Source organism: Rhododendron vialii, chromosome 5a, assembly GCF_030253575.1.
Source record: "Rhododendron vialii isolate Sample 1 chromosome 5a, ASM3025357v1".
In the NCBI taxonomy this organism is placed as follows: domain Eukaryota; kingdom Viridiplantae; phylum Streptophyta; class Magnoliopsida; order Ericales; family Ericaceae; genus Rhododendron; species Rhododendron vialii.
Genome location: NC_080561.1, coordinates 9,799,860 through 9,942,300, shown reverse-complemented (window position 1 = coordinate 9,942,300; position 142,441 = coordinate 9,799,860). Strand labels below are relative to the sequence as shown.

At 38.9% G+C, this 142,441-nt stretch overlaps 11 protein-coding genes, 1 long non-coding RNA gene and 1 pseudogene across 23 annotated transcripts; 5 read left to right on the top strand and 8 right to left on the bottom strand.

Annotated features, from left to right (window-relative positions):
- Positions 1–23,446: 23,446 nt before the first annotated feature.
- On the top strand, positions 23,447–25,141 carry LOC131326754 (uncharacterized). The gene is made up of 3 exons (XR_009200110.1): positions 23,447–23,546; positions 24,595–24,656; positions 25,019–25,141. It is a non-coding gene; the product is annotated as an uncharacterized LOC131326754 (long non-coding RNA).
- Positions 25,142–27,892: 2,751 nt separating this feature from the next.
- On the bottom strand, positions 27,893–29,590 carry LOC131326864 (pentatricopeptide repeat-containing protein At1g09220, mitochondrial-like; annotated as a pseudogene).
- A 2,850-nt stretch (positions 29,591–32,440) lies between these two features.
- On the top strand, positions 32,441–41,704 carry LOC131326325 (pentatricopeptide repeat-containing protein At1g09220, mitochondrial-like). 3 transcript variants are annotated; one of them, XR_009199974.1, is made up of 3 exons: positions 37,170–39,475; positions 40,805–40,926; positions 41,055–41,704. XR_009199974.1 is itself a non-coding variant. In XM_058359072.1 (2 exons), exon 2 carries the CDS (start codon positions 37,848–37,850, stop codon positions 39,222–39,224), a length of 1,377 nt encoding a protein of 458 aa, XP_058215055.1. In that variant the 5' UTR covers positions 32,441–33,014; positions 37,840–37,847; the 3' UTR covers positions 39,225–39,686. The 3 variants fall into 3 exon arrangements, 1 of the variants encoding a protein (XP_058215055.1); XR_009199973.1 differs by having other exon boundaries at positions 37,170–39,534; XM_058359072.1 differs by lacking the exons at positions 40,805–40,926; positions 41,055–41,704 and adding an exon at positions 32,441–33,014 and having other exon boundaries at positions 37,840–39,686.
- A 900-nt stretch (positions 41,705–42,604) lies between these two features.
- Positions 42,605–45,882, top strand: LOC131326324 (bi-functional coumaroyl CoA and feruloyl CoA ortho-hydroxylase Diox4-like). Its single transcript, XM_058359069.1, has 2 exons — positions 42,605–42,944; positions 44,161–45,882. Exons 1-2 carry the CDS (start codon positions 42,693–42,695, stop codon positions 44,203–44,205), a joined length of 297 nt encoding a protein of 98 aa, XP_058215052.1. The 5' UTR covers positions 42,605–42,692; the 3' UTR covers positions 44,206–45,882.
- Positions 45,883–49,896: 4,014 nt separating this feature from the next.
- Positions 49,897–53,653, bottom strand: LOC131325955 (protein DMR6-LIKE OXYGENASE 2-like). Its single transcript, XM_058358474.1, has 4 exons — positions 53,306–53,653; positions 52,326–52,513; positions 51,323–51,650; positions 49,897–50,495 (listed from the first exon to the last, which is right to left on the bottom strand). The coding sequence occupies exons 1-4, from the start codon at positions 53,555–53,557 to the stop codon at positions 50,226–50,228; spliced, it is 1,038 nt and encodes a 345-aa protein (XP_058214457.1). The 5' UTR covers positions 53,558–53,653; the 3' UTR covers positions 49,897–50,225.
- Positions 53,654–55,439: 1,786 nt separating this feature from the next.
- LOC131326322 (uncharacterized) lies at positions 55,440–62,260 on the bottom strand. Its single transcript, XM_058359067.1, has 9 exons — positions 61,825–62,260; positions 60,208–60,402; positions 59,365–59,462; positions 58,415–58,502; positions 58,134–58,337; positions 57,784–58,040; positions 57,285–57,375; positions 56,951–57,167; positions 55,440–55,921 (listed from the first exon to the last, which is right to left on the bottom strand). The coding sequence occupies exons 1-9, from the start codon at positions 62,017–62,019 to the stop codon at positions 55,710–55,712; spliced, it is 1,557 nt and encodes a 518-aa protein (XP_058215050.1). The 5' UTR covers positions 62,020–62,260; the 3' UTR covers positions 55,440–55,709.
- A 1,232-nt stretch (positions 62,261–63,492) lies between these two features.
- LOC131325659 (pollen-specific leucine-rich repeat extensin-like protein 3) lies at positions 63,493–66,368 on the bottom strand. 2 transcript variants are annotated; one of them, XM_058358019.1, is made up of 2 exons: positions 64,300–66,368; positions 63,495–64,230 (listed from the first exon to the last, which is right to left on the bottom strand). In XM_058358019.1, the coding sequence occupies exons 1-2, from the start codon at positions 66,308–66,310 to the stop codon at positions 63,698–63,700; spliced, it is 2,544 nt and encodes an 847-aa protein (XP_058214002.1). In that variant the 5' UTR covers positions 66,311–66,368; the 3' UTR covers positions 63,495–63,697. The 2 variants fall into 2 exon arrangements, with proteins under 2 accessions (XP_058214001.1, XP_058214002.1); XM_058358018.1 differs by having other exon boundaries at positions 63,493–66,368.
- A 2,054-nt stretch (positions 66,369–68,422) lies between these two features.
- On the bottom strand, positions 68,423–80,414 carry LOC131325658 (nuclear cap-binding protein subunit 2). Of its 5 annotated transcripts, XM_058358016.1 has the most exons (11): positions 80,350–80,414; positions 80,169–80,234; positions 79,622–79,658; positions 75,856–75,929; positions 73,242–73,465; positions 71,783–71,921; positions 71,673–71,706; positions 70,536–70,670; positions 69,977–70,042; positions 69,778–69,884; positions 68,423–69,037 (listed from the first exon to the last, which is right to left on the bottom strand). In XM_058358016.1, exons 4-11 carry the CDS (start codon positions 75,871–75,873, stop codon positions 68,963–68,965), a joined length of 798 nt encoding a protein of 265 aa, XP_058213999.1. In that variant the 5' UTR covers positions 75,874–75,929; positions 79,622–79,658; positions 80,169–80,234; positions 80,350–80,414; the 3' UTR covers positions 68,423–68,962. The 5 variants fall into 5 exon arrangements, with proteins under 5 accessions (XP_058213999.1, XP_058213998.1, XP_058214000.1 ...); XM_058358015.1 differs by lacking the exon at positions 79,622–79,658; XM_058358017.1 differs by lacking the exon at positions 80,350–80,414 and having other exon boundaries at positions 69,778–69,886; positions 69,991–70,042; positions 80,169–80,310.
- Positions 80,415–81,269: 855 nt separating this feature from the next.
- Positions 81,270–98,020, top strand: LOC131325666 (uncharacterized). Its single transcript, XM_058358030.1, has 15 exons — positions 81,270–81,624; positions 83,967–84,369; positions 84,481–84,658; positions 84,752–84,891; positions 86,141–87,041; positions 87,259–87,359; positions 89,485–89,629; positions 89,711–89,779; positions 89,875–89,920; positions 91,286–91,758; positions 94,006–94,085; positions 94,666–94,801; positions 95,886–96,069; positions 97,274–97,356; positions 97,454–98,020. The coding sequence occupies exons 1-15, from the start codon at positions 81,282–81,284 to the stop codon at positions 97,574–97,576; spliced, it is 3,405 nt and encodes a 1,134-aa protein (XP_058214013.1). The 5' UTR covers positions 81,270–81,281; the 3' UTR covers positions 97,577–98,020.
- Positions 98,021–110,688: 12,668 nt separating this feature from the next.
- Positions 110,689–113,092, top strand: LOC131325672 (pentatricopeptide repeat-containing protein At2g15630, mitochondrial). The gene has a single exon (XM_058358059.1). It carries the CDS (start codon positions 110,763–110,765, stop codon positions 112,692–112,694), a length of 1,932 nt encoding a protein of 643 aa, XP_058214042.1. The 5' UTR covers positions 110,689–110,762; the 3' UTR covers positions 112,695–113,092.
- Positions 113,093–114,366: 1,274 nt separating this feature from the next.
- LOC131325710 (uncharacterized) lies at positions 114,367–114,989 on the bottom strand. The gene is made up of 2 exons (XM_058358115.1): positions 114,937–114,989; positions 114,367–114,858 (listed from the first exon to the last, which is right to left on the bottom strand). Exon 2 carries the CDS (start codon positions 114,850–114,852, stop codon positions 114,481–114,483), a length of 372 nt encoding a protein of 123 aa, XP_058214098.1. The 5' UTR covers positions 114,853–114,858; positions 114,937–114,989; the 3' UTR covers positions 114,367–114,480.
- Positions 114,990–116,462: 1,473 nt separating this feature from the next.
- On the bottom strand, positions 116,463–121,793 carry LOC131325681 (B3 domain-containing transcription factor VRN1-like). Of its 4 annotated transcripts, none has more exons than XM_058358072.1 (5): positions 121,372–121,618; positions 118,961–119,606; positions 118,675–118,877; positions 117,828–118,163; positions 116,463–116,602 (listed from the first exon to the last, which is right to left on the bottom strand). In XM_058358072.1, the coding sequence occupies exons 1-4, from the start codon at positions 121,486–121,488 to the stop codon at positions 117,837–117,839; spliced, it is 1,293 nt and encodes a 430-aa protein (XP_058214055.1). In that variant the 5' UTR covers positions 121,489–121,618; the 3' UTR covers positions 116,463–116,602; positions 117,828–117,836. The 4 variants fall into 4 exon arrangements, with proteins under 4 accessions (XP_058214055.1, XP_058214057.1, XP_058214054.1 ...); XM_058358074.1 differs by having other exon boundaries at positions 116,600–116,618; XM_058358071.1 differs by lacking the exon at positions 116,463–116,602 and having other exon boundaries at positions 117,605–118,163; positions 121,372–121,793.
- A 1,997-nt stretch (positions 121,794–123,790) lies between these two features.
- Positions 123,791–129,596, bottom strand: LOC131325685 (uncharacterized). 2 transcript variants are annotated; one of them, XM_058358081.1, is made up of 5 exons: positions 129,070–129,596; positions 127,391–127,630; positions 126,113–126,196; positions 125,101–125,230; positions 123,791–124,377 (listed from the first exon to the last, which is right to left on the bottom strand). In XM_058358081.1, exons 1-5 carry the CDS (start codon positions 129,345–129,347, stop codon positions 124,066–124,068), a joined length of 1,044 nt encoding a protein of 347 aa, XP_058214064.1. In that variant the 5' UTR covers positions 129,348–129,596; the 3' UTR covers positions 123,791–124,065. The 2 variants fall into 2 exon arrangements, with proteins under 2 accessions (XP_058214064.1, XP_058214065.1); XM_058358082.1 differs by having other exon boundaries at positions 125,101–125,247; positions 129,070–129,562.
- Positions 129,597–142,441: the final 12,845 nt, after the last annotated feature.

Sequence of the window (142,441 nt, the reverse complement as noted above, 5' to 3'; positions counted from 1 at the left end):
ATCCGTAAGGAAAATAAATATTTGTTTGGACAAGCTAATGAGTATTTATGCTACATAATTAAATACTAGTAATCGAGATAAGGGGAACTTTTGGTTGGTACAATAATGTAAGATAATGGAAACTTTTAATTGATGATTTCCATGTCACCATAAATACTTATTGTAGCTTCTTATTATAACTTTTGGTTGGTACAATAATCTTACACAATTGCACCTAGTATTTTCTGTTGCACCGGTTTTTCAGTAATCAAGAAACTTTTGGTTGGTACCCGATGTGCACATTTGGGCTGTTCAAAAATACAACTAACGGTCCGGATTAAAAGCATTTTAAAAATCCATTTAATATTTTTAATTCGGACCGTCAATTACATTTTTGAATGGTTAGGATGTGCGTGTCAAGTACCAGGATACCACGTGGAACCCGATTTGCAAGAAGAGTGTCAGGATGTCATATTCACATGAATCCTCGTGTGATGCCCGAAATTACCGTTTTATTCATTTTTTGTAATCGTGGGGTACCTGACTTCAAGGGATACGATTCGCATCACCCTTTTTTCCCTAGCCTTTTTTTATGGGTTAAAACGTTTTTCCCTCCACCAAAATCCCATTTGGTGCAAGGATTAATATGTAATTGTAAGCACTAGAAACAACTTATAAAGTCCACGGATTATGTAATTTTAAACACTAAAACATGGATAAAGTGTATTTATAAGCAAGTAATCTCTCCGCCCTATTTTGTCGGTCCCTAATTCTATTTTGGGATATCTTAGAATATTATTCTCTCCATTCCATGTGGGCAGCATGCCCTTAGAAATGATTTCATTCCTTTCCAAAGCAGGGCCCATAATTGAGGGAGCGCAAGCGCGGATGACAAGCGCTTGGAATACAAAGTCGCCACTCGGATTTGAAGGTCCGACACCCAATGAACCGTATTTTAAAGCACCTGCAGCGCTGTTTAATTTGAAAAAGTGAAAGCACCAGTCCGTCATAACCATATCTGGGTTTGGGAGCCAGGTTGCGAGAGGGGAAGGGTTTTAAGGCACCCCTCTCACCCAATCCGGAGATCGGTCTCTACTTAGGCATTTGCGAAAGATGTTTGCGATTCTATTTGATTAATCAAATTTTAGCCAATTAAGGCGGGGGAACAGTTAATAGGGATTAAAGCTATAACACGATTTTGTAGGGTGTGATTGCATAGCATGGATGCGAAAGTAGTAAATAGGATAAAACCAGGTTCTGTTTAAACTCAGTGCACTGTTCCAAATTTGACATGCGCAAGAAGGAACTTGCATGCACTGACCAAGGCCACTGCACGCGGTTCCAACCTTCGCGCGCCAATATGCAATACGCATGCGCAGATGTGCCTTTCTTACAAGCTCTGTTTTTATTTTCCTCTGGGCTCTGGAAGAACCAGTGCACACCCAAGACAAACCAAACAGTTGATAAGCAGTTCTAATATACAGTTTAAAGGCTGAAAAGCCCTACAATTTAACAAAACACCCCATAAACAGTGTGGGGATAAAACAACGACCTAAGGCCAAGTTACCCACGCAAGGCCACTCACTGGTCAGAGACAGACTAGCCCGCTCGTATGGAGCTCTGGCGCGCTTGTTGCACCCCGACGTGCGCTTGTCTAAACCATTTAACCAGTGTTTGGTTTACATGTTTCTGGGTTCTAGAACATATCTAGAATGATCTCAAGGGTACTCCACAGCAGCAGATATGCATATTGAAATACAGCTAACAATTCTAACAAAGGAAAGCAGTATACTAGTTATTTACATGCTCGCAGTGATCTATATACAAAGAAATGCATAAAATAGCAAGACACCAATCCCCACGCGGACCTGCGCGCGCAGCCACAGAGTGGCGCGCGCGTGCTGTGGACCCGCGCACACTGGTTCCTACCAGGACGATTTTTGAAACCCTGTTAGCTTTTGGGCCAGGACTAGTATTGATTACCAACCTTGGCCCTGCCAGCCCCCCTCAGGGATCAGAACAGGAAAACAGTAAGTATGCTATACCTTTGGTTTTGGGTTTGAAAGAGTATTTGAGCTTTGATATTTGAAGGCTAGATTGAGGGGTTGGATGTTTGATGATTGAAGGAGGAAGAACAAATTGTGCTCTTGGATGCCTTTGTATCTCTTTAGTTGGCTTAAATGAGTACAAAGTGGTAACCTTTTGAAAATGAATTTTTGTAAGCCTTTGAATTTTTTGAACCCAATGTGTATGGATTTTTCTAACTCTTTGAATGGAAGCATATGAGGGGTATATATAGGAGAGAAGTGGTAGGTATGGAGCTGCAAAGAGAGGAGCTCAGTTAGTCCACGAGGCTGGCTGAGGCTGCTTGGTGGTTAAGCTTACCAACCCATAAAGGTGATGGGGACAGGCTTAATCGACGCGGGCGCATTGCGCTCTGGCGCGCGCGTGTTGCGCCCTGGTGCGCGTGGGTCAACGGTCAAGCTTTGATTGTTGACCACACCTAGTAGCTTGACCCGCGCGCGCAGGTTTGGGAGCAGCGCGGGCATGTACCACCTACTCACGCGTTAGTCAACGGTCAAACTTGTTAAGTTGATCTGTGCGCGCAGGCGCTCAACCAACTTGTGCCAGTAGGATTTTTGGCTTTTGAAGTGGCTTCGGCTAGATTAGGTTTAAAGGTTTTGCAAACACTCAAATCTCAAACACTCAACATTCCCGAGGTGTTCTTGATCCGTTTCATCATTAGGAAATCAAAAGTCGTAAGTAAACTAATGTGGAAGCCTAGATTAAGGTGTCTACATTCCAATTTGTTTGTTCTCAAAAATTAAAAAATAGGAAAAAGTAGAGAGAGGGAGATAGTAAAAGAAACAAACAAAATCAACTAAAATAATTTTGATAACTCTATTTATTGTATTTTCTTTTTTAGGTCTCTTTTTATTGTATTTTATTTTTTAAGTCACTCCCACATGCGAGTGTCTGTTGCAAGTTGTAATCAAACAACTCTAAAATGCTCATTAACATTTCTATATAAAGTTCACAATTTGTATTTACCTGTCAATGGACCGAGATTCTCAAAACAATACGAATCCAATCTTCACAAATCCGCCAAGGCCAATCCGAATCCGAAAAATCGGATATACGATCCGAAAACCCGATCCATTCCGATTCCATTTCATGACTTTTTTTTTAATCATACCATAATGCTTAATAATTAGAGGTGTTATGTGTAATTTGAGTTAGTGAATTATTATATTAAGTTGGTGTGATAACAGATCAGAGTCGGAATTGGACTGGATTATCTGGATCCGATTCGTTATTGTCAAATTTCCCGAAGTCAGTTTAAATGAGTTTTTAGATCTGATTTTTTTACCGGATTCGGATCATGTCGGATCATATATCGTTCTATTGGCAGACCTAGTTTATGGATATTTGGCATGGTTTACTATACATGTATTATGTACATGCATATTGCTTTTCAATGATATGACTTAAGTAACATTCAATAAAAATGGTCAGCAGGCCTGGAAACTTTTTGATATGGTATCGACCTTTTGGAATCCTCTATAAATGACATTTATGTAAATTGGGATGCAGGAAGAGCAAGATGAGATTAGGTCAAGAAAAAGTAAATCAGAGGCTCTGCAATGGAACGATTACAAGTGAATGCCATTCACGCAATGCGTAAGTGAATTTCACCACGCTTTTTGTCGACAATTATTTGATTTCAATCAACGTATTTTTTATTTTTATTTTCATGGCTAAAAGCTCTTAATTTTCTATGTTTTGCAGGTTGTTAATGTAACCCTAAGAGTAGCCAACATAATTAGTGGGGTATTCAGGCGAGCAATGACCGACGTCGACGTAAAAGGTAGAGATTGAAAAAAATTTCCATTAAGATTGTCTAAATGTTGTTGCAATGATCGTACAAGTGATGCATACCATGTGCTCTTTTGTTTTGTTTTAGTTTTTTTTTTCCAAAATAATAGGAGCAAACAAAATATTTTATAACTTGGATTAGAAATCACTTTTTGCTTACTTTTACAAATGTGCTTGAATTATGCCTTGAGCCTAAATGTAAAGGACTTTGATCATATGCTAAGAATAAAGATCCCTTGCTTTGGAGGAGGGGCCGAGGCACTACCGGCTGCTGTGCTCCAAATACGGGCTTTGTGCCGAGCTCTAAAATGCAAATACTGTTGTGAAACTGATGGATGACAAAAGGTTCACAATGATTGAAGCCATTAAATTCTTCTACGAATTAAGTTTAAGAATAAGAAACGCAGTTGTAATAGTAGCGTATTAATTATACGTTTGATATTTCATCCCTATAAAGACCGAAGGGAAATTGTAATGAAAAGTAAGAATCAGAAGAATCCGATTGATCCTGTAGATCAATTGTGTTTCTGATAGTTCTGGAAGAACTACATTTAACATATATTGTGTTCTTTATTGTCTTTACTTTATGTTATGTTCTTTTGATATTTCCTTAGTTTTATAACACGTTATCAGCACGAGTCTCTACTTGACTGAGAAGGTAATGGGTTATATTTGACATTGATTTTTATCTCTGTTAATGTTTGTCTATTACATGCATATATAGATATGTAAATTACAAGTAAATTATTGACAGAAAAATGTTCTACCATAAGTAGTTCCCTGATGAATACTCGAAGTATTCTTGCTTTTAATAAATACTTGAAGTAATTGGATTCTGGCAATAATAAATACCTGAAGTATTTACTACGGAACATAGAAGTATTCAAACTATTTATTTATGGGTGCTTGCAGTACTTACACTACGTAATAAATTGATATATTAAGTGACAAATGTGCATTTAATATCTTATTCATTATCTGTGATTACGTAACATGAACATATTTATATATTGCTCTACACATGTTAACTTACGGATGATAGAGGCTACTAAAAATGTTTTCTTTTCATATTTTATATTACATTTAGAAATTTGTTTCATTTGCAAATTAGTGAAAGTCACATTATGTTTTGTGCATATTATTATTGCATAACATTTACCCAAATTAGTTAAATTTGCTCCATTAACTTGATTGTCTCTTTAAATATTTGTCTGGATTAAAATTTCTAATTTTATAGACAATGTTGAAATACACAAAATTGAATTTCACGGTACTAGACATTTCTGGAAGGTATTATTTATCATGTATACTTAATGTGGAAATCCATCTCGATGCTATGGAACTCGTAAACACAATTACCAATGGTAACGATGCATCCCCGAAGGATCGTGCAAAGGCCATGATCTTCATTCGACACCATCTCCACGAGGACCTGAAGTCCGAATACTTTACAGTGAAAGACCCACTAAGTTTGTGGAATAATCTGAAGGAAAGGTATGGGCATCAGAAGGCTGTAATCCTACAAAATGCTCATTATCGCTGGTTGAATCTATAAATCTGTTAGTGAGTATATCTCTATTCTGTTCAAGATAGTTTTAATTTTGAAATTATGTGGAGAACATATTACTGAAGAAGATATGTTGGAAAAGACTTTTTCCACTTTTCACGCCAACAATTTGCTCCTGCAGTAGCAATACAGAGAGCGTGGGTTTGAGAAATACTCAGATTTAATCTCTCGCCTTCTAGTCGCTGAACAAAATAATGAACTATTGCTGAGAAATCACGAGTCTCATCCAACTGCTGCTCTACCATTCCCTGAAGTGAATAGAGTCTCTTTTCCGAGTAATGGACAACGTCGTAGTTGTGGACATAGACGTGGTCGAGGTAGCCATAACTACCAAGTCCATGGAGGATAAATTCAGATTTCAAGCAAGAAACTGGAGTATCCCTAGAAGTGGAATAAATGGAACAAATTTAAGTATTGATAATGCTTTGTACTCTACTGCATCTAAAAGAAATCTGCTAAGTTTCAAAGACATATGTCGTAATGGTTATCATATTGAAACCATCAGCGAAGGCAAAGAAGAGTATTTGCATATCACTTCTTATGTATCTGGCCAGAAGCTAGTATTGGAAAAACTTTCTGCGTTCTCTGCTTGGTTATATTGTACGACGATTAGAACAATTCAATCATATTCTGTTATGCACCAGAAGTGTATTAACCCAAAAAATTTCATGCTATGGCATGATCGCCTTAGGCATCCAAGTTCAATAATAATGCGTTGTATTGTTGAAAATTCACATGGGCATCTGTTGAAAAACCAGAAGATTCTTTTGCCCAGGAATTATCCTTATACAGCTTATTCACAAGGAAAATTAATAACCAGACCATCCCTCTTGAAAATCTTTGTTGAATCATCATTCTTTTTACAAAGAATTTAAGGGGATATTTGTGGCCCGATACACCCACCATGCGGACCATTTCATTATTTTATGATTCTAATTGTTGCTTCTACCAGATGGTCACATACTTGTTTATTATCTACATGAAATGTTGCATTTGCTAAATTTCTTGCCCAAATAATTTGATTACTAGCACAGTTTTCAAACTACCCAATCGTAACAATTCGAATTGACAATGCTGGAGAATTCACATCTCAAGCATTTAATGATTACTGCATGTCAATTGACATTGATGTTGAGTATCCTATTGCACACACTCATACCCAGAATGGTTTAGCTGAATCTTTTATTAAAAGACTACAGTTGATTGCTCGACCATTGCTTATGAAAACAAAATTACCAATTTCTGCTTGGGGACATGCTATTTTACATGTTGCATCTCTAATTCGTATTAGACTAACTGCATATCATAAATATACACCAACACAATTTGTACTTGGTCAACATTCGAATATCTCTCACTTAAGGATTTTTGGTTGTGCTGTGTCTGTGCCCATTGCACCTCCCCAACGCACTAAAGTGGGTCCTCAATGTAGACTTGGTATTTATGTTGGTTTTGACTCTCTGTCTATCATTAGATACCAATGTGATGTGTTTAAGGCACGATTTGAGAATTTCCATTTTGATAAATTAGTATTCCCACCATTAGGGGGAGATAAGTTGCAGCCAGAAGCTCAGTGAGAAATTATTTGGAATGCTTCAACGTTATCTCATCTTGATCCTCGTACTAATCAATGTGAACTAGAAGTTCAAAGGATCATTCATTTGCAAAGTATTGCAAATCAATTTTCGGATGTATTCACCGACACAAAAAGGGTAACTAAGTCCCATATACCAGCTGCTAACGTTCTTGCACAGATTGAAGTTCCTGTAGGACAGACCACTTGTATAACAGCTAATGAATCTAAGACACGCCAGAATCGTGGGAGACCAGCCAGTGCAAAAGATAAACTTTCCAGGAAGAGAAAAATCCAAGTCAAAGAGGCTAATGCCCCAGAAGTAGCTGGTACTCTTGAAGAGATCAAGCTAACAAACGCAAGCACTCCCGAAGAGGCTAAACCTACAGGACAAGCAAATGAAAGAATGAATCTACCAATATTTCCTCGTAACTATGAATCTCTCGAAGAGCTATTTCTTGAAGAGGAACAGGTACTTGCAAATAATGAAGATCTCTGTAGAGACTCGGAATTTTTTTTTAATTTTTGAAACGTATATTAAATACCTAATTGGGAGAATATGGTATGTTTGGTGATTAATTGAATTGAGGATTGAAGTGATAAGATGGAAACTTGAGGGAGTATGTGTGTAATATAGATATACAGGGGTATAAATAGAGGGGTGTGTGTGTAGGGGATTAAAAACCCCCAAAATATCTCTCTCTCCTCGCGTCTCTCTCTCGGCTCTCCCTCTCTCTCCACCGACCTCTCTCTCTCTCTCTCTTGCTCCCTCACTCAAAACTTCACTCCATCTCACAAAAATCTCAATGATCCATCTATATTTCATCTCTAGGACGCAACCTCGGGCTCGTATCGCATTGGGTAAGGCTTGGGGGGAGGATCTTGGAGGATTTCGGAGCTTTGGAAGCTAGGGCTCGTTTGTTGATCTCGTGTTTGAAGTTTCTAACCTTGAGGTAGGGATTTCTTACTCATTCTATGTGTTTATGAGTTGATTTCGTGTTTTAATCGAGCTTTGATCGTCCTACTTCGTTCATTTGAAAAGTTGTCAAAATCTGCAGAAAATCTCCCAAAATCGCCTAGGGATTGATCCCCAAGCATGAGGGATCGATCCATCATTCAAATATGGACTTCATATGACTTTTTACCTTGGGGATCGATTCCCAAGAGAGGAGGGATCGATCCCTCCCCTCTCTGGAAATTCAGCCCGTCGTTTGAGTTTCAGCCCAACTTCAAACGGCCATAACTTCTTCGTCCGATGTCCGTTTCATGCAAATTTTATATCGATTCAAAGGTCTTGAAGTTAGCTTTCATTTTCCACTAGAATCACCTTAAGACTCTTAGTACACAGAAAGTTATGACCATTTGAGTAGATGAGTGTCACTCTGCCGATGTCCGTGGCTTTTCCTAAGGTTGTTCTCATTCCATGTTATGTTTCCCCACATAATTAGAACATGTTCAAGTCGCTCTCTAGCATGATTACTTGTGTCCTAATGACTTGTTCGATCTTGTCTCTTGGCACTCATTATAGTATATAATATTAGTGTCGTTGGATAGAGAACGTACCGTACCGTAAGGTTGATAAGAGTATCGTGGACTATAAGGGATTATGTGGTGAGAGTTATTTGTAGACATAAGCTTGTCTAGTGATCCGTTGGAATATATTATGACTCATATCCTCGTGCTTTGTCTTGTTGATCTTCCTAAGTTCATTTGGCACTCGTTTTATAAGATTTTCGTTTAGAACCTAGCGGGTGGTGTATCGGGGAGTTGTTATGGGTTCGGAATGTGACGTAGGGTGCCGTGATAGACTTTGAGGAATAGCGTGAACTAAAGGTATTTATCAATGTACGATGTGACATGTTTACGAGTTCGTATTTCAATGTGAATTTAAGAAATGTTGCCTGTTTGTACATTGAACGATGGTTTGTGTGTGTGTGTATGCTTGAATTGAGAATTCAAATAAAGGGCCCGCAACGCAAGGTGTGGTAATGCGGAAACCCAGGTGGAGAGAATTCACTGTGACGCAAGTGGTGGTAACACAGTTGAATGCCTCACACGATGAAGGAATTTATAATTGATTATGGAAGTTCATGTTATTGATTGAGCTGTGTATTATTGGAGATTGTAACCGTTGAAAAAGAGAGTAAACAATTGAATTTATCAAAGTTTTGAAAAGGAAGGAACTCGGTTTTGGAAAAAGGATTTTTATGAAAATCCTCCGGCTATTCTTGAGCGAATCAACGGTTTTCGATATTCGTCCGTAGAATCAACGGACTCCGGCTATTCAAACTCGAATCAACGGAGTTTGACCCGTAAAGGTCCAGAGTTTTCTCAAAACTATTTTGGCAACCAAAAAGGTATGTTTTTATGAAAATAGGCTTGATGATGAATGGTAAGAGATAAGGAAGTTAAGTGTGGCATCCATTTGAGGAATCTTAAATTGGTTTGAGAAATTGTCGTTGGCTATTTGGATTGTTGAGTGTGTAATGCTACTTCCGACTTGATGTATGAATGGTTAGGGTTAGCTACAAGACGTATAGATTCCTTTAGTCATTGTTCGTCGGTTCTTCATGACATTCCATCGTATCTCAAGTCGTTCATTGAAATCCATTCACAATTATTGCATGTTTCATCGCATTTACATATAGCTTGAGTATAGAATTCTCTACTGGGCTAGTGTAGCTCAATCTATCATTTTCAGGTAAAACGCAAGGATCTTGAAGCGGAGCGCATGGTGTGCATGCTTGACTTCACATCTTTCGAAAGCCGTCATCGAGGAATGGTTTCATCATCCATTGTTTGATTTCTTGAAAAGGTATAACTGTAAATCCATTTGAACTCTTATAACTTTAGATATTATGTAACATTTAAATTTATCTTCTTTGACTAATTATGGAATTTGGGCCATAGTGCCAATGTTGTAAAATCTCTAAACTCTGGGACTTGGTTTGTAAGTGATCATTTGGGAACTCTCTTTTGGATATTATCTATATTATGCGGAGATTGATTATTGAAATAGATTATTATTTATGTTGAAAATCGAGGGCGTGACAATCTCAATACACTATATGAATACCGGGAGAAATATTGGATAGAAATAGAATCGTTGTTGACAATGCATTTTCATTTAAAGTTGCTCTTGACATTACCAGAAGTAATGTAGAAAGTGAACCACAAACTACCGAAGAATGTCGACATAGAAATGATTGGTCATTGTGGAAGGAAGCAATTCAAGTTGAGTTAACTCTATTGCAAAAAGAGAAGCATTTGGACCTATAGTTCAAACCTTTGAAGGAATACAGCTTGTGGGATATAAATGGGTGTCTGTGCAAAAGCGCAATGAGAAGAATGAAGTTGTGCGATACAAAGCATGACTTGTTGCATAAGGCTTCTCACAAAGACCTGGAATTTATTACGAGTATACATGTTCTCCTATAATGGATGGTATCACATTGAGATTTTTGAGTAGCGTAGTAGTCACAAAATGTCTAGATATGCATTTGATGGACGTAGTGACAACATATTTATATGGATCACTAGATGCTGACATATACATAAAGATCCCCGAAGGATATGCTATGCCTGAAGCATGCAATTCAAAACCCCGAAGTGTTTATTTTCTTAAGTTACAAAAATCACTATATGGGTTAAAACAGTCTGGTCGTATGTGGTACAAATGACTTAGTGATTATTTGCAAAAGGAGGGATATGAAAATGATCCAATTTGTCCGTGTATTTTTACTAAGAAATCAATTTTTACTAAGAAATTAAACTCTGGGTTTACGATTATTGCGGTTTATGTCGATGATTTAAATCTCGTAGGAACTCTGGAAGAGCTTATAAAAACCGTAGAATATTTGAAAATATAGTTTGAAATAAAAGATCTTGGCAAAACAAAGTTTTGTCTCTGCCTACTGATCAAGCATTTGCCAAATGGTAATCCTAGTACATCAGTTGGCATACACGGAAAAAGTCTTGAAGCAATTTTATATGGATAAAGCGCATCCATTGAGTACTCTCATGGTGGTTTGATCACTTGATGTTAACAACGTCCCTTTCGTCCCGAAGTACCATATATGAGTGCAATTGGTGCACTTATGTATTTGGCAAATTATACATGACCAAATATAGCGTTCTCAGTCAATTTGTTGGCTTGATACAGTTCTGCTCCAACTTAGCAGCATTGGAAAGGAATTAAACACATTTTCCATTACCTCCAAAGAATGGTTGACTTGAGCTTATTTTATTTAAAAGGATCAACGTCACAATTAATCGGATATGCAGATATTGGTTATTTATCGGATCCACATAAAACTCGATCACAAACAGGATATGTGTTTACTTGCGGCAATTCTGCCATTTCATGGCGTTCTGTGAAGCAAACGTTGACTGCTACTTCTTCTAATCACTCTGAAATCATCGCAATTCGTGAAATAAGTCATGAATGTGTTTGGTTGAGATCAATGATTCAATACATTCGGGGGAAATGCAGATTGTATTCAATCAAGGATTGTCCAACAATTTTGTATAAAGATAATGCAACATGTATCACACAGATCAAAGGTGGTTATATCAAATGAGACAGAACTAGGCACATATCGCCAAAATTCTTTTACACTCATGACCTCCAGAAAGCAGTGATATTGATGTTCAGCAAATACGCTCTTGCGACAATCTGGCAGAATTATTCACTAAGGCATTACCAGCTACAACGTTCAAGAAGCTAGTAGCCAATATCAGAATGCGTCGACTCAAAGATTAATCATGCAGTGTTGAGGGGGAGTCAACGACTTGAAGATTATATACCGTGTGTACTCTTTTTCCTTCACCAGAGGTTTTTCCCATTGGGTTTTCCTTGGCAAGGTTTTAACGAGGCATACGTTTAATAGTTTGTCATCCAAGGGATAGTGTTATGAAACTAATGGATGACAAAAGTGTAATACCCCTAGTCTTTAATTATGTTTTAAGTTAATTATGTGATGTGTTTTGGGCTTAATATGTGAGTTATTGGGCTTAATTTGCTAGCTAAATGAAATTGAAGCATAAGTTGGTGTAGGGAGGTATTCCCGAGCAGATGCATTTAATTACCGAACACGTGATGTTTGGGAACACGTGGTAAATACGACTGGACTTATCGCCGGGCAGCATGAAGAACAGCGATATGGAACAATGACTTGTGAAGTCCTTGGTCCATGCAATCTGTTCGGCTGAATAAAGGCCAATGACATGACAAGTCACTGGTATAAACTATCTGTTCGGCAGATAGGAGACATTTTGATTACATTTGGACCAAGTTACATGTGAAGTCCCTGGTCCAGGTAGTCTGTTCGGCCATGAGACAGCCGAACAAAGAAGGAGCTCCAATCGAGAGTAAGAGCAGAGGGAACATTCTGGAAGAGTCCAGAAACAATAGTATTTCGTTTAGGAATAAGATCCCGAGAATATAGGATCCGAGAAAGATACCCAACGAGTATGGGATGTTCGGCTCTTAATGGAAAAGAATCCTAAAAGGACTCTTTTCCATAAACTGATAAAGGAAACGAGAATCCTTGATATCCTGGGTTTCCTATACGAGTTAGGAATTCTGTAGCAACAGGAATGCTTGGGCAATAAGCATACGAAAATCTATAAATATGAGATAAACCTAGAGGCAAAAGGTAGGCAATACATTGCATTATTATTGCTTTCCTACTGATAATTAGGGTTGAGTTTTCTAGTACGTGATACTAACAAAGGCATCGGAGGGCCTTTGCCACGAGAGGCAAAGGTGCACTCACCCCCTGTCTATTTTGCAGATTAGGGTTCAGACGACGAGCTAGGGTTCCGGTGAAGAGGCACGAATAAGCCGTTGCAATCCTGTTGATCCGAAGCATCAATTGTTTTCATCCCCCTACAAGTGGCGCCGTTTGTGGGAAACGAAAGAATTCCCTTTTGAAATACGACCATGGTGGAAGTAACTCCAGCAACACCGCATGAACCAAAAGATGTGTTAGATGGAGGAAGGGACAAATCACCACCTGGGGCTCCGAGAAAGCCCCAGGGTGGGCACAGGAGGGACACGAGTAAGGACCGCCCCCTTACCGTGCATCATAACTCCAAAAATAGAGGAGATGGAGAGACGGCTTCGAGATCCACGAGAAGGAGTAAATCCCATCAAAGGGATGAATCGATCGCGCACTCCAGGAGTGTGCACCATAGCGATGACGTTCTTGATAGGAAGAGGCAAGAAGTCGAGGAGTATGCTCGTCTGATTAAAAAACGAGAGCATGAGATCAGAGAATTGGAAAGAATTAGGGAGCATCCGGAGGATTCTGGACTGTCTCGAAGAAATTCTAGAGGCAGTAGGTATGCTGTGGTACAATACAGAAAAGCTCCTTCACGAGGAAGAAGGAGCAGAAGCAGGAGCAGAAGTCCTGTTATAGGGCATCATGAGGCTTCTCCACGAAAAAGGGGAAGAAAAAGTAGAAGCCGAACACCAAAGAGAAGGACTTCTTCACGAAAAAGGAGGAGCAGAGACCGAAGTTCTACCCCCGAGGAAGAGGATACGAGAAAGCATCATCGAGACAGGTACGAGAGGCCTGATGCTGACTGGGTCAAGGCTTCGGCCCACAAGTCAAAAGAGCAAGAGGATGGGACAGTGACTGCACGAGAAGCAGCACGCAAGGCCCTGAGTAATATTGCAGCCTCCCCCTTTACAAAGAGGCTACAAGAAGCAAGGTTGCCGAGCAGAGTGAAGCACGGTGCATTCGTACTTTACGAGACAAATACGGATCCCGTAGCTCACATACAACATTATCAACAGGCCATGTTTATGCATGAAGGGGATGATTCCATCTTGTGCAAGATGTTTCCCTCCAGTCTTGGCAAGGTAGCTTTATCCTGGTTTCATAAGTTGGCCCCACGATCCATACGAGGATGGAGGCAGCTAGCAGAGAAATTCACTGCTCGGTTCTTAACGAGCAGAAATGCCCCAAAGACTTTTGAGAGTCTTTCCACCAAGAAGCAGGAGGAGAACGAGCAAATTAGAGATTATGCAAAGAAGTACTGGGAAACTTTCAACGAGATTGAAAGTTGCAGCGAGGAGTACGCAATTGCTACCTTCAAGACTGGTTTGCCTGTTCGGGGAGAGCTGCGCCGATCATTGAATAAACATCCAGTAGCCACTTTGGCTAAATTGATGGAACGAATAGAGCAACATGCCAGAATGGAGGATGACATACTCCGTGAGGATGGCAGGACAGTTGCCGAACAGCCAAAGGCATCTGCCAAAAAAGTGGATAAGCCAGAGCCCAAGACTTATAGAGAGAGAAGGGAATATGGGCAGGTTAAGAAAGAGCCATACAAGGACAAGCAAGCTCCTGACCCCAAGTCCTTCTTTTCTATCACTACGGTTTGGAAGGAGCCAATTTACAAGATTCTTTATCGAATAAAGAATCAGCCATATTTTAAATGGCCCCCAAGTCTAGGCGGAGACAAAGATGCAAAACGTGCTACGAATCAGCACTGCAGTTATCACAAAGATTGGGGCCATGTGACCGAGGACTGTGAGATATTCAAGAGGCACCTTGATGATTTGGTCTCTCGAGGCTATCTCAAGGAGTTTATCCAGGAGGACCCTAAAGAGAAAGGGAAGGCTATGGAGCTGGGTTACGAGCAAATCCCTAAAGGCGTGATCCATATGATACATGGGTTGGCTGCACCTTATACGAGGAGTGAGGTGAGGCTGTTGCAAAGACAGGTCAAACACGATCAGCACGTGATGCGATTGGGACACAAGAGAGGGCGAGAGACTGATGTATGCAATGAGAGCTTGGCATTCAGTGATGATGACTTGGGAGAGGTCCAAATACCCCATAACGATGCATTGGTCGTAACCCTCCGAGTTGGGGAATATGACATCGAAAGAATTCTAGTGGACTCGGGGAGTTGTACAGAGGTATTGTACTATGATGCATTCAAAAAGATGGGGCTGGCCCAATCAGACTTAGAACAGTCTACAACGCCTCTTATTGGGTTCGGTGCAGGAGCAGTCTGGCCCCTTGGGAAGGTGACGTTACCTGTTCGGGCTGGATCAGTAGTGTTGAGAACGGACTTTTTGGTGGTCGATGTCCCATCTTCCTACAACGCGATTATAGGGAGGACGTGGTTGCACAAAATGAGAGCAGTCTCCTCGACTTATCACCAGATGGTGAAATTCCCAGGTTCAAATGGGATTGAAGTCCTTAAAGGAAACCAAAAGGTGGCACAGCAATGCTTGATTTCCATCATCAAAACAGCCCCAAAGGTCCACCATGTTCACACATTAGAAGTACCAGATCAACCAACCATCGAGGATGTTGGAAGAAGCCCGGCTGAAAAAGTGGTTGAGGGCCTGGAGAAGATTCAGATCAACGAGATTGATCCTGAAAGATATTTTTTAATTGGAAAATCACTGCCAGCAGATGAAAAGGCCGAATCGGTAAAGTTCCTAAAAGACTATATGGATGTTTTTGCATGGGTGCCTGAGGAAATGCCTGGGGTGGATGCAGATGTGATCTGTCACCATTTAAACATTGATCCTCTGCATAAGCCGATCATTCAGAAGAAACGAAGGGCAGCCGTGCAGCATGTAGATGCAGTGATTGAGGAGGTCGATCGATTACTGGAGGCCAAGGCAATACGTGAAGTCTATTACCCGGAGTGGTTATCCAACACCGTTGTGGTAAAGAAGAAGAACGGGAAGTGGCGTGTCTGTGTAGACTTCACGGACCTGAACAAAGCGTGTCCTAAGGACAGTTTTTCGTTGCCCAGGATTGACCAATTGGTTGATGCAACCTCTGGTTACGAGTGAATGAGTTTTCTTGATGCATATCGAGGATATCACCAGATTGCTATGTTTGAACCTAATCAAGAGAAGACTTCGTTCATCACACCACGAGGGTTATACTGTTACAGTGTCATGCCGTTTGGGCTGAGGAATGCTGGGGCTACATACCAAAGACTTGCAACCATTATGTTCAAGAAGCTCATCGGGAAGACTTTGGAAGTTTACATAGATGATATGGTGGTAAAGAGTCGAGAAAAGGGAGGGCATATTTCTGATCTAAAGGAAGTGTTCGAAATCCTGAGGAAGTATAAACTAAAACTCAACGCCTCGAAGTGTGCGTTTGGAGTTGGTTCAGGAAAATTCCTGGGCCATTTGGTAACTTTGAGAGGGATAGAGGCAAATCCCGATCAGATTGATGCCTTACAGAGACTACAGAGTTCCAAAACCACCAAGGAAGTCCAGAGGCTGACTGGAATGGCAGCAGCACTTAACAGATTCATCAGCAGGTCAAGCGATAAATGCAGACCCTTTTTTCAGCTATTGAAAAAGAGGGAGGGATTTGAATGGGGAGCAGAATGTGAGCAAGCTTTCCAGGACCTGAAGAAATACCTGGCCGAGCCCCCACTGTTGTCAACTCCACAGCCTGATGAGTCTTTAATTCTGTACTTAGCTGTTTCCGAGCATGCAGTAAGTGCAGTCTTGTTGAGGGATTTGGGGATCGAGCAAATCCCCATTTATTATATTAGCAAGACATTGTTGGATGCAGAGACGAGATATCTGCCTTTAGAAAAACTTGTCCTGGCACTTAGGACAGCAACCAGGAAATTGCCACACCACTTCCAAAGCCATAAGGTTGTGGTTTATACTGAGTATCCATTAAAATCACTGCTTCGAAAGGCAGATTTTTCGGGAAGGATCTCGACGTGGTCCGTGGAGTTAAGTCAGTATGATCTCGAGTATCAGCCACGCACAACAATTAAAGGCCAGGTGTTGGCTGATTTTGTGGCAGAATTTTCCCCCACTGTTGCTCCCTTGCCTCCTACGAGAAAGGAACAAGCAGCTAAGACATCATCCTTGAAGGATCAACCCGTAGCCGAACAGGATCCCAAAGAATGGAAGTTATTCGTTGATGGATCAGCGTGTAATACTGGTTCTGGAATTGGAATTGTCCTCTTTCCTCCTCAAGGAGTTTTGATTGAACTCTCTGTTCGGCTTGGATTCAGTGCGTCGAATAATGTGGCTGAATATGAAGCACTCTTGGCTGGATTAAGAAGTGCAAAGACCCTTAAAGCAGAACGGGTCAGGGTGTATTGTGATTCCCAGCTTGTTGTGAATCAGCTGTCCGGCGAGTACGAGACTCGAAATGAAAAGATGGTGGCCTACGTGCAGGCAGCCAAGGACTTGCTTGATACCTTCGGGAGGGTATATATTGAGCAAATAAGTTCAGGACAGAATGCTCATGCGGATTCCTTAGCTTGGTTGGCTGCAGCTGTACCAACTGAGTTCAAAAGAAGGGTGGCAGTAGAATATCTAAATGAGCCGAGCATTGGGAGGAGTATAAACTTGGTCTTGGACGTGAACCAAGGACCAAGTTGGATGGACCCAATCATGGAGTACTTACGAGACGAGATACTCCCTTCCGACAAAAAGGAGGCCCACAAGATAAGGGTCAAATCTGCTAGGTTTTGGCTGTCCCCAGAGGGAAAGTTGTATAGGAAATCCTTTACAGGTCCCTATTTGCTATGTGTACATCCTGAGATGGTACAGAAGTTCCTTCATGAGATCCACGAGGGAACATGTGGGAGCCATGCTGGAGGGAGATCCATTGCCCACCGAGCAATTACTCAAGGCTACTGGTGGCCACACATGCAAGAAGATGCAAAAGTGTATGTAAAGATTTGTGAGAAGTGTCAAAAATTCTCACCAATGATTCGAACACCCTCCGAAGATTTGGTGCCTTTGACAAGTCCCTGGCCTTTTGCTCAATGGGGGATGGATATCGTGGGTCCATTGCACAAAGCAACTGGGAATCGAAAATTCCTGCTTGTTGCAACTGACTATTTTACAAAGTGGATTGAGGCAGAACCACTGGCCAAAATCACTGAGCCTATGATAGAAAGGTTCGTGTGGAAAAGCATCATCACTCGTTTTGGGGTCCCTTATTCATTGATCACAGACAATGGATCCCAATTCCTGAAAAAATTCAAGGCTTTTTGTGCCCAATATGGAATAAGAAATTTTTATTCCACCCCAGCCTACCCTCAGAGTAATGGGCAAGCAGAGGCGTCTAATAAAACTATCCTTGATGGAATCAAGAAAAGACTTGACAAAGCTAAGGGAAAATGGCCAGACGAGTTGTCATTGGTCTTGTGGGCTCATCGAACAACGCCTAGGAGGTCTACGGGAGAGACCCCCTATTCATTGGCCTATGGAACAGAGGCTGTCATACCTCTGGAGGTAGGCCTGCCGACCAACAGGACAGTTTTGGTTGAAAGTGGAGGCAATGACAGGGCTCTTGAAATTGAGCTTGACCTCGCCGAGGAGAGGAGAGAAAAAGCCTTGGTTCATCTTGCTTCTTACCAAGAACAGCTGATGAAAAGCTACAACAAGCATGTTCATCCTCGAGAATTTGGTGTTGGGGACCTCGTGCTACGAAAAGTGTTCGGCAACACCAAGGTGGCCAACGAAGGCAAGCTGGGGGCCAACTGGGAGGGCCCATATAGAGTAACTGAGATTGTAGGCATAGGAGCCTATCGATTGGCAGATTTGGATGGTGATCCAATTCCAAGGCCTTGGAATGTTCATAATCTACGAAAGTTCTTTGTTTAGAAGTATTAAAATCTGTCTTAGATTTGCATTACGTGATTGTGTGGGAATTACGAATATAATTCCCTTGTTCTAGTTTTGACTATTTTAGTTGCAAGGGGTACGAATAATACCCTCTTGAGTTTTGCAGATTATGAATACAATCGCTTCTTAGTATAACTATTGTGGTATTTGTTTTTTAATACGAACTGCGAGTTTCGTTTCCCTCATTCGTATTGGGGAGCAGGGTATACAGTTATACAGTTCAGTACGTGAAACTGAAGCACAAGTATGAAACACTTGTAAGATTTTCAAACCTTTAAGTACGTGAAACTTAAACACAAACACTTGTGTGATATTCTAAGTACGTGATACTTAGGCGTTTTTGTGTAAGTATGTGATACTTAACAAGTATGAAACACTTGTATGGATTTTTAAAGTACGAGAAAACTTAAACGTTATCCAACACACGAGTAGTTCTAAGTACGTGATACTTAGAGGTTTTTGTGTGAGTACGTGAAACATAACGAATACAAGTATGAATACACTTGTATGTACTAAAAAACAGTACGAGATACTGGAAAACAAATGTTTTTAAAGTACGTGAAACTTAAACTTCAGAACAGGAAATCATGTGTAAGTACGAAATACTTATGCAAACGAATGATGGTTAACAGTACGAAATACTTAGACTAAATTGCATCCGAACAGATGCAGCAAACAAGGAAGCCGAGCAAAACATTAAAGTTATGCCACGAAGGGCTGAATACCTGTGTTAACAAAGTATTTAACTGTACTGGTGCCTCACAGGGCCAAAATATGCTTATGGTCACGCAGGACCAGCAACCAAAACAGTTCATATACTTACCAAATCAATCCACATTCTGGACCTCTGAAGTATCAGTGTTGATCTCAGTGTCAGCACCACCCTCGACTACATTCTCTTCCAAGTTAATGGGCTCAATAGGTACATCCCGAGCAGGAGCTTCAGTAGGGTCCACATCTGTGGGGATATCTTCCTCAGCATTGGCAAATTCTTCAATTTGCCGTTCAAAGTCTTCCTCTGGATGTCCTGCTGGCTCTGGAATGTCTTCGATGTTCTGAACACGGGTGCTAGGCAGCTCGTTGTCAACCCAGAAGGGTGAATCCTCAGCAACCCATAGTTTTGTCAGACAGGTTTCCCAGCTGGCAATCCAGACCTGGTCCTGTATAGCTGGCATCTGTTCCACGTAACTAGCAGTTGTGGCATCATAGCCCTTCTGGTAGCCGTCTTCATATGATGCTTTCTTGGTGCTGTCAATCTCAGATAAGGCCTGGTTTAGGCTCTCTTCGGCAATTTGCAGCTTGCCCTTAGCACCATTAAAATCCGCCTTGGCTTTGTCTCTTTCTCTTTCAAGACGAGCAACTGTCCGAAGAAGTCGAGTGTTGTCATTTAGCAATCTGATTTGTTCGGCCTCAGCTTCTTGGTACTTTTGCCCCAGGGTTACCATTTTTTGAATGAACTAGCAATAACACCGAGTGGTAAGTGACAAGTGTAGCAGTATATGATATGTGGTATACGAAATATACATTAAGACTTATATGAAAAGATTGAGTCACATTACCTTAATTCCACTGACGAGACCAGTGGATACTAGCCGGTCAGGTGTAGATCCAGATTCCTTCTGCATATCCACAGGGAGCAGCAACCCTTGAGCTAGGGCAAGTGCTGTTTCTGATGAACTAGCACTGTCCCCAACGTGAACAGGACGGTCACCCCTAGGGAATGAAGGAGTCCATGTTTGGGGCATCACTTGAGCAGTTGATGACACAGGGAGATTGGTTTCTGTATCAGCTTGTGAAACAGAACCAGCAGGGTCTTCAGACCTAGGTCGTTTGTCCCGATGAACGTTAGCAGCATCAAGGGGAGCATCCTCTTCACGAGGAGAAGAGGACGATCTTACTGATCCCCCTCTGTTGCGACGAGATCGTGGGGGCGGGGCGCCAGTTGATGCTACCCTGCTGGTAGCACCACGTCCCAGTGTGGAGACAGTAAGTAAAGAGCTCAGGTTAAGAGGTTGACGGGTCATTGTACCTGGTGATCGAGAATAACCGGATGAGGGAGACTGGCTGGTATCACGATTTAGAACCAATTGTTCGGGTTGTTGCTGTTCAGAAACTGGTCCACGAGTAGATCTTCTGAGTCTTAAACGAGGAAGCGGCACACCTTCCGAAATGGGAACTTCACCAGGTTGACCAGCAACAGTAACCCCAGCTTGAAGTCTTGAAATGCGTTGTTGCAGAACAGTTGATGTGGACGTAGAAGCAGTACTGATGCTGGGATGGGCAAGTCTTCTATCAATGACCCCTCTGTATGAAGGGTCGTATCCCAGCAGTACGTCAGCGTCTCGACCCCGACCAGCTGTTCGAGTACCTGGTTCTCCTGTGTATTTTAAGATCTTGTTTATGTCCTCTGTTCGGACGTAGCTCGGCTCACGTCTAGGACGTTTGTTAACGTTCTCAGCTGCAAGATTAGAGTTTTAAAACCAACATTAAGCACATTGAAAGCTACGAGAAAGCAGTAAATGAAGAAATTGCAAAAGATGAAAAGCAAGAGCATACGTGGATAACCCCATATGTGGGGGCAATGGAGCCCTAGCACTTGGCCATCTTCCCCTAAAGGCTCGAATGCTCCAGTCACATAGAGGAAGTCGATCTCGTGGTCACGAGCAGAATCTGGCAGATTGAGCACGAAGCGCTTTTCTGCCCTTCTAACTTTGAAATAGTAGGTATTATAGTCAGGGTTTAGTACAATACTGTACCACCACTGAATATCCCAAATTCCTAACTGGGTCCCCAGAATCCTATTCAAAGCTATTACACCCATTATCAGCCTAAAGACGTTTGTTGATACTTGCATGGGGGTGAGACGATACCAGTTTAGGATCTGGCGGAGTAGTGGGTGAAGGGGAAATCGGACTCCACCTTCGACGATGGCCACGATAGGGATGCACATTCTATCCCAGGAGCCACCATCCCTATCTGCTCCTAAAGGGGCGAGATCGAGCCCCACATTATCAGGGATGCCATACTCAGACCTAAATGCCGCCATGGCAGTTGGGGTTTCACAGAGTTTCCTAAATTTACTGGGTCTAGGAGGATGGTCATTATCATCAGCCATGAGTATATTCGGAAAAGAAGAAAACAAAACTGGAAATGGGAACGAATAGAAACCCTAGAAACAACCCACGAATCTGAGAGAGGGATCTCAGAGGGAAACCTAAGTAGACGAAATGAAGTAAGAACGAGAATCTTACAAGAATAATGTGACGATTCCCTGGAGTGCAATTGAATTTGCAGACGGCGGCGATGGCGGATGGCGGGATGTTTTTTCCTGGTTTCTAGACAGAGAGGGAGCGAGTTTTGGAGTTTTTGGGTGGTGAAATCCAAAATAAACCCTTTCTGGGGTTTAGATGCCAGAGACGGAGACGAAACGTCTCGTCTCACACCGTTACCTTTTAAGTAACGGGATAAAGGGATCAAGATAACGTCGTATTGACGTCGTTAAGATAAAACGTCAGTTCACATTTAATGCAAAAGCGTACGATATGCGCCACGTGGAGTCATTACCTCGAGATGGTATAATGACAGAGGCGCCAAAAGGCATCAATGAGATATTGAAATTGTGACTGCACGGGATCAAAAGAGTTTGGTCTAGATAGAATTTTGTTTCTAAGCATCATATATTGCCCCCGAATAGTGGTAAATACATGAAGCTGGGGAGCAATTGTAGGGAGGTATTCCCGAGCAGATGCATTTAGTTACCGAACACGTGATGTTTGGGAACACGTGGTAAATACGACTGGACTTATCGCCGGGCAGTATGAAGAACAGCGATATGGAACAATGACTTGTGAAGTCCTTGGTCCATGCAATCTGTTTGGCTGAATAAAGGCCAATGACATGACAAGTCACTGGTATAAACTATCTGTTCGGCAGATAGGAGACATTTTGATTACGTTTGGACCAAGTTACATGTGAAGTCCCTGGTCCAGGTAGTCTGTTCGGCCATGAGACAGCCGAACAAAGAAGGAGCTCCAATCGAGAGTAAGAGCAGAGGGAACATTCTGGAAGAGTCCAGAAACAATAGTATTCCGTTTAGGAATAAGATCCCGAGAATATAGGATCCGAGAAAGATACCCAACGAGTATGGGATGTTCGGCTCTTAATGGAAAAGAATCCTAAAAGGACTCTTTTCCATAAACTGATAAAGGAAACGAGAATCCTTGATATCCTGGGTTTCCTATACGAGTTAGGAATTCTGTAGCAACAGGAATGCTTGGGCAACAAGCATACGAAAATCTATAAATATGAGATAAACCTAGAGGCAAAAGGTAGGCAATACATTGCATTATTATTGCTTTCCTACTGATAATTAGGGTTGAGTTTTCTAGTACGTGATACTAACAAAGGCATCGGAGGGCCTTTGCCACGAGAGGCAAATGTGCACTCACCCCCTGTCTATTTTGCAGATTAGGGTTCAGACGACGAGCTAGGGTTCCGGTGAAGAGGCATGAATAAGCCGTTGCAATCCTGTTGATCCGAAGCATCAATTGTTTTCATCCCCCTACAGTTGGCATATGGCACACACACACTCAATAATTTTTCCTAAGCATGGCAAAACAAAACTGTAACACCCTTTATCTTTGAGGTGCTTTAACGTTATACTTTAGTAACTTAAAGGGGCAAAGTGCAATTTTTTTTAGAATTGTGCATGTGTGCCGTGTGTGTGCTGAGGTGTGTGTGTGTGTGTGTTTCAATTAAAAAAAGAAGAAGAAGAACAAACCCATCAGGGGAGGTTTTCAACGTTAGAGAGAGAGAGAGAGAGAGAGAGATAGAGCAGCGTGGAGAAGAAGAGGAAGAAGAGTGACGGGGGAAGATTGGAACCTCAATTTCAGTAGGTAATTTTTAGTCTCTTTTACTTATGTTTGTGTTTGCACAGTAGATTTTGGGACAGATTGCAAGGGTTCTGTTCTGGGCTGATTTCCCGTTCTTTGATTGTGAATTGGATTTTGATTCCTTCTTGATATTTAAAGAACACTCTCATCTCGTTCTATAGCCGTTGGAATCGTTGAAAACCGTTAAGAACTCGACTTGCTATGGAATTTTGAAATCTATTATGCTTAATGATAATCTGTCCTATTTTTGACGAATTTATTTGAGATACCTAGAAATCTTCTAAATTCTTGAAAAAAAAATCCTGAATGTTCATCTGTGAGTCTATTGCATCGTGTTAAATTTTTAGAAAATAACACGAAGTTGGAAAAAAGGGCATAACTTTTTGCTCGGGTGTCTATTTTGCGAACCGTTTCTTGATTCAAGAACTAGACTCGTGTATCTTTCTGAACATGTATGGATTGTGTTGTGGTTCTTTATAGATTATAGCAGTTTTTCAATTAAAGTTCAGGGTTTGGTGATTCTGAAAATCCTGGCAGGTTTTGGAGCCATGTTCTTCATCAATTTTGTCATTGTTAAATGTACTTACTGACTATGGGTTCTCATGAATCTTAAACATTGATCAATTGGTGATGTTTGGTGTTGGAATTATTGGAAAAGATTGAGTATGTGATTTTTAATGAGCATTCGATCGCAGACTGTTCTGCTGGAACTGTGATTTCTGTTTTAGATGTGTAACTTTATTTGAGCGTATCTTGGTCAATCGGACTCCGTTTAGGGCAAATTTTATATCAAGATTAATGCTCTGAGAGTGTACTTTCTAATGGTTGTAGTCTCAAAGTCTAACTCTAAACCTATAAAATACTATAGTCAGAATTTGTTTGGTGGTTCTGCTATGTAGTGTGTTTGTGAGATTCTTGGCTTTGGGATGCAAATTGGTGAATTTACTTACGTTTGGCATTTGTTATGTAGCCGAGTTGATGCATCATATTGTTAATGCATTTGTCAAGCCTTTCAAGTATTTCTATACTAAAATGTTTGGCTTGTGGATAGGTGACGAGTCGGTGAATCAAGGAGCACCGAAACCATAGTTGTACTTTCTTTTGGAGTACGAGGTTTCTTTTGGAGTACGAGGTGAGTGTTTGATTCATAGATGCTGTTCTATATTGAATTGAACTGTTGGCTGTGTGCCCGGTGATTGGCTTTATGCCAAAAGGCTTTAATGCCTTAAGTTATTGGTTGTGTGCCCGGTGATTGGCTTAATGCCAAAAGGCTTTATGCCTTAAACTATTGGCTGTGTGCCCGGTGATTGGCTTAATGCCAAAAGGCTTATGCCTTAATTATTGGCTGCTTGTCTGGTGTTACTTTTTATTTCTTGATAATTGTTACAAGTTGAGATTATCTTTTAGCTGTACCTTTAAATATGGAATTGCATCCAAGTTTCATAAACACTCACGGATTTCATTTTGGAATCCAGTTTTGCAGGCGTTGTAGATATCCACTGCTGATCGTTGTGTGGTTGTACCCTCGCTTAGGGTAGCACGTCGGGAAGGCTGGACGAGTTTTGGCAAAATTTTGTAGATAGGGATCTAGTTGCAGCCTTTGTAGATATTTAGTTTATTGTATAGTTTAATGCTTTCTTGAGACTTCCGCTGTGTTTATAAGAACGATAGATTTTGCGTTATCAATAAAATGACTTTTGCGGATCAAAAATAAAATAAAATGACTTTTGATTAACTTATTTGCTAGAACTTGAGTTATAGGTTTGGGTTGGTGGTTGATGTTGCACCCTCACGTCGGTATGGGCTCATTTGAGTGCTGGCCGGAGTGGGGTGTGACAAAAACAGGGGCTTCTACGTTCTTTCCTTGTTCTTATCACAAACGTAGAGAGAGAGAGAGAGAGAGAGAGAGAGAGAGAGAGAGAGAGAAGAAGAAGAAGAAGAAGAAGAAGAAGAGAGGAAAAATTAGGGGAAACCTTGCTTGGCTTGAAATTGAAAATTTAACTTGGTAATTCTTACATCTCCTACTTGAATTCATGTTTTGTATGTTGAATTTCATGCTTTAGTAGTTGAATTTCATGTTTAATTGATGAATCTTGCATATATTAGGTGAACTTGGGTTTGGGGAGGAACACACCACTTGAATCTCTTGAATTGATGAAGTTAAAGCTTGTTTTGATGCATGAATTTGATATTCTTGGAGTAGCTCTTCTATATCTATGAGTTTGAGCATGATTAGTGAGGTTTTGATGTGAGTTCAAAGTATTTTGGAAGGGTTAAGGGTTGAAAATTGTAGGAAGAACAGGATGTGAATTTTTGGAAAATCTGCAAAATTGAAAATCTTGCATCTATCCTGATTTTGGGGATTTTTGTTGAGGCAGTTCCTAAACTCCAAAAATTATGAAATTTTCATATAGAGTTCCTCTATGAGTCTTTTGTCTATGGTAAAAATTTTGGGATCATATTCAAAGTATTAAATTCTGCAGAAATTCGTAACCTAGCAGCGCACAGTTTCGGACTGCGCTGACTGCACAAACACGTGTTGGGGAAACGGCTATAATTTTGAGTTCAAGTGACGAAATAGCGAACCGTTTTCTGATTTTGAAACTAGATTCATAGACCTAAAAAAATGCATAAAGATTGTGTCTTAGTTATTCCTGTGCAAAGTCAGATTTTAAGTTGAAGTTAGAGCTGCAGATTATGTTCGTTTAAAGCTAGCTATGTAACTTTATAATTTTACCCTAGGATCTTGTGTTCATTAAAAATAGACTTGTTTGACATCCTCTAATCATGTTTTGTTTCCTAATTGTCTTAGGAGGTTCGGGTGACACGTGGATACGAGGTGAGTGATTAATACCCAAAACACATGGTTTGTTATAAGCTTTTCACTTCAATGATGTTTTATACTTTGATATGAACTCCATGGAATATCAATGAAAGGTGGACATGTTTTATATCTATTAATGGCATCCTCCCACGTCCCAGCTTGCTAGGGGACACGTGCTAAAAGGCTAGCAAGACATGGCTATTATATCGGATAACGAAAGACGTCTTAACTTATCCACTACCGGGGACGCCTGGTAGACATGAAATGAATAGAGGATGTGCATTACTATGCTATGTTGCTATGAGAAATGATTCATTTTTAAATGGTTTTATCATTGTCCATGGAAAGCATGTGAATTGCGTATTAATCATTTATACGAGCTTTGGCTTATGAATTTTTCCACCTTTCAGGCAACGGGGAATAGAGTGGTGATGTGCAGTCTTCTTTTGGTCGCGCTAAGTAGATGTGAACTTGTAGATAGGGAATTGTTCTTGGTGAACATTTTTGCATGTAAATATGCACAGCTCTGGGTGGTTTGCAATTTAGAGATCCTTGTAAAGACTTCTACTTTTGGCATATTTAATAAAATGGAATTTGCTTCCGATTTTCGTTAATTGAGTCCCTTTAGTCATTTGCTAATGAGATGTTTAACTTTGATATGGCCTTAATGATCGAATCACTAGCGCTTTGTTGTGACTAGAGCCTTAGGGGCGAGCTAAGGTCGTGACAAAAAGCTTCACAATGATTGAAGCCATTAAATTCTTCTACAAATTAAGTTTACAAATACGAAACGCAGTTGTAACAGTAGCGTATTAATTATATGCTTGATATTTCATCCCTATAAAGACCAAAGGGAAATTGTAATGAAAAGTAAGAATCAGAAGTATCCGATTGATCCTGTAGATCAATTGTGTTTCTGATAGTTCTGGAAGAACTACATTTAACATATATTGTGTTTTTTATTGTCTTTATTGTCTCGAATTGGCAATGTTTGCTGGAGACCATTGTCGTCGAACAAAATTATTGATTGCCAGGGTGTTCTGGCTGTGAAACTGTTGTAAAAGAAAACTTGAATGAATTTTTCTTGCGAAAATTTCTTTGTTATCCCTTCAACTTTGAGCAAAAATTCATTTGGGTCCTTCACCTTACAATTTCGGCATAAAAATACTTCGACTTTCCAATTTTTTTCAATGTCATCCTTTAGGGATATATACATATATACACGAAAAATATCGTGTTTGGATCAAGCACCCTACACACATCGGATGCAGTTGATTCTTGCGTAAGCCCCGTCGTATTTTTTTTTAGAATTTTTGGACGGTTTGGATTGGCCATCCAGTGGCCGGAGACGGCCCGGTGCGACCGTAGCAGAACTCAAAGAAAACGGATTCCTTCTAAAGAATGACGTTGAAAAAATTGAAAAGTCGAAGTATTTTTATGCCGAAATTAAAAGGTGAAGAACCAAAATGATTTTTTAGTCAAAGTCGAAGGGATATAAAAAAAAATTTCCCATTTTCCTTTATTATCAGACCAAACTAAGGCCAGGAACTTTAGTGGCATTTTTTTCTTCCATCTGTGTCCTCACATTCTCGGCATCAGCAAACCTACCAAAGCTAGCAAATAAGTTGGACAATAGCACATAATCGCCACCATATCTCCTCTCTATCTCTAGTATTTTCCTCATAGCTCGCTCTACCATCTCCACATCCCATGGAAACTACAAGCTCCCAACAACGTCCTCCAAATCACAACATTAGTGATCTCAGGAGAAATCTGCAAAGCCATTTTCTCTGTTTCCTCTAACCAACCTGCCCTGCCCAACATATCAATCAAGCAACCGTAGGGCTTAACATCAGGTTCAACTAGACACTCATTGACCATCTTTCTGAAAAATTCAAGACCCTCTTCGACCAACCCCCCATGACGGCAAGCACTCAAAATACTCAAGAATTTTACCCGATTTGGCTTCAAACACTCGTCTTCCATACTTTTAAAACTATCCACTGCATGCTTTCCCATTCTGTGCATTGCAAACCCAGAGATAATGGATGTCCATGAAACTAAATTCCTCTTCTTGGCATCCATGAAACCAAAGACTTTACCGCACTCTCCATGCACTCGCACTTAGAGTACGCATCTACCAGCGAATTCAGAACTCAAATATTTGAGTCATTGAACCCACTTTTCTCCCCATAAGCATGAATTGATTAGTAAGACTCAAGACACCCAAGATTCCATATAGAGGGGAAAATTGCTTGGACTGTAATTTGAGTTGGTTTAATACCCTTTCCAACCATAGTCCAAAACAAGGATAAATCCACCTCGTGTTGGTTCATCCGTGCGTACCCATCAATAATACCAGCCAACGAAACAACATCCTGATTTGGCATCCGGTCAAACAGAGAATGGGCCAGGCCAAGCTCCCCAAACTTAATGATGCCAGTAATCAAGGCATTCCAGGTGATTGAGTTCCGCTTAGGCATTTCGTTGAATAATGCTGAGCTTCGACCAAAAACCCACAATTGGCATATATGTTGACCAAAGCAGTCTGCACGTAGAGGTGGGATCGAAACCCAACTTTTACAGTGAGGCCGTGGAGCTGAGTACCCAAGTTGGGTTGCTGCAAAATGGCACAGGTCTTGATGAGAAAAGAATAGGCGTAGCTATCGAAGGAGATGGGAAGGTGCTGGTGTAGTTGGAGGTGTTTGAAGAGCGATATAGCTTCTTCAGGGGAGGAACCAAGGGAGTAGTGTTGGATTAGAGAGTTCCATATTGTTGCAGTTGTCACAGGAGGAATTTTTTCAGAAGTAATAACAAGTTGTGCGTGGATTTGTTGAATGACTTTGCGTCTTGCTATATGCTTGAGTACCATAGTTTGCAAATAGTGCCCGTCTCTCACGGCAATGACTGATTGGCAACAAAACTTCAGTTATATACAGCTTGTATTACTTCGGTAGAAGGTATCCTGGGGATTTTGGTCCGACGGAGCCAACTTAAGAAACATACCAGCAAATGAGCCCGTGCCTAAAGGCACTTGTACAAAAGTATTGACCAAAGATAAGTATAAAACCTTCTTGCACTATCTAACACTAAAACCCCGTACTCTCAATTGAAGACATTACTCAAGAAATCAAGCAAACACAAACTTTAAATGAACACAAAATATTTAGTCAAAGAATTTTGAAGATGCTATTGAAAATCACAAAACATTCCATGAATGACTATCACTAAACAGTAATACATTGTCAAACAAATCATTCATAAAACCTATTAAATTTTATACATAGTTTGGGGCTACCCACTACGTGCGATATAATTAGAGTTGATGTACCAATAACAAATACTAAGATATTTAAAAATGGGAGTCATTCCAAAGGAAAAGAGTAGCCAAGAGTATCTATAAGCAGTGACCTCCACCGCCACCTTCCATCTCTACATAAATGCATATCGAACCTCAAGGTTAACGTAACAAGACTTGCTTAACCATCTTAATGCCCTTTTTGTTTCTATTTCACTCATCTAAAAGAATAAATTGTCCAAATTTGTACATTTTGCCATCTAGGTTTTTTTAACCATGGGAAAGTCTCTATATATTTATCTAAAGATATATATTTCATTACAATACTTATATGACAAGTTGGTCTTTCAAAAAATAAAAGGGAAAAAGAAATGGATCAAGGATCACTAAAATGGACAGATCTTCAAGTAATTCATGCATGAGAGAGAGATACACTTGGTGCACAAGCAATTGGTGTTCAAATCTTCTTAGCAATACCTTATGCAAAAAAAAATTAATTGTCGTTGCAAGAGCTCTCTACAAATTTTTCCATTAAAAAATGCACTATTAAATTGGCTGATCAAACACTTGGACATGAGATTCAGGAAGTGATTGAACATGCTGAAGTTTTTGAATGGTTTAAAGTACGATAGACTTGTCTTAACTTAGGGGTGTCAAACGGGCCGGACCAGCACGACACGACACATGCATGACACGACACGGGCACGATCGTGCCTTGGCACGGCATGACACGGCACGATCTTAGTGAGCATGTGGACGGGCACGGGCACGATCTTGGCCGAGCACAGCACAACATGACACGATTTTAGTGGGCACATGGACTGGCACGGGGCACGGAAGTGGGCGGGCACGACACGAAAGTTGACCTTGCACGGCACGGCACGACATGGTTTAGCCGGGCACAGGCACATGCACGACAAGGTAGTTGAACGGGCACGGCACGACACGGTTCTAGGCTTAGCCAGGCATGACACGGGTTGACAGACACAACACGGCATGACACGGTTCTAGCCGGGCACGACACAGGTTGACGGGCACGAAAAGGCTTGACACAAGGCACAGGAAAAAAATTATTAAATAATTTGACTTGTGACTCATAAATATAATGTGATTAATTAACAATAATTTTAATTACAAAACAAGGCATTTTAGTTTTATAATTTATAAAAAAATAAGCTTTTAAATTCGAACAACTAACAATAAATAAGGGAAAAAATTAATTTTAAAGAAAAAACCTCCATGTGATTGGAACCCAAGTCCTATGGAACTTATCACACATCACAAACCACTAAGGCCATTAGTCATGTTATATTTTTACTTGGAACAACTAATAATAAATAAGAAACAAAATTGGATTTTAAAAATTAATCTTTATGGGGTTCAAACCCAAGTCTTTGGAAATTTGACACACATCTCAAACCACCAAAGCCAATAATCTTGTCGTGCTTATAATTGAAACAACTAATATATATTATATAATTCTATTCTATAAAAACAAGTCTCTTGTACGGTAGCTACATAATTGCAACACAATTATGAGTTATGACGATCCATACCGTTCATTTTGTTGTTCTTGGTGTTTTAATCACTCTCGCAAATTTTCGAGTCTATCGGGTTTTGGAAGCCCTTTCATCGGGACGTAGATTCATTAATAAGAAATTTTTTGTTATGTGCGATCAAGTATATAACGATATCCAATTTACTTTATTTTTTGCACAAAAGATATAATCACTCCCACATAAAAAGGTAGACGGTTCCGATTTTCAAAAAACAGCTCGAACGACCCTCAAGTGGTGCATTATAGGACTTTAGGCCCCGTTTGATAACAATGATAGATAGATGAGATTCGTAAGAAGATGAGATTAGAAGTGAAATTGATAATGAGAATGAATCGTTAATGAGAAGAGATTGATAATGAGTACGTTTGTTTGGGATGAGATTAGATGATGAAATTATTAATATCATGTTTGTTTGAGATGAGATCGAATTAGAAGAAATTGGTGATGAGAAGAGGTTGAGATTGGACTACGAATACCAAGTCTCAAGATGTATTGTTAATACCCCCTATGGTCCGGATTGTTCATTCCATGGGACTACCAATCCGGACCAATATTGGAAACCAAACAATGTATTAATAATATCATCACCATAGCAATCGAATCCCAACCTCCAATTCGTTTATCAAATGAGGCCTTGATGCCTTTGGAAGCACCGAATATGTTCCGATCACGTGGTTCCCGACATCCGATTATCACCTATTTAGGAGAGAATGATAAATTTGATAAAATGAGTCTGCAGTTACCTTTTAAATCTATACATTCAACTTATCTGGTTCTAAACCAATGTATTCCGTTATAGTCCAATGTACGCTAGTCACACAATTGCGACACAATTATGACGATTCATACCGTTCATTTTGTTGTTCATGGTGTTTTAATCACTCCCACAAATTTTTTGGCCTATCGGGTTTTGGAAGCCCTTTCATCGGGACATAGATTTATTAATGTAAAATATTTTGTTATGTGCGATCAAGTATATAACGATAATCAATTTACTTCATTTTTTGCACGAATGATATAATCACTCCCACATAAAAGATAGACGGTTCTGATTTTCAAAAAATAGCTCGGACGGCCCTCGAGTAATGTATTATAGGACTTTACGAGTATTTTCCGCTATTTGGTGGCATGGTGCACACAGATTGTGGTGTGACATATGCACATAATCACACCCACATCTGGGGTATACAGTACATAGAAAGCGACCGGCTGCTAGGGTAGCGGCCCACAACCACAACTCTCTCGTCTCTCTCACTCTCTGACTCTCATCACAAAGGCTCAAAACCTTCCCTCACCAAACCGCCGTCGTTCCGTACATCCCGCCGGAACACCACTCCCCGGACCACTCCCAAGCCCCCGCGGCGAAAACGAAGTCCCCTCAAAAACAAGAATTTGGAGGAAAAAGGATGAAACGCATGAAACCCCTGGTTCCGATCAGATTGAAGAGCAATTTTTAACAAGCACCAATTTTCTCTCTCTCTCTCTCCAACAACGGCTCACCGTTCGACTCAAACGCCGCTGTCGCCACGTCATCGTTGTTGAATCCAAATCGGGAGAGCCTTCCTTGTCCGCCGTCGAGTTCTTCTTGATCAACCTCTTTCGGGACTTCGTTTTCGACTCGGATTCCTTGCAGATAGGCGTCGGCGACTGCTCAAAACCTTCGTGTTTCAGTTCGACGGGGAGCCCGAGTGTAGTCCTCAGGTGTTCCAGATCCAGGGGAGTATTCGGCAGCCGGTTTTCACTTGCAAGTTCAGCTTTCGAAGCAACGTTGATCGGAATCAAATATCCAGGTCAGTAAATTGTTCTTGTTTTCATTTCCTTGAAATGCTCTGTCTCTGTTGATTTCTGTTTATTCCAGTTTTCCTTTAGATATTTAGTTATAAAATGTTACTACTATTCATTGTGTTTTGGTGTTCAAAAGTTGAGATGTTGAATTCGAGCTAGCTTTATCGTTCAATTCAAGGTCCTGTAACTTAATACTGCATGCTCAGTCCCCTTCTTGCTTTCTTTTTCTTCTTTTTGGACTTCTATCGAACCTGTTGTAATTGTAGATAGTCCATGTTGAAGTGGGGTTCTCAGAGCAGTGCAATCAGGACATTTTTTGTCACTTGATTCTGTGATGTATTCGTGTATGTTTTCCCGATTGTCGAACTTGAAACAAAAAAGCACTCTCGGCGCATCATTATCTGTAATAACAAAAAATATACATATTTATATACTTATACTGTATGTATATGTATATGTATATGTATATGAAACGTTTTTCAACTTTCAAGGCCGAAGAAAACGACATTTGACTGCCAAGTGGCAGCACATCGTCCAGTAGTCATTTCATCCACATGAGAGGAGAGAGGGAGTGGAGGGCTTTATACCCAAAGGAGTGGGACAAGCAAAGTGAAAAGCAAAGAGGAGGAGTTGTATTTCAGTCCCATATCGTCCAGATTACAAACTTCCCTTGGAAAAAATCTTATATATACTGTGAGCACCCAAGCCACGACTGCGGTCCTTTACACGACGCCATTACCGAGCTTACTCGAGTCAAGCTCGAGCTGGAAGGTTTAATTGCGAGCCGAGCTCGAGCCAAGTATATTTTTGGCGAGCCAAGCTCGAGCAGCTTAGAACTCGGCTCGACTCGGCTCGATTACACCCCAACTCAAAATACTCAAGAATGTTACTCAATTTGGCCTCAAACACTCGTCTTCCATACTTTTAAAACTATCCACTGCATGCTTTCCCATTCTGTGCATTGCAAACCCAGAGATAATGGATGTCCATGAAAATAAATTCCTCCTCTTGGCATCCATGAAACCAAAGACTTTTACCGCACTCTCCATGCACCCCCGCACTTAGAGTACGCATCTACCAGCAAATTCACAACTCGAATACGAGTCATTGAACCCGCTTTTCTGCCCATAAGCATGAATTGATTGGCAAGGCTCAAGACACTCAAGATTCCATATAGCGGGAAAAATCGCCAGGACTGTAATTTGAGTTGGTTTAATACCCTTTCCAACCATAGTCCGAAACAAGGACAAAGCCACCTCGTGCTGGTTCATCCGTGCATACCCATCAATAATACCAGTCCACGAAACAACATTCTAATTTGGCATCCGGTCAAACAGAGAACGGGCTAGGCCAAGCTCCGCCCCACTTGATGATGCCAGTAATCAAGGCATTCCAGGTGATTGAGTTCCTATTAGACATTCGTTGAACACTTGCTGGGCTTCGACCAAAAACCCACAATTGGCATGCATGTTGACCAGAGCAGTTTGCACGTAGAGGTGGGGTCGGAACCCGGCTTTTATAGTGAGGCCGTGAAGCTGAGTACCCAAGTTGGGTTGTTGCAAGATGGCGTAGGCCTTGATGAGAAAAGAATAGGCAAGGTGCTGGTGAAGTTGGAGGTGTTTGAAGAGCTGTATAGCTTCTTCAGGGAAGGAACCAAGGGAGTAGTGAGGAATTTTTTCAGAAGCAATAACAAGTTGTGCGTGGATTTGTTGAATGACTTCGCGTCTTGCTATGTGCTTGAGTACCAGAGTTTGCAAATAGTGCCTGTCTCTCATGGCAATGACTGATTGGCAACAAAACTTCAATTTTATACAGCTTGTATTACTTCGGCAGAAGGTATCCTGGGATTTTGGTCCGACGGAGCCAACTTAAGAAACATACTAGCAAATGAGCCCGTGCCTAAGAGCACTTGTACAAAAGTACAAAAGTAAAAGTATTGACCAACGATAATATTATAAAACCTTCTTGCACTATCTAACACGAAAATCCCGTACTCTCAATTGAAGACATTACTCAATAAATCAAGCAAACACAAACTTTAAATAAACACAAAATATTTAGTCAAAGAATTTTGAAGATGCTATTCAAAATCACGAAACATTTATTGAATGACTATCACTAAATAGTAAATACATTGTCAAACAAATCATTCATAAACCTTAATTATGCTGGCTTTGGTAGGTTTGCAAGGCGTGAAGGTCAATTAGTCAGTTTACAACACAATTAGCCAAGATTTAATTTTGTTAGACTGCCTTGTGTTGTGGGCAATAGCAGATAGATCCTTTCGGTTGATGAGAGAAATACCACCTGTCTTTTACCCAAAATGCTTTAGCTTATGCTTTGCTACACCTCGTTTGTGTGGATTCGTTTGCTTGCATTCTTGGTTAATTTGACATGATATGTGAATAACTTCTTGTCCCAGAGGACTACTCAACTGTAAAGCTTGACAAACCAGAGTTGGGGGGTTGCCGTGCCTTGAGGGACAGAAACCTGATGTCTCAGGGCAAAAAGATAAAGTCCCAAGCCTGGAAACTTGGTCCGAAATGTTCACTTGAAAGATCTCATCGCGTAATATGGCCTTGCTAAAAATCAAGTCGATCGAACATTGATAACTTAGTGAACGAATTATCAGTTTTAAGTGCTGTTAGCAATGTCTAAAATATTTAGCCCAAAATTTAGTCAAAAAGAGTTATTTGTTCACTAGGTTATCGATGTTTGATCGACTTGATTTTTTTGCAGGGCCATAGTACGCAATGAGATATTTCAAGCGAATGTTTCGGATCAAGTTTTCGGGCTCGGGACGATATTATGTTGCCCCGAGACAGGTGGTTGCTGTCCCTCAAGGCACAACAGCCCCCCTAAGTCCCTTTCCTTAGATGAGCCTTTAAGTTAAACACAATGCTATTGTACATTAACCATCTCTTCTATCTATAAAAGGAGAGCCCGTTTTGGCATGGACAATAAAATGAAGCTGGCTCACATATTCACTTTTCTTAGAAGACCTCGTAAGTTAAGACAATTCTATTGTACGTTAAACCATTCAAAAACTGCAGCCTTTTCAACCACTTCCCGAATCTCATGTCCAAGTGTTTGATCAGCCAACTTAATAGTGCATTTTTTAATGGAAAAATTTGTAGAGAGCTCTTGCAACGACAATTTTTTTTTTTATTTTTATGCATAAGGTATTGCTTAGAAGATTTGAACACGCATTGCTTGTGCACCCAGTGTATCTCTCTCATGCATGAATTACTTGGAGATCTGTCCATTTTAGTGATCCTTGATCCATTTCTTTTTCCCTTTTCTTTTTTGAAAGACCTACTAGTCATATAAGTATTGTAGTGAAAGATACATCTTTAGATAAACGGGGCGGTTCCGGGGACCCTTAAAAAAACCCCCTCAAGTTCCCATTCAAATTTTGATAATCCGAGCCGCTCAATGTAATCAGAACGTGATTTTAAGGATACCTGCGAGAAATCAACAAAAAAAAATGACCGAGAAGAGCTTCATCCGAACAGTTTTTTATTGAACGGTTCAATAAAAAACTGCTCAAATCAAGCCCTTTCCGGTTATTTTTTTTTGCCAATTTCTCTCGGGCACTCTTAAAATCACATTCTGAACACATTGAGGGGCTCGGATCATCAAAATTTGATCGGGAACTATGAAATTAAGACTTGGGGGGGTTTTTTTATAGGGTCCCTGGAACCGCCTTGAAAAATAAATATATAGAGACTTTCCCATGGTTAAAAAAGAGAAATGATATAGGTACCGACCATGGAGGAGAGAAAACGTACCGACGGCCGCCGGCGGGCCGTCTCCGGCCACCGGACGGCCGATCCGAGCCGTCCAAAAATTCTAAAAAAAAAAACCGATGGGGCCTACGCGAGAATTAATGGCATCCGAGGTGTGTAAAGTACTTGATCCGAGCACCCTTTTTTCTTGTATATATGTATATACGTGTATATACACACAAAAAAAGTGCTCGGATCAAGTACCCTACACACCTCGGATGCCGTTGATCCTCGCGTAGGCCCCATCGGTTTTTTTTTTTAGAATTTTTGGACGGCTCGGATCGGCCGTCCGGTGGCCGGAGACGGCCCGCCGGCGGCCGTCGGTACGTTTTCTCTCCTCCATGGTCGGTACCTATATCATTTCTCGTTAAAAAAACCTAGATGGCAAAATGTACAAATTTTGACAATTTATTCTTTTAGATGAGTGAAATAGAAAGAAAATGGCACTGAGATAGGTAAGCAAGTCTTGTTGTGTTAACCTTGAGGTTCGATTTGCATTTATGCAGAGTTCGAAGGTGGCGGTGGAGGTCACTGCTTGTAGATACTCTTGGCTATTCTTTTCCTTTGGAATGACTCCCATTTTTAAATTTCATAGTGTTTGTTATTGGTACATCAACTCTGGTTACATCGGACTTAGTGGGTAGCCCCAAACTATGTATTAAATTCAATAGGCTTTATGAATGATTTGTTTGACAATGTATTTACTATTTAGTGATAGTCATTCAGTGAATGTTTTGTGATTTTGAATAGCATCTTCAAAATTCTTTGACTAAATATTTTGTGTTCATTTAAAGTTTGTGTTTGCTTGATTTCTTGAGTAATGTCTTCAATTGAGAGTACGGGATTTTAGTGTTAGATAGTGCAAAAAGGTTTTATACTTTTATCGTTGGTCAATACTTTTGTACAAGTGCCTTTAGGCATGGGCTCATTTGCTAGTATGTTTCTTAAATTGGCTCCGTCGGACCAAAATCTTGGCTCTGCTAGTGTACCTTCTGCCGAAGTAATACAAGCTGTATATAACTCAAGTTTTGTTGCCAATCAGTCATTGCCATGAGAGACGGGCACTATTTGCATACTCTGGTACTCAAGCACATAGCAAGACGCGAAGTCATTCAACAAATCCACGCACAACTTGTTATTGCTTCTGAAAAAATTCCTCCTGTGACAACTGCAACAATATGGAACTCTCTAATCAGACACTACTCCCTCGGTTCCTTCCCTGAAGAAGCTATACAGCTCTTCAAACACCTCCAACTTCACCATAACCTTCCCGTCTCCTTCGACAGCTACGCCTATTCTTTTCTCATCAAGGCCTGCGCCATCTTGGAGCAACCCAACTTGGGTACTCAGCTTCACGGCCTCACCGTAAAAGCCAGGTTCCGACCCCACCTCTACGTGCAAACTGCTCTGGTCAACATGTATGCCGATTGTGGGTTTTTGGTCGAAGCTCAGCAAGTGTTCAACGAAATGCCTAAGCGGAACTCAGTCACCTGGAATGCCTTGATTACTGGCATCATCAAGTGGGGGGAGCTTGGCCTAGCCCATTCTTTGTTTGATCGGATGCCAAATCAGAATGTTGTTTCGTGGACTGGTATTATTGATGGGTACGCACGGATGAACCAGCACGAGGTGGCTTTGTCCTTGTTTCAGACTATGGTTGGAAAGGGTATTAAACCAACTCAAATTACAGTCTTGGCGATTTTTCCCGCTATATGGAATCTTGGGTGTCTTGAGTCTTGCCAATCAATTCATGCTTATGGGGAGAAAAGCGGGTTCAATGACTCAGATATTCGAGTTGTGAATTCACTAGTAGATGCGTACTCTAAGTGCGGGTGCATGGTGAGTGCGGTAAAAGTCTTTGGTTTCATGGATGCCAAGAAGAGGAATTTAGTTTCATGGACATCCATTATCTCTGGGTTTGCAATGCACGGAATGGGAAAACATGCAGTGGATAGTTTTAAAAGTATGGAAGACAAGTGTTTGAAGCCAAATCGGGTAACATTCTTGAGTATTTTGAGTGCTTGCAGTCATGGGGGGTTGGTCGAAGAGGGTCTTGAATTTTTCAGAAAGATGGTCAATGAGTGTCTAGTTGAACCCGATGTTAAGCACTACGGGTGCTTGATTGATATGTTGGGCAGGGCAGGTAGGTTAGAGGAAGCAGAGAAGATGGCTTTGCAGATTTCTCCTGAGATCACTAATGTTGTGATTTGGAGGACGTTGTTGGGAGCTTGTAGTTTCCATGGCAATGTAGAGATGGGAGAGCGAGTTATGAGGAAGATACTAGAGATGGAGAGGAGATATGGTGGCGATTATGTGCTATTGTCCAACTTATTTGCTGGCTTTGGTAGGTTTGCTGATGCCGAGAATGTGAGATCTCAGATGGATGAAAGAAATGCCACTAAAGTTCCTGGCCTTAGTTTGGTCTGATAATAAAGAAAAATTCATTCAAGTTTTCTTCTACAGCAGTTTCACAGCCAGAACACCCTGGCAATCAACAATTTTGTTTGACGACCATGGTCTCTAGCAAACATTGCCGATTCGAGATCCTTTGTTTGCTGAGCATGGCCTGCAGACGACCATAACCAGTTCCAGTATTTTGTTGACTTTCCGTTGCGATATTTGACATCCTGAAGCACTGTTTCAACCTGTTGCAGTACACACTGATGCAAATCAGAACGGTTAGTCCACACTGATGCAAATCAGCACAACCGTTCTGTCATCTCTTGCACTCACTTGGGTAACAAACATTTCACCTTAAGTTTCTGTGTTTTGTTTTGCTGCTTTACGTACGGTGGATAACTCTAGGTTTTCCTGCTTTCAGTTTTGTATTGCTTGTGTAGACCTCTTTAACTTACAAATAATCAACAATCAGTGCATGCTTCTTCTCCCCTTTCAACTCTGTTTGCTAATGTGGTTTCCATGCTATCTTCCGTTAGACGTGGTAAATGAATAGCAATCTCTAAACAACTGGATTTCTTTTCTTAAAATAGTGGCTGCAACTCGTTTTTCTAGCTTGGTTTGGTTGCCTCTAAGTTACCTGATTACATGGTTTCTTTGTTTGCTCAGTTTGGCAGACGAATGTTACTCTAAATAATACATTCTAGACAGCTAATGATAATTCAAGCTCTACTCATTTGAATAATTCATTTACATGTATACACTATCCTCTCTCTCTCTCTCTCTCTCTCTGGGTTGTCGATGAGCCCTATATTCTTGAAATTGGTGGTGGCTAGAACTTGTTCAAACCCCCAAAAATCAGGGTTCCAAGTTGAAGAGAAATTGAGGGTTTTTTGTGTTCAGTTTTTTTTTCTATGCTTTTAGAATTAGGCATCTTTACGAGCTTTTCACCGTCTTATATTACTGCAATGATGTTCAAATACTTCCTACCTTTCTTTCCAAGTCTTTTTCCTCTTGCTACTTGGCTAATTAAATGCAGGGATTTCTAAAAGGATTCCTTGCCATCTTCGTAAGTCGTCATTTTTTTATACCACATTCCCACTGTTTTGTCTAAGATACGTGGACACGATAGCATAATGCTGTGCAATTCCAACAAGTTTTGTTGATATTTAGTTGACCCTACACTTGTCAAAACTGTTGAGAGGGAGTCTAGAGTCTATAACTTATGCGGTTCAGCCTAATAATGAAAGGATATAAAACCTTATAGTATGAGTAATTCTATTTGGACAAATAGTTAGACGCAATGATTATTACCATATATATATATATATATATATATATATATATATATATTCCAAGTGGTTTTGTATGTCTTTATCTTTTGTTAGGTTTCAGTACTTGCAGGTCTGTGAATGAAGATTTGATTTTGTAGTTTTGTAGTTTTCCTTTATTGACTGATTGTGCATGGACTAACCAATATTTCATGGACTCATTTTGTATTTCAATGGATAAAAAGGTGATACAGTTTAGTAGTTTTTCTGTCTTATTGTTTTGTGAGCAATACTTGGAAGTGATGTTTATTTTTGCTGATCTACCTTTTTTTTAACCAGTAAGTGATGTTTTCGTTACAATCACCATCGTCTCTGATGTCGCCGGACTCTATTCCGTCAGCAATGCCTCCTCCATTGCCAAAGCGGACGACAAACTCAGATGGCCAAATTGATTTTGGAAGGTATCTGCCCATAGTTTAAGACAATTGACATTGTTTTTTCACAATAGGTGAACATTTTATTAAATCAGATTTTATACACATGCATTGCATTTATTTAATTACTTGTAATTTTATTTCCAATTTTGTAGAGATGTAAAAGAAGAAAAAGAGGTATGGAGTGGAGACAGTAAGAAGAACAAGAGGTATTGAGTGGTTCTTCAAAAAAAGAGAGTGATGAGATAGATACTAATAAGGAACGAAATGAGGCAACATAAAATTGTGAAGATAAAGCTAAGGAACCGAAAGTGGGGATGGAATTCGACACACCAAAACGAAGCTTATGTGTATTACTCAAGATATGCTAAAGGAAATGGGTATGGTGTAGCTAAAAGAACGTCGAAGAAGGGAAGAGATGGAAACTTGAGGCATGTAACTATTCAATGTAGTTGTGGTGGAAAGACAAGGGTGAGAACGAGCAACCCGGTCAAACCACGGCCACAAACAAAGACCGAGTGTCCAGCTTGCCTTAATGTTGCTTTATATCCAGATGGAAAGTGGAGGATAAACTAAATTGCCTTGGAGCACAATCATGAACAGTGCACGGGAAACTTAAGGTTTTACAAGAGCAATAGGGTACTTGATTAACATCTGAAAAGAAAGCTTGTATTGAATGATGAAGTCCTGATTAAAAAGGGAGTGATTTACTGATTTTTATAAAATATAAATAGAACAATTATTAATAAATTCATTTTCCTTGAAATAAGAGATCCTATTGGCATGCTTGCTGTAGTAGTCAGAATATATTCAATATTATAACTTTATATTCTAGTTAATTTTATACGATAGATTTTTTAGTAGATGTGGATAAAATTATTTACTCCTTTCGTCCCTTTTTAAGTGTCTTGCTTCGTAACTTCAACTTATTAAAAAAACATCATCCTTACATTTTTCACATCAATTTTTTCCTTCACTTTCCCTACTTACCCATCATCATTACATTTTTATTCACTAACTTTTCAAAATAAAATCTACTTTTAGGGACAAAATGGACAATGCACCAACTTTTACCCTCCTAACTTTACAAAATGGACACTTATTAAGGGACAGCCCAAAATGGAATACTGGACACAAAAAAAGGGACGGAGGGAGTATCATATATGTGAAATTGTAATTAGGCGACAATAATTTAGCTGAAGTAAAAGCTAGTGGTGCATGCTAAAATAATATACTAATTAAAAATTAACTTTTGGAATTGTAAAACTCTAAAATTTGGTTCGAAAAGCACTCCAAATCCAGTTTCTTTGGAGCCTGTCTTAAATCGCTTTCCAAATTATAGGAAATTCCTAACAATCATTCTACAAACACACACAAATACAAAGGAGTGTGTGTGGGGCCCACCATCTTTGTGAGTGTGTGTATAAGTGTTTGTGTATTTGTAAAATTATTGAATCCCTTGAATCCCAGAATCTACTGATAAGGATTTTTAACAAAATACTAATAGCTTCTTTTTAAAAGTTTCAATTTTCAAATATGCTTTTGCATTATACGCAATGCATGACAAGACCCTACAAACAGAAATGGTGCAAGGCTTTGACTAGTTTCCCAACTTTCCCCTTCTTTAATCAATGTGGTACCAAAACTCGTCCAAATTCAGTCCCACTCTGTTCTATAAATTGCACTGTTAGATCAATAGCATTTGAAACAATCTTTCGAAACAAATTATTTCAGCAACCCAAAACAGAGAAATTACTAACTAGCTAGCTAGGTACATCTTCCAAACCATAACTATGGTGGATGTAGCGGATTCAGCTTATTTTCATGCCACTGAACACAGGCCCAAGCACGCCATCACCGAGGCCGAAAACATACCACTGATCGATCTCTCGGCCAAGTCCAACCTTTTAGCTGATATAAGGGACGCAAGCAAGGAATGGGGATTCTTCCAAGTTGTAAACCATGGAGTCCCACTAGAATTGCGCCGGAATATTGAGTCGGCGGCGAGAGAGTTCTTTGCGCAGTCCAAGGAGGAAAAAGGGAAGGTAACAATCTAATTTCACGCTCGAAATTTCTCGAATAGTGTACCATTTTTAGAGTCTTAGACAATGGTGGAGGCAGGATTTCCAACTCTATTAAAAATTTCCTTAAGAGTTTAATCAAATGGTTAAGGTCAGATTATTTATTGTTTGGAGAGATGATGGTAGAAGATTGTTGGGCAAAAGTGCTGCTTTCTAAGTATGGATAAACGAGTAGATTTAAAAGGAGTATAGACTTAAAAGGTGTTTGGGGCCACGCAGGTCCAGCCCAAAGATTTCCAAAGCCTTAGGCGGGTCTTGAAAATGGGGCCTCTCATTTTCTAGTAAATCTATTAGCTGTTCGATATAAGAAACAAGGTAGTTTTGTAGTTTAGTACCTCAAGACGTGAGTTCAAGCCCCGAAAGCATTGTTTTGAAACCTTTTTTTTTTGTGTACAAGTTGCAAAATTGTGGCGTTAAAAATTGAAGGAACCAGGGATCGAACTCGCAATCGCTCAATACATGCGCGCCTTACCACCGTGCTACATAGCATAGTAGTAAAGTACGTAGTGATCACATACATAATATTTAGTATATTCTACTATTTAGGGGCTCAATTATTGCAATCAGTCTCAAATGAGGGAGTCCGCATTTTAGTTAAAATGCGGACCTCCTCATTTCTTCCATTTTCCACTCGAATTTCGATGATCCGAGCCGCTCAATATGTTTAGAACGTGATTTTAAGAGTATCCGCAAGAAATCGGCAAAAAAAATGATCGGGAAGGGCTTCATCCGAGCAGTTTTTGTTTGAACCATTCGATAAAAAATAAACAAAAACTGCTCGGATGAAGCCATTCCCTATCAATTTTTTTGCTGATTTCTCACAAGTATCCTTAAAATCACGTTCTGAACACATTGAGCGGCTCGGATCATCGAATTCGATCTGAAAAGTGAGGTCCGCATTTTATTAAAATGAGGTGGTCCTCATAAGAGCCGGACTACAATTATTGGGCCCAAAATTGGAGATCCTAAGCGGTTGCCTAGTGAGCCTATGTCCAAAACCGAGCTTGGGCCCATGCACTTCTACGAGAGGGAAGCATTGCTCGTGGTGCAAAGAGAAATCTCTTGTACGTATATGGAGTATGTTATAACATACCTATATAATAATAATAATAATAATAATAATAATATAACCTACCAAATTAAATTTTCTTGTTATTTGAATTTACCTGTACTTGGACAGGTGAAGAGGGATGAAGAACGTTCGGGACTGGAAAGAGGTGTTTGATCTTGCCGTTGAGAGTCCAATGGTGATGCCGGTTTCCCATGATCCCGATGACAAGGAGCTCGTGGAGTTGCATAATTGGTGGTTGGGATACCCTCCTAATTTCCGGTAAGAATCAAGCTATAGCTAGTTTCTCTCTAGCTAGTCCACTTGGTTTATCCAATTCAGACTTGTGGGACCATCATGGGCCTCGCTCGAATGGTATGATATATTGTCATGTTGTAGATTGCTATAATTAGATTGTTAACTATCAATTCATTTAAAAAATTAAGATGAAATTACACGAACACCCCCTCATCTATTCAGTTTAAACACGGACACCCTCTAACCTTTAAAAATGTCCATACACACCCCCTCATCTTCTACCGTTACCCAAGGAGCACCCTTCAGTTTGAGTACCGTTTGTTGCAAGGCACATGTCAATACTTTTGCCAAATTTTAGACAAAAATGCCCTTTAATGGCAACATATACTCAGTTGCCTTTCATACCTCATTCCTCATTCTCACTCTATATCAAAGATACCCAGTTGCCGTTTGTAGATCATCACCCCTCCGCCGTTTGTCGATCATCACCCTCCGCAGTCAATCATCACGGCCCTCCTCCGTACATCGTCGATCTTGCTCTCTCTGGGCGCAGGTCTCTCTCTCTCCCCCTTTAGTACAACTTTCATCGAAGATGTTCGCTCATCTGTTAGAGAATGAAAATGATTGAATATTGATTTTTTTTTCTCTTTTTGTGATCTGGTTCGGTTACCCATTCGGTTTGAGGGTTACCCGAAAACCGAATGGCTCGGTTATGGTTTCCTTCTTCCCTCCCCGTTCGGTTATCGGGGCGGATATGAGTGGTACTTCGGTTTCGGGGATCGGGGACGGAAAATCCAATATCCGCCCTGAATGCCATCCCTAACTAGACTTGCTGTGAGGGTGTAAGCGAGTCAAGTCCAGTTCATTCACTAAATAAGCCTTTATAAACAAGAAAGCTCAAGCTGTCTAAAACTCAAGCGCGACTCAATTACTAAACAAGTCGAGTCAAACCTTGAGCTGCTCACGAGCAGCTCGGTTTGTTTGCAGTCCTATGCACAGCACACCAATGGCCAATATGGGACCCACTCGAAGCCCAGTTATTTGATATAAATCTTACTATGTCTTCATCTCGACGAGTAGTATTCATGCAACATTTCATTAGGATCAGTTGAGCATCTATAACCATGTGATCAAAATACATTTATCTTACCGTTCATTTTCAAGCAAGGCCAGTCCAATGTATTTGGGTGCCCAAGGCCTGTTATAAGAATAGTGCCCTAAACACTTGACAATTTTTATGGAAAAATAAATAAATAGTCACTGTACGAGAAAGCCAAAACTATAGTATTAAATCCCGTTGATTGGAGTAGAGGGCTTTATACGTGAGCACTTTGTCAATTAAGCCTTTGCTCTGTCAATGTGGAACAAACAAGTAGCAAAACAAAGTCTCTCACCTATAGTCCCACACAAAGTTGTCAATACCGTACCGGCCAGCGTACCGTTTTCACTACTGAAATGGTATGTACCGGTACCGGGCTGTATCCCGGTACCGTTCCGGATTTACCGCAATTAATATTATATATATATTTAATATATATCTACCATTTTGCATAATTTTAAGTATAAACATAAACAAAATGTTTAAAAAAAAGAAAAGAAAAAGAGAGAGAAGGTAATTTTGTACCAGCCGGAACACCGGAAAATGTTCGAAACAGACCGGTATCGTCCGGTACATCCGGTATTGGCCGGTATTTCAACCGGAACGGATCTCTAGTGTTTGTGTTCCGTTTAAGCACCGGTACGGAACAGATTTCACAACTCTGGTCCCACATTGTTAGTTGAAGAAAACAATGAAGACAAAGAATCTTTTATAAGTAGAAAGTTATACAGCCTCAGTATCAATGCTCTAGGGACTGAGCCTTGCTTTTGAAACTTAGACCGAGCCTTTTCTAAAAAGAGTCCTATCCAACTAAAAAATGTCGATACTTGTTGCCCACGTGTTGCATTTATGTGCAGCCACTCTGTGAGCAAGTGGAACAAGTGGAGTAGAGGGCTTTATAGATGAGCACTTTACCAATTGAGCCTTTGCTCTGTTGACGTGGGACAAACAAGTTGCAAAACAAAGCCTCCCACCGATAGTTCCACATTGCTAGTTGAAGGAAACAATGAAACTGAAGGCAAAGAAAGTCTTTTATAAATAGAAAGTCCTACAGCCTCAGTACCAATGCTCTAGACACTGGGCTTTGCTTCTGAAACTTGGACTGTTCCTTTTCTAAAAAGAGTCCTACCCAACCCAAATACTAAAAAAAAATTGGGGTGTTCCAAAAATTGGGCATTTTGGAAATGCCCAAGGCCCAAGCCTTGTGGGCCTTGTGTCTGGGCCCGCCCTGTTTTCAAGTCTTGTTCCCTAGCCCTAGGGATGATATTCACTCATGTCTTCTTCTCAGCAACATATTGGAGCATAGGAATACATGCCCAACTGGAAACCCTTCCTTTGCCACATTGATCTTGTCTTTTATCGTACCATAAGTATCCTAAACATGCTTAGACCATACACTTGCTGCAAAAAAATTAAGCACCAATTCACCATATTTCATACCAAATCTATTTTATTTCCCCCAGAAATTTTACGGGAACACACTGTCCGAAAGCTACAAAAAGAACGAATTTCCAACCCTAACACAAATTCAAAAAGTATCATATATCCAATCCTTCACGAGAGCGCAACAGTGCGGCTGCCGGCTGTATAGAATCCAAACAGAGATCAGGAACAGTAAAACAATGAAGAACGTATATTTTGGTGGAATATCAAGCAACCGGCATGGAGGTAGAAAGAACTAAGTATGTCAGGTATTGGAGCCCGTCCTGAATTTTGCCCACAGTTGTGGCTATGAAATATGGTGATTTAGCTGAAGCTTACGCAGCAGCCATAAAAGGTGCTAGTGCCGAGTCGCAAGAAGTTCTTCTACAGAAGTCTATTCAGGAAAAAGCCGATTTGTTGACCAAAAACTTGTTCTTTTTTTAATCAAACAAAAACTTATTAAGTTTCTAAACAGTGCTTCTCTATACAACTACTTTGTAAAATGCCTAATTTTAGGGGTGGCAAATTGAACCGATACTCATTATTTAACACAAATCCATCCATTAGAAAATAGGTCCAACCCAACCCATTTATTAGTTGGGTTAGAATGGGTCCAACTCATCTAACCCATTTATTAATTGGGTCTTAATTCGGTGAATTTAAATGACCCAATAAGTCATGAATATTGCCCAACAAAAAAAACCTTCATGAAACAATCTCCTCCCTCTCTTGCCGACAGGCGACACCGAGTGATCTCCATAGCTGATCTCGTCTTCGTTACTAGTATAACTTCTCCAATTTCCTTGCATTTCGTCTCTGTTTGTTTGTTTCTCTCTCTAGAATTTGGAAATTGCTTATTTGGTTAAGCTCACTCCCAAACTACTAGTCTACTATGATCTGAGCAAAACACCCCTTTCTTTGGCTCCACTCGAGATTTAAAACTATGATCTGAGCAGTTCATGTTATACATCTGGCCAGGGGTGCAAATGAGCCGAGTTTTGTAGTGTTTAAGCTTGGCTCTTAACGAGCCGAGTTTTTTGAGTCGTGCCGAGCCGAGCTTTAGAGTGTTGAGCTCGACTCATTTTTTACACAAGCCTAAAACTTGAGCCCGAGTTCAACTCGATTACTAAACGAGTCAAGCCGAGTCAATATGATCCTAGCCTCGAATTGCTAGCAAGCAACTCGGTTTATTTGCAACCCTATATAATCCGGGAAAGACTGATGAACATAAATGTAAGAACTAATTCGACTGAATATATATAAATAAGAGTGTTGCTATTGGTACATATAACATGTACATATAATGTACATATAGATTTTGTGGGGTCCAATTCGGGTTTCATAAAGATGATTCGAACCGCTCATTATTTTTAAAACATCTTTTTATGGAGCCCTGTAAAAAATCAGCTCAACCCGATATCGGTAAGGATTTTTTCTGAATTTGTAGGGGCGAAACTAGGCAGTTAAGTAGTTTCGCCTCCATAAATTAAGAAAAAATCCTTATCGATATCGGGTTGTGCTGATTTTTTACAGGGCTCTATAAAAAAATGTTTGAAAAATAATAGGTGGTTTGAATTATCTTTGTGGAACCCGAGGTGGGCCCCACAAAATTGATATGTACATAATATGTACATTTCATATGTACCCCTAGCATTTTTGTATAAATAAAAACATGACCAAACAGTATTTTTATTCCATAAAATCTGGCGGTTAGTAAATTTTAATTCTCATTGTATATAATTGGGTTAATGACGTTCAGGAAAAAAAATGTAATTGGATTAATTGGCGGGTCGAGTTTGATTTTAAATAGATGGGTCTGGTCTGGTATAGATAATTAGGTGGTGTTCCGCTTTTAGAAAAAGTACTTTTTTTTCAAACGGAGGTAATTTCAAACTCAAATATAATAAAAATGAAAAATATTTTTTTAATTTTTTTGCACCGTTTAAAAGATCTCAATGAGATCTATCAAACAAGATCCATATTGGTAGAAAAATTATTTACGTAAATATATGATTTTTGAGCTTGAAATTACCTTCTTTTTTTAAAAGTTCTTTTTTTAAGAAACCGGAACACCACCTAAGCTCATAACTAATGGGTTCTAAATGGGTCAATGACCCATTAAAGACCCAACCCACTTATAACACCCAACCCACTATAACTTATCCAATTTGACCCAAACCCGTCTATTTGCCACTCCTACCTAATTTTAACAATTAACATCACGCTGTAAGTTACATAAAATTGTACGACTAATTAATTAGCCCATGTATAGCACAAGATTTGCCGCTAGTTATCATGTAGTACCATGAAGTATTGGGACTGGGGAAGGTGCTGCGTAGCGTGCTGTGCACGGTAAATTGTCGCCGCTCAAGTCTCGCTCTAATGATTGGAATCGTTCATTTCGTAGAGCTCGTCGAGTAGAACAAGTGTACCAAAAATCAGCTTGATCGGATATCATTAAGTGCCTCATCCGAACATTATTATCTTGAAACGAATGGATCCAAAACACTAGATAAAATCCATAGTTTTTTGGTAACACTTAATAATTTCAAGATAATAATATTCGGATGAGACACTTAATGATATCCGATCGAGCTGATTTTTGGTACACTTGTTCTACTCGACGAGCTCTGCGAAGTGAACGTTTTCGATTGTCGAAGCGGCGGTTGTTTTGCCGTGCACAACACGCTGTGGAGCACCTTTAGTGGTATGCAACCATTATAGCATTGCTCGAATAGAAAATGCTAAGCCTCGTTCTGCAACGCTAAATAAGTAATTATTTTTTAAGAAGACAATTTCAAGCTCAAAAATGATGGGTTTATTGAAATCTAAAAATATGCAATACGGATCTTATTTGAAAGATCTCATTGAAATCTTTAATACGGTGAAAAAAAATTAAAAAATTATTTTTCATTTGCATTATTTTGAGTTTGAAAATGTAAAATAAATACTTATTTTTTAAGGAAGGTGTTATGGAACAGGCAACACATTAACTTCTTTTCACAGTCAATATTCGTCAACTGTAAACTATCATACAACTTTGATCTAACAAGATCAATCCCCAACAGCGTTACATGACATGAGATCTGTAAGGAAAAGAAAGCAATGATAATTAAGCTATAAGTATTTATTTGTTCATACAAAGCACTATGGTAAGCTCTAAAACAACTTAATTATATATGGTTGTACACAAAAACAGATAATACAACAACTCAAACACAACACTACTGTTTGTTCGGACCTCTTATTTCTATTCACATCCGGCCACGCAATCGATCGTTACAGTACATACATACATACGCAACACGCCATCTAATTACCATAAGGAAGCTATCTAGCTAGTAGTCGTACAACTAGACGCGCGCAACAGTTTATTCGGACCTCTTATTTCTATTTATTTATTATAGTCCCGGCCGGATTACTCTGCTGCATTAATCTTGAAATCAGAAATTTGGATGTTTTGGACATCCAACTTCTTGAAATTACTGCGCCTTCTAGTGGCAACGAACTTTCCCCAGTTGTAAGGCCTGTACTTTGCTGGGTTATTCTGGTGATGTATCAGCTCTCTCAGGGGCTCCACATTGACATGGTGTGCTGGGTTGAAGAAGAATCCAATTGAAAACCTCTCCCTCTCGGAGTTCACCGCGGCCCTGTGCTCCACACTCTGGTATATGTCATTGCTCAAAACCTGTAAACCAAACAAGAAAAGAAAAAGAAAAAAAAAAAAACCATTTGTTATGGACCTAATGCGTTCGTTGAATGGATGGGCGTCGCATCTCGCTAGCTTCCCGGCCGGGCATTTTTCTGTTCTCCGTAAACTTATTTTTCTTCTTCGCTTTGTGTGTTTTATTCGTCTTTTCTAAATTTTTGTTAGATTCGGGTCATACCTTTTGGATTAATCATCAATCCGACGAGATGAGTCTAAAAAGCACGAAATTATGACAGAAATCCAAAAAAGAGAGAGAAGGTTCTCTTGTTTTTGACTTATTTTTTGTCTTTATTCAAAAAATTATGAGTTTCGATCAAAATTTTATACTTTTCGGCTCCTCTCGTTGCATCAATAGTTCCTGTGGTAGTCATTGGTTTCGTGTGCGGGTTTGGTAAATCTAAAATATCAAAAGTGATTATTTTCCCTTTTCTTATTCTTTTCTTTTTTGGGGTAAGTTCCTTATATATTCTTTTCTTTAATCAAACATTTTCTCAATTCTTGGTAAGGAGAACCTAAATTATTTTTACAAAATAAAATGGAAAGATCAGTGGAAATTAAACAGAAAAGAATGAATCTTTTTAATAGAAAATTGGCCTCTTTTTTTTTTATCAGCCAGAAATTGGCCTCTTACATATCTTCTGTGGTTTTTTGGCATTGGATCCCATTCTTTTAAATTTTAAGTGAGTCCACAGCAGGAGCATATATATAAAATGTCAAAATAATCTAACTATCTTGGAAAAAAAATACTAAGTATAACAAAATCTGAAGAAAACAAAAAACCTTTTCTATAGAGATATTCTGGTTACCTGCATAATGGCACCAAGATTAACAATATATGCATCCGGGATGGGTTCAACTCGAATCCACGCCCCATCTGCTTTCCGCTTCACTTCCAATCCTCCCACGTCGTCTTGAGCCAAAATGGTTAAGCCACCGGAATCCTTGTGCGGACCGACGCCAAGAGCGCCGTCAGGGGTTGGGCAGGGCGGATAGTGATTGATCCTGATAAAGCTTGCATGATCTTTGAAGAAGCCATCCAAATGGTTTTCTGGCAATCCTAAGCTCAAGGAAATGAGTTGCAATAGCTTGAAAGCTAGGTTTTTCACTTCAAGAGCGTATTCTTGGCAGGCCTCCCTGTGGTTAATTGAGCCAATTTACGATGTAGAAGTTAGAAAGCTATATTTTGTCGATACTTTTTGCTTCTTCTCATTTAGTAGTACTTTTTTTTTTTTGTTTCTACGCGCAACTCAGCTGATCTCCCGGCCGATCCTGTCAAAGGCAGGCTCATCCACACCGGGATCAACAGGGAATTCACAAAAAATTACTTTCTTGCGGTCTGACCTCAGGAATCGAACCATGGTCAATTGAGTGTGGAGCAAACTCACTAACCAACCGAACTAAACCCTTAGGGTTAAAAATGAGTGGTATATATTAAAGTTTAAAAGGGTTATCGAGAAATGCCACATTCAAATGATTTCAAACACGATGGAGATAAAGTAGTTCAGATTACAAAACTTCTATTCTTCTAATTTATTGAAATTCGGTCATCTTGCAGGTTTTTGTGTTTCTTTAGATTGTTCGTGATGAATTGCATGGAAGTTCTGCAAACAGTAACTATTGAAGATATAAATAACAAAGTTATAATTAATTTTTTAAATGAGTTGGTAGTTAACAATCTAATTATAGCAACCTACAACATGCATGACAATATATCGGACCATTCAAGCGAGGCACATGATGGTCCCACGAGTCTGAACTGGATAAACCAAGTGGACTAGCTAGAGAGAAACTAGCTAGTTTGATTCTTACCGGAAATTAGGAGGGTATCCCGGCCACCGATTATGCAACTCCACGAGCTCCTTGTCGTCGGGATCATGGGAAACCGGCATCACCATTGGACTGTCAACGGCGAGATCAAACACCTCTTTCCAGTCCCTAACGTTCTTTGTATGTTCAGAGTCGTAGTAACCCAATGGGTTTGCTTCATCCCTCTTCACCTGTCCAAGTACAGGTAAATCCAAATAACAAGAAAATTTAATTTGGTAGGTTATATTATTATATAGGTCTGTTATAACATACTCCATATACGTACAAGAGATTTCTCTTTGCTCCACGAGCAATGCTTCCCCTCTCTTAGAAGTGCGTGGGCCCAGCCCGGTTTTGGACATTGGCCTACTAGATGACCGCCCAGGGCCTCCAGTTTTAGGCCTAATAATTGGGCCCCTAAATTGTGGAATATACTAAATATTATGTATGTAACTACTATGCAGCATGGTGGTAAGGCGCACATGTTTTGAGCGATTGCGAGTTCGATCCCTAGCTCCTTCAATTACGCCACAATTTTGCAACTTGTACAAAAAAAAAAAAAAAAAGGTTTCAAAACAATGCTTTCGGGGCTTGAACTCACGTCTTGAGGTACTAAACTACAAAACTACCTTGTTTCTTATATCGAACAGCTAATTAATATATTAGAAAATGAGAGGCTCCATTTTCAATGCCCGCCTAAAGCTTTGGAAATCTCTGGGCCGGACCTACGTGGGGGCCAAACACCTTTTAAATTTGTACTCCTTTTTAAATCTACACGTTCATCCATACTTAGAAAGCAGCACTTTTGCCCAACAATCTTTTACCATCATCTCTCCAAACAATAAATAATCTGACCTTAACCATTTGATTAAACTCTTAAAGGAAATTTTTAATAGAGTTGGAAATCCTGCCTCCACCACTGTCTAAGACTCTAAAAACGGTACGCTGCTCGAGAAATTTCGAGCGTGAAATTAGAACATTACCTTCCCTTTTTCCTCTTTGGATTGCGCAAAGAACTCTCTCGCCGCCGACTCAATATTCCGGCGCAATTTTTGGGAGACTCCATGGTTGACAACTTGGAAGAATCCCCATTCCTTGCTTGCGTCCCTTATATCAGCTAAAAGGTTGGACTTGGCCGAGAGATCAATTAGTGGTATGTTTTCGGCCTCGGTGATGGCGTGCTTGGGCCTGTGTTCAGTGGCATGAAAATAAGCTGAATTCGCTACATCCACCATAGTTACGGTTTGGAAGATGTACCTAGCTAGCTAATTAGTAATTTCTCTGTTTTGGGTTGCTGAAATAATTTGTTTCGAAAGATTGAGTTGTTTCAAATGCTATTGATCTAACAGTGCTATTTATAGAACAAAGTGGGAGTGAATTTGGACGAGTTTTGGTACCACATTGATTAAAGAAGGGGAAAGTTGGGAAACTAGTCAAAGCCTTGCACCATTTCTGTTTGTAGGGTCTTGTCATGCATTGCGTATAATGCAAAAGCATATTTGAAAATTGAAACTTTTAAAAAGAAGCTATTAGTATTTTGTTAAAAATCCTTATCAGTAGATTCTGGGATTCAAGGGATTCAATAATTTTACAAACACACAAACACTTATACACACACTCACAAAGATGGTGGGCCCCACACACACTCCTTTGTGTTTGTGTGTGTTTGTAGAATGATTGTTAGGAATTTCCTATAATTTGGAAAGCGATTTAAGACAGACTCCAAAGAAACTGGATTTGGAGTGCTTTTCGAACCAAATTTTAGAGTTTTACAATTCCAAAAGTTAATTTTTAATTAGTTTAATTATAGCATGCACCACTAGCTTTTACTTCAGCTAAATTATTGTCGCCTAATTACGATTTCACATATATGATAAATAATTATATCCACCACATCTACTAAAAAATCTATCGTATAAATTAACTAGAATATAAAGTTATAATACTGAATATATTCTGACTACTACAGCAAGCATGCCAATAGGATCTCTTATTTCAAGGAAAATGAATTTATTAATAATTGTTTTATTTATATTTTATAAAAATCGCTCCCTTTTTATTGGCCTACACTTTTTTTTTTTGCCTTTACTTAAAAGTAACTTCAAAATATTAGCAATAACCATTTTTACTCATGAAATGAACAAACAACTTATTAAGTCTAATTAAATGAAATAGTAAAATATATAATTTACCCCTCAAAAAAAGTAGCAATATGTTTCCATTCTTCCCATATATGGTTATTTGTTTATTTTTTACTCTGTGCTTTCGTTTTCAAAGGAAATACTCCTCAAAAAAAGTAGCAATATGTGTCTTTTCTTCCTATCTATGGTTATTTGTTTATTAGAAAATGAGAAAGATAATTTTTACTCGAACAGACTGCATATTTTAATAGTATTCAAAAAAGTTAAGCCACACATGCTCTATAGAAATCTTTTAATATTCAAAAGATTTTGTTCACGTGTTCATATAAACAAGCAAGTTTTACTACTACTACTACTACTATGCAGTACAATTCAAATCCAACTTTTCCTGGACAGGTAATTATGTTGAACATTCCAAACTTTCAGACTTGCCGTGACCCCACAGACCATCATATCTCACTATTTTAGAAAACCTGGGTGCAAAAAAGCCGAGCCGAGCCCTTATTGAGTCAAGTCCGATTCATTTACTAAACAAGCCTCTATAAATGAGCCAAGCTCAAATTGTCTAAAACTCGAGCTCGGCTCAATTACTACTCAGTTTGTTAGCAGTCCTATGTACAGTGCGCGAGTGGCCAATATGGGACCCACTCGGAGCCCAGTTATTTGATCTGTATCCTACAATTTCTTCATCTCGACGAGAAGTACTCATGCAACATTTCATTAGGATCGGTCAAGCATCTATAACCCTGTGATCAATACACACTACACATTTACCTTGCCGTTCATTTTCAAGTCTTGTTCCCTAGGGATGATATTCACTCATATCTTCTTCTCAGCAACAGTGCAACATATTGGAGCATAGGAATGCATGCTCAACTGGAAACCCTTCCTTTTTCACATTGATCTTGTCTTTTATTGTACCCTAAGTATCCTAATTCCGAAACATACTCGGACCAATACGCTTGCTGCAAAAAAGTTGAAGCACCAATTCACCATATTTCATACCAAATCTATTTTATTTCCACAAGAAAAATTACGGGAAAATAATGTCCAAAAGCTACAAAAAGAACGAATTTCCAACACTAACACAAATTCAGAAAGTACCATATCTCCAATTCTTCACGAGAGCGCAACAGTGCGGCTGCATAGAATCCAAACAGAGACCAGGAGTCGAGCCCACTTCAGAATGCAGTTATATACAAACAGGAACATCAAGACAATGAAGAACGTGTATTTTGGTGGAATATCAAGCAACAGGCATGGAGGTAGAAATAACTAAGTATGTCAGGTATTGGAGCCCGTCCTGAATTTTGCCCACAGCTGTGGTTCGATCAGAACGAAGATTCTCGGAGAATGAATCGGCTTTTTCCTGAATAGATTTCTGTGGAAGAAGTTCCTGCGACTCAGCACTAGCACCTTTTATGGCTGCTGCGTAAGCTTCAGCTACATCCACTATGCCTGAGCAACAACATTGACATTAGAACCAATAATGAAGGAAAACCGTTTCCTTTTATATGACCTCTGCTCACGGTACAGAAAAGGACAGTACCCACTAACAATAATGTTGAAAATAGACCTCCAGAACTGATGAATTACAGCTTCTGGTTTATGCAAAGTCCAAGTACAACAAACTTGGTGTCCTAGTTTTTCCTGCTTTCAGCTTTTGGCAAACCTCAGTCTGCTACATCCTTAAAATCACTTGGAAAGGCCATTCAATCATACTTCCAAACTGTTGTTACATCTTCATCTTCATCTCTTTTCCGAAGAAGCAATTCAGGTCACTATGTACTGTCTCAGAAAGCAAAGTCTGCTAATGGGTTGTAGCACACTCAACAAGGGTCCCTAGCCAACAGAGCCAAACCGCCTCAACCTCACCAGCTATCTACTGCAAGAATATTTCTAAATGTGTTTCTGTATCTGAAGCAAACAATTCCTATGATGAGGAACCATCTTATCTCTCAACCACTCTATACATTAGATGCATGGCTGCAATGTATCACTCCTTCCAAACACAACCTATGAAATACTAAGCGAAGCTAGTAGTATTACTGATATGGTCAGTTTTTTCTTTTTTTTGTCAACCCGATATGGTCAGGCTCAGATTCAGTAGATAAAAGGCAAATTGACAAAAAATCTGAGGCAAAGGATAAGCGAGACACTCAATTATCATCAAATTTTAGATGATTACGTAAAGTAGAAGTCCCAAACAAAGGCACCCGAAAAACAAGCTGTTTTGGTGATAAGAAATTAGAAATTAAATTTAAGTTAGCTGGCCCAACAATGCATATTCAAGTATGAAAGAATGATAAACATAAACTCAGCACTAAGGTCAAGTAAGTCAGAAGATAGGACCATCTAACCATTGGTGTATAACACACTAAAGTTGAACATTTTTTGACACTAGCAGAAAACACTTCATTCATTAAGTTCCGGATCAATATGGTTACATATTAAAACCAAGAAAGAAGTAATGCTGGGCAAACATACCAGTGATGAAACTGTTGCATACTGCTTCCACATTACCAGTCATTGATTGTGCCCTTGTTCTGATTATCTTTGCTTTCTCAATAGAATCCTCAGGCCAATCCATATGCACGATATTCTCATCAACATCTTCATCCTGGGCTTTGTTTGCATTAGAAGTGATGGATTTTGCAAGCATCAGAAGCTGAGACACAGCAGAACAGCATATCTCTGAGAGCCTCTGCGTAGACAAGCATATAAATTTTATTGTCAACTACACCCACTTTATGCCGTTGCACATTCTTTGATAATAAAATAATAGGAGAAAAATTATAGTAGAGCAAAATTTTCAGCACACATGAACCCCCTCTGAATGGAGAGAATCCAATCTGCCAGCAGTTTTCTGGAGTATATCAGTTGCAGCTATTCCTGCTAGTGCATTTGCAAAGCTGCAAAATTCCAAGAAATAGTAAGTACTGCATTGTGAATTTGGTGCCATGTACAAGTTTCAAGCCTCAGTCATGATTCAGGTGGGTTGATAGATACAACAAAGAAAAACAGGGGACCAGTGTTTTCAAAATCCTACGTATTCTACAATTCAATACTTGTAGAGGTGAAATCAATACATATATCTAATCGTATCTTGCATTTAAATGAATCTTTCTATGCAGGAGGAATACAAAACAAATAAACTGTCATTACAAAATGGTTAATTTAGTGCTTTTCATATGCATACACAAATGATTTAGTTCCCAAGAAACTTTATAAACAAGTGCGTAAGTGGGTGTCAAACCTCTGTGTGTGCCGGTGTGAATACAAAAACAAAATTTAAAATCTCAAAATAATGCGAAAATTACCCAGCAGCCATTTCAGCAGCCTTGCTGACACTTGAGTCGTGTAAAATCTTCATCTCATCAGCACCGTCCTCGGCACCAGTTTCAATTTTCTTTCCCTTTTCTGACTCTACAGCACTTCCGTCAATTTCAGAACTAAACCTGAAGATTTCTTGCACCTGTTTTAGGTTGCCCTCATAAACGGACTTCTGTTCAGAGGATAGCTTTGTTTTTCTCCGGTTAAATAGCAGAGTATAGTGGTTGGACAACGCCTCCAATTCCTGGAAAAAAAAAAAAAAAAAAAGCTTAAGCTACAAGTACCACAACCCGACATTGCCATGAAATATAATCAAACAGAAGACAAAGAAAGAGACCTCCAACTGTTCTGGACCTCCGTAAATGTAGAAGCACCTGTCGAACGTCACTTCTTCAAACATTTGATCATCATGATCTCGCGGTTGACCTTCCTTCAGATTACCCTCAACTTGAATGCCAGTTTCTGTAATCAGAAGATCCATCGTCTCCTTACCTACAAGCTCAAGAACTTGCATTCCCTTGGCAGTAAAAGCTTTTCCACTCTGTAAAACAATGGCCGCAAAATGAACTAGCATAAACAATGGATAAGCAAGATTTTAATTGTCACAATCACAAGTACCTCAATTATGGATGGTGCAAGAGAACCAGGTGCAGGTAAACCCCCATGCTGAATAGATTCAGCAAGGTTTACAGCAGAATCCTCAAGCCTGAAGAAAATAAAACACCAAAATCCTTTCATTGGAGGAAAAATGTGCAGCACCTTAATGGTAAAGAAACAAGTGACAAAGACCAAATCAACAAATTCCGAGCCTCAAATGCAGCAACTCATGGGCAACTTACTATGTAGAATTACTTAAATACAGGAAATTTTGTGCAAAATAAAGTAATTGTCTTCACCCCATAAACTTTGTTTCAGTAACTGTTCCTCAAAAATAATAAAATTTTAATTAAATACTGGCAAATGTGTACAAAATAAAGTAATTTTATTCACAACTATTTTGTTTACGTTACTACCAGTACTATTCCCATATTTTGGGGGCTCACTGTAATAAATCCAGAAGCAAAGGGTCGTCAGTTACTTAGTCTATATATTATATTTGCATTTTCGTGGTTAAAAAATGTAAAATATCAATGTAAGGACCAAAATTGTGCTTACAAAGAATATTCCAACTCCAATCCTCTTAGGTGTAGTAAGTGTTCAAGCCAATTGGGCCACAAGGTTAGTCATGCTAAGTAGCAGAATAAATTTTTTTCCCTTACAATATTTGGCAACTTTTAGGTTAGATTGGATCCTGGGTGGTGTAGTTCCTCCAAGAACCGGGATTGGGATTTTTTTTAAGGCCCAATGGCAGTCCAAGCTTGAGGCAATACCTTTAATCGTAATGTTGGGAACGGCAGCATAGCCCACTAAAGTCCCTGCCTGTTACCCCCTGATAGTATAATGGCATTCTAACAGGTATCTAGCCATCAAGATTACCTTCCCTGATCCCTCTTTGGACAATACTTTCTGATCCGATTGTTAATAAAAAAGAACACATCTTACAGAGATGACTTGAAACGGAGTCATACTTGTTAACCAAATTGGAACCCCCTCTCCAAGCACTTCCTAACGCCTGCCATGCTCCTGAAGCAAAATTCTCCACAGAAGTATCAAGAACCTTCAAACCCTGCAAAATGAAAAGTTAGCAGGACTGCAAAGCTCAACCGTAAAAGTCAGCAATCAAGATCATACATAAGTAAAGCTGATGCATAAAACGCAGTGAAGCAACTCCTTACAAAATCTATCCCCCTAACATTTCTCAGCTATAGCCCATGTGAATCATGACCATCATACAAACAATTAGTCAGTGACCACCGGATGGCGTATACAGACAATCACATTAGTAATAAGAGCCAAAATAACAGAGTGAAGGTATCACCAGTGCCTTGTGTGTTAACTGAGAGAGAGAGAGAGAGAGAGAGAGAGAGAGAGAGAGAGAGAGAGAGAGAGAGAGAGATCTTAGGGCTGCACAGCACAAATAACAGAGTGAAGAGAGATCTTAGGGCTGCACAGCACAAATAACAGAGTGAAGGTATCACCAGTGCCTTGTGTGTTAACCGAGAGAGAGAGAGAGATCTTAGGGCTGCACAGCACTTAATGCAAGCTAAAAAAAAAGAATGTAGATCACCCTTCCAGTGGGTTGAGACCACCACTAGCTAAGGGGTGGTCTTCATTAAGGTTGAGTAGATAACACTGACCGTCTTTAAGACAAAATCATCCCCTATAGGCTAGAGAGACATAGGTAAAAGTTGGACAATGCATGGTCCATAACTTTCCATACACTAACTTATCCGGCAGTTATATGACTAAGTAAATAAAGCACTCTAAATACAAGACAAGAAACACAAGATAGCTTAAATTGAGCTACATGCCTGCCCAAGGATTGTATCCCCACTAGCCTTCTCTAATTTATCCAAAGCAGCCTTACGCTGCTTGTCATGCTCATCTTCATCTTCTTCTTCAACTGCAAACTCTTCCCCATCACCCTCCTTAGAAGATTCTGACTCTTCAGCCACATTCTGCAAATCTGCAATGCTCTTTGCTGCAGTCTTAGCAACCTCAGCAGCCTGATTCAATGAAACACTAGCTCAACAAGATTGCAAGATATGTACAAAGGATATCACACAATATAGCACTGAATGATTAGGTAAATGACATTAGGACAATATAAAACCATGTTTATTAATTGCCTCCCCGGTTTTGGAGGGACCAAGGACTCCCCATTAGAGAAATGACAAGATAAAATCCAACAATTTCGATATATTCTCTTACTAACTGAAATTATTGAAGGATCTAGAACTGTCAGCATGCAAAAACATCGGTTCACAGATCACTACGATGATTACATACAGAAACATAAACATATTCAAATTATGTAAGCTAGTTCACAGAATTATCAGTTGAATCCACCTTAATTTCGTCAGTCCACCAACAATGAAAGCACATCACAGAATTATCAGCTAAATACATTTGGTATGAAATATGGTGATGTAGCTGAAGCTTATGTAGCAGCCATAAAAGATGCTAGTGCTGAGTCGCAAGAAGTTCTTCCACAGAAATCCATTCATGAAAAAGCCGATTCGTTCTCCGAGAATCCTCTTTCTGATTGAACCACAGGCGTGGGCAAAATTCAGGACGGGCTCCAATATCTGACATACTTGGTTCTTTCTACCTCCATGCCTGTTGCTTAATATTCCACCAAAATATACGTTCTTCATTGTCTTACTATCCCTGTTTGTATATAACTGCATTCTGAAGTGGGGTCGACTCCTTGTCTCTGTTTGGATTCTATACAGCCGCACTGTTGCTCTCTCGTGAAGAATTGGAGATATGGTACTTTCTGAATTTGTGTTAGTGTTGGAAATTCGTTCTCTTTGTAGCTTTTGGACAGTATTTTCCCAAATTTTTCTTGGGGAAATAAAATAGATTTGGTATGAAATATGGTGAACGGGTGCTTTATTTTTTGCAGCAAGGATTTTGTGACTTGTCGGTTTACTATCCAATTTTCGAAGACATGGTTGAATTAATAATAGCCAAGCTATTTTGCAATCTGAGCGGACTAAACCTAGTAAATGAAACACTATCCACTCTTCAAATCTTACATTTTCTCGGCAACCAAATAAACCCTCGTAAAAGAAGGGGGGGAAAACTCAAGATGCATTAGCAGTATCAAACCATATGATTTTTTTTTCTTTCGAGACTACAACCATGTAATTTCTCCCGTAATACAGTCACTGATAAAACCAAAAGAAAAACGAGGAACAAACGCATAACTCTAGCATTTAGTGGCATGTCGGATTACTCTCGGATTTTCGAAGACGTGGTTGAATTAATGACAGCCGAGCTATTTCGCACTCTCAACGGACTAAACCTAAGAAAATGAAACACAATCCACTCTCCAAATCCTACATTCTCACCGCGGCCAAATAAACCCTAGGTAAAAGAAGAAATAAAATCCAAAAGCATTTCGAGATAAAGGAAGTTATTACATTGCGAGAGATCTCTTCGGCGGCGACAGCGGCGGCCTTCTGGAGATCTGAGAAAACGGACAGCGGAGTGAAACCCCAACCGCCCCATCCGCCGCCTCCGCCCGAAGGCGGTGCTGCCGCCGCCGCCGTTGGTTGCTCTTCTTCGGGCTTTTCCTTCTCTTCCTTTATCGACTCGGACGATTTATCCTCCTCCATTGAAACAACACAAAGGAAATTATGACCTCCTGTATTGCAAGTACTAAGAAATGTGCGTCTGATTCTGAAGCTTTTCTCTTCGAAATACAAGAGATCGATTTTCGATTCCTGATGTTTGATCTTCTCTTGTGTTAACTAGTGTGAGAGAGAGACGACGACGAACCAGAGAAAACCGATCTGGTTGAACCGACGTGTGTTTCAATCAAAGCTAAAGTCGTCTATAAACGTCGTCGTTACAAATAGCTTATCAGACGTTGACGCTTAAGTTCCTCGTGATTCTAACACACGGAACGCCACCATCACAGCCACCATTCACGCAATCAATAGTTAAGATTTGTTTTTAATTTTGACCGTCCAAAGTTGGTTTTCAAACCGAACCATCTAAAAATACTTTAGATGCGCACGATTTGTTTTTGATCTTGAGATATTTATTAATATCCGAACATGTTTTAAATTATTGGCATATAATCATTTGCCTAATAGATGGAAGTGAACAAGATTGATAGAAAAAGAATGGTAGAAAGGAGAATCTCATCAAATATGTGAAAAATGATGAAGAGTATGTGTAAATGCAAGGCATATTTTGTTTCTCATAAAAAAATGATAGAGATTTGGTTAGAAAGCGTAATCCGTTTTTTTGCTAAAGAAAATTATCCAAAGGGGCTGTTAGTACATTTTTGTTCATAACTCAAGCATGTGTGGTCTAAGATGCACCTCAACTGATTTTCGAGTATCAAGTTCACTATTTACTAATGAGAGTCCGATTAAAATCGAAACAAAAGTTTCGTATGAGCAAGCCCATCAGAATTGATATCACTTAGGAGGTTTGAAACCTGAGATCGAGAGGGTGATCACTAAGCCAACATCTTGCATTTTACTCCCTCTGTTTCCATTTTTTTTGTCCATTGTTCTATTCTAATCGGATAAAAATTAGTTATGTTCCTCAATTGGTAATACTTTCTTATATGCAATATGAATTCTTGTTTGATAGGTCTTAATCAATTTTTTTAAACAACGTTTTTAAAATCACCTAAAAGATTGTAGATTGTAAGATATAATTTAGAGGGCGGATTGTGTGTCAATTGGGATGCGTTTTGTTCGTTATAATGTCATGTCTTCCTATACTTTAATCACTGTAATTTTACTTCTTATAATTTTGCTATAATTAATAAAGTCTTCTTTGCCGTTCAAAGAAAAGAGTACAAGATACAATCAATTGAAAAATAACATGAAATTTCCAAAAAAGACTAGAATATTGGATGGAGAGAGTATTTTATTTTTTCATAACTCAGTGTCCGGACTAGCTTACGCGCACACTTCGAATAATCATGGGGTCAATTCCACTGCCCTCCTCTTTTTTTTTTTTGGTTGCTACTAAATATGGAACCCTTGCACTTGTATGAAACTAGGATTCAGCTGGCCCTCAAACTGCTGTTGCTAAATCGGCTCACAATTTGATAATTCAATAAAACAGTAGACAATTAACAGATAAACTGAAGAATTCAGAACTAGAAATAACAAATGATGGAAGTTTGTTCCTTCTAAATATTAGTGCATATCAGATTAACAACCAATCTTCCTTGCCAAGGAGCTCAAGCTTACAACGTGAGATTGTACAATTGTTCTTTGAAACTGAAAATGGCGAGGATAATAGAAAGATGTGGTGGTGTTCTGCTTCTTAGTAGCCTGGGAACATAGGCGGAGGAGGTGATGAGTACTCAGCACCGATGTTTGGTGGGAGAGCCACATCCTGGAAGTGAGGTGGTGGTGGAGGAAGGACAGGGGGAGGGGGAGATGGGGATGGTGTTGGGGGTGGGTGTGATTGAACAGGGGGTGGGGGTGAGAAAGCGGGTGGTGGAGGAGAGAAGACAGGTGGTGGTGGTGGGGAGTGAACAGGTGCTGGAGGTGGTGGGGATGGTGTCGGTGGTGGGGGTGAGTGGACTGGAGGTGGTGGGGAGTGAACTGGTGGTGGTGGAGAGTGAACCGGTGGGGGTGGGGATTGAATCGGTGGTGGAGGAGAGTGGATGGGTGGTGGTGGGGATTGAACCGGTGGTGGAGGAGAGTGGACGGGTGGTGGTGGCGATTGAACTGGTGCTGGAGGTGGTGAATATTGAACTGGGGGTGGAGGAGAGTGAACGGGTGGTGGTGGGGATTGAACCGGTGGTGGAGGAGAGTGGACGGGTGGTGGCGGCGATTGAACTGGTGCTGGAGGTGGTGAATATTGAACTGGGGGTGGAGGAGAGTGGACGGGTGGTGGTGGGGATTGAACCGGTGGTGGAGGAGAGTGGACGGGTGGTGGTGGGGATTGAACCAGGGGTGGGGGAGAGTGAACGATTGAGGGTGGGGATTGAACCGGGGGTGGAGGAGAGTGAACGATTGGGGGTGGGGATTGAACTGGGGGTGGAGGAGAGTGCACATGTGGTGGGGGTGATTGGAATACGTTGGGTGGTGGAGTTAGTTTGACCGGTTCAGGAGATGGTTGAGGTGAAAAAGCTGGAGGTGGTGAGGACTTAACCGGTGATGGTGGTGGTGAGGACTTAACTGGTGTTGGTGGAAGCGTTTGTGATGGAGGAGTTGGTTTGGATGGATTATTAGGAGTTGGATTTGGCACCGGACTTGGCCTTGGAGGGGTCAAAATCGGTGTTGGAGTCGGAACCAAAGATGGGTTAGGTGAGGGAGGCGGTGGCTTGGGAATGGAAGGAGGTGGGAAATTAGTCTTAGGTGGTTGTGGAGGTGTGGTGGTTTTGAGTGGAGGGCTAGATGGGGTTATGGTCGGTGGTTTGACTGTAGGAGGTGGAATGGAAGCCTTAGGCGGTTCGGAAGTTGGTGTGGGACTGGTAGGCCTAGATGTAGGTGGTAGGGTTGGCTTCGGGGATGGTGGTGGGTTAGGTTTCGGTGTTGATGGGGTAGTAATTGGTGGCGATGGCGTGGGTTTTGGAGTTGTAGTTGTCGGCGGAGGCTGTGGTTTAGGAGGAGTTGTTGTCGGCGGAGGTTGTGGTTTTGGGGTGTTAATTGGCGACGATGGGGTGGGTTTTGGAGGATGATGAGGTTTTGGGGTGGACGGTGTGTGGTGGTGGTGGTGGTTTGGTGGTGGTTTTGGCCTATGATTTGGCATAGTTGGGCTGGGCTCATCACCATCCCCCCTACACTTTTTGCTGCAATCAACAGGCTTATTCGCCACAGCTGAACAAGCATCCTTAGATTTTTGTTTTGACTTATCATCCAAACAATTCATTTTATCATCCACCACAACGTCCTTCGAATGCGAATAGCATGTCTGTCCTACTCTCTTGAAATAATTGTCGGCAAACGTAAAATTTTTCAAGCTTGGCAAGGAGCAAACGGTGTCGGGAATCGCTCCTGTCAGCTCATTTCCTGCGAAATCCAATACTTGAATGCTCTCTAGCCTTCCTAAGCCTTTCGGTAAGACCCCGACGAAGTCGTTGTAAGCCAGATTAATGAGGGTCACCTGTCGAAGGGACCCGAGTTCCTCGGGTATGCAACCGCCCATGTCATTGTTCATGAAAATGATCTCGTCTAAGTTTGACATGTTCCCAATGCTCTTAGGGATGCAACCGCTAAAACCGTTGTTAGCGAACACCACCACGGATGCTGAAGACTTTCCTATGGTATCGGGGATTGTGGAAGTGAAACGGTTGTTGTTCACAAACAAGGCATCTATGGGTTTCTCAAAGAGTTGCGGAGGCAATGGACCGTCGAACTCGTTGTACCTTAGATCAAGGTACCTTAAATTCGGTAGCCCTAAAACAACCTTTGGGAATGGACCGACGAATCGATTGTTGCTGACATCAAATTCGCTGATAAGCGTAAGATTGCTGATGGTATCAGGAATGACGCCACAAAACCTATTCGAGTTAATGTGGAACAAAGCAACATCTGTCAAAAGGCCGAGTTCAGACGGTAGGCTGCCAGCTATGTCACCGTGGTTAAGATCGACCCCAGCAACAACGGTAGCTGTAGGGTCATCCAAAGCCGGGGTACAAAACACGCCGTTGTAGGAACAAACATCGGCTCCGACCCAATTGCTGGTCATGTTAAATGGGTCAGAGTAAATTGCTTGTTTCCATGACTGGAAGGCCTTGTATGCTTTCTTTAGCCTCGCATTGGCGAAGGTGATGTGAAGTTCGATTTCGTATTCGAATTGAGGGGGAAGATCGTCAATCTCCGGGGCAACATCAGTTGCCGCGGCTTTGTTTGAGAAGGAAGAGAGGAAGAGGGAGAATAGAAGGAAGCAGCCTAAGGCCTTTGTTTTTGGAGAGAGGAAAGCCATGCTAGACTACCTTGGAAAGGCCCAAGGCTGCTTATAGGAGTCATGGATGTAGGGAAGGGAGGGTGATATATGGAGGGTAATTTCAACGGTTGTTGACGAAAGGTTGCTAATTTTAGCACCACAATTCCGGGAGTTCTTTGTAAACCACAAAAGACTCCATAAATTTAGAGAAGGGTTCCTCCGATTTCGGTTGATTTGAATGGAAGGAGATGAACAAGGGCTAAAAATGGACAATGACCAGGTCTTCCCTTAGCCAACTACTTGGTTAATTCCCGAATTTGATACTTTTAGCTGGAGAAAGAAGATTTGGGGCAATAGGTTGGACGACCTCTATGACTGTTCACAACGTATACAAACTATTTTTGGTTTGCTGGTTCTTGGTCATCGCAATCTTGCCAACTCGATTTCTGACTATGACAATAACAAACAAACAAGGGGTGTGACAATCGCGTAATGATACATGATCATAATTTTAAATCGAAAGTCCATTCAGCTGACATGGTATGACATTTTTGAATCACAAGTTATAATAGTGGGTATTTTAGCTTGAAACGAAAAAATTCCAGCGTCCATCATTTCCTCTAAGAATTTCGTTTAAAAATGATTTTAGCATATAGTTGCCAATTTTCCAATTTTTTTTTTATCCCAATCAACAGTTGGTAATGTGACATTTTTGACACATTATCAAACTTGTGTACATTTGAGTTGTTAACTTCTGCATTTCTTAGACTTGTTCAAAGCTCTGAGCTTTGAAGCCAAAATATCTTTGAGCTTGGTAGATTTAATGGCCGGATTTGCTGCTAATTCAGTACCACCAAAACACATATCCATGTTTAACTTGAATAAGTTATTGAACATCCACGAGGACAACGTACGTATCCTATTTCACACAGATCATGTCATTAGCTTTAAGCCACGACTAATCGGTTTTTACTTCAAAAGAACATGTACATGACTAGAATCGGGACTCGAGCTAAGTAATGGTGTGTTGAAGTATAAATTGATTAATGAGATTTTATTTATTTTTGACCAACCAAATATTATATATAAGAAAATAGTACAATAAAAACGGACACTACTGGTCCGGAAATACAAGAAACAACAAACAAAAATAACAAAACAAAACAACAAGAAACAAAAAGCCGCATGGAACCAAACGCCGAAGTCGGACCCATCAATCACACTCGTGAAGATGGGTGGAGAGACTAAGGGAAGAGGCAGGGTATGGGAAGAGCAACTCTCGAGACGACCAATCGCACCAACTTGAGCTCATGCTGCCGCAGACTAAAGGGTTGAACCTGCCACAGACGCCGCCATCGCCGCCGCCGAACCACTCATGGCCCAGATCTAGTTCCAAAGATCTGGAGCAGACGCTGCCAAACCGCTAATGAGATTTATATTGCATTTAATTCTATCTATTCATCTATTGGTAACTCATCAAGATTAAGTAGTAGAAATAACTTATCAAAGGGGCTTTGTTCATTGCTCTTGTTTAAATGACCCTTGTTAATAAATCTCGTGCGGTCATTTTTTTTATGATCTCATTTTAAGTTTTTTTTTCCCCTCTTTTTGAATTTCTCACCACCCAACCTGTCTTGATCCACAGTTCAAAACATCTTAAAACACCAGCCAAGTACGAGTAGATTCAAAATCTGTCTTATAACCCGCCAAAATTAACCTACATGCGCACATCCCCAGCATTTGTTATTTGGAGTAACACATAGGCAGTAACAAAACGTTCTGTGACTATCATCATTTTCCCTAGGGCTTGTTTGGGCTTAACATGATCACTTTAAGTAATATAGTTAAACTATGTACCAACTACAGCTGTATCACCAATCCGTTGTACCGCAATAGCCAGTACAGTAGTTCATATATTAATAGCGATCATGTTGTGCCCAATCAATGGTAATATAGACAGAGTAGGATTGAAGACAAACTTAACCTTTCACAATGAATGCACAATGTGATTGCACTCAGAAAGTTTCATCGTTAAAATGATAACCCCTTAAAACTCAAGAAACTACAAGAATACTAGTATTATATTGTGAAACTTGACCCCAAATCAAAGCTGAAAGGCATCAGAAAAGATAGACCTAGAAACCGATTCAATTTCTTTGCTCATAAGCTTCCTTCATTCAAAATCTATAGCAACAGTGATGCAGAAGAATCTTAGAACAGTAGTTGATTCAAAGAAATTTCTATGCATATGCCATAATTGGGAGAAGGGATATTGAGTTACAGATCCCAACTTTTATACAATTGAACAAGGCATCAGAGGAATTTAAGAAGCAAAAGTGAGTTCTTGATTCAATGCTCTTGGGTCACCATCACATAGTGCCCCAATGCCCTACAACATATAATTGCGAACTCCACAAGAATGTATAGCATTAAATGCATTGAGACATCACATTGCAGTGCCCCGAAACTACCCAATAATTTTCCAGCAGTCCCGTATGAAAGAGTAAAATCTCATCACTTGTAGTAGCATGATTCAGCAGCAAGGCATATAATGAAAATTTTCCTCTTTTCTAGCAGCAAGATTGCAACCTATGCAACCCTACTACTATATCTGAACAGGATTTGTTATACCATAGGTGCGAAACGCAGAGGCAATTACTTCACAGATCTTCAAACCGCAATTAAAATCAGCTAAGACCGTCTCTTACGAACGTCTTCATCATCATCATCAGAGTCTCCACTCTCACGGAAACGAGGATTCTTCTCCTGTTCCATCAAAGCAATTTTTAATTATGTCACTAGGAAATATATCCCTAAAACCGCTCTTGAAAATATAAAATCGAAAAGCCACCAATCTGTTTTCTATTTTTGTTTCTCCCCATAATCCCAACCCAATTGCACGAGCCGTGCTACTTGCACATATACTTTTATGGGGCTCACCTTGGGTCCCACCAATATGATCCAAACCACTCATTATTTTTAAAATAATTTTTTAAGAGTTCCTATTAAAATTCAACTTGATAAAAGATCAGTAAAGGCTTTTTGTACTGATTCGCCCTGCGATTTTTGAAAAAACCTTACCGATATCCTATCGAGTTGATTTTCTACAAGTACTTTTAAACAATTATTTTAAGAAACATGAGCGGTTCGGATCATATTGGTGGAACCCGAGGTGCGCCCCATTAAAGTGTGTGCATGATCTGTTTGGAATTGTCTGTGTCCTCGGGTTTATTGCAATTGCACCCTAACCATTCAAATGGAAAATTGTGAATCTGAGGGTTTGACTTCTCTTATTAGACTGGAATCATTTCAATTACCACATTTTCATGAATTGCAAAGGTGTATGCACCATTCACCGAAACACGGCGTGCACGTTGCACATGCTAAGGTTGAGAAACATGACTTTTGCAGAAGGCATTTCAGAAAAAGTAGTTATGCCGTAAGATACTGTAATAAAACCAAGAGAATTAAAACCAAGGCCTAGACTTAAACCACTAAGAAGTTACCGGTCTCGAGTCAGGATCAGGGTTTCTCCTGGATTCATGATCAGAACTTCTCTTTGATATAGGCGGCCCCCGGTGATCATCTTCCCTATGGCGCTTCCGATGGTAATCTAATAACCAGAAAGTAAAGAAAAGCAGTGACATATCTGTAGATGTAAGAAGACAGACTTGTGCAGGGAACAGAAATCTATGATCATAATACCTCGATTATGCTCTCGACCATGCCGATTAAAGCCCCCTTGACCATGGTTTCCACCATGTCTACCATCTGCAGAAGTTATGGTCAGCCGTTGGGCAATAATAGACAAAATTATGTAATATATCATAAGAGACAAAGACCAGTTAAGCCAAAAACATTGTGATCCTTGCTAATTCAAGAATCAAATTAAGGGCCTTGTTTTACCATGTCAACAAAATAGAAAACTAAGAATACTACTTAGTATTCATATGTTATGAAGTATTACCTAAAAGCTAAAGAAATGCAGACACGCATTATATTTAAGAAGTTGGACAACTACGAACCCATACAAGACGTGTATCTGTATTTCTTTGATAATTGAAAAGGCTTTGAACTAAGGAAACAGGCACGACTGTTGCAAAGGATAAAGTTTCCACTGAAAATGTTACTCTGTGCTAGAAGAAATCAAAGGAACCAAAAACTTGAAAGCAATTCCTCAACTTTGTTAATAAGAATGTTATCACTGGACTAGTTATAACTCTTGAAATGAGAAATCTTTAAATAAAATTGCTTCCAAACTTACAGTGGGATGGCATAACAGGCTGGAAAGAGCCCAATGAGCCAGTACCATAATCGCCCAATGAGCCAGTACCATAATCTACCAGCTGCCTTTGTGCTTCCAACTCTTTCTGAACCAATTTTCCATAACCACCTCTACGTTCTATTGATTAAGGAAATTGAATATCCATACCAGTTGGTGATTAAATCCACATCAACCAAGGCAACAAAACATAATTTGCTCACCATTTTTGCAACTTAACACGTTCAAGACAAAGGAAAAAGATACAAGCCTTGTTCTCAAACTAAGAGATATACTCCAAAAGTGCAAGACAAAAGGAAAAGAACATAGAATATTTTTCACAAGTTATCATGATTGCAGCAGCATAAACATCCATACATGAGTTCACTGGAAGGAATTGATAAACAGATAACAATGGACACCTAAACAAAGTAACATGACCTAGAGGCTAGAAGAAGCACGTGCTGCAAATTTCTTATTGGTTATCAACAAGATAATATCAGAACAGGATTCATATTACCTTTCAGTCCCTGACACTGTGATTGCACATACCTTCTTCTCTAGAGTTCTTACATGAAGGATATGGGAAAGACCAAGCACATGATACATTGACACTCCACAACCAGTGAGGGTTCATGTTGTACACAGGCACAGGAGATCAAAAGAAAACATGAGTAGCGTTTTAACTGAATAATACAGAACCACATTTCTATCGTAAGACAGATATCCGGCAGGTATGTTCAAAAAAGGCAGGACACCATCCTAAAGTACCAAGGTTCATAAATTATATTGGTAAACTCACAATATATTATACCTTAGTGTTATAAAGGATAAAAGACTGCAAAGCAAATTGGTAGACTCCATGCTTTGGAATGTTCAACTTGACAAAGATTACAAACGAAAGCACACCTGCCTGGCACACTCCAGTCTCAATGTGAATCAGTCACTGCAGTCTCTTACCAGGGGTTAATGTACTATAAAGGAGGCAAATCAAGCATATAAATAACAATTCAACAAGTGCAAAAATCAATTGAGCTCCTGATACCGCGATAGTTTTCGGGGAACCAGCAGTCTCACAACAAATGTATCAATACCAAGAAAGAAAGTATATAACTATTTCTTCCAATGTTTAAAGGATATCAGGATCATAATCGGTGCGATATTCATCTCGGACCTGAACAAGAAGAGATGTCATATACCAATTCATATACATGGAAAAACATTTGAGTGTTCAATAGCAGCCATATCACCTGTCCACCACTTCGACCACGGCCCCACTGCCTTCCCTCTTGAAATCCCCAATCAAAATCAACTCTAATAGGACGATCATCTAGAATTGTCCCACTTATATATTTCACAGCATCTTCAGCGTCCTCTCTTGAGTAGTACCTGATAAGTGCATGGTTTGACTGTTATGTGTAGTTATGCTGAATAGTTACTACAACTAGCAGAGAAATGGTAACAATCTGTGATAGGGAAAGGACGGAAATAACAATGAATCAAGGTTTGTGCACCCAAAGTCAAATGAAACTCCTGAATGCCAAACTCTATGAGTTTGTGACATTGCAATATAGAGCAGACATACAATTAGAATTCCAACTCCAGAATGTGAAGCAAGGCACAGCCAAACTAGGCACCAGCATTAACTAAATTTGGAATCTAGGCAGGTTGGGAAAAAGATAAATGTCTTGTTTGACAAATAATTGTATTAAAACACATGAGAAGTGGATGTGAACCATATACAAAGGCTAAGATCTCATAACCTTAACAAAACAAAAAATCAAAAAACAAACAGTTAACTACGCAAAACTAGAAGAACAAAACAATGTCAACATTTTTATCCAAGCTAGGAAAAAGTGACCATGTCTACCGAAAATTCAAAAAACACCCGAAAAGGAGCTCTTATGATTACCAAATAAACATTAATAGACTCATCAACCCCTAGAAATACACGTCGTTGCATTCTCTCAATAACAACCATGTCAACTGTAAAGAAGCTAACAACCAGACCATCCTTCTTTACCTACAACTCTGCGCCCCACCCACCCAAAACCAAACCAAGCAAAATTCCTGCAATGTCCCTCTAAAAAACCAAGTGCATATCAAAACCAAACTGCAGATAGCATACGCTACCTTGCAATGAGTAAGAAGATGTCTACAGACACCTCATCCAAAGACAACACCACTCATCAATAAATTGGCATCTTAGAATAAGATAAAGAATGATGAAAATTTTCTTACGGGCAGCATTACACAAACAGAAAATGCAACTTTGGCACAGCCAAAAGCAATGCCCTTCCACTGGAAATTTTACCTTCCATTACCCGCTAAAGCCCTCTAGTATACGACTTCAACTCAAAACTACCTGTCTTGCATCCAACCCCAGCAAAGAATCTCCAGAACTACAAGAGAGTCCAATAAACTTAATCTGTGCTAACACAACAACAAACTAATGTATTCAATTGTGTTCAGCTGGTTGCACCCAAGAAATGAAAGGCTGCCTTTAAGTTCCATATTTAACAAATTGTCACTGATATAGGGCCAACTACATAATTTATTGCAAAGGCAAAATAATCAATCAGAAAGATGAAGAGAAGAGCAGCAAGGAATATAAGGACATATAACCCAATTTGGATCTGGAAAATATCTATTCCCAGCTCCCAAGCACTTGCAATTAATTAACAGTAACAGATAAGACTTGGTTCTTACAAGACAAAACAGAAGCCACAAGGAGTTTTCGTGTTCTTGTCTAAACCCATGATTATCTTTTTAATTTCTCCAGCTCGAGAGAACAGCTCATAAACTTGCTCTTCTGTAGTATAAAAGGACATATTTCCAACATAAACAGTAGTTGCTGTCTGGAGTGCATGTTCAAATTCTTCTTGTGTTCCGGGAAACCTTCTGTCCCGATATGGTGAAAGCTTGCTCGGATCCTAACAACAAAGAATGAGATATATAGAAAGAGAGAACATATCAAACATACATTGTCATTACAACAAAAAACTGCAGCGTTGCCTCCTTTGAATAATCTAATCAGCATTTAAACATGCCACATATCAGCAATTGTGAATTTTTACTGTTCAAAACAAGACAAGTAGCATTGGAAACATGCAAATAGCCAAAACAAGTCATTGATTTCTATACGAAAAGAACATGATCTCATGTTTTCAGGGGGTATGTGCCAAGGACTTGTTGGTTTGGAGGATTTCAGAGCAAGTTTGGAGATGAAATGACATGAGTCTGTTTTATCCTGCACTTGGTGCAGCAATGTACGCAAGAGAAAAAATCCCAAGGGACTATTATCCAAATATCGTACGGGATCAGAGATACGAGAGGGATAATGAGCAACATGTTTGTTTTGATGTTGCTCTATATAAAGCCCCAATCCAAGAAACCCTACACACGTTCCTAGCTCTTCTACCCAATGTTTTGGCTCCGCACTTGGGGGGAGAGAGAGAGAGAGAGAGAGAGAGAGAGAGAGAGAGAGAGAGAGAGAGAGAGAGAGAGAGAGAGAGAGAGAGAGAGAGAGAGAGAGAGAGAGACTTGACCTAGTAGAGAAGGTGATTCAGACTTCATCTCTGACGTGATATGCAGCTGCTAGCATCGGTAACCCACAATCCAACATCTTCTGTTGGTGGTTTTATCTGGATCCGAATTCTCTCCATATTAAAATTGCTTCTTTGTCAATTCACGAACAGATTCCCTAATTCTAGTAGATTAATGTTCCGTGCAAAATTTTCACACTCATCTCCCTAAATCCATGCAGGGCCAGCTTTTACCCCATTTTTGCTTCTTCGTTGCATATTTCACACTTGACTTCCTATTCATATTCCTCCCTTCTCAGCTTTTCTTTGGCATATTATGTTATCTGTCGTACAAATGGTTATGTACTGTAGGTACTTCCACTCATTTACGCATATCATGCAATACTATGTATAGGTTTCACAAATATCAAACGTTAATCATAGTTTTCCACCTCTAACAGTTACAAGGACATTGATGGTTCATTATTTGCTTTGCAATTGATGTTGCTATATCATGAAGAGCTGTGTATAGTGTACAAAATAGTTATCATACTCCATATACCTGATTATCATGCCCTTAGTTAAATTTGCTCACAAAAGAAGGTCGCATATTATGCAATTCTATGTATAGGTTTCACAAATATCAAATGTTAATCATAGTTTTCCACCTTTAACAGTTACAACTTACAAGGATATTGATGGTTCATCATTTGCTTTGCAATCGATGTTGCCATGTCATGAAGAGCTGTGTATGGTGTACAAAATAGTTATCATACTCTGTATACCTGATTATCATGCCCTTAGTTAAATTTGCTCACAAAAGGTCCGTAGCAAATGAATTTGGTAATTGTGTTCTGGTTGTTGCACGGAATATGGTTGGACAGATTTGATCAAAGAACGCGATAAAAGGAAATTGTTTGAGTATATATTACACCAATACCTAGTTGGATCAATCAGTTATGCATGCAACGAGTACATTGTGGTTTCGCATGCTGCCTTAGAAAGTGTTTCAAAATACTAGGTTCATAACTAGGGTCCCAATTCATACCAAGCTCAAGTAGAGCATTTCAATAGGCTGGTGAGGGATTTCGATGTCAACTGCTGTGAACAAGGTTGTATCACCTTCTTAGAACCATGGGGTTGGGAGATTCAGAACATTCAATTTTGGAGGAAAAAGTAGCAAGGTTTTTGTACATTCTAGGCACTATCATAAGATTCCAAAACTTACAAAAGTTGGGCAGTACCAGGAAGTTAATGGGTTCAGCAGAGCATCATGCAGTAAATATAGCTCCTACGGTATGGTTGTTGGTGCATGGTTGTGTTGCACACACACTTTAGCAATGAGACTAGAGGCAAACAAACTCAAAAAGTGATTGTAAGGCTGAAATATATGGATCCCATCGATTCTATATCTCTTCTTTTATCTCAAGTTGTGGATATGCTGACCTATATCCGAGGCTGAGGGGTATTATATCCCCATGGAATCTATATCTCTTTGTTTATCTCCTGGCAAACAAATGATCCCTATGAACTTTGTATATTCTAATTGCTAAGAACTACCAAAACATGGAGAAACTTATATGGGCTCGCTCTATATATGCGGCCAGTCAGTAGTATTAAGCAGCAAGAACAAAACCACGATAAGTTGAAAGATCACAAAAACACGTCAGATAAGTAATATTGAAACATACATATAACATCCATACATTTCACCGAACCCAAAACGCATGCAGTGTACTACACAAATGAAAGGAGATTAAACTAATAAATGAAGAATCGGGATAGCCAACAGTGTTTACCTTGAACAAAGAAGCCATCACCCCCTTTGTTGGAAAGCTTACTCAATGATTATTAGGTCCACAGTCTAGTTTACCTGATTGGGATAAAAAAAATCCTCAGAACTTATATGGTATATTTGTTGGTAACTTGGTAAGATGAAATATATTTGGAGGTGTGCAACTTTGTTCATATAAAATCCTCCTCGCTAAAGAAAGTAATGCCAATAATATCTCAATTGTTTCACCAGATTGTAAACAATGACAATCAATACTTACTAGAAATTACATGCAAGTATGCAACATCATTTGGAGGGCTAAGTCCCATGAAGTCTTCTAAATGTATAACGAACATGTATCGACACTTGACACTCTAGAATCAGTAGCGGACATTCACCGAGAAGTCTTATTTCGTAATTCAAAGAATTTTACTTGGGAGTAGTAATGTTTTGCCGTGTCCAGTGTCCCATGTTCTTGAGATGAAAATAGTATGAATCCTACAATTGGATGCACACCCACGACACTTATACCCGAGTTGAAGTAACATAGTTGAGGGCTACAATGTCAACCAATGAAGGTAAACATTTCATAGTACAGCATTAGCCATATTGCCATAAAGGCTAATGTGTATTGCATCTTAGGCCATTAAACCTTAGTAGCAGGATTCGTCCAACTTGGTGTCGCTCCCAACACAGGAGCGCGGATTTGCGCTCCAAAGTCAGATTCGTGATGGGAGCGCGAGTCCTACTACACGGGAGCGCGATCCTAACCAAGCTTGGAGCGTCTGGGAAGAAGACCAGAGAATCAGTCGATCGGAGCAAGAACAGGGGCAGCCGCAGCTGCAGATCGAAAGAAGAAGAAGGAGGAGGAGGAGGACGAGAGAGACCTGGACGACTGCTGCTGCGATTCCTATCGTCGACGAAGAGCTGCGGCTGCTGCAATATCTGAACAATATTCGTTTTAGGGTTTTGTTATTCCATGTAACAAAGATGAGTACAGCTGTCAACTTTTTTTTTTTACTAGAAATTAGAATATTAATAGTTACAAGCGTACAGCTGTATAGCAACTTAGGTCATCCACAGTGATACAATTAAAAGTCAATTATTTTTAAAGTTAATAATGTTAGTATAAAAGATGATTAACAATAGTATAATTAAACTTAGCAACATTCTTAGAAATAATCAAATTTTAGACTTTGGATAATCAAAACTAACAATATTTCTCAATAATCAAAATTTGTGGACTGCAAACCACATAAATTAACTAGTTTCAAAATTTATATATACGCGTGTTTCAATTGTTATTTTTTTATTCCCTTCTTCGCCTACTCTATATCTTCATCACTTTATCCACATATTATTTCTTTTTCTTTCCCTTAAAAAGTGAAGCTCATATTTCTCGATCATCTACAATTCAACCCATCATCGCCGAATTAAGGTATTTCACTCTTCTTTCCCGTTTCTACTTTTTTTCCCCAAAAAAATTCATAATAAGAGGGAAGAAAATCACCGATTTTTCCCCAAAATTAATAGAAGAAATCGATATATTTTTACCAAAAAAAAACGTAAATGGAAAGAAGTGAATGATAGAAAACAGAGGAGGAGAGAGAGTAAAATTGTAGTGAACCCTTATTTTGGTTATGGACTAGAAGTGACCATTGCGAAACTCAATGTTGTTAAGCTTAACAACCTCTTAAGTGGACCCTTATTTTGATTATGGACTAGAAGTAACCATTGTGATGTGTCAACTTTTGGTTATCTTTTTTTTATTATACCACTGTAGATGGCCTTACAGAGTAGTTGTTTTTTTTCTTTTTTTTATACTCCTGTTTTGTATTTGAAGGTATTACAGCAGCCCACTAACTAAGGCTTTTATGGGCCTATGCCTCCTTTTTCTCTCATATGATGGACTTTTTTTGGGCCAAGTAGACTTATTTGGTACTAGTACATGTCTAGCCCAAAATAATTTTTTATGTAAAAAAAAATCTTATATATTATACGCTCCTATCCCGCTCCCAACTTCGGGAGCTTCTATATTTGCCCGCTTCCGCGCTCCCGCTTCATGCAACTAAGCATTAAACCACATAAAACAGGCTTTCAAAGGAGCCGAACAATGAATCATTCAAAACTCTTAACATGTTTAAGCTTGGCTTCTTCATTAAGCGAGCCGATCTCCAACGAGCTTTAATCAAGGCGGTTACAAACCGAACGCGAGTAGTTCGAATTTTTTAAAAATCACGTGATAAACGAGCCAAATAGTTGCATGTCCAAACTTGGATTGAAAACTTAACTGGTTCCACAAAATGTTTAAGTTTGGTTTGTTTATGTCCTCTCAAACGGGCTTTTAACTAAATGAACACGATGTCAAACTGGAATAGCTTTGTTTGCTTATTAGCCCAACATCCCATATTCTTACTTTTTTAAAAAGATTTATCTAATGAACAAAGGTAAAACATCGACAGTTCAATAAGCCAAAGAAGAAACCAGGTTAGGTACATGAGATCAACAGTCAAATCGCTAGAGTCAAAGTATGACCTCATTTCATATCACACACCAATTAAAAGCTATGTAGAAATGAAACAATATACTCCGTATAACATAACCAGGAGGTCACTCGAGACCCATGAGTTCTTGGCTTATCCAGTGTTTTAAATGGCGAAAGGTACGCTGAGGCGCCAAGGTCCCCTAGAGCTTTAGCGCAAGGCAAGGCACACACTTTATTGACTCGAAGCACAATTTTTTTTATTTTTTTTGTTGCTTGGTAGCAAGGCACAATTTATTAGAACAAGTTTTCAACACAAACAAACACTTATAAAAACTTTCAAATGTCATAAAACATAATATTTTAATAGTTAAACGGAACCACCAAACGCTAAACAAAAATTACATTTCAACTTGGTAGAATTTTGTGGATGAAACCTTTTGCAATACTTGCAACCAGGGTCGTTTTTATTATTATTTTTAGATGTCATCTAAAATGAACAAATAGAAAAAAATACCCTACACTGTAAACAGAGAGCTGGAAACAAAATTTGCAATATATATAAGCAGGTAAAAAAAAAATACCATTCTCTGTAGTCTCTGTTGTAACTTGTAAAATGCTGAGAGAAGAAGAAGAAGAAGAAGAAGAAGAAATAGAGACGTGAGAGAAGAAGAAGAAGAAGAGATGTGAGAGAAGAAGACGAAGAAGGCGAAGCTGGGTCTGTTCTCTGTTGTGTCAATCAAGTCTCGAGAAGGAGGAAGAAGAAGCTGGGTCTGCTGTAACGCTGCTGTTGTGTGACTTCTGTCAATCGATCTCATTCCTAGAGGTCTCAAGGAAATTATTCAGTGCATCACCCACAAGCTGTATGCATCATAGACGAAGGGTTGAGATTGTTTTTTTTGGCTTAATAGACTGGGGAACCACAAGGTGCGCGCCTCAGCGCCTTGCGGTAAAGCTTGCACCTCAGCGCCTTGACCTCGCCTTTGTGATATGCGCTTAAGGTCCTATATCTGAGGTGCATACCCCTCACCTCACCTCAGCGCCATGGCACACACTTTTTTCATATCCGAGCTGTATCCCCTTTTAAAGTTTATCAAAAACAATTGGACACGGGACTCTGTTTGTCGCATAAATAATTGAGATTGATGATTCCCTTTCAACTGTTTTTCAAGAAAAAAATGCTGAAGCGAAACTAGATAACTGGAAATACCCGAACTGAAACATAAAAATCGAAATGTAATTTAAACCAGAACTCATAGCTGAAACTTGAAATTGTAAAAAAAACTAAAATGCATTTTGAAATGTTCACCTCATCGCCATCCACGGCCAATATGTTTTGAAGCTCTCTGCCTTAGAACATTCCACAAGCAAAACAAATGCTATGCAATTTGTATTTTATGTCTCCACAGTAAGAAAGACAACAACATTAATTGGAGAGTGTTAGGGATACAAAATTGCCACACTCATATGCAATTAGTTGAATCTATTTTTATTGTTCTTTTTTTTTTTTTTTGGTAAGTATCTTTATTGTTCTTTGTTTCTGAGTTTCACCTAGGATTTACCATTGAATATGAACTGAGTGTACAAAGTACAAACCCTTGAGAACAGAGTGCTCAAAGATCATATACCGTGTCCTAAACTACCCACGATTTAGTAATTATTCTCTATAGCATACAATTCAAAAAAACGCAGGGTATTCAAGTGAATAAACAAATGTACCCGACATAGAAACACAGTCATGGATGTCAATTGAGGTTTCGCCATCCCTTTTCCCAAAACCCAAAATCAGCAATATATGGGGGAAAAACAAAGAGAGAAATATAGAGGGGACGTTCGCGAGCGTGAGAGAGAGATACCTGATGGCGTCAAGCGGTGTGAGAGCGTCGCAGCAGCAGCGATGCTAGAGCTTCTGCGTTGTGGGTCTGCTGTAGATCTCAATTATTAAAACCCAGGTGCATAGAGAGAGGGACGGAGGAGGGGGCATGAGAGAGGCAGAGAGAGAACGGCGAGGGGAGAGAGAGAGAGAGAGGAACATACCCGATGGATGGCGTCGAGCAAAGATAGTTGCAGCACAGTAATGGTAAGGCTAGGGTTTAGATAAAATTTCAAAATACTCCCAAACCTTACGCTCAATGTATAATAGACACCTACACTTTAATAAACTTTAATTTTACTCCTAAATTATTCTTTCGTTATTCAATTAGCCCCCTATCGTATAATTCTGTCAAATTGCAAATTTGCTGACATGGACTTATACGATAGGAGAAAAATGTTAGAGAGCTAATTTGGCATTGATAATTTTCAAAATATCTTAAAAACTTCGACCTATGTTTTATAGACATCTAAATTTTAATAAATTTTAACTAAACACCTACTTAAAGTATAAAAGTCGGTATTCTATTAACCCTACCAATAGCTATTCGCTTGAAGAGTCTTTTATGCCATTATGCGGCAGAAATTGTGTGAGAACAGATATACAAGAACAAATTTGGAACAAAAGATTTGAGTTCTCCTTTTAGAGACGAGAAAAACTTATTCACAGTTTCATGCAATTTCAGCTGTTTGTTTCGGTAATCAATAGTCCGAAATTTAAAAACACTCGCGAATAAATTCTTTTAAAATCCAAACTATCCAAAATATTTTCGGACGCACGTGATTAAGCGCTGTAAACTTTATTTACGAGGTAATCACAGAGGAGTTTTTCTCTTTGGGGACACACTTCTATTCTATTGTTAAATCTCAGGATCTCGTACGTGTAGCGTAATGCTTTTTTTGGTTTGTGTTTTGAAATTTTTTTTAAAATTAGTAGGAGTAATAAACGAAAAGAGATATAAAAAGAAATATTAAAAGTATGAAAAATTTAAGAGGAATTTAAGAAAAAAAATTTGAAAAATTCTTTTTAAAAATGGGAGAGAAGAAGGCATAAATTGGCCCGGTCCAGCTTATCAAAAAAATCAACGGCTCTGCACATGAGAATAACGACGATTTCACCTTTTATCGCAAGTTTTCTCTCTCTCTCTCTCTCTCTCTCTCTCTCTGGTCCAGCTGACGAGACAAACACAAAGGAACAGCAAAAATATGTACTCTGGAGAATACTAAATTGGAACACGCCCACAAGATTCCTTCCAAAACGGTTCCCCGATCGATTATGTTTTCTCGTAACAGGCGTTCGGGATCGGTCGTGTTCTGTCGGCGGAGAATTTGAGAAAAAGATGAAGGCAATGGAGACGGTACAGGATCTGATCGAAGAATTCAAGCTTCGGACCGTTTATTGGGCACTATGCGTCTTCGCCGTGTGTTACTTCTTAACACGTAAGTTTTCTTAAAGTTTCGATTCAGCTCCAAGCTTTCTGAATACCAAAGGAATTTGCTTTATTTCTTTTGGATGTGGGTTTTTTTTTTTACTTAACTTCTGTTAGAATTGAGCATGGTTTGTTTGTTTGGGGACAAGAAACTGTCAAAGTTAGCCTTTTGTCACGTGAAACTTCCCCAATTAAGGTTTGAATTGTCAATTGTTGTCTCCTAAAGTCCCAGAAACCTCCCGGGTTCTATCGCATAGCCAGGAATATGCATTAGTGGGGCACTATGGTCTATGAAACTAAAATTTCCTTGAGAACCAACCTCAGATAACGTCCCATTGACCTAGGACTTGATGGTTTTTGGTGATGCGACGGTGTCTTGCGTGTTACATCATGAGAAAGGAGGGGGAGTTTTTGAGTTTTGGCGTACTATTTTGTTCACCCACCTAAACAATGGGTGAACATTACTCACTGTCCATACTGGGTGGACATTTTTTTTTGGGCAAGTATACTGGTTGAACATTACTAACTTTTCGTAAAGTTCGTGCCAGAATTTTACTTTGATAATTTTGTGGGGCATGGTTTTATAACGATTCAAGCAAGCATTCGTATTTAAATAAGTATTTTATCGAATAACATGTGTCTTGCTTTAAATTTTTGGTTCATAATTAAACCCAAATTAGATCGTTAACTAAGCACTTATGGATATCTAGCTGAGATTATTTTTTTACATAAATGATTAAAAGGTTAAGACGTTAAAAAATGTCTCTCACTATTGAAGTGAGACCTAGTATGGATCCTAAATAAAATAGATAATGTTCACCCTATTTATGAGTACTTGAACAAAATATACTTGATATGTGTGATGTGGTAAACTATTTGATTCAAGTAAAACTAAAACTAAGGGGGGAAAATCCAATGGGGGCACATGCCCCCGGTGGGCCTCTAGTGGCTCTGCCAGTGGTGCTATCGACTCCTTTGGGGCCAATCTATGCAGGGGTTCGCCGCAGTTTTAATTAAGTCCGGCTAGTGGACGGTGGGATAGGTCCCACTATTAGTTGATATATGCGTGTGAGCTGGCCGGCTCCTAAGTTATCAAAAGAAAAAATGAATTTTCAGTTGTTGTCTTGGTCTAGTGTTGTTTGTGTAGAATGTGATCTCATGTAAGTGTTGTACAACTTGTACTTGAATTGTGTGCTTTGTTTAGCACAGTTCATTCTTTCATCTTATCCCGCATAACCGATGGAAGCTCAGAACAACTAGTTTTGTTGCTTGTAATACCACCCAAAACGTAGGTGTCTAGACCAAGAAACTGTTGAATTTGCATATGATGTAAACCAGTATTAAATTAAACTCAAATAGGTTTTCATTTTGAAGTTCTTAGATACATTTGCATGTGATATCATCCAAATGTAGGTGTCTAGACCAAGAAGCTGATTGTATTTTGATACGAGGCGATGATAATTAACGCCTCAATAAGGTTTCGAATATTCAATTCTTGTATTGGTCCAGGGTTTATATCAGTGAATTAGATCGGAGGTGTGGTAGTTACAAAAAATGGTGAAACTTATTTTCACCCTTATTTTAGTGGAGTCATTGTTTTCTCGTATCACATATATTCAATGAAAATTCAGCGCTTCTGATTTGTTTGTGATGTAGGACAGACTTGAAATAGGGTTAAGGATGATCAAACTAAAAGAAATGGGAATGCTTGGGGGCCTCACACCTAGAAAACCTTAGGCATCACACCAAAGAAAGAGGATTGCATCACAGAATCTTGAAGCTCAAAGCTGCAGGAATTTTGATAGTTTCATTCATCCATTCCTCATAGTCTTGCAGTTACATCAATTATAGGCTTCCTAACACGTGTTTCATTCAGTGGATCTATCATGAGATGAATGAACCTAGTAATGAATGGATAATTGGATACATTGCGTAATCACTAGGGCGTCAAAGTGATAAAGAAGCCTATTAGTTGCATTTAGTGAGTAGAAACTTGCGATTAAATATATCTAAGTGCAAATGCATGTACTTAGCAGGATAATACATCAACCTAGGGAAAACCCATCAACTCATGACTTTGAATTTCGCAAACTGCCCATTGCATTTATTATGGACTGCATCACTTTGCTTGTCATATCTTCCAAACATGTAGGTGAGAGGATAAATCATTCTATCTGCTTACAACTGTTATGAAATGTGTTTTCAATTGTTGATTTACTGATTTTCTCTTCTTTCTGATAGTTTTTGATTTTTCTTAGTGCGGCGGTAATTAATTCTGAAAATCTTGCCTCTATCATTTTGTTTGACCTTTGTGCAGCATTGTGTATCTAAACTTTTGTTGGTTCCTTGTAGATACGAGTAAATCAATGTGGATGAATATTCCTATATCAATACTATTTGTTTCTGTATTGCGGATTCTTTTTAACGAGGTGGAGTTCCATTGGAAAGTGCGAAAAATTCGTCAGCAAACATACTTATCAATCTTAGAGAAGAAGCAGCTCTCGGTGAATGATTCTCGGCTTTCAACGTTGCCGCCCCCACCAAAATGGAAGAAAAAAATTGACTCCCCTGTTGTAGAGGCTTCAATGGAGGAGTTTGTCAACAAACTCTTGCAAGATTTTGTTACAGATTTATGGTATTCAGATATTACACCAGATAAGGAGGCCCCTGAACTCATGCGTGGGATAATCATGGATGTTCTTGCTGAAATATCAGGAAGGGTCAAAGAGACAAACTTAGTTGACTTGTTGACAAGGTATTTTTCAGCTGAGTTGCTATAATTCTGTTAATCGTTTCCCAGAAGTGTCCATAGCATTGCACATTGTCATGAAGTAAAAATGGAAGCATTTGTTTGCCATTGTAACAGGGATGTAGTTGACTTGGTAGGGGATCACCTAGATCTTTTTAGAAGAAACCAAGCTGCTATAGGGGTGGAGGTCATGGGAACACTGTCATCAGAAGAAAGGGATGAACGCTTGAAACACCATCTTACGGTTTCCAAGGAGCTTCACCCTGCATTAATATCTCCAGAGTGTGAGTACAAGGTGTGAGTGGAGTGTCCTGACGAAAATCTTTCCAGCTCATTGATTAGGCTATTGGCATGCAATATGAATATATGATGCTTTCGCTTGTTGCAGGTTCTTCAGCGTATTGTAGGTGGGTTGTTAGCTGTAGTGCTAAGACCTAGAGAAGCTCAATGTCCACTGGTGCGATGCATTGCCCGAGAGCTCGTAACTTGCGTGGTGATGCAACCTATAATGAATTTTGCAAGCCCAATGTGAGTTAGCATAAATTTCATTCTCATTTAGCCTTTTAACTGAGTTTGCTGAAATCTGAATGTTTATTGCTTTCAAAGGTTTAAGGTGTAAAATAATTAGCATGACAAAAGAAAAATAATAAACATTCTGAGTTATCATTGCTTCAGAGTTTATGCATTGAACATTTTATATTTGCATAGGACACATAGGTTGCTCCCGTGAAGTCAATATGGTTCTCTTTATGATGAAGTCATCATTATTGAATGCAATTTAAGTTTACAAACAAAATAGAATTAACGGGGAAGGTTGCTGAGCGACTTTGTGGCTGGGATACTTTTAGAAGGTACTAGTCGTGTCCAAATGTACTTCCCATACGGATTTTACTCTGTAACTCAGTAATGGGCTTCATGACAGTATCATACATGTTGGAAACAGGGAGCCGAGAGGTCTTCTTCAAGAGTCCTGTTCTTTCACATTGGATTCTTGAAGACTTAAACAGTATTTTGTGACATTCAATATCAGAACAAGGCTTATTTTCACAGCTGAAAAAGCTTCATCGACATTCTTTCCACGAACTGGACTCTTAAATGCAGTACTGTTCTGTATTCCTCTTATCTCTACAATAGCATTTGCAAAAATCTTGTTTTTTGATATGGGGACTGCCCTTTCCACAGACGGAGAGGCTGCATAAATAGCCCCCCTCCCCCACATATTTGTCCTGATAGGAATAAATTCACCTGGTACCCTATTGTTTGGTGTTTTGGAGACTTATGGATAATTTTACTTGAACCTTGCACAAGTAGAATTTCATTTTCACATATTGAATTGCCTCTAAGGCTGAATGAATGGCAAATCTCGTGCAACCAGTGTTTTCAGAGTTATGTGTTTTCGGACTAATTGTTGCGCTCATTTTCTAAGATTTTAAGCTTTTGGAAGAATTGATGATCCAACATGGTATCAGATCTTTGATTCTGGAGGTCTTGCATTCAAGTTTCTCTGATTGCATTTGTTCTCCATTTGTATTATGCATCTCCCCTTTCCATTTGTATGAATGTTTGCATTTTCATGCTCAAGACGAGATCGCATGTGAGGGAGGTTGTTGAATAGCTTCATAATATATTTTTGTCCCCATTTTCTAATAGCTTAAGCTTTGAGTTGATCGAGTAGAAAAGTACACTAATTAATGAGTGGTGTAAAGTACACTAGTTATGACCTTTTCAGCTCAAGTAGAACTAGTACCATGTTGATTGGACATTTACTTGTTTCCAGGTACATTAATGAATTGATCGAGTATATTTTCCTTGCTATTAAGGATGATGGGAGTAACGCGGCAGGTGATGACCAGCCACCTAATGCGGGGGATCATAACAGTGATCATTCTGTTGCTGCAGAGATCGTACCAAATGAATTTTCTTCGAGGAGAAATGCATCTTCCTACTATCAAGGGACCAATCTGGCGATGCCAGGAGCTGGCAATCTGAAAGGGATTTCCCTGGATGCTTCGGAAAATTTGGATTCTAATATACATGGTGAGGAAACCATGCAACCACGGCCCACTGATTGGGCGCGAGTAATAGAGGCAGCTACCCAGAGAAGAACAGAGGTTCTAATGCCTGAAAATCTCGAAAATATGTGGGCCAGGGGTAGAAATTATAGAAAGAAAGTTCAGAAGAGTGCAGGAGGGATTCAGGCTCCTGTTTCAAAGGGTTCAGGACTAAATAATGCGAAACGTACAAAAAGTTCGGGTAACGAGATTTCAAATCACAGGCTTGAAGTTTCTCCTGCAACAGAAGATAAAGCTCTGGTGAAGTTACCACCAAGATCAAGTACAGAGACTCGACTAACTGAAGGTAACAACAATCTGATGCATATATCTCATGGACTGAGCAAGCATCATTCTGTTGGCGGAGCATCTCTTGTTGATGGATTGGAGGGTACTGCTTCTAATATTACTAGTGGGATTAAGTGCGTGCTTAAGAGATCAAATAGCACTTCTGCCCTTAAAGAACCTAACATGGGAAATTCAATCACAAGTGAGGGTAGCGGACCCATTATTTCCGAGTTCTATAGCTCTGATTTTGACAAGCATAATGATGTGCGTGCTATTAAGAGTGCTTCAGATATGGTGTTCCGTAGTGAAGGAAGCCACACTTCCAAGCTTAGGAGCCGGGTAAACTCCCCTCCTGTCCTCTCTCCCTTTTCCTTCGTGAGGTGTACATGTAATTTGGCGTGGTCTGTAAATTGAATAATATATATACAGGTGTTGAAGAGCAATTTTCATTCATGCCTATCTAATCTGTGGTGGTTACAGTTGCCTTAAATTTAGGTTGATGTCTTTTACTTGTGCCTCATCACCAGCTTCTGATGCATCCTAATACTGTGTACAGGTTATAGGAGCATACTTTGAGAAACTGGGGTCAAACTCATTTGCGGTTTATTCAATTGCAGTGACAGATGCAGATAAAAACACTTGGTTTGTGAAAAGAAGGTCTTGTTTTTATCTCTATGTTATAAAGAAATTCTAGGCTTATCCTTGCTTGTGTTTCTTCATTGATCCTCGTGCTGATAAAGTTACTTTAATCCTTTATTCATCTACAGTAATTCAAGTTTTTTTGTTATCATTGTTGGTCCTTTCTTGGATGTTTTTCAGTTGACCAACCCTGACTATTAGGTAAATTACACCTGGTCCCTCATGTTTACACCGTGGTCCCTTCAGTCCCTTGAGGTTATAGTCACATAAACATTTCCCTCTGTGCCGCTAGTCAGCTGAACAACTGAATAGAATGCACTGATGTCAAATAAGTTACCTACCCTGATTCCTACAGAACAAATAACCCTGTTGCTAAAGTAAATACCGACTGTTACAAAACTATTGAAACCACAGAACACCCTCTTCTTCTTTCTTCTCAAGGTCTCTCATTCTCACTCTTCTCTTCCCTGAGCCGTCTCTAACATGACAAAGCCCGAGCCCCATGCCCCAGCTCCTAACCATTAGACGCCTCTCCCCCTCACACTACCATCCTCTAGCATAGGTGCATAGCCTTCCCCACTGTTACATCACTACCTATCCTCTCTCTCACACATCTTCTCCCCACAACCATCGACTCCTGCCACGCTATCACCGCCCATACCATGGCCTCTCTCTGTCTCTCCCAAAAAACTCCGAACTCTTTTCATTGGCCACCCACCACCATTGCATCCAGCACAAAGAACGCCCACTCTCCACTCTCTCTCTCTCTCTGCTCAACAGGAAACCCTCTTATGTAAACCTCCCTGGTTGCTGGATCTCACCATGTGAAAGGAAGTGTCAATTGCTGTGACCCTGATTTGTCTAGTCACGTCCTGAACTGCGAAAGTTGAAACTGGAAGTCATGACTGCCAACTATGAAAACAAGCAGGACCTAATCGGCATTGTTAATTGGTGGTGGTGGAATTGATGTGGTAACAACAGCACTGGTATGGGTAACTGGTAACAGAAATGAAGGGTGGCGGGTAGTACAAGGGGGTTGTAGACTGGTCTGTAATGATGATACTGAAACTGGACTTGGGAATTGAGTTGTTATGGCAGTGGCATTGGTAGGTATAGGTATGAGCAATGTTCTAAAACTCGGTACTCGGTTCTCGCTCGGCCGGCCACCTTGTACCTTGTAGGCTGAGTATTCAGCGATTACTCGGTGATTACTCGGCGAGTAGAAATTACTTGGATTTTTTATTTTATATGTTCCCCAAATGATATTCATAATGCATAATGAGAAGTTCAATGTTCATAGTTCAAACCAAATGAAACTAAGTACAAAATTACTAGTCCATTGCAAAGTTTAACGTTCAAACCAAATGAAACCAAGTACGAAATTAATAGTCAATTACAAAGTTCAACGTTGGAACAGCAGTAGCCGCTTCGAACAGCAGCAATAGCTTGATTAGTGTGTTCACGATTAGGGTAAGTATAAAACTATACTGAAATTACACTAACGACCCTTCAAATTTAACATATTATGCATTTTACCCCATTTTTCAGTTTTTTTTCGATTTTCTCCCCACTTCCGAGTAATCTCGTTTTACCGAGTAATCGGTACTCGCCGGGTACTCACCGAGTAATGCCGAGTAATCGCTTGGCCGAGTAATTCTCACCGAGTAGTCCTAACTCTACTCGGCTAGGCACCGAGTACTCGCCGAGTACTCACCGAGTTTTAGAACACTGGGTATGAGGAAGGGGTACGGTAGAGAGAGAGAGAGAGGGAGAGAGAGAGGGGGGGGAGGGAGAGAGAGAGAGAGGGAGAGAGAGAGAGAGAGAGAGAGAGAATAGGCAGCTAAGTAGTTTCTATATTTCAGAAAGAATGTTAATGTGTACTTTACATCAGTGGCAATACATCTATGGGAAAGATCCTAATTTCGGAAGTTTTGTTGTGTCTGATATGTTCATTGTTGGTGTGGGTGAGGTAAGTGCAGTTTCTCTAAGCTAATGAGTAAAGAGTGCTGCTGTAATTTTCAGAAACCTAGGGGTGGTCAGTGTGATTTACCTCTCTTTTTTTTGTCTTCATCATCGATTTATCATTATGTTCTTCTGCATCTCCTTTTTCTTTTTCTTATTGATTTATGAATTTCGTCAGCAGATATAGGAATTTTGAGAGATTACATCGTCACCTTAAGGACATTCCTAACTATACTTTACATTTGCCTCCCAAGAGGATATTTTCCTCAAGCACAGAAGATGCTTTTGTTCATCAGCGCTGTATTCAACTTGACAAATATCTCCAAGTATAGTCCTCCCTCTTCTCCAGATTGTTATAAATGTTCCTCTCCATTTTGTTGTCATACCGTTTTTGCTGTATTTCCCAGGATCTCCTGTCAATAGCTAATGTAGCTGAACAACATGAAGTGTGGGACTTCTTGAGTGTTTCATCAAAGGTTTGCATTTCTTGAAATTTTGTTTTATCAGGAAGTGTAATTTTGCCTTCATAGTTGAACGTTCAAGTCTAATAGTTGTTTTCTTTGTGATGAAGAATTACTCTTTCGGAAAATCTTCCTCAGTAATGCGAAGCCTGGCAGGTATGCAGCTTTTCTTACTGTTGAATTGTTATCCTAGATTCTGATATTTTTGGATTGTATCTGTTTGGTTGTGGTGTCATGTAATGAATGCATAATACCTATTTTTAATCACTTCTAGACTTCTAGTTCATATGAAATCAGAGTAGGTGGTAGGCTCAGAATTTTGTATTCATAAGTTGCGGATCATGTATTTTCTGTCTTGTGCCGTAAGCGAAGTTTCCATTTGTTTTGGGGCAAATTATAGTTACCCCCCTCTAACTAACCCTCGCGTACACTTACCCCCCTCTAACTTTTTTTTTTGGCACTTAACCCCCTCAAACTAACTGAAATTCAAACGGTCATAACTTCAAACGGTCATAACTTCTTCGTCCAAAATCGAAAATATGCATATTATATATCGATTTCGAGGTCTTGAAGTCAGCTTTCTAATGACACCAAAATCACATCACGATTCAAAGCACACAGAAAGTTATGATCAAAAGAGTAAGGGCTGGTAGACAGAAAGACCGTTTTGATCATAACTTTCTATGTGCTTTGAATCGTGATGTGATTTTGGTGTCATTAGAAAGCTGACTTCAAGACCTTGAAATCGATATATAATTTGCATATTTTCGATTTTGGACGAAGAAGTTATGACTGTTTGAATTTCAGTTAGTTTGAGGGGGTTAAGTGCCAAAAAAAAAAGTTAGAGGGGGGTAAGTGTACGCGAGGGTTAGTTAGAGGGGGGTAACTATAATTTGCCCTTTGTTTTGTTAAAGCAGCCAGAACATTTTTGGTTTCCAAATACTTGTTCCATAGAACTTTTTTATTTTTTACTTTTTTCTTTTTGCGAATTCAAGAATCATCTGTATGTGTATATGTTTGATCATAAACTAGTTTATGTTGGTTAACACTTCTTGCATTATATAGTTTCTTGTCTCTTCTGAAACATTTGTGTTACGTCCTTGGAATGGTTTCGTTTTTATGCTTTCTGAAACAATTCAAGGAAATTTTGATCCTTGGTCCAGTCTATTGCTTGAACTTAAAAGACGTTTAGTTGGCTAGATGACTTTTGGTTTATGTTTCACTTCGGCTCAGAAATGTTGCTGATGAACTACATCTTTGTTTACCAGTTTGGAGTTCACTGGAACACGAACAAATAATCCATAGTCAAATTGCTTCAAAGCGCCATTTTAGTGATGAGTTTCATGTGTACACACTCTCCTTTTCTGGAGATACAGGATCTTCCTATCTGTCATTATGCTAATTCTCTTTCTGTTACATTCCTTGGCTGATTGATTTTCATTTTCTACTTTATTTTTGTTAAACGATGACAATAATGACATTATTCATTTTGGTCACCCATTCTTTTGTTGGAATCAAAAGTAAGTGTGGATGATGCTGTGGATGATATCGTGCGCCAGTTCAAAGGGGTTTCCGATGGCTTAATGCGGAAAGTCGCTGGTTCATCTTCCTCTCTTCATGAAGCCTCTCCTGAAACTTCGGGCAGGAACTTATCCTGGAATGCTGACGAGATTAGCAGACATCTGTCGTGGCAAACTACCACGGAATCAGCAAAAAGCATTTCTGATGAGGAAGGTGATAAAGATGGAACTCGTGGACATGAGGAAGTAGGATCTAGTGTGCAAGCTAATGGGTGGCATTCAGACAATGAATTGAATTCAAAGAGTTTCCCACCTAGGGTGGTTAAACGTGGTGACGAATTTAGAAGCTTAAATTCCGAGAAGAAACATGGTTTAGAGACAGAACCTCTATCACTCAGCCTGGGAGGATATCCTCCGGCAGGTTTCCCAGTCACCTCTGATCACCTGGATTATTCGGCTGTAGTGCTACCAGAGGTACCAAGCAATCAGAGGACTGCTTTTTGTTTCCTGTTTGATATCACCCTCAACCTTAAAGATTCTTAGATTATCTTTGAAGCTCTATCTCAGATGATGTTTTGCTTAGTTTTATTTCTTCCTGCATACATATATGCTGCTGCGCTGCTTATTAGTGTGTGAATAGGTAATGTGCTGCTCCTCATCCACTGAAGTTTCGTTATAAAGGGTTATCACCACCACCACTGTCATCTTTTTTTATAGTATTCATATCTGAAAAGTATTCGTATTCAGCCGTATCTGTATGGTGTACTGTTTTAGACTTCTTTTTTATTTTTTCTATTAGAATGTATCAGGAGGAGGATAGCAACTTCTCTTTACACCTTATATGGACCAACACCAAGTGAGCTGGACTTACTTTCGAGTTTCGAGATATGATAAAGACTGAACCAATTCATTTTGCTAGAGAGTTATGGGTTTCTTTTTTTGCTTGAGAAACAAGTTAGATTGAATCCTAACGGTGAAGGATCTCAGCAATTAATGGACAGTCTGGAGAAGTACTTATCTTATGAGTTTAGTAACCTTGTTAAAAATGATATTTTTGACAGAGATTGAGAAAAGTGATCTAGTACTGTTGATCCTATCAATTGGTGTGATGAATTGATTCCATTTCTGGCGTGTAATAACTTAATGCACCTTGAACATGAGACGCATGTAGACACCTGTGAAATGATACGTTCTTGACTAAATGTTTATTGGTGAAAGAAATCTCAAAGCCCAAAATTCTGTTAGGATTCTTCTTATTAGTTTACTGAATACACAGTCTACCATCTAACTATGTGTATATGTTCTAAATGCAGAAGCACAAGAAAGTGGTAAATTGTGTTGTAATTGAATAGTCAAATTGCCCATGAGATTGCCATCAGGCACCTTGAAATGTAGGAGATACTGCCAAATTCACTATCGGGGGTTGAGGTTTCTGTCAAGTGGGTTTACTCTATTTCCTGCATAATTTCCTTGGAGGGAACAACTTTTTAATGACAGCACTTCCCAAGTTACTTCTTCCGAAATCAGTGAACTTGTTTGGTTGAACTTGAGGAATGCCAAGCTTTGAATATAAATGTATGCATGGTTTAAATGTCAATGTTTGCTAACTTTGTTGAACTAAGATAATTGTATGCACTAAGTTTTAGATAATGATGCACAGGCAAAGTGTTCCAGTAAACACCTCAAAGGAGAATCCACATAAGATGTTTCTTATGTAATTAGAGCTCATTCGTGAAAGTTGAGGTGCATTCAGCAGCATTACCTGGATAGTGGATAAGAGACTAGATAAGAGTAAATTTTCTAGTGACAAGCCAACCTAGGTTTTTGGAATCAGTTCTGAGTTATTATTTTTATGCTAGAATGGGTGAGGCATATCATTATTTACAAAAGGCTATACGGGAATGGAGTTTGTAGGAATAAGCCTCTAACTTTCGAGAGAACAGAGAACCCCATCTAGTTTTGGGTGTGTTATATGCATCATGGTTTTAGTAGTTTCATATCGCTTTTGTCAAATTCTCTTCATTTACAAATGGAGTCCAAGTCTTATTACAGATGGGGTTTTCTAGATATCAGTTGTTAATGTATGACCATGGGATGCTCATTTTATTTGTAAGGAGAGCAAGTTATCTACTGTTTGTTTTGCAGCTTTGAAGATTCTTTGGATCATCATAGGCAACTGTAACCTACAAACTACATGTGATAGTGGGGTTATTCTTCTTTAATTCGTACACTGTTACGCCTTCCACCCCAAAAACAATAAATTGTTAAGCTTGATAACCTATACCTTGATCAATTGTCCAATTCAATTGCATAAATAAATCACCAGCTCCTATCGTCTTTTTGGCATACCACTCTTGGGTAATTTTCACAGTGCAGAACCACCTCTAAACTGTTATTCTTTTCCATACATAAGAGCTACTAACTCCTATTTCATACCATCTTTACTATGCTTCGAACAACAAAGAAACCCACATTATTATTTTCTTTGTGTGTGGAAACCAACTATTATCACCGTCTCTTACTTCCATTGGTGCCCTAAATCAATTGTGAGAATGTTTGTTGTACATCAGTTATTGAGCCGTGTGGTTTATTAAAGGAAGGAGATAGTATCAAATCAACATGTTTTATTGGAAAATATGTTCTTGGGTTTGCTTAACCATTTCGTGAATCTATGCATTTTGGTTTTTCCTGAACTTCTGTTTGGTGACTCTTTCTTTGCAGTGGACTCCACCAAACTTAAGCATACCAGTGTTGAATTTAGTTGATAATATATTTCAACTTAAGAGAAGAGGCTGGCTAAGGTGAGCCATATTTTCATGAATTCACATGATTAGTTGCATTTTTTCTTGAGAATACACTTCATCTATTTCTTGTGAATGGAGACAGAAAAATGAGTTGTCCATCCCTTAAAGAGAGTATTAATGATCTTCCACACCATTTGAAATGGGGAAAGGCGGTTTTTTTTTTTTCATGTCAAAGGCCTTGGGGAGGTTAATTTTCAATGAATGAAAAAACTGGAGAAAAGGAGTTTTGTGGATTTGAATTTGAAATCACGTGAATCATATCCCAATCATAGAATCTAGAGATTCACCCATGATTTTGGTAGAATTTGAGATCCGGACAAGGAGTTTAGGTCAAATAGGGCCCAAATTGAATGGAACATAATTGCTAATCCTGAATCATGAGATTCTAACAACTAGAGTTGCAGATTTGAATGACATTTGCCTTCTATCACCTGTGATCTCATTTATGCTCCATTAATGGAGTCCTTGGTGATAGTTATGAGTCGAGGGATATTTGTAAACCTCTGGATGCTGGAATTTGTAAAGCTAAAAGTGGATATACCTCTTTATCTTATTGTTCTTTTAATTGTCAATGCAGAAGACAAGTTTTCTGGATATCAAAACAAATCTTGCAGTTAATGATGGAAGACGCAATTGATGACTGGCTCCTGAGGCAAATCCAGTGGCTTCGAAGAGATGATGTTATTGCTCTAGGGATTCGATGGGTCCAAGATGTAAGGACTTTACATTTCTCTAGTCTTCGTTATGCGGATTTATGGTGTTACAAGGTCGAAAGCTTTGTAATCCAAGGTCTAGATTATATCAAAATGTGAGAAATTACCTTCTATGATCTGCTGTATCTTTGTTTTTAATCTCTGGTGCATCTGTTGGGTAAGTGTGTTCTATTCTTTTTCTATTTGATGGACATTTTCTCTCAAGAATTTCTGTCACTAGTGGCATAGACAGGCAGTGTCGAGGTCTGCACAAATTGGTGCCCAAAAGTCTTAGCTGTCTATTTAGAGATTGCACTTTGGGATGAGTTTTGGCTTGTCAAGAGTTCATTAGCAAGCGAGATTCCTTCACTTGTTTTATTCTGGTTGCTTTGTTGTTGTTCCTTTATTTTCTTCCTTTTCCTTTTTTATTCTTGTATGGATAAAATTGCTTCAAAAAGGGTTGAAGGCCATGTATGCAATACTATGGTTTCTTCCCAAGTTAATTGTGACCTTTTAGTTGTGCTTCCATATTTGTGCTGTTTCCAAAGTTAGGCAGGAATCAGCCACTCAACCTCAGGTGCAGCTAAGGATAGAAGTGGCTAATGCTTACACCTTGAGCATAATTAGGATGGTGGTGCAAGTTTTCTCATCAATACTGACACAACGTTGGAGCACAACCACTTAAAAAATGGAATAAGCTCTTCATGCCAAACAAACAAATTGGGTTAGACAAATTTTTTCCCTTTTGTGTGCGCATATATGAGTTTCATAATTTACCTCATATATGTTGGAGACTTCATTTTTTTGAGAGACTTGTAGCTAGTATTGTTGATATTTCTTGAAACAGAATAGTGCATTATTTAAACAGAAGAGTGCTTTTGGTGGAGCATGGCTAATTAGTATTTGTATGTACGTGAGCTTGCAAAGTTTGCATTCTAATGTCTAGATATGTCTGCAGTTTTTACTCCCTAAGTTTGGCAAGTATTTTTATTTATCTGTTATGCAAGAACCATTATCGCAGTTATAGTGGAAGGAAGTGCAGAAATAGTAAGAAAAGTCGATGGGAAGTTTTCTGTTTTTTCTGATGATGAATTTTGTTGTTCAGGTTCTGTGGCCTGATGGCACATTCTTTCTGCGACTAAGAACTCAAAGTGAAAATGATGCTCCTCAACCTAATCAAAGATCTTTCCAAACTACAAATCGCAGCAGTAACGTCTCTAAACCAGGGTCGTTTGAGCAACGGCTTGAGGCTGCTCGTAGAGCTAGTGATGTCAAGAAAATGATCTTCAGTGAGTAATGTTTTCTTTCTTCTCCCTCTTTCCTTGTTCTCTTTTTGGTCGTGGCAAATTTTTCTTTGCTTTTTCCATTTGGTCATTAATATTCTCTGCAAAGGATCTTATATTTGTTTCAAGGTTGCATGTAAATGTTTGCTGCTACTATACTTCTGGGCATGTGTCAATGTTTAATCATATACGTGTTTTTGTGTGTAACTTCATTGTGGGCTTAACTCCTTCGTCCTTGCAGCAAAAAGAAGTGTCTTTTTGTAATTTGTGGAAGCAAGTTGAAGAAAATTTTTTCTACTATTTAGTGTCTTATTATAAGATCTGGGTCTTTGTTGACCGAGTCAAAGTGTAAAAAAATTTCCTATTACCGTAGAATCAGTTTAAGACGCTGGGTTTTGATTCTTTTGAAATGAGTGTATTTTTAACAGTTCTAGAATCTTTGTTTGTATTTTCGTGCATGCCATCAATACGCAACTAACATCATCTGCACATTCCCTACTTGACATTTTGTTTTGGTTTTGGCAAGATACCTTATCTTCTAGGTTGTTAGTATGTCCTGACTGGTGTTACAGAAAGTTGGATTTTCTAACTCTCTTATGTTAAATGGACTCTGGTACACTTGGCGGATGCAGATATGTGTCAAAGGGTCATTAGCATCTAATTTTATGTATCAGGACACGTGGACACTAAAAAAATATGCATATATGGTGCTTACAAAGCTGACGCAGTGGATTTCATGCATGATATGGGAGCTCCATATGCACTTCAAATTAGTAATATAGGAAACTCAAATTAGCAATTACATTCGTTGGGTGAAACATGAATGTGCGACTAGGCACTTCGGACACACAACCCTGGACATACAACCCATACCGTATCCAAGTGTCCAATGACCGACACAGGTAATTCATTTACTTAGAAGAGTCTATGTAACATAATCAACTCTACCTTTATGGGATATTGTTTTAGCGAAAGTATATAAAAAGGTTGGAATAGAAATGCACATAAAAAGGTGAAAATAGGAATCTTCATTGCTTTCTAAAGCCGTTAGCTCTGTGATTTCTTGCAGACTCTTACAGTCTTATGTGTCGTTAGGACCTTTGGCAGCATCTGCAAGTATTCAGGGTCACTTGCCACTTAAAAAATTAATCATCCTGTTCCTGTATTCTTGTGAAAAATAGGCACATAAGTTGCTCCTTTCTTTTGTCAGATGGAGCTCCAACTACGCTAGTCAGCTTGATTGGGCATAAGCAATACAGACGTTGCGCGAAAGATATATATTTCTTCCTTCAGGTAACCCAATAAACAAAACCTTCTCTAATCCTTCTCTTGAAATTTAGGGTGCTGAGATTTCACTTCATTAAAGCGCGTTGTTGTGTGTAAATTTCAGTCTACAGTCTGTTTGAAGCAGCTTGCTTATGGAATACTTGAACTGGTACTCATCTCAGTTTTTCCTGAGCTGCGGGATGTTGTGCTGGACATTCATGAAAAGATGCGTGCTCAACCTGTATAGTAAATTCAAGTTCCACTCTCTCCAGTTTTTATCATTTCGTATAGTAAATTCGAGTTCCACTCTCTTCCCATTTTTTATCATTTCGATTCAGAATGTATAGTTAGTTTCACTGCAAGTTCGAAAGTAAGGAATTTGGTCGATTCACATAGTGCGATGGGGCTTTTTCCTCGGTGGCACGGATATGGGTTATTCTGGTATTATGTAGGGTCAGTTCTGGGATAGGGGAGATAATTTCTGTCCCTCTAATTCTTTTTGTACATAGAGATTGTATAGGAGTCCTTTGGTGGAATCATATTGTATGTACTTGAGTAACACCCCTTCCTGGAAATTTTGTATTGATTTCTCATTTGCCTTCTATCGTTAGTTTTATGTTTTAGGATTAAATTTCACTGACACCCCCAGAGGTTTGTCTTAATAACAGATACTGTCCTCTTGTACGAGAAATGTCTATAAACGCCATGTGGTTTCCATGTTTATTATTTCAATCGACACCAAACCCACAACTGTTCGATCAAGTAAGTGATAGAATTAGTCAAGGGTGGCTTTAATGCCACAGACGGTATTGTTTAATGCCACGAATGTTTTACACCATCTGACGTTTTTAACCTTGCAGGTGAAAACTGAAAACCCATTGACAAACGATCCATTTTCTGTCCCTCGCTCTCTCTCTCTCTGACGTTTTTAACCTTGCAGGTGAAAACTGAAAACCCATTGACAAACGATCCATTTTCTGTCCCTCGCTCTCTCTCTCTCTCTCTCTTACCGTTTCTACTTGCTGTTACTTTCTCTCATCGCCAAAACAATCTCTCCTCTCCCTTTCATCAATGATCAATCAGTTCACTGTCCATAAGTCTATCCATCCCCCTCCTTGATATACACTGCAAGACAACTTGCGTGATGTTTTATTTTCGATCTGGGTTCTTCTTTTCTTTGCGAGGCGCATTTCTTCTTTTTTCTGATTGGGTGGGGGAGACGGTCGAGTCTCTATTGAACGTATCGAATTTCTTGTTCGATTCAAGATAACAGCCTTGGAAGTAGTATAGGGAATGCTGAGTTTGAATTTCTGGATTGGTTCTTAGGGTAGATTCGACGAATTATCAACGGCAGATGGGAAGCCGGAGAGAGAGAATGTCATATGGGACATGTGAGAAAACTGAAAAAATCAGAAACAATAAAAAACAGCATATTGGGTAAACTTTCGTGGCATTAGCAGATGGACTCGTAGCCACGGCGATATACATCAGCGGGGGTTAGTGGGGGTGTTAGAGTTAACACGGAGAGACCAGAAGCTATCCATAGCCCTGGTCCCCTAAAGGGCATGCCCTCTGTGGGGCTTGAACCCAAGACCTTCCACAAAAGAGAGTCAATGACTGACCAACTGCACTAAGCAGTGGTTGTCAACATCTGTTAGTTAAAAAGTGTCTTTTTTTGAAAAATTCGACATTTTTTAAAAATTAATATAACTACCAAAAAGATCCCCGTTCTCAATCTTTTATTTTATTTTATCCAAAAGTAATAAATTTGTCAATTTTGAAAAAAATGGTTCTTTTGAGCAGTAAAAAATATAGATAGTTATTAATGAATTTTGCCCTTTTTATCAAGACAGCATCTCTAATGGACAAAAAAAGTCAATTTGATTCAAAATAAGTAAGAGTTGTTCGCTTTTCTTTTTTGAATGCTTAATATGAGAAAGAGTGAATTTTTAGATATAAGTCACATTTGGCTCATTCCATCACATGTTTGGACAAACAATTGTCGATTTGGGGTGTTGGTGAAATGCACATACAAACCACAGGTGGTATATTGTTATTTCTTATGCATACAAGTATCCGTTATTAAGACAAACTTTAGAGGTTGTCGGTGAAAGTTACCGTATTTTTTCCAAATTAGAGTATGAGCCTATTTTCCAAATTAAGACGAAGTATTTTTCTATTCTTTGTGGAGAAATCGACTACTGGCAATTTGGCACAATCTGCCGAAATCATTCATGAATTTTACATTAACTCTCATTTAGATCATGTTCTTTGTGTAAATTTGATAAACATGTAATTTCTACATCAACACCCTAACTTCAATTGGATAAGTTACGTTGTCATAGTTAAGTCACACAAAGCACAGGCGGGTGCGAGAGTGCGAATGCAAGCATGAAAACGTCTTTTAAAAACCTTTACAACAACTAAAATTCGTAAGTGTGAGGATTGAGAACATGAGCGCAAGTCATTTTGAATGATTATGTGACTAAGATCATAGTTGCAAGAAAGCACAAAAAAAAAAATAGAGAGAGCTTAAGGGGAAATTGTGTTTTAGTGGACTTTGGAGCAAACAATTGCCTGGTGAAGGTTTTCGAAATCACCAACTCATGGTATTCATAATTTACATGGACAAGTATACTGTAACGCCCCTAATTTTGGAAACGTTAAATGGACAATTTCATTGAAAAACTAAATAGAGTCTGGCTCATTATTACATCATAAGTTTAATAAAAGTACTTTCATTCAACAAAAACAAGGGGGAACTAGGGTTCTATCTATTGCTCCGCTTGTTTCTCCATCCTGACTAGCTCCTCGGCTTCCAAGGTGTAGAGTTCACCATGTTTGTCTGTAAGATCTGATACATTATACCAGTGTCGCCACCAATATAATATGTCAGGGTCACCAAAAGGTAACACCGTGAGCTACAAAACCTCAATAGAGTAACCTATACCCACTAACTCCTAACTTACGAACAAACGATCATAAATTCAATGATTTCCACATAATTCATACATATTCGACAAAACAGTTAATAATGATATATCCACATTCATTATCCAAACTAGCGTTGGTGTCCATGATTTTTCGAGTTTCTCCTACGCGACTCCTCGTAGACCGTATCACTATTTTTCACATTTCATAATCATATCAACATTTCCAAAATCGTCATTTTACACACCCAACCTCGGTTCCGTCGCGCCGAGTTTCCATTGGCACATAAAATTTGCATTGGCTCCTCTCCGCGGATAACCAAGCTACTCACCCAACCTCGGTTCCGCCGCGCCGGTCTCCCGAGTATTCTCACAATGGTTCTGCCGCGCCGGGTTCCCATTGGCACACCCAAACACACACACCACACAATGTGTTACCATGTCCGGCCACATTGCGGTTTTCAAAATATCTCCTTTTCAAAACACGCATTTTCATTAACCACACCCTATGTGTCATGTTTCTACTTTCTCGATTTTCGTGTCTCGTTTTCATGCAACGACTACGCGGTAGGACTTTTCACATACGTAATCATACATCATTCATTGTGATTTGAAACTAACTAGCAAGATCATCCAACTCTATATTACTAATCATGCTCAATTTCTTACTTAAAGCATAACGTCATATGTACGGACGCTTTTTGAATGAAAATCACTTATGCTTTACAACAAGACAAGTAATACAAACAATTCATATTACATGTTCATAACCATCTAAAGATCAAAATACGAATACTTCTATCAACGATAAAGTCTTTTCTTTTGAGAAACCGTTCTTTCTTCCTTTGTGGAAAATTCAAAACAACACATGTTTATTAGAGTAAAAGTTGATTATTCCAACATGTTCATACTTCCATTAGCGAAAATAAGTTATTAACTATCATGCATTTCAAACCTGTAGGTGATAGAAAACCTTATACACGGAAAATCTACTTATACTTTCAACATACGGTTCTACGTTATATGTTGAGTTTAGTGGACAAGGAATTCTACCTTTCTTCTTGGCCGGTAGTGACGACTACGGAAAGTAAGTTGACGATCAGCGCGGAGTAACTTCCTACGTATGCTTCAAAAGCTTCAAAAGAGAAAGGTTTCTCTCTAAACTTCTTTGTGACTAAACTACTATACTTTATGGATCGAAAGAGGGGTTTAGGTTGAGTTTCTTGAAAAACACAAGAAGAACTCAAGAACAAAGTAAGAACACAAGGATTTTCTAGAGAGAAGTTGGAGGATTTGAAGTTGTAAGTTGAATGGTGAAACTATTTATAGCAAAACTTGAGCTCTCTCGCTCCCCCCTTGGCCGGCCCTCTCTCTCCCATTCTCCCATGGATTTTGCTCCATTGACCTGTCATTTCAAGCCTTTAATCAAGATCCTAGCCTTCCCTCACTTGTCAATCCAATTTTAGGCCAAATCCTAGGTTATTATGAAGGTTTAATGGCTTGTCTTGTCCTAGGTTGGGCTAACTGGCAAGAAAGAACAAATGATGGCTAGGATTGTACTTAGGAAGACTAGAATGGGTTGTCAAGTTGTCAAATAGGCTTAAGGCTAAATAGGTAGCTTGTGTAAGTGAACAAAAACACACCACACACTCCACCTCTCTCCCCATCTCTCGGCCTCCCTCTCTCTCTCTCCCTCTCCCTCTCTCTCCCCTCTTGTACTACATATATATATATATATATATCTATATATATGGTTATCTATGAGTAAAACTAAATAGTTTTAGGTCTAGGTAGTCTTAAGTCTAGTTGAAAGAGAAAAAGTCTTGGAGAGTTTTCATGTGACTATTCAATGGAAGGAAATTGATTAAGATTTTCCTAGAAAGTGTACTTATGCAAGCACAGACTCATATAGGCATGCTAACATAGCTTATGAAGTACATATATACATATACTCCCTCCGTCCCATAATATTTGTACGATTCGCAAAACGAGGACTATAAAATAAAGTATTTCTTTCAAGAAAAAATTCAAATTTTTTTCATAAGTTAAAAGGATTCGTCAAGATCTAGTAAATTGTTAAATTTTTTTCCAACTTTTCTTACAAAAATTGTATTATTTTTAGGTTTCCGTTTTGCGGATCGGACAAATATTATGGGATGGAGGGAGTATATGAGTATATATGTGTGTCTAGGAAAGTAACTCTTGGATAATTAGGTTTAAGGCTATACCTTAGGTTTGCATGCATGACATGCATAAAGATTACCACATTTGGAAGCAAAATGATGGTCATGACTTGTCTTATCAAGGTTATATATATATTGGCAAGTCACATGTCCATTATCCAAGAGATAAAAATTCCCCTAGCATTTATTAACCAATGGTTAATGAAGTAATGATGGTAGTCATGGCCTTGAATGACTAGTCATGGGTGAAATGATTACTCTAATGGCCTAATGGTCCAATTAGGGTTATGATAGTACAAATTGCTATGTTTGCTTTCCCATTAAAATATATCATGTTTACTGATTATGTTATTATGGATTCATGATTGTTGTATTGTTGGGTCGGACTTAGATTCGTTTGGTGATTTTAATGAGAAATTATGTAGACGTTGTTATGGTTAATGAAAAAGGAAATATAGATGAAAGTTGTGGGCTTAGCAGGATCTCAGGTATTGAGGGTAGCCTGCAAGACCCAGTGTAGCTAGGGTGGCCAAGCAGGATCTCAGGGGTAGCCTGGCAGGACCTCAGGTATTGAGGGTAGCCTAGCAGAACCTTGAGGGCAGCCTGATGGATCTAGAATTGTGAGGGTGGCCAAGCAGGACCTCAGGGGTAGCCTGACAGGACCTCAGGTATTGAGGGTAGCCTAGCAGGATCTTGAGGGCAGCCTGATGGACCAAGAATTGTGTGGATAGTCTACTAATACCCCGTGATATTGAAGGTAGCAGAACGTTTGAAATATGCTCAACGGAATTTTGAGTTTGAAAAAGTGATGGATACTATGGTGCGGGTATGATTATGAAATGTGATATTCAAAAGAAATTAATTTAAAGGCTTGCTAATGGATTTACTTATTTAATGCTTGTCGTTCTATTATGAAATTTTCATATGAATTGTGATAAAGCTGTTTAGCTGTAAAGTAAAGGGTTAGTAAGGTTAGGATTATTCTACTGAGTGAATTATCACTCACGGATACGTTTGTATCCTGGTAAATCGGTTGCTTCGGCGATCAATTTGCCAAAATGTGCAGGATTCAATGGTGGAGCAGTTTGACACGGGAGGAATACTAAGGGCAGAGACCGAGTATGCTTGGGATCTGTATCAAGACTAGAGTAGCTCTGAAGTTATTTCAATAAAATGCTAGATTTTATTAAGGCTAAATAAGTTTTTTTTTTTATCAAGTCAGTATCTTCTATGAGAAGGCGGCTCAATACTTATCAAACCAATGTTTGCCTTTGAATAGAAGCTCAGTATTTTTAATTTGAGTTGAAATAAAGAAATCCCTATGTTGATACATCTGTATATATATTTGGTTGACTAAAGAAATTTTTTATTTTTTTTTTGAAGAATAATAATTTATGCTGCCGATATTTGTTTAAAATATCGGGGCATTACAAATATCACCATGCAACAACCCCACCCCAATCAATCTCTCTCTCTCTCTCTCTCTCTCTCTCTCTCTCGCCTATAAATTCAGTCTAGGATTACACTTATCCCTCACTCTCTCTCAATCTCTCCATGGCAAACATCAATGCCAATGCCAATGGCAGACAGTGGGCTACAATCGTAACCAATCGTGAGTGTCACCACAACAACTCTAGGCGAAGAGGCCGCTACGTCGTGGACAGGTGCACGGAGTTCAGGAAGGCCAGGGAGGACATGACTCCAGAGGCACTCATATGCGCTGCCTGCAACTTCCATTGCAACTACCGTACGAGAGAGGAGCTCTCTATCACGAAAGATCCCGCCACCCACCACTTTCTCCACCAAATGGCAGTTGCCCCTTCTCCGCAGGCACATGTCCCGGTTTTTGGGGTCCAATTTGTCCCCGCCCCTAAAGTCATCCCCGTTTCTCCACCTCCACCACCAAGAAGAAAATATCGGTGATGGTGAGGTGGTAGAGGATGCAAAGGTGGCAGAATCAAAGAGGGTGAAGGCTCGATCAGAGGCGATTAGAGCTGGGGCGCTGGGGTGGGGTTGGTAAGTGAATTGGTAGCAGGTGAAGAAGTGTTGGTAGCACCTATGGCACAGGTGTTTAGGGTTTTCTACTTTTTGTCCTTGTCTAATCTGTTTCTTCATTTCTTTTACTTTCTTTGTTTTTTTGGTGTGGGGAAATGGGTTGGTTTTTTTTTTTTTTTTGGTTGATCTGGGGTTGGGTTTGTTTGGTCGTTCCATTATTAGTTTTTGTCAATATCATGGGTCCTCTCTCTCTCTCTCTCTCTCTCTCTCTCTCTCTCTCTCTCTCTCTCTCTCTCTCTCTCTCTCTCTCTCTCTCTCTCTCTCTCATACCATATAGTGAAGTACCTATTACATTTACTTTTTTCATTTTACGTTTCCGGTAATTTTAGAATCCAAGTTTGGATTGGAAGAATTAACTGACAAATAGTAATGATGTATTGTGGATTCCTTGCAGTACACATACACTGAGTCAAATGTGGACGTGACAGTGCGAGCATGAAAACATTTTTCAAAAACCTTCCATTCTGAAGAGTTATGTGACTAAAACTACAACTACACGACCATTGGGCAAATTGGTGACGTTGGAGATGAAAAAGACTGCATCATGCATGAATGGTAATTGTAGTTGATTTGTGGAGCCTTAGCGTGAGTTCATGATATGTTTTTGTATATAGACTAATGTGTAAAATGTTATGTAACAGTACAAAATAAGAAATTAATATTTGTTTTGGTATTAAAATTAGTATTTGGTGTGCTATACCCTTTCGTGCCTATGTCGTGCTCGTTCTGTGCCCGTCTAGAACGGTGTCGTGTCGTAACGTATTGATAAGTGCCAAAATATACATATTTTGGCCCTCCAATCTATATTTACTAGTCTTTTATATTTGTTAATTGGTATTTATTTTGCATTTTTATGTTTACAGGTTGCTCGAGCTCGATTTTCATGATTTTTGGATAAAGATAGAAGTTTACAAAAGTTTTGAATTGAAGTGCGAAGTGCATAAGAATTTTGGTGGTCAATTTAATAGTAGACAAAATCCTAAGGGACCACTATGTAATTAAGGCATGCAGTTCCTATAAAATCAACCTGATACCTACTGACAAAAACAGCAGCTTTGGAGAAAAACAAGAAAAAGTTACGGACGGAATAAAAGACGGACGGGGCTGCGACCCATATGGGTTTTTAATGTTTTCTTTTCCTTTCAAGTTTTGAAGCGTTGTTCAATTACTCGCATTCTGATAATTCGTTTTAATTTCAGTTCTTTATAAAAGTTATTTATTGATATTTGATTAGTTGATATTTTTTGTTTATTTTTCATCTCGCATATTAGAAGCATCTTTCAAATTAGGATTTTTCCTATTTCTTGCATAATGATTAGTGAGTAGTCGTTTAGGTAGGATCGCGGGTGATTAGCACGTTGTGACCGGTTCGGGCACTGCTCCTATTTTCAAACACTGAATCAGATAATTTTAGATTGGTAAAATACTTCCCGTAGACAAACCAGGGCATTGTCGGAGCCCATATGAACGGGAGAATGGGGGTTCAAAACTCATTCTCCGCTGCGCGACCATGAGGTTTCGCATCTTGCGGGCTATCTTTTCCAAATTAAAATTGAACGTTTTTTAGAACACTGAATGGAGCAAGTTAATCCGGACTGGTTACGAGTGCTAATCCTACGACCGTACTTCTTTTTAATTATTTGAAAAGAACAATCAATTTCTTAGATTTTAATTAATCTCAATCAAAACAACAAAGGGTGGCTACCTAAGAGCCAGTTTAATTAGTAACAACCCGAGTTTTTGAGGAACACATATCACCGTCTTTGTGGATTCGACTCCGGTCTTACCAGGTATAGTGCTACATCGGTCTCAGCCCTACGCTTGGGACAACTCATTAATTTAGGTCTAAGAATCGGTCAAGCACGTATCGTTCCCAATACATGATTGTAATGATGTATTGTATGTCTACTCATATTAGGTTGTATTCCTCAATGGCTAGTTCAGGTGGCATCCAGCCAAAAACTGAGCCTCTGTATTACTACACTAGCATAACGCAAGCAACAGAGAGTTATTATTCAGTAGTCTAAGGGCACCTTCACATTGTGCTCCGGATCACTCTCGAGCCATACATTTATGTTGGAATCATAGATTTAGAAGTGCTTTGAGAATGTATGATTGCGGAGTGGTCCCGAGCACCACGTGGCGGTGCTCTCGAACTAATGAATAATATTACCATGCTACAACCCCGCCTCTCTCTCTCTCTCTCCAATTCTACTCGGTAAAATGCAACAAACCATGAAAAATTACTCAAAGAGATGTCATGAGTGCCCCTGAGAAGTACCATTTCAAATATCAACTATCATTACCCAAAAAAACTCAACACTCTTGAAAATTTGGACTGTTTATTTGTCCAATAAAAGGTAGTTAAGATTCTTTATACCATATTTGTCTACCACGACTTCTTGTACCAAAGGTGTGCACAGTACATTTAATGTGAGAAGAACATAATTATAGTTTTTTTCCTTTTTAGGTAGGACTTTACTAAATAATCAGTTGAAGTACTACAAAAGGTGTCGATGCTACTCCATCAGCCATGATATTCAATGATCTCGCACTACACACTATAACCTAAGTCACATAATGCACGGGCAGATGCGGACGCGAGAGCGCGAACATGATATGGTAGTTGTAGTTGATTTGTGGAGCCTTAGGGTGAGTTCACCATATGTTTTTTCTATATATAGACTAATGCAAAAATATCACTGGATATCACCAAAAATATATCTCATTTAGCCCATTTAGTTAAGGAAAATAAGTTGTCTTGAATAGTGTGTGTTTTTTTTAGCTAAATACAACTCGCCCTTTAGTTTTAAGATTAGTAAGCAAATAAATGGATGCAACAAGGATATACACTGTATATTATACAGATCACTTGCATCACTTGCACGTAATTAATTGCAATTTAATGAGAGCTAACGACTTTTTCACGGTTTAAAATTTTTGGGGATGCAACAAGTATGCCTAGAGGTGTCAAACGGGTGCCGTTTGTGGGGTGCCCTTTTTTAATCTTGTTGTGCCGTGTCGTGCCCAATTTAGCACATCTCCAACCGAGTTTCATCAGAAAGAAAAAAAAACTTCGAAAAGTGGAACACAATAGTGTAAAATGTTATGTTATAGTACAAAATAAAAATTAATATTTTTTTTGGTATTAAAATTAGTATTTGGTGTGCCATGTTGTTTCGTGCCTATACCGTGCCCGTCTAGAACCGTGTCGTGCCTAATATTTTTTTTGGTATTAAATCGGTGTGTCTAATATAGTACCACTTTTATATTTGTCTAATCAAATATTTATTTTGTTTTGTTCCTCCGTGGAACCTAAGTCATATAATGAGCACGAGTGCAGATGAGAGAGCACGAGCATAAGAGAGTATTTTTTGGGCTTTTTTTTTTACTTTTTGTTAAGCTTTTCGTTGTAATTTTCTGGGCTAAGCAATTGTCTCTACAAGAAGAATTAGAAAAATATAAAAATGTTGGTTGATATTGAAAAATAAAATTCATATAAGATGTCACTTAGACCCAAAAAAAGAGAGTCAATTTTATAGGATTTTTTTTTTTGTCTTAAGTGAATATTTTTTTTGTTTTTGTGTCATGATTTTGTACTTTTTACACTCATTTTGTCGAGATGAATAATTAATTCAAAAAAATAAAGCGAATCAAATAAAAGTTCAAAATGACAAATAAATCACAAAAACCTAAATAAACAAAAAAAAAATAAAGAGAATGGAGCGAAAATCTAACGTCCTTTAGTAAACTCCTCCTTTTAAGTTTTTAAACTAACGTCCCATTAGTACTTTCTTTTCATTTAGGTACTATGGAAAGAGAAAATCTTGTGTACCGCGAATAGTTGTTTATAACGTTAATCGTGATCGTTCAAAAGTGTTTTGAACGGTCCGAATGTTAATGAAATATTTTAGGGAAAAAGTTTAACTCTTTCCCAAAAAAGTTTTATTTAAATCCAAACCGTCCAAAGCCAAAATGAACGGCTGAAATCGTGGGAAGCCGTGAATAAGTTTCTCTCCTACGGAAATAGATTCGTTAGTACCTATTACACCTATTTATTTTCTTTTTACTTTTTTGGTAACTTTTGAAATCCAAGTTTAAATTGGAAGTTAACTGCCAATTACTCCTATTGATGTATTGTGTGTCTACATGTACATCTTAGGTAGGTACTGCTACATCACCCGCCCACCCCCCAACTCCCTCCCTCTCTCTCCCCTATAAATTCAGTCTAGGATTACATTTATCTCTCACTCTACTCTCTCTCTCCCTCCCCCATGGAAAACATCAATGCCAATAGCAGACAGTGGGCAAAAATGGTAACCTATCGTGAGTGTCGCCGCAACCACTTCACGCAACAAGGCCACTGTGTCGTGGATGGGTGCATGGAGTTCATCTGCGCCGCCTGTCACTGCCATCCAACTACCACAGGAGAGAGGATGTTTCCGTCGCGGTGGATCCCATGATCAACCACCACCTGCTCCACCACATGGCAACTGCCCCTGCTCTGCCAACACATGTCCTGGTCTTTGGGGTTCCCGTAGTACCCTACTACGTGGTCCCCGTCCCTCCACCTCCACCACCGCTGGAAGAAAATCTCAACGATGGGGAGGTGGTAGAGGAGGCGGGATCGATGACGGGAGAGGGCTCAATCGGAGGCTAAGGAGATTTTTATCAAAATTAAGACTGCCTGTTTCCCTACTTTCCTTTAATCTCACTTGCCCCTCATCTCTTTCTGCCGTTTCACATTGACATTAGTAGCCCTACCATGGTTTTCTTTTTCTTACTTAGATAATTACAGCAATTGTGACCTAAGGAGATTTTTATCATGATATTCTCTCTTCGTAGTATGCAAATACAATATGAAAAGTTTGCGATTTGGTATTCATGTTGCTGGTTAGAATTTTACTCGACATGGTTGCAACAAAAATAGGTCCTCTCAAACGCCTACCGGATAGGGATCGAACTATCTCACGACGTTCTAAACCGAGCTCACGCACTGCTTTAGTGGGCAAACAGCCCAGATGCATTCCAATGAACATGCAGTTCGAGGACAAGTTTTAAATATAAACCACGTCTTGTTGCGAAAATAATTTAACAGAAGCCATGTGGTTGAATGGTTTCATCAAACAGTTGGATGAGAAGTTCAAACAGAGGGCGTGGCTTCCACTTACATGTAGATTAACGATTGAACACAAAACAAAATAATAATAAAAAAAGCTTATCAAAAAATAAAAAATAAAAAAAAACTATGAACTATCGGAAAAAACACACACTATTCCGAAAAGGAAAATATGAGCACTGATTTGATGTCGTGCAGCAAAAAAATATATCCGACCAACGATCCTTCGCTATAAAAAAAAAAGTCCTTGGCATTCGTCGATTAATTGAAAGATAAATGGTTTGTAAAAGTACGGAGCCTTAACTACATTTACGTATAGTATAATATACAGATTGTTGCTGTTGTGTCAGGTAACAAATGATTTCAGGGAAAATGACAGCTAAGAATGTGTTTTGATAGTTAATAACCGTCAAAGACATTTTCAACATTAACAAATGTTCTAAGCATGTCATTGACGGATAAATATGTGAAATTGCTGTTGGGTCTGAATGTTAAGCCCAACGTCAAGTTCCTGCGGACATAGGACATAGCCCATGGGCTTGCCCATCTACCTTCTCATGGAGTATATTCCAACTTCCATGAGGGGTGAGAAATTTTCCAGTGCCGGGTGGGCGCGGCCACGTGGTTTCCGTGCATTCATCTCGGCCGTTTAAATGTGTTTTAGATAGTTCAAATTTGTTGGGATTTGATGGGGTATTTTGGTAATTTCTCACTAAAAATTACTCAAAAAAATCTGAGTCGTCCAAAACACGTTTGGACAGTCGAGATGCGTGCACGGGCACCACGTGGCCGTGCCCACCCAGCACTTAAAATTTTCTCCATGAGGGGTTGGTGTAGTGGTTGGAAATTTGAAATTGGTTAGACAAGGCCTGATTCAAGTTCTCATAGTCTTTTATTGGAGCTAAACATACTCCTAACATCACTCACATGTGGTAACATTTTAGCTTCGACCCCAACATAGATGCAATGAAGTCCGTACAGATTGTGGTGTGGTGCACTGGAGTAATACTTCCAGACGAGGTGATGAGATACCATATATGCACTTCCATTTTGTTCACAAAAAAAAAAATTACTCCGTACTAGGATCATCTATACCTTCTCTCTCTGTCTCTCTCGCGCGCGCGCACACGCTCGCAAGAATCAACCATGAAAACCCCCAAATCCTGTGATCTCCGGAAACTCAAACACCACAACCTCACATCCACCTTCGCCACAACGCAAGTTCAGTCCTCTCCACCGTCCTCTTCACTTCCTCTCTCTAACCCCTCCCAAACTCCACCCTCTACCCCTTCACCCCTCAAAACCCCACTCGTATCCCCCCACTCCTTGCAAACCTCAATCCAATTTTCTCAGTGGCATTTCATCAAACACCTTTCGCCCAACCTCGCCCCCGCTTTAGTTTCGACCGCCCTCTTCAACCTCCGCTCCAACCCAGACCTGATTCTCAAATTCATCGACCAATTCGAACTTAACCAAAACAATCTTCCTTACCACTGCATTGCTGTTGTTATACTCGCCCGCCTTCCGTCGCCCAAACAAGCCTTGGATATGATAAAGAGGGTAGTAAGTTCAAGGGTTTCGACAAATAAGGAGGTTTTCGATGAGTTATCAAGTGCCCGCGAGCGATTAGACATATCGAGTTCGATTGTGTTTGATTTGCTAGTGAGGGCGTTTTGCGAGTTGAAGAGAGGTGATGAGGCTTTCGAGTGCTTTTACATGATGAAAGATAAGGGTGTCTTGGCCAAGGTTGAGACTTGTAATGATATGCTGAGCTTGTTTCTAAGGTTGAATAGGACGCAGACTGCGTGGGTTTTGTACGCCGAGATGTTTAGGTTGAGGATTAATTCGACGGTTTACACGTTTAATATAATGGTGAATGTGTTGTGTAAAGAAGGGAAGTTGAAGAAGGCTAAGGAGTTTATAGGGTACATGGAGAATTTAGGGTTTAAGCCGAATGTGGTGACTTACAATACGATTATTCACGGGTATTGTGGGAAGGGGAACCTTGAAGGAGCTCATCGGCTTTTTGAGGCAATGAAGGCTAAAGGGATTAAGCCAGATGCATATACATTTGGTTCTCTTATTAGTGGGATGTGTAAGGAGGGAAACGTTGTGGAGGCATCTGCGCTTATTTGTAAAATGGAGGAAAATGGGCTGGTGCCTGTTGCTGTGACGTATAATGCTTTGATTGATGGGTATTGCAACAAAGGGGACTTGGAAAGAGCTTTTATGTGTAGGGATGAGATGGTGAAGAAAGGCATAATGCCAACGGTGTCGACTTATAATTTGTTGGTTCATGCACTGTTTATGGAAGCTAGGCTGGATGAAGCCAATGGTATGGTTAAAGAAATGGAAGGAAAGGGAATGGCTCCAGATGACATCACTTATAACATACTGATCAATGGGTATTGTAGGTCTGGCAATGCAAAGAAAGCTTTTAGCCTTCATGATGAAATGCTAAGTAAAGGGATTCAGCCTTCACGGGTGACATATACTTCGCTTATTTATGTTTTGAGCAAGCGGAAAAGAATGAAGGAAGCAGATGACTTGTTTGTGAAGATAATGGGCAGGGGTGTTTCGCCAGATGTTATAATGTTCAATGCATTGATTGATGGGCATTGTGCCAACGAAAATTTGGAACGAGCACTTCTTCTTTTGAAGGAGATGGATAGGATGAAGGTTCCTCCAGATGAGGTGACGTATAATACGATAATGCAGGGGCATTGTAGAAAAGGCAAAGTCGAAGAAGCTCACGAGATTCTTGATGAGATGAAGAGAAGGGGGATTAAACCAGATCATATCAGTTATAACACTCTCATTAGTGGGTATAGTAGGAGAGGTGACATGAAGGATGCCTTTAGAGTTCGAGATGAGATGTTGAGTATAGGATTCAACCCTACCCTTCTCACTTACAATGCTCTCATACAAGGGCTGTGCAAAAACCAGGAGGGAGATCACGCGGAAGAGCTCCTCAAAGAAATGGTTAGCAGAGGCATTACTCCTGATGATAGCACGTATCTCACTCTGATTGAAGGGATAGGAAAAGATGACACTTTTGAGGAAAGTAATGGTTCGTGATCAAGTCTTTTTCTCATTAATTCGACCCTGGCAGAAAGAGATGTTACCGAAGAGTTCATGTGTTGAATATTTTGTCATCTGATACTTCGAATCCAAGCCAAAGGGAATTTGCTGCTCAGATGTCTCTCCATCGGAAAATTCTGAAGGTATATGTGGAAAACTTGAAAGAGTTCCATAAAATCGCTTATTGGGGCTTTCACATACCTTCTTGTATGATTGTAGTATTACACAAGTCCCTTGTCAATGTTTTGCAATTTTATTTATTGTACTAAGTTACGGTTGCCTGTTTAATTGTGCCTACCATCATTTAAAGGTGTTCAAAATTTGAACATTTTGTTCAGGCATACTCATGTCTAAGTGTGAATATCCGTATAAAGAGCACCGAAATGTTTTTCCCATGTCTTTGCCTGGGGCAATTCTCCTGTTTGATGGAACAGATGTGGTGCAGGCGTACACTACATGCACATACTGGATAGATAATGCTTAAAGAAACCAAGAAAGGATTGATGATTGTTACATGGGTGTTGCTGGTTGCTTGTTTTGGGCTAAGCAAAGTTATTGGAATGGCAGAGGGACTAGTTCAACTGATGAGGAAACTTGTTACTACTAATTTGCTTTGTGAAGATCTATCTGATATGAGAAGAATTTTAACTTGCTTACTTTGCTATAAAGGTTTATGGCAGACCGAAAAGGTTTATATTTCATAAATCCCAGCTTTACCTGTTCTGATTCCTTGGAAAGGATACTATATACTTCTCCTGCTTTTGTGAATTTCCAATCTCTGAAATTGGCCTGAAAAAGAAACGGCAATTTTCCCCTAGGCCGCTCTCCGTTTGGTCAATGTACCTGGAATATTACTACTTTACATGCTTATAGCTTGTTTCTTAGATGATTAAAGAATTCGCAGAGGGAAACTTCCATTTCTGAGTTCCACATTCTTCAAATTATGCTAGAAGGTCATGCATGGTTGGGTGGTTTCTTTTGCAGTTTGTTTTGTGGAAACACATGCATTATGCACCACATTTTGATTTTGCATGTATTGGACGTAAGCTTGTATATGTATCATACATGCATCCCAATTACGAATACACATACGCACAATTGCATACAGAATATTGACTCCAGTTAAGCTTTTGAGAAAGGAATGGCGAGTGTGCTAATTGAATCGGACTCGGAGCAAGCTCACAAAGCCCTCATTGAAAATGCAAAATCCTCCCGAACTGGAAGCATGATCAGTCGTACTTTTAGGCAGGCAAAATCAAAGCGCAGACCATCTCTCAAGGCTTGGAGCTGAACAAAGTATAGAACTTGCTGTTTGTGAGTTATCTCCCACCTCTGTTAGGCACTTTGTGTTCGAGGACGCTATGGACGTTGGGTTCGTTAGGGACCAGATTCCCTTTGTTTTGTAATCCTGTTTAAACAGTTGAATTTCCGCAGCACCAAAAAAAATATCCTTGCTTCTTCTTTCCCTCTTTATAGTTACGCGTTATTTGAAAAATTACATCGAAACGATGATCAAAGTTTTCCAAGAATATTGCTAGTATCGCATCTCTGTGTATATTCGTGCACGCGCATGTTTGTGTGTGTGTACCAGGCTGCTGTTAAGTTTAGTATTAAGGACAGACCACAATTTTGTGATTATCCTATTCCAGCATAATGCAAAACAAAGGGATTAAAACAGAGAACAGTTTGGTAGCTTGGTTTATAAAGCCAAAACAATACAGTTCTAGTTATATAAATGAAGAATTGACAAAGATACAACAACCATGACACACTACAACAATCCTCACTCAGATTCCTCAACGGCCGCTTCGATTCGAAGGAGGAGGAAACCCACGGCAACTCCAACAAGAACAAGCCCGTTCATGATTGCTGCAATGTTGAATATCTCTCCGGCGGCATTACGGCAGACGGGGAATCCTCTGCCGCCACTCCTCCTTCCCTGTGATGGGTATTCCAAAGAGCAAACATTTTTTGCGAAGGACTGTTTTTCGAAAACAGAGAGGCCGAAGTTCGACACATTGTTGCGTGCTTTAAGCCCATGAAACGAGTTCACCATAGTGTTTCTTTTCTGGGTGGCATGGCTGGAGGCCACGGTGGAAGCAGTGGCGACAACGAAAAATCTCGCCGGAGAAAGGGTGGCTGATGCTGTAGCCATTGAAGTCTGCAAAGGGGTGAGAGTAATTAGAGAATATGTGGGAAGTGTTTCAGTTCAAGTTAGTGTAAAGGTAAAGAAGTTTACCTCTGATTTGAGATGGTGAGATTGAAGGGCTCAGGGAATTTAGAGAAGTAAGGAAGAGAGAGAGAGAGCGAGAGAGAGAGAGGGAGAGAGGGAGAATAAAATGACGGCTTGTGGGTGGAGAGATGAGGGGGGATTGGATAAGGTGAGAAGGGGATGGTTGGTTGGCAAGTAGATTAGATGAGCTTATTTCTTTGGAGAGAGAGAGAGAGAGAAGAGAGAGAGAGAGAGAGAGAGAGAGAGAGAGAGAGAGAGAGAGAGAGAGAGAGAGACTTTTGTACTTAACTTTCAATTCTGGCCAAGAGAAGGAAAACCTTGTGATCATTTAATTTGAACTTTGATGCCCCATTTTGGACAGATTAGTACTGCTAATTTACCTTAAGTTAACAAAGATAAATGAGCTGCATTCATATCTTTTGAGTTGTTTGGATGTTTTAATCAGCATTTTCGGATCCGTAGTCTTTTGAACATGTTTTTATGACTGCAATATATGTTATGTTTCGATTTCAAAAAAAAAAAGAATCAATATCCCAGAGTACTTTAGAAATTTCGTCGGTTGGAGAATTTTTTCAAACGAAACTTGTTTTCAAGCTTCTGTTTTAACAAAGAACTTAATTTTAGACAATAACAGAATCTCCTTTTCATTCTCCAAAAGTATTTCTGCCAAGAAAACAAGTATTGTATTTTACAAGCGTTATGTTTATGTTTCCAGAAACAATTTCGAAAAAAACTTCTTCTATCGACAAGTACAAAAAAACAGGTATCCCTTCGAATTGGCAGATAATTCTCTCTCAAAATTGTGATAATTTTATTAGACAAATAAAATCATCCCAGATACATTATAAAGAAACCAATTAAACAGTACAAACAGGCGAGTACAAACCATACAAACCACTCCGCACATCAACCAACACAACATAACCCAGCAAATAAAAAACAAGGACCCAATGAAACAAAGCAAACAAAACACCCCCACAAAAAAAACAAAGAAAACACAAACGCACCCTCAATGCCCATCACACAAACAACGAAACCTACAAAACAAGAATAAGGAACAACAGAGACAGAAAATCAATATAAAGCTCGGCGTCGTGGGATACGATAAGTGTGAGGGCCGGCACAAGAGTCTTCAACAACCCTTTTCCGTTTACGTTTCCTCTGGTTGGGATAATGCATTGCCTTGTCACTGCCGCAATCAGCCTTGTGGTTGGCATTGGTCTTCCGTTTTCGATTGTTGGGTCGCAGACAAAAGCCTAAAGTCCTCTGATCGATTCCCCCAGATGGCGGTAATCCTTTAGGCCTGCAAATTCCTAGGTCCCATAGCATTCTTCTCCAGACTGTCCCCAATCCCAACGGACGAAAACTCAACATTGCTAAGTTGATGATGTCACCAAATCTTTTAAGTAACCGTGTGCAAATATATACATATAAATTTAGCAATAATTAAGTTCAAATTGGAAACCAAAATTTTAGCACATCGCATACACCATTAACAATCTTAGCAAATAAAATAAAATAAAATCCGAAAATCTTAAACCCTATTCTAAACCCGTGAAGCTACTAGAGGAAGATGATGCTTTCAGCTGGCCAATTTTGTAGCTCTTTCACAATCCAAATTCCAGTCTTCTTTAAGAATACAGCTTAGGAAACATATCCACTCTTCATAAAACTGTATTCACCCAGTTCTTCAGCAAAGAATATTCAATTTGAGGGAATAATACAACTCATAGTAAAAGAATGGAAATCCAAAGACATGGGCTTTCCACCGTTAAAACTGGGCTGTCCACCGTTAAAACTGGGCTGTCCAGTCACCTTTCCAGATAAATCAAACATTCAATCCGAACAACTTACAGGAATTTTTTCGCAAGGAAATCAAACCTATTTTTGAACACAAGAACAAAAACCAAAACTGGAAATCAAACCTATTTCCAGACAAAGAAGACAAAATACCAAAACTAGACTGGTCCGTCATAGAAAACGAATGTATCACCCATCAACAATCTGGGCAAGATGAGGAGATGATGGGTGAAGGATATTCATGATATTAGGGTCAAGCTGCTCTTGCTGGGTCAAATAGGAATTGATGGTTATCTTGAATAGGAAATCGTTGGCTTTAAGAAGATCAGAGAACAGAGCCCTCATTCAGGAAAAAGGAATTACAAAATGTAATAAGACCATGATACTCCAATCACTCAGAAAATAATGCACTTTCTATGAGAGACAGAAAGACAGGAGGGATCAGTTTGGTCGAACTTGTTTAATCTGTAACAGTTACGCTGAAAACTGTCTCATCATTTTGATCTGGTTCTTGTATAGATTACATATACAAAAAAACATTTCTGGTATCTACATGCAATAGGAATTAGTCAGATTCAGTTTTTTTTTTTTTTACTTCCCCAGCCCCATGAAATTAGTCCTGTATCAAGTTGAGCCACCATGCTTAAGCAATCTCAGAAACAATACTACTTACAAAGTTTTCCAAATTAGTCCTGTATCAACACTTTTTCCCACTTAATGAACATTCAATCATTTGATAAAGTTTCAAGACAAAATGAACAGGTGATTTTTCCCGACACTACTTGGACTAAGCCAGTAAGTCGGTCTGTGACCTCATTAGCAAGCATTTACATAAATGTGGAGGCAGAAGCACCAACTACGTATAGATAAAGGAGACGCTAAGAGAGATAATATTACAAAGTGAAGAAGGTTGTGAGAAATCCACTACATTTCTCCAAACCGGGAGATTTTTTACAATCAAGCATCAATTTGGGGCCCAACGGAAGAGAAATAAACAAATTTTTGAACTTCCAAACAACTAAAGTCCCGACTACGAAGATTAAAAGTTTAATACCCACTTAAACAAGTTAACGAGCTGGCTAACAAAGAAAGCTTACCCAGAAGTTTCACCGATTCAGATTATAATCAATCACGAATTGGCTGGTTCGTTCAAGATGTTCCTTTGGGAGTTGGTTCACAGGTCCTGCATCTTCAACAACACGAAAGATGGTAACCCTCAGCACAATATCCTCCACCTTGATCAGCTCAAAAACACAAACATCTCCTTCCTCCAATTTGTTATCCCTGACAAACTCAGGCCACCCCTTGCTTAACTTAGCGGAGCCATCTCTCCACATGCACTTGACAGGCCACTTTTCACCATCAGAAACCTGAAGGGTGATGAATCCTGAAACTCCCCCAAGATACTTCTCAGCAAAGGAGGATGGCATATGCTGCATAAGCACAATGGTTGTGAGGTAAGAATCCGTTTAAGGAAAATGCAAGATTAGGTAAAGCACGTATCACTTTGAAAAAGGATCCTCTCATGTGATTTCCTTGTATGAGGAGAATAGAGCCCACCATGGTTCTGGTTGAATAATCCAAGCTGTTCATCTTAAAGGTCTCGATAAAGTTATCATTCACGCCAAAAAACTGGCTTAATCGAACATATATAGCCACCTCTAAAAATCAGATTTATCTTAAGAGAAATGGCGTTCAGAATCAATGGTTGTTTCAATTCTGACTATCCATTCATTTTGAGACAACTATAGTTCGACCAGGCATTTATTGATAAAAGAACTCATCAATGTGGATTCTTTTCAAGATTAACCTGTTTTTTGCATGGATGAAATACACATTGAGACATACAAAATGAATGGATCAAATTGTAAGATGAGACCAGAGTGGGTTCCATTACTCCGAGGATCACATGGGAGGATCATTGTCATATACTTAACAGCTCACCAAGCCAATCCCCTTATATACATAGGACCGTCGCAGGATAACCCTGCATAGTGGATTTTCCGAAAGAAACATTTTGGATGCATTAAGCACTCTCTCTTTTTCTTCGGGTGTTACTACTCTCCACTTCCTCAAGAAAGTCCTATCTGTTTCAGTGCCAGGAGTTTGTACTTCGCTTCCACGTTTAGCTGAAGCTTCGACTTCACCTGTATTTTATCACATTGGTTATGGCAGATATAGGTTCACAGAGGATCATAAATGAAAGAGTATGTAATTACAAAGAACTTACGAGATCCAGTTCCGCGCTTTCTTTTTTTGGGTTTTACAGGTATTTGATTCAATGATTGCACTCTGATTTCATATACTGACTTCATAAGTTCACTGTTATTGCACTGAATACCTATATCTCGAGTGGATCCGCCTATGGAACGGCCTGAGGAAGATTTGCTTTTATCATGCTCGCCGTTTGCTAAATCAGAATCAAAAAAGGACTTTACCAAGTTCTGCAGCAATGGAGGATCACCATTTTTTCCAAGCCTTTGCTGGTCTACAGTTTCTGGAAAACCCTTGTTTTCGAAAGATGCAAGCGTCCGAAACACATCATCTTCTGCTTCTTCCATATAAGGTACTGGACATCGGTTACTGTAATTGGGTCCTTGAGAACTACTCATGGTGTTATATTGATATTTTATCTCAGAAGAGGCGATGTCAAATATGTTTACCCTGAAAACTGAATTCCCTTCATATGTGAAGATTAGAAGGTATCCCACACGGATACACTGATGTTCGACAAATTCGTTCCAACCATTGGTGAACCAAAACTTGTTGTCAATCTTCTGTAATCCAACTTGCCAAACACAACCATTAGGAGTTGTGAGAGTAGCAACAACACGGAGATCATTCCTAATCATATCGGTGAACTTGCCAGGAATCTTCTGTAGGATCAAACCAAATTCACAGGTTTGGTTAGGTAAACAAGAGGGAAATGAATGTATATTTATAAAAAGTTCCATTTTGTGTTTAGTTACACATAAAAGATATGCATCGCGAAATTAGTACTTTCCCTTACATTTCCCACATCATTTTAAGACAAATCCAAGATCCAAACAAATCAATAACAAAAGCTCGTAAGAACGAATAAACACGGAGACACATAAACATAAATATTCCTCACACACGTTTAAAATCTTCACTACATTATCTCTAACACAAGAAGCTGGTCTAGGCTATGGTGACAAAGAACCTCTCTCAGGCAAGGCCACTTCCACTCCGGCAGAGTAACCCCGAAAACGTAAGCCATAAGCCACTCACAATTCATAGATATGGAATAAGCAAACGCGTTGCCCGAGTTGAACCCAAATACTTCCGAGTTCCTACTTACAAGTGATATACAACCTTAAACCACAGGCCACACCACGCTCTTGGGTTTCAATTTGGCCAAATTGATCTCAAGAAGAAACATGCCCATCTGGAAAACATAAAATTTTTTTTTTTTCTTTTCAAAAGTTCATTATGGGCTTATTACTTGTTAATTATTCAGAAACAACAATAAGAAAAATACCAGAAAAAGGTTCAATTTACTCTCCCAGGTTTGCCCAGGTTTTCCCGGTAACCAAACAGGCTTAGGGTTTTCCCATTTCTTTGTGTTGAAACAAGGGTTTTCCCACTAACTAAAAACACAAAACAAAACAAATGTGAGAAGTTAATCCCCATCAACAAATCCCATTCCTTTTTTTAATTTTCATCAAATCATTGTTGGGGTATTACTTATTAATAATTCACAACCAACAATAAGGCGAATCTCAGAAAAGAGTTCAATTTCCCCTCCCAGATTTTCACCATAACCAAACAAGTTTAGGGCTTCCTCCATTTCTTTGTTTTAGAAAGCACGGTTTGCGCGCTAACTCAAAACACAAAACGGAACCTATGTGAAAAGTTAATCCCCATTGACCGAAATTCCATCTTTTTTCCATTCTCATGCAATTATTATGAGGGTATTACTTATTAATGTCCCAGAAACAAAAATAAGACAAATCTCAGGAAAACAAAATCCAATTTCCAAGCCCAGTTTTTTCACGGTAACGAAACCGATTTAGGGTTTTCTCCATTTCTTGGTTTCAAGAGCAAGGTTTCCGCACTACCTTTAAAAAAAAAAACAAAAAACAAACAAACAGACAGACGCAAAAAATTCCATATCTTGATTTGCAGTCCGTTCTCTTTGCAGTCTGTCTATGCTTTTCTTATTGTTGTTTCTGAATAATTATAAGTAATACCCCCATAATAATTCGATGAAAATGAGAAAAGATGGATTTTTGGCAGGGTTTTCTCCATTCCTTGCTTTGCAGTCCGTTCGCTTTACCAATATACTAACCTTCTCTGTCGAATAACCCTTTTCACTGCCGATACAGGTTTAGGCTTAGGCTTTAAACAGTAACTAAAAGCTAGTAATCCCCATCGACCAAAATTCCAATTTTTTTCCATCTAATTACTGTGGGGGTATCACTGATTAATAACAAAAAATATCAGAAAAATTGTTCAATTTCCTCGCCCAGGTTCTTATGGTTTAGGGTTTTCTCAATTTTTTGCTTAAAAGAACAGGGCTTTGGGCACTAACTGAAAAACCCAATCGACAAATACTCAATTAGGAGAGAGAGAGAGAGAGAGAGAGAGAGAGAGAGAGAGAGAGAGGAATTTAGTTACCAGTTTCTTGTCGTGAATAATAGAAGGCACGATCATGCGGTAGAAAATCGAAGACTCGTTCGCCGGAAAACTGGGCCGCCGGTGGACGGGGTCGCCGAGTTCTCCGTGGTGGCGCATCGTTTGAGCCGCCGCCGCCGCCGGGGATTTGGGGGTTTCTCGAACGATTCACGGTGATCGAGCTGCCTAGGTCAACTTCATTTTACCCCGGCACAGCTTGCCCGAGTTCTGTCCTGGGGAAAAGGTAAAGTTGGTGTCCAACTTGGGGCCCACATTTTTGGGGAAATTTATGCTTCGCACCTTTAACTTTGCAAGAAATCCCAACTTAATCCCTTGAACCCAGCGAGGGTTGTCTCCAGAGAGGGGGGACTTGCTCCCCACCTTGGACTTCGAGATGCGAGTTCCATTTTTGGGATAAGCCAACCAGTTGAGAGGTACTACCTCCGTCCCAATTTAATTCTCATTTTTGAAAGTTTATGTCACTTTTCAATTGATTATATCTTGTAATTTATAATATTTCAAGTAATTTTAAAAACATTGTATTATAGAACGAACCGAGATCTATCAAACAAAATCTATATTGGATATAAAATTCATTATCAATTTAAAGATATAACTAGTTTTTTTATCCGATTAGAATAAAACTGTAACAAGTAAATTGGGACAGAAAGAGTAAAAGTCAATGTAAGTAATCTCATGGATGTGTCCAGTGGTCCCCTTCTAACTACTTTTTGTGAACCTTGGTTGCTTGTAGCCAACTCTAGGTAGATTAGTCTTATTCTGGTTGGATGTATTGATAGTCTTATAAACGTGTCCAGTGGTCTCCTCCTAGCTGCTTCTAACTACATTTTGTGTGTGTTGGATGCGGGGATACCTTTGATGTGCCACAAAAAAAAAAAACACTTGAATTTGAATACACATAAGACAGATAATTGAGCCAAATGAGCCAAGCAGTGAGTTGTTCGAATTTGGTAAGCACTTAACGAGTTTTCAAATTCGGTAAGCCCTTAACGAGTTTTTAAGATGCATTTAACATTGACAGTAAGCACTTGACTTGACGAGTTTTTAATGGATTCATATCAGAAGGAAATTGACAATTAAGTTTCTTCCAAAACTTGACCATTTGTCCCTCTATGATGTGCCAGAGTTTTGCCAACTCCATCTTACTTTTCAAGAGAAAAAAAAACTACCACCATGTAATTTCTGAGTAGATAGTCATCTGGAAAGTCTTTGGCAGTAAATGTTCCAAAATGTTTGTCCAATCTGCAAAACGAGAGCATAAAAATAATTCAAGTTTTGCAAGAAAAATTTAAATTTTTTTCAACAATTTACTAAATCTCATAGAGTTCTTTTAGCCCCGTTTGATAACCCTCCAAGTGGTTGAGATTGGATTAATAGAGTGGAAGTATTATCAATACTTTGTTTGATTTCCCAAAAATGGTTCGGACTATCAATCCGGTGGGATTGCTAAGACCCCAATTTGGAGGTATTGCTAATACCCTCTTGGAGATGATATTGGTAGTCTCATCCTAAGAGCATTCGCATTGTAATAAGCAAATGGATGTGAATAAGCAAATTTAACAACAATGCTCAAAAAACACCCCACATTGTAATAACCAAAGTCACAAGTTTTTTAGTAAATAACCAAATTCCACCAATTCCATGACCAAACTTAACAACTTTTACCAATAACCAAACTCAACAATTAAATTCAAAACTCAATAACTTAAAAACACCTCATATTGGAATCGTCTCATCAAGACGAATAATTTGGTGTGGTCGGGTACGTGATTAAAACTCGTTTGCGATTGGACAAATGTGCATTGTGTATTGTGAGGTTTTTTTTTGGTTAGAGATACAAAAATAACCAATGTGGAGGTAGATGTTGTTAAGTTTGATTATAGATTAAATGGATAATCAAATGCTGACGTGACACATTTTGATTATTGATTTTGATTAGTACCATTGAGGATTGCTCTAACCTCTCCTCATTATCAATTCATTATCATTACCAATCTTTTCTATCAATCCAATCTCATCATTTAATCACATCTCAAACAAACATAATATTAATAATCGCATCATCGAATCCCATACAAACATACTCATTATCAATCCCTTCTCATTACCAATCCATTCTTATTACCAATCCTAATCTTATTCTCATCTCCTTACGAATCTCATCCATCTATCACTGTTATCAAATGAGGCCTCTTTTATGAAAAAAAGTTTGAATTTTTTCTTAAAAGAAATGCATTTTTTTTAGTTTTCGTTTTAAAAACCGGACAAACATTTTGAGACGAATGGAGTAAAAAAAGAAAAGAAAAAAGAGTGCTAGCTTTCTCTTCGTCACGAGGAACTTGCTTTAGAATGGTTATGTGCAGATGAGGAAACTGGAAACAAAGCTATTAACACACGAGCGAATGTAAAGGCTCGGAACTAGCACAAATGAAGATCATTTGATTACATTGACCATATTTCTAACTTTACCCGAGGCAGGTTTCGGTGAAGCAAAATAATCATACAAGATTTTTTTCACCATGCAATAGTATGCTATCCTGCTATGAATCCAGAAATAGTTCATACCGTTACAAAAATATTACTCTAAGCCGGTTGCTTCTGCATACACACAGCAGCTATTAGCAATTCTTTCTAGCCAAAAAAGATGCACGTCTTCAAAACCTCTAATTCGCCAAGTCAATCATCTCCACTCTCGTGGTCACTCTCCTCATCACTGCTATCGTGTTTGTCACTCTCCTCTTGATACTCATCATCGCTGTAGTCCTCTTTGACATTGTTGCCCTCCTCAGATTTCGGGTCTGGGATTTCCTCGGGACTGCTAGGCAAGTCAAGAGCCTCAGCGTGCAATGGCGACTTTGCTTCTATGTCGAAAGAGGGTGATTTATCCCCAGGAATGGAACCTTCAGCAGAAGGTTCTTCCTGCTTTGGCCGAAACTGACGAGTTTGAATGAGATAATGTGCCACAGACTTGAAGCCAATTTTTGTGACCTGGAAAAATGAATAGTCAGTTGCACACACTCCTCTTATTATGCTCGAAAAGGATAATTGACAGTTTTTAGACAGGATTCTGGACCCCAGAATGATGTAACAGTATCTTTTTAAATAATAAGCCGCCTTCATGGGCAATTTGCTTTAAGTGATACAATCAGAACTTGCCATGGTATTTTCTACTAGTTTTTTTCAGTAAAATTCTGATTCGGAACTTCAAAATCAAAAACATGCTCCATTGGACATTCAATCAGGATTGTCAGATACTGATATTCACAATTAGCACCACAAGAACAGTGGGGATGAGGGCAATGTGCCTTTAAACTGTTTATCATCTTTACCACTTTAACATGCACTTCAACACATCTGATGGAGCATCCATTCACTCTGTAAGACTAACAAAACACTTGACACAAAATCTAGTCCCACTTTTCACCATGTACCACACATTTTTAAAATCTCCAATGGAGATGCTCTTAAGGGCCTACCTCCTCTACCACAAGGCCTGTTGTCTCCTGTTAGACATCCAGACCACACAGCCCTGAAAGGGAATACTATCATCAACTAGAACAGACACAGGCATATATTGACTCACTATTTTACCATCCAAGTTGCTTCCATTAGGAATCCAATAACAAAGAGAGTTTTGACCCAGTGAGGAGCAAATGCGGGCAAAGCATTATATGATAGAGAAATACAACTATACAAGCTCAACAAATTTACCTTTTTGTAGAGAGAAGAAGTAGGTGCCCATCCTTTTGCCCGTCTACAACGGCTGCAGTTACAAATTCCTCGACATACAGGGCAAATCCAACTTGGATTTTGGTTTGCTTCCAAAATATTTTCCCCATATCTGTAAAGTGGTAGAAACTGAATACAGTTTAATAGTTCTACACCAGGTGTGGCATTTCTAGGGCCATCTTGGACAAGTAACATAACATGCTTCAAAATGCCTTCATATTATCCCTTTTTGCTATGTTTGGACGACCGGAATCTTGAAGAGATAGAGGAATATGATTACCCACAATCAAATTTCTTGGAACTTAATACTTGCAGTAACTCCATTTCAGTGTTTGGATTACTTAGGTAATCTCGTTCAGGAAACATTTACTTGAGTCTCCATTTCTTTTTCATATAGATTGAGCCAATAATCCAAGATTACCATGGGTTAAAGAAGGGATCATATTTCCACTTAGTCTGCTTAGGTGATTCCTCGTTGAATATATCATTTGGAATCACATTCCTATTACTCAAGATTTCCGCCATCCAAAGTGAGTCAAAGTTTAATTTTATAAACAAGTATCCTGGCTTTTCCATAATTTTAGGCGATAATTGGAGGATTGCTCAATGAATTAATGATTTCAGGACGGTGAAACATCCTACTACTTGATGAAAAACTAACACAACTACTGAACCAAAAAATAACCAGGTTTTGTAATTAGCGAACTCCTGATCTGTTTTACCTCCTTACTATAAAAACACAGTACACAGTACTTAAATGAGCATCTACAGATCAACTTAATTTAGCTTATCTAATACCATTTCATGACTCTTAACAGCCTTTGCAAGTGACCACAGGCTTTTGCACCACAAAGTATTGTGCATGCATGCACCATGCTCAGATGAGAAATGTGAAGATGGGTCCTAAAGAATTTGCTTCTTGGATTTGATTTTTCACGATATCAGCAAGAAGTTTCCTCAGACTTTAATAGGAAAAATAAGTTTTCTAATTTACCTGGTGTATAAGCAATCGCCACAAAACTGCCCTTGAACTGATGTGCATGTACTGCAGCTGGTGCGATGACCAAGAGTTTTCTGCCTGTAAGAAATCAGGAAATAACTGGTTATGATTCCCTGCTTATACTTGATAGGAAACAGAACCTATCTCGTATGTAGAAAGGAATAATACAAACAGTATGTGATACAGTAGCAAATCATCAATGGCAATCAAAGAACAGGGTTCTGAGATCAGAACGATTGAGGCATAGAGCCCAGTTTTCAGATCTTAAGCTTCTCCATTAACTTAAAAGAAATATATGAAGATAAAAGACACCACTGACATCGCGCGCAAGTAATGACCGCACATTCAGTAACTAATGATCCTTGCTTAAGATATCAAAGAGTATTACTCTCAAACAATCTAATAAACCACAACGGGCGTAGTTGCGTAGATCATGATAAAGAAAAGGAAAACATTTTAAGTGCTTAATAAATGATCCTTCATGTGCAACAATATCATTTTCTTTAATTTACCAGTTTGCTCACAAAAAAAATGGATAGGAACATTCCTTTTCCAATGAGGGTTAAGCCATTGCCTCGTAGAGGAACCACTTCCATACAAATCCAGCTAATCTACTTAATTACTCCAATCTTTGAAAAGACCAATTGATGCATGACCAAGTATCATACAAGCTTATACCCATTCTCCTTACAGATGAGTTGTACTTAGCACTTCTATTTCAGTGGAGTTTGCCCATTGAACTCAAAATATCACTGTCATAAGTTTCTTGAGGCGGTGCATGGGTTGTCAATTAAAAAAAACTCAAAGTTTCGATAGGCTCAAGGACTGCGAGCATAATTAGGACGAAGGCCATCGGATGAAACTAGAAGGCATTTTTTAGCAATTGATCCTAATGGAAGATAAATTAGCTTGCTTATTGTTTCACTGCAATCTTGCTTTTTTCCCCTATATAACTGGGTGTCTAGGCTACCTTACGCACAAGTCAGCTTATTCCGGGGTCCGAAAGTTAGAGACTGAGCAAACCTCCATTAGCCCAAAGAGTTTTTTGCTAGCAGTGAATTCAGTCTTGGTTTAATTGTTTCTACCACAACAAATTAACTAAAGCTAGAACAATACACCAGTTGGCAGATAAAATCTTTACTTACCCTTTTTTGGTCACAGTTGCTCTATCCAATATCCACATTATTCTAAACTTGAAGAACTCCCCACTTAAGAATCAAGAAAATATACAATGTTTTCCATAACAAAATACCAAGAGTAAAAGCTCAATACCTGCATTGATGGCAAGATTTCCCGTAAAAAGGATCATATATGCGCTCCCCATCTTCTCCATATCCATCCACCATCAGAGTCCATGCAGTCTTGGAATCACCCAAAAGCTTCATATCCTCTTCTGTGTAAATCTCAGGCTTTGATCCTTCTTCTATATGAATCTCTATCTCCTCGCTCTCCCTTGCCTTCTTCTTCGGAGTACGTTTTTCCACATAAACAACCCGCTCCACAGTCTGCAACCTACATAACCCACCCTATGTAAAAAAATACTCTCAAATCCTAATAGAATCTCCAGCCCTTACTCTTTTGTCCACCTAAACTCAAAAGTTGAGTAAAAACCCCTCAAAATCAACTCCACTCCTTGACTCAAACTTATTTTAAGGTGAGTTTTTACTCAAATTTTAGAAGACTATTTTGTTCCTCTCAAATTTACAACTATGTCATTAACGAAGCTTTTACTCACTTAGATCTGAATTTGCCCATCAGAAATTTTAGAAGGCTATTTTCTGTCTCTCAAATTTACAATCGCGCCATTAATGCGGCTTTTACTCAAATTTATGCTTAGACATGAATTCCATTGGAGTGCTTCAATATCAAATGAAGCTTTAACTCAACTTTTTACTCAAATTTGATTAAAAAGCATGGGCAAACATAACTTCGAGTCGGAATAATGCCCTAAAACCATCTCCACTCCCTTATTCGTACGCACATCAAAGTAAGTTATACTCAATTTTTAGCCAAACCAAGGGACTAATTTTTTTCTCAAATATTTCAAGGCTACAGTGCGACTTTCAAATGTATTATTCTGTCATTAACAAAGCTCCTACTCAAGTTTCTGCTTAAATTTCAGGTGCCCATTTAAGTGCTTCATATCAAATGAAGTTTTTTACTGAAAATATTAGGAAACAATAAGAAACACGAAAATAAACTACCTGTTTGGATGCTGGGAAAAATGAGGGAAAGAAAATTAAGATTTTGCTTTTCATTTTCATTCTCTGGCTTGAGAATTCGAGACAGGTCCAAAATCCCTAGTTTGGGGAGTAAAAGTATAGATAAAGGATCAATGCTCTAAGGGGCCAAGGGCATCCCCAGGACTCCTCGCTCAAATCTGAATTCAAACTTACCTTCGAGTTGAAAAAACCCTAAAGACATCTCCACTCCACTACTCTTGCGCATTTGGAAATGGGTTATACTCAAAATTCACCCCAACTCTGTGGAATACTCTATTTTTCAAGGCAACATTTTTTTTTTTTTTATAACCATAGTATCCGGGCCAGATTACGCTCAACTCGACTAATCTTGAGGAACCTTAAACTCACCATCCACTAGCAAGGGCCCTACTTGAAGCCACAACAAATGCCCAGAGTTGATAGCACCCAAGAGTTTCGAACCTGAGACTTAAGAGGGAGCAAACCCTAAATCTCAAGCCTTAGACCACCACTAGGCTAACCCCTTGGAAGTTATTTTCAAGGCTACATTGCGACGCTCTTTCACAAATTTCTGCTTAAATTCGCATTACCATTTAAGTCCTTCATACCAAATTAAGTTTTTGCTCAAAATTTTAGCAGTAAAACACGCAAAGAAACCACCTGTTTGGATGCCGAAAAGAAAAAGTACTGTCCAATTCATTTTCTTTTTCAGGAACCAAACAGGAAGGGAAAAAGAAGAAGAGAGAATACCGAGAGGAGCGCCTGGGGGGATCAGAAGAGGTTGAAGAAGGCTTTTTCTGAGAAGGGTCTTTCTTGAGACGCTTTTTGGGTTCTGGCTTGAGATTGCGAGAAAGGTCCAAAATCCCCAGTTTCTGCAACCTCTCCATGTTCTCTTTGATTCTCTGGTCTCTGAACTGCTCGTACCCTGAAACTGCTTCACTTTTCTTCTTCTTCCCCTCATTTTCCACCACCAACTCTTCTTCTTCTTCTTCTTTTTGGGGCTGACCCCTTATCCTCTTCTCCCCCATTCTCCTCTCTCTCTCTCTCTAAAATAAGGTGACGAAGTAAAGTACTGATCGACTATGAACTGAAGCAAGTACTGTACTATAAGTAGTGGTGGTTTCGAGAAACGAAAAGTTAGGGGGAATTGGCGGGATTCTTTTGGGGTGTGGCAATGGAATGGCGGGACAAGAATTGGACAGTCGATTGGAATTTTTTGGGTAAGTGGGAGTCGGGGAATTGGGTTTTACAGTCCCATTATCCGGGTTTGGGAGCGGATGCGTGAGTGTTAAAGTGAATTTCAAATTATTATTATTTGGAGAGTGAAAGATTGACAGGGGGCAAAGGGTCTTGCAATTTACAAAAGGAGGAGTATGTTTTTGGAGAAAAAATTGAAATAGTCCCTGTAGTGAAGTATTTATGTTAATTTTGTTCTTTTAGTTGTAATTGGCTCGATTTACACTCTGTATTTTTCATTTTGTTCCAATTTGGTCCAATTACTAACTTCCGTTAGTCCGCCGTTAGTCCTTTAAACAACAAAATCATATGGCTCCCTTTTTTGGAGTTAAAATAGACTCGTTCGGCTAAATAAGCTAACTAGCTTATTTTTTTTTTTATCCTTATTGAAATTTTTTTCGTATTTGTTAATGTTTCATCAATTTTTTTGGGTTATTGCATCGTCATGACGAGAGGAATCTAAAAAGTAAAAAATTATTATCGAAATTCAATTTTTTTTGAATAAAGACGAAAAAATTGACTTATTGGCTTATTTTGTCTTTGTTCAAAAAAATTATGTTTCGCTCGTAATTTTTTACTTTTTAGATTCCTCTTGTTATGACGATGCAATAATTCTCAAAAAATGACAAAAAACTAACAAATATGAAAAAAAATTGAATAAGGACAAAAAAATAAGCCAGTTGGCTTATTTAGTTGAATAGAGTTACTCATTCCCTTCTTGCCCTAATATACATCTGAACCAAAATACAGCTCATTCTTCCATTCTCCATTGATAAGGAGGTACTTGAGAAGAAATTTGGTTATAATTTTCTACAAAAAGTTGCCATCGAATTCAACATTTTCATGATCAGCCATGAGGCATCATAACCACCGATATTGTCTACATGTTCAACTTGTGGACAAATAGTGAGATGCTTTATTTTTCTGCATAGTACTGGAAATGCATATAAAACCATGTCAAAAAGTTACAACATGATATAGATCCAAAAGTCACAACATGATAAATAACCATGTCCAAAAGTCAGAATATTATATAAACTCAGTTCCAAATTTACCATGTCATAACCTAATACGTAGACATAACAAACCACTCAACTAGGTTACAATAAACCTAACTTAATAGCCCATGTGGTTACAAAAAATAGTGTCCTGTCATTCCATTCATTTTCCTACACTTGGCCGATGCATTGATTTCTGACTAGGAATGTTGAAAAATAAACCAAAGCCAATTTTTTTCGTCTTTATTCAAAAAAAATTGAATTTCGATAATAATTTTTAACTTTTTAGATTCTTCTCGTCATGACGATGCAATAACCCCTAAAAAAATTGACGAAAAACTAACAAATACGAAAAAAAAATTGAATAAGAACAAAAAATAAAGAAGTTGGCTTATTTAGCCGAACGGGTCTGTTTTAACTCCAAAAAAGGGGGCCATATGATTTTGCTATTTAAAGGACTAACGGCGGACTAACGAAAATTAGTAATTGGACCGAATTGAAACAAAATGGAAAGTACAGAGTGTAAATTGAGCCAATTATAACTACAGGGACCAAATTGACCAAAACACTTAACTACAAGGACTATTACAGTTTTTTTTCTTATGTTTTTTTGATCAGACAAAAGAATTATATGTGACGTGCATTCGTTTGGCATTAATTGGGAATTGGCTTCTACACTCATCTTTTTATTACATACACTCTCTTTTTTGTCCTTATTTATGTAAATTTACCTTTTTACTCTTTCAAAAGTTCACTTTTTTTACACATTAAGGGGCGATAAAGTAAATTCACACCAAATAAAGACAAAAAAAAAAGAGTGTATGTGATAAAAAGGATAGTGTAGAAGTCAATTTCCTAACTTAAACTTAAAATGGGAATTTTATTCTTATTTGAATTTTTTTTGTATTTGTTAATTTTGCACTAAATTTTTGTCAGCTATTGATTTGTCTCGATGAGAGGAATCGGAAAAGTAAAATTTATTTACTTTTACCCAAGTATTTTGAGAAATAACCACTTTTTACCGCAAAGTCACTTTTTATGCTAAAAAATGTTTATTTATCAAAATATTTGGGTAAAAGTGCAATTTTTTTGTTTTTCTCATTCGTCTCGTTCAGTAACTCACAAAAATTTAACACAAAATTTACAAATGCAAAAAAAAGTCAAATAAAGACAAAATTTTCATTTTAAGTTTAAATTAAGGCCAAAGAATGAGCATCTCAAGCTTTTGTCCTTTTTTTTTTTGCCAAAAATCCAATTTGGGTAGCACCATCTCCAATATCAATACCCAAATTTTACCCAAATTTACTAGTATTTTTTAAACATTGTCGAGTTCTAGGAATGGAAATTAGGCACATATCTACTGTCTGTGGGAGGACGATCAATAGCATTATATTAATGTAAATAAGAGACGGAACAAAACTTGGGTGGAGGGAGAGAGAATGTACAAGGAAGGGAGTTTGGGTTCAGTTCATGTCCAGTTTTTAAATGGTTTAGTCCGGTTCAGTTTTGGGCCGTTTGTTTGTGGAACAAAGTTCCGACAAACAAAGCTCCGACGAACAAAGTTCCGACAACACAAAGCTCCAACGAACAAAACAAAGCTCTGGCAACTCCAACGAAGAAAGCTCAGCAACGGTCGGCAGCTCACTCCAACAACGATCGGCCAGCTCTAACAAAGCTCAGCAACTTCGCCCAAGCCTGATCTCTCTCTCCAAAGAGTCGTCGCAAAAATTAGTTAAGGCTTTGGGTTGTACTACAAAAAAATAGGTAAATCCTAAAATAGAGAATGGTTAATGCATTGGAGAGGAGTTTTTGAAGGTTTTGCCTAAATTTTGAATTTGCATAATAAAATAGGTAAGGATTGGAGATGGTCTTAAAACTCTGACCATTTTGTTTGCTCCCTTTCAAACCAACATAACACTTATCAATCCAGGGGTATATGTAACGACTCGGAATTTTTAATGAATAAAAATTTCATTTATTTATCAGAATTTCTTTTTAATTACTTAATATTACTTTTAATATTCCTTTTTAATTTCTATAACCGTCATAATTAAATTTTAGTCCTTTAAATTTCATTTCTTGATTAAAAGCCCTACATGGCTAGTAAAGTTAGTTTCCAACCGACTAGTTGGAGGAACCAGACTACCAATGTAACAACCCTGATTTTTAGTAAGTAAAAATTTCGTTAAAAATTTGAATTTTATTTTAATACTTGGATTTGCTTCCAAAAATTCCTTTTGTATTTCTAAAAATCTGTCATAATTAAAATTTTAGCCTTTTAAAATTATATTTCTTGGCTAGAGATTCTACTTGGCAAGTATAGCTAGATCCTAACCAATTTGTTAGAGGGATCTAACTACCAATTCATCTTGTTACTTTCTACTAACCCTAGATGAGCCTTTTTGAACATTCTTGAACCTTTTGAACCTTTCAAACCCTAGTGGAACCCTTTGAACTTTTAACCTTTACCAATTGGTCAATAAACGTTAGGGTAATCTTTGTCCATTGGACAATAGACCTTTCATTAGAATAATTGGATTAGTACAAAGATATGGTAATATATTGATGTATATTCACATGTGCAAAGGACAAATATGCATTTTTTATTAGATATCATCCCATCCCTTTATCCTTTGGTTATTAACCGCTAGGAAAACTATTGCTCATTGGATAATAATAACTACTAGAGGAATTGTTATCTATTGGATAATAACACTAATCTTTCAACAAGGTACAAAGTTTTATTAAATAATCAAGTTTTGGATTTTCCATGTGATCTTATGCATTAAAATATTGGGTAAATCTAAATCCTAAATTCTAAGTACTTTTTGTAATATAATAGTACTAGTACTTTATGATTATTTTAATAGGAGAATCCTAGCCTTTTATTTAATTGAAATTCTTTAATGGGATATTGGATTTGGAAATCTAGTACTTTGTACCCTTAGCCATACTTATATACATGTATGTATGTACTTTATATATTGCCCTAAGATTTCCTAGGTACACTAGGTATTATTTTAATGGGAGACATGTGCTAAATTGGATTAGTTTTAATAGGGAATTTTGTTCTTTTAATTTTTTATTTGGATTTGGAAATCTTCATAGATTGCATAGTACATACTAATATATATATTTGTGTACTTGAACTTATTTATATATATATATGTACACATGTGTTTAATTGTATTGTTTATAAGGAAAATCTTAGTTTTAAAATCTCATAGTGCTCTAAGTACATTATTGTATATATATATGTACTTGTAGTAGGGGAGAGAGAGAGAGAGAGAGAGAGAGAGAGAGAGAGAGAGAGAGAGAGAGAGAGAGAGAGAGAGAGAGAGAGATAGATTTGGTTGTTCCTTGACATTGATCTTCCATGATCTTTTCCATATGTATGGTTATTTACTTTCCTAGCAAATCTATCTCCCATTGTCCTTTTATATTTGTTTAAACACCAAATCTTGTACAACCCCTCCTTTCCTCCACCAAATCTTCCAAAATCAAATTCAAAGTACCAAAATCTAGCCATGCAAGTCTAGAACTAGGTCTTGATCTTTCAAATGAGACATGACAGGTTGAATAAAAAAAAAGAAAATCCAAGATATAGAGAGAGAGAGGGGCTGGCCATGGGAAGAGAGAGAGGGAGAAATTTGGCTATAAATAGGACCTTTGTCCAAGCATTCAACTCACACATTCACCTAGCAACTTCTCTCTCTAGAAAAAACTTGTATTCTTCCTTTGTTCTTGCTTAGTTCTTCTTGTTCTTGAAGTTCTTCTTGTGTTCTTCAAGAAACTCGTCCTAAGCTGCCACTAAACCGCCACCCGACCACCCTCTTGATCCAAAAGTAGTAATAGTAGTAGTCAAGATCTAGTTTCAAGAGAAACCTTTCTCTTTTGAAGCTACCATAAGCATTCCGTAGGAAGTTACTCCGCTCAATCACTGACGTACTTTCCGTAGCCGCCCTACCGCCAAGAAGTAAGGTAGAGTCCCATATACACTGTCTCTAAGTATATGTAGAGTCCCTCGTCCATTAAACCCAAGTATAGTGAAGAATCATATGTTGAGAAATAGGATGTCCCTACTTTTTAGTTCAAAGTATAACTTGAAGTATTTTTTTTAAAGAGGATAAGGTTATCTATCGTTTATTATGTTTAGAATGCATGATGGTTATCAAACTCGTTTTGCTAATGGTGGTATGAACATGTTGAATAATGAACTTTTACCTTAATAAACATATGTTGTTTAGAACTTGCCAAAGGAAGAAAGAACGGCTTTCGAAAGATAAAGACTTATCGTTGATAGAAGTATTCATATTTTGATCTTTAGGATGGTTATGAGCATGATTACTAATATAGAATTGGATGATCTTGCTAGTTGAGTTTCAAGATTTCAAGGAATGATTTATGTATACGTGAAAAATCCTACCGCGGAGTCTATGCATGAGAACGAGACACGAAAATCAAGAAAGTAGAAACATGATGCCTATGATGTGTTAATGACAAGGCATGTTTTGAAAAGGAGAAAAAGTTTTGAAACCCCAATATGACCGGACTTGCCCATTGTGGGAATGTGTGTGTGTGTGTGTGTGTTCTAATGGGAATCCGGGAAAGAGGAACCATTGTGAGGTTATGTGTGTTCCAATGGAAATCCGAAAAAAGCGGAACCATTGTGAGGTTGTGTGTGTTCCAATGGGAATCCGAAAAAAGCGAAACCATTGTGAGGTTGTGTGTGTTCCAATGGGAATCCGAAAAAACGGAACCATTGTGAGGTTGTGTGTGTTCCAATAGGATTCTGGATCAACGGAACCATTGTGAGGTTGTGTGCGTTTCCATGGGAACCCGGAGCAGCGGAACCATGGTGAGGAATGGCTTGGTTATCCGCGGAGAGGAGCCAATGCAATATGTGTCAATGGGAACCCGGGACGGCGGAACCGTTGTGAGGATACTCGGGAACCCGGAACGGCGAAACCGAGGTTGGGTGTGTTAAAAACGATTTTTTTGAAAATGTGATATGGTTATGAAAATGTGGATAAAATGTTGACACGGTTTACGAGGAGTCGCGTAAGAGAAATCCAGAGAATCTTGGACACCAACGCTAGTTGAATAATGAATGTGGTGTGTCGTTGTCTGTCAAGTATGTTTGATCTATGTGATAATCTTCGATTTTTATGGTTTAATGTTTGTAAGTTAAGAGTTAGTGGGTATGGGTTACTCTATTGAGCTTTTGTAGCTCACGGTGTTACCTTTTGATGACCCTGACATATTATATTGGTGGCGACGCCGGTATAATGTGTCAGACCTTGTAGATGATCAAGATGAATAATACACCTTGGAGGCTTTTGGAGCTGAGGAGGATGGAGGAGCAGGTGGAGCTGTAGTTAAGAACCCTAGAACCCTTTTCATTTGTGTAATTATTGAACTCTTGTGGGAGTTTTGTTGTAATAATGAGCCAGACTCCATTTGGTTTTATCAATAAAATGTTTATTTAACGTACCCAAAATTGGAGGCGTTACAACCAATTCACCTAGTTACTTTTTTCTAACCCTAAATGGACCTTTTTGACCATCTTTGAGCCTTATGAACCCTAAGTAAAGCACGTAGAGTTTTATGATTGGGCCAATGCCCTTAATTTATTAAATAAATGAGAAATTTTATCAAACAAATAATTTAACTAGTAATCCTTCATCATTCTATTTATTTATTATAAGAATCATATTCAATTAACACTAAACCAAGGCAACTCAATTATTTTCATTATCGTTCATATATAACACGTAAGTTAAAACCACCCAAACACATCTCTTGGGGCCAAAATTATAAATTCAAAAAGTCCAGGGAGATAACTGTAATTGTTGTGCCGTTTGTTTTAAAACTTCCAACTGGTGAACAGTTCCAAAAACGTGATTAGCAATCATGGTTAATAACAGAGCAGTGTCTTCTCAGAAAAATCTGGGTTTCGTTCGTTCAATTTCAATTTCGAATATTTTTTATTCTAATAATAAAAACTAACCTCTTAGTACATTAATTTACTTAGGAAGAGGAAGGAGAAGGATTATAATACCTCGGTTCCGCCCGACAAAAAAAAAATGGTAATGGTTCCGGACAATTTTTGGACAGTCAGAGAAGACGATGGAGTGCTCGACCTCGGGAACGGTTTGGATTGATTGCGAATCAGTTCTGGGATGCTCGAGGACTAGGCTACAAATGGGTAATCCGAATTGGTGTCCGGCTAGTGTGGAACCTAAACCCACCGGGTTTCTCTCTCTAGACTTCCATTGCCGGAGCTCCGGTTCCCTCCATACTCTATTCTTTTCTCCTCTGGAATTATAGTGGTGTGTGGTGTGTTTGTGTGTGAATTTTCGGTTGGGAAAGGGAGGTGTATATATATAGAGGAGTGATGGAGGAGAAAGAGTGGGGTGCAAGATTAATTCAAGTGTGAAGGCATTAATGATAGAGGATAAGATGTAGAAGAGATAAGAATGGCGTGGGAATAGGTTTTGGCAGGGGGGATGACAGCCGGATTTTTTATTTTTTTTTAAGGAAAGAAGGTGGTGGAAAATGTTATGATACATGTGGCACACCACACACATATGGAATTTTAAACAATTCAATTTAAACTAATATGGAGTACGATTTATAATTAATTAACTAACTTAATAAAGAAATAATTTTTTGGATAAAATTATAAAGTAACTGATCAAAAAAATTTCGGATCATTATAACATATAGGTAAAAAAAAAAAATTATTCATAGATATCGTCAATAAAATTCAAAATAAAAATGTAAATTTTTATTCAAAAAAAAAAATTAGGGCGAAAATTAGGGTCGTTACAATATTATTATTAGTCCGGAGCACCGCTATGTGGTGCTCAGGACCACTCTACAACCATACATTCTTAAAGAGTCCACGACTAAATCTATGGTCCCCAATAAATGTACGACTTCGGAACGATCCGGAACACAAAGTAACGGTGCTCCTGTGCTACTGAATAATTTCTCTGCTTCATGGCGTTATGCTAGTGTAGCAATACAGAGGCTCAGTTTTTGGCTGGATGCCACCGGAACCAGCCACTACTGAGGAATCCAACCTAAGATGTGTAGACGTACAATACATCATTAATATCATTATCATGTATTGGGAACGGTATGACACGACACGACATGGTTCTAGACGGGCACGGGATGAGCACGGCATAGGCACGAAAGGGCATGGCACACCAAATACTTATTTTAATACCAAAAAATATTAATTTCTTATTTTGTACTGTTACATTACATTTTACACTTTTTTGGTTGATATTTTGTACTTTTCGGAGCGTTTTTTTTTCTTTTCAACGAAAACTCGGTTGGATATGTATCGAAATGGGTACGAGATGATAAAAAAACGACACCTGTTTGACACCTCTAGGGAAACTTGTCGCACCCTCAAAATTTTTAAACCATGAAAAAGTCGTTAGCTCTCATTAAATTGCCATTAATTACGTGCAAATCTCTATAATATACAATGTATATCCTTGTCGCATCCATTTGTTTGCTCACTAATCTTAAAACTAAAAGGTGTGTTCAAAAAAAAAATCTTAAAATTAAACGGTGACTTCAGGCTATTGATGTAAATACCCGGTATTTTTAATAAATATTAATAGATATCAAAACCAAAAAAATTATTTTGCTTGTTAGTTCATTTAATGCGAAAAATTATTTTCAACGTCACACCAAAATTTTATTCCATAATCGATTGTGCGCGTGTGTGTCTGACAAGTTAATTCTTTATTTTGTGCTCGCGTGTACACTGGATCATTTTACCCAAACTTTAACCTAACTAAATCTTAAACTAAAATCCTAACCAAACTATTACCAAACCAATACTCCACCATCACCATCACCTCACATCTTCTTTTTCCCCTTTTCCAGCCGAAACCCACCCTCTCCTCTGCCATTTTGCAGCAACCCCATCCCCATTACTTCCCCTTTTTCTTCTTGTCTTTGGAGAGCTGCTATTCCCCCCTCCCCTGACACACACACCCCCCGGCCCCACATCCCTTTTTCCGGAATTACCCCCCGCCTCTCTCTCTCTCTCTTCCTTTTCTTTCTTTCTTTACCGTTTCTTTCTTTCTTTTTTTCCTTTACTTTACAGTTTGATTTTTTTTTTCATTTTATTTCATTTTCTTTCTTTTTAGTTTGAATTTTTTTTCTTTAATAATAGGTTCAAGTCTAATTTTAAGCTTTGTAAAGTAATTAAGAAAAAAAAGTGTTTCAATTGATCATATTTATACGACTGTTTTATTTTTCTTTTTTTGTCCTTTATAGATTAAAAAATATAATTACAAAAATAAGTGTTTCAATTTTCAATCCGTTTGAACCAGTGCAAAGATGTTATTTTTCTGATCATTTCATCTTAAATGGTCGTAATAAATTTTTGGTTCCAAGGCCTTTCAATGGACATCCTAAGAAAGTTTTAAAACTAAAAAATAAGTCTTACGGTGTTTTGTTGAAAGGCCTTAAAAAAATACGAGTAATTAAGTAAAGAAATAAATTAAAATAATATGATCAGAATAAAAAAATCTTCACACCAGTCCAAACGCATTAAAAATTGAAGCACTTAATTTTTTAACCATATTTTTTAATATATATAAACGGTCTAAAAAAATTAAGTGCTTAAATTTTCACTCCGTTTGAATCGGTGCAAAGATCTTGTCAATATAATCAGAATAACAAGATTTTTGCACCGATTCAAACGGAGCGAAAATTTGAGCACTTAAGTTTTTTTAGACTGTTTATATATTAAAAAATATGGTTAAAAAATTAAATACTTCAATTTTTAATGCGTTTGAACGGGTGTGAATATCTTTTTATTTTGATCATATTATTCTAAAGAGACATAATCAAATTTTGTCTCTAGAGCTCTCATAATTACGTTTCTGCTCCATAGGATTGCAAATTGATGGTGAGGATATTTTTTTTAACCCAAACGTTGCCGTTTAGAGGCAGCAGGGCTCAGGGAATTAAAATGGCGGAGGAAGATAATTAAAAGGGCTGAGGGAGGGTAAAAGCGGAAAAAGGGTGTGGGACCGGGAGGGGTGTGGTGTCAGGGGGGGTGGGAAAAGCAATTTTCTTGTCTTTGTACTCCTTTTGGTTCCCATTACACACAACACACACCCACACCACTCGGGCACAGAGAGAGAGAGAGAGGGGCAGCCACCATTCCTCCATCTCCCATACCTGTTGGGTTCCCTCCTTTAGTGGAAGCCCAATGTTTTTGTTAGCCCAATAATAATTTGTTTGGTCCAAAAGAGTATTAATTTGTGTGGGCTAATTTTTGTGGAACATTCTACACTTTGAAGCACATGACTTGCACATGCTTTGTTAGAGATTACTTAGCTTCCTTTGGAAGCTTATTGGCGTTGTTCATCTGGAAAAAGAAAAGGCAGTGGGTTTGGTTCCTCTCTGGAAGAAGAAAAAACGTAGTTGTGCACTCTGTGTGTTTTTGTGAGTTCGGTGGAAAAGGGCAAAAGCTCCAAGTGCAGTTTCCACTCCTAACCTCGGCATCTTGTACGTGCTAATTTGCGGCAGATTTGTTCCAGCTTGGGCTCTCCATTTCAGCTCTATTTTGGAGGGTTTTGTTCATCTATTTTGGTGAGGTCTTCTCCTTTTGGTTATTGTATTTGTTGGATACACCTTAGGGTGTTGTTTGTGAGATCTTTGAATCTCTGGTAAATCCATTTGTAAGAACCTTTGTTGATAGTGGAATTGGACTCCGGTCCCGTGGACGTACCTCGTACTTTGGAGGAACCACGTAAAAATTCCTTGTGTTCGGTTGGTTTGTGGTTTGCGTATTTGGATTACGTTCGCTGTATTTATTTTATTTCCTTCGTGATTTACTTGTGGAAAATTCCGCATATTTTTCCCAACAACATCCCAACCACCACCGTACATCATCTCCACCACAGCCGGCCACCACCTCTCGCCATCACCACCTCCCAACCGGAGCCACCATCGCCACCACTCGAAGCTCACCTCACCGCTGTAGCTCCATTCTCCAAACCTCCTGCATTACCGCTGGACACCATCACCCCCTGCCGTGCTCACCATCACCATCCGACCGAGCTCCGCCGCTGCTCCGACCCACCACCGAATCACTTCGAAACCCGTTTCGCCGAACGCGAGGTGGTTCCAAACTCACCTCCCTAAATATATAGGGAAAAAAACTCTAATAGTCCTTGTAGTTAAGTGTTCGTGTCAATTTGGTCCCTGTAGTTTTAATTGGCTCGATTTACACTCTGTACTTTCTATTTTGTTTCAATTCGGTCCAATTACTAACTTCCGTTAATCCGCCGTTAGTCCTTTAAATACCAAAATCATATGGCCCCCTTTTTTGGGATTAAAACAGACCCGTTCGACTAAATAAGCTAACTTCCTTATTTTTTTCGTATTTGTTAGTTTTTCGTCAATTTTTTTTTTGGGGGGGGGGTTATTGCATCGTCATGACGAGAAAAATCTAAAAAGTAAAAAATTATTATCGAAATTCAATTTTTTTTAAATAAAGACGAAAAAATTGGCTTAGGTTTATTTTTCAACATTCCTAGTCAGGAATCAGTGCATGGGCCAAGTGTAGGAAAATGAATGGAATGACAGGGCACTATTTTTTGTATAACCACTTGGGCTGTTAAGTTAGGTTTATTGTAACCTAGTTGAGTGGTTTGTTATGTCTATATATTAGATTATGACATGGTAAATTTGGAATTGAGTTTATATAATATTCTGACTTTTGGACATGGCTATTTATCATGTTGACTTTTGGATCTATATCATGTTGTGACTTTTGGACATGGTTCTATATGCATTTTTAGTACTATGCAGAAAAATAAGGCATCTCAGTATTTGTCCACAAGTTGAACATGTAGACAATATCAGCGGTTATGATGTCTCATGGCTGATCATGAAAATGCTGAATTCGACGGCAACTTTTTGTAGAAAATTATAACCAAAATTTTTCCCAAGTGCCTCCTTATCAATGGAGAATGGAAGAATGAGTTGTGTTTTGGTTCAGAGGTATATTAGGGCAAGAGGGGAATGAGTAACCCTATTCAGCTAAATAAGTCAACTGGCTTAATTTTTTGTCCTTATTCAATTTTTTTTTGTATTTGTTAGTTTTTCATCATTTTTTTTTGGGAATTATTGCATCGTCATAACAAGAGGAATTTAAAAGGTAAAAAATTACGATCGAAACCTATTTTTTTTTTAATAAAGACAAAAATAAGCCAATAAGCCAATTTTTTCGTCTTTATTCAAAAAAAATTGGATCTCGATCATAATTTTTTACTTTTTAGATTCCTCTCGTCATAACGATACAATAACCCTAAAAAAATTGACGAAAAACTAAAAAATACGAAAAAAATTTGAATAAGGATAAAAAAATAAGCCAGTTGGCTTATTTAGCCGAACGAGTCTATTTTAACCCCAAAAAAGGGGGCCATATGATTTTGTTGTTTAAAGGACTAATGGCAGATTAACGGAAGTTAGTAATTGGACCAAATTGGAACAAAATGAAAAGTACAGAGTGTAAATCGAGCCAATTACAACTACATGGACCAAATTGACACAAATACTTAACTACATGGACTATTTCAGTCTTTTCCCCAAATATATATTATGTTCCATATTGATTGTTTTATGTTTCGGTATGATAATAATCAAACCCGACGTCGTTAGTCGAGCCCGGCCGAGATCCTCTGTTTTTCGGAAATGAGACAGTAGCTCTGGAAAACTTATGAGTTGAAATAATTACAGTTTAGCCCTTCGTGATTTAAAAGCTTATAAATCTAACTCTTGAATAATAAAAGTTAATATTAAGCCCCGAGGTTAATTAGTTTTCGATTCCAACATCGCCT

Coding starts and splice junctions, on each gene's coding strand:
- LOC131325955 (XM_058358474.1), bottom strand. CDS start 53,557: ATGGTGGATGTAGCGAATTCAGCTTATTTTCATGCCACTGAACACAGG. Junction 51,651..52,325: donor GGATACCCTCCTAATTTCCG/GTAAGAATCAAA, acceptor AATTAACCACAG/GGAGGCCTGCCAAGAATACG. Junction 50,496..51,322: donor ATCTTGGTGCCATTATGCAG/GTAACCAGAATA, acceptor TTTGGTTTACAG/GTTTTGAGCAATGACATATA.
- LOC131325659 (XM_058358018.1), bottom strand. CDS start 66,310: ATGGCTTTCCTCTCTCCAAAAACAAAGGCCTTAGGCTGCTTCCTTCTA.
- LOC131325672 (XM_058358059.1), top strand. CDS start 110,763: ATGAAAACCCCCAAATCCTGTGATCTCCGGAAACTCAAACACCACAAC.
- LOC131325710 (XM_058358115.1), bottom strand. CDS start 114,852: ATGGCTACAGCATCAGCCACCCTTTCTCCGGCGAGATTTTTCGTTGTC.
- LOC131326322 (XM_058359067.1), bottom strand. CDS start 62,019: ATGGAGGAGGATAAATCGTCCGAGTCGATAAAGGAAGAGAAGGAAAAG. Junction 60,403..61,824: donor CCGAAGAGATCTCTCGCAAT/GTAATAACTTCC, acceptor TCATTGAATCAG/GCTGCTGAGGTTGCTAAGAC. Junction 57,376..57,783: donor GCTGCTGAAATGGCTGCTGG/GTAATTTTCGCA, acceptor GGAATTTTGCAG/CTTTGCAAATGCACTAGCAG.
- LOC131326324 (XM_058359069.1), top strand. CDS start 42,693: ATGGTGGATGTAGCGGATTCAGCTTATTTTCATGCCACTGAACACAGG. Junction 42,945..44,160: donor CCAAGGAGGAAAAAGGGAAG/GTAACAATCTAA, acceptor GTACTTGGACAG/GTGAAGAGGGATGAAGAACG.
- LOC131325685 (XM_058358081.1), bottom strand. CDS start 129,347: ATGGGGGAGAAGAGGATAAGGGGTCAGCCCCAAAAAGAAGAAGAAGAA. Junction 126,197..127,390: donor AAATCTTGCCATCAATGCAG/GTATTGAGCTTT, acceptor GATTTCTTACAG/GCAGAAAACTCTTGGTCATC. Junction 124,378..125,100: donor CTTCTTCTCTCTACAAAAAG/GTAAATTTGTTG, acceptor TCATTTTTCCAG/GTCACAAAAATTGGCTTCAA.
- LOC131325681 (XM_058358071.1), bottom strand. CDS start 121,488: ATGCGCCACCACGGAGAACTCGGCGACCCCGTCCACCGGCGGCCCAGT. Junction 119,607..121,371: donor TTATTCACGACAAGAAACTG/GTAACTAAATTC, acceptor TTGATCCTACAG/AAGATTCCTGGCAAGTTCAC. Junction 118,878..118,960: donor AAAGCGCGGAACTGGATCTC/GTAAGTTCTTTG, acceptor GATAAAATACAG/GTGAAGTCGAAGCTTCAGCT.
- LOC131326325 (XM_058359072.1), top strand. CDS start 37,848: ATGAGAGACGGGCACTATTTGCATACTCTGGTACTCAAGCACATAGCA.
- LOC131325666 (XM_058358030.1), top strand. CDS start 81,282: ATGAGAATAACGACGATTTCACCTTTTATCGCAAGTTTTCTCTCTCTC. Junction 81,625..83,966: donor CGTGTGTTACTTCTTAACAC/GTAAGTTTTCTT, acceptor GGTTCCTTGTAG/ATACGAGTAAATCAATGTGG. Junction 89,630..89,710: donor AACTTGACAAATATCTCCAA/GTATAGTCCTCC, acceptor TGTATTTCCCAG/GATCTCCTGTCAATAGCTAA.
- LOC131325658 (XM_058358016.1), bottom strand. Junction 71,922..73,241: donor TGTGGCTTCTGTTTTGTCTT/GTAAGAACCAAG, acceptor TGCACTTATCAG/GTACTACTCAAGAGAGGACG. Junction 69,038..69,777: donor CTGATCCTGACTCGAGACCG/GTAACTTCTTAG, acceptor TTGATGGAACAG/GAGAAGAATCCTCGTTTCCG.